Source organism: Vombatus ursinus, unplaced genomic scaffold, assembly GCF_900497805.2.
Source record: "Vombatus ursinus unplaced genomic scaffold, bare-nosed wombat genome assembly UNPS02014792.1, whole genome shotgun sequence".
NCBI lineage: Eukaryota > Metazoa > Chordata > Mammalia > Diprotodontia > Vombatidae > Vombatus > Vombatus ursinus.
The window spans coordinates 13,149,422-13,271,729 of record NW_020954570.1 but is presented as its reverse complement, the minus strand read 5'-3'; the positions used below and the strand labels follow the sequence as shown (position 1 = coordinate 13,271,729).

The following is a 122,308-nucleotide window of genomic DNA, read 5'->3' as shown; positions in this document are numbered from 1 at the left end:
TATCTATCTATCTATCTATCTATCTATCTATCTATCTATCTATCTATTTATCTATATCTATATAAACATACATATAATTTTTTCCCCTCCAACTACCCTGATACTGACAAAAGTCTCATGAGTTACAAATATCATTTTTCCATGCAGGAATGTAAACAGTTCAACCATAGTAAGTCTCTTATGATTTTCTCTTTCCTGCTTACCTCTTCATGTTCCACTTGAGTCTTGTATTTGAAAATCAAATTTTCTATTCAGCTCTGGTCTTTTCATCAAGAATGCTTGATAGTCCTCTATTTCACTGAAAATCCATTTTTTCCCCTGCAGGATTATACTCAGTTTTGCTGGGTAGGTGATTCTTGGTTGTGATCCTATCTCCTTTGCCCTCTGGAATATTATATTCCATGCCTTGCAGTCCCTTAATGTAGAAGCAGCTAAATCTTATGTTATCCTGATTGTGTCTCCACAATACTTGAATTGTCTCTTTCTGGTTGCTTGTAATATTTTCTCCTTGACCTCGGAACTCTGGAATTTGGCTACAATATTCCTAGGAGTTTTCCTTTGGGGATCTCTTTTAGGAGGAGACTGGTGAATTCTTTCAATTTCTATCTTGCCTTCTGGTTCTAGAATATCAGGGCAGTTTTCCTTGATAATTTCTTGAAAGATGACGTCTAGGCCCTTTTTTTGATCTTGGCTTTCAGATAGTCCAATAATTTTTAAATTCTCTCTCCTGGACCTATTTTCCAGGTCAGTTGTTTTTCCAATGAGATATTTCACATTGTTTTCTAATTTTTCATTCTTTTGGATTTGTTTTACAGTGTCTTGATTTCTCATAAAGTCACTAGCTTCCAATTGCTCCATTCTAATTTTTAAGGAAGTATTTTCTTCAGTAATCTTTTGGACTTCCTTTTCCATTTGGCCAGTTTTGCTCTTTAGGGTATTCTTCTCATTGGCTTTTTGGACCTCTTTTGCCATTTGGGTTAGGCTATTTTTTAAGGTGTTATTTTCTTCAGTATTTTTTTGGGTCTCCTTTAGCAAGCTATTGACTTGCTTTTCATGATTTTCTGGCATCACTGTCATTTCTCTTCCCAGTTTTTCCTCTACTTCTCTTACTTGCTTCTCAAAATCCCTTTTGAGCTCTTCCAAGGCCTGGGACTGATTCATATTCTTCTTGGAGGCTTTGGATGTAAGAGCTTTGGCTTCATTGTCTTCTTCTGGTCGTACATTTTGATCTTCTTCGTCACCAAAGTAAGATAATATAGTCTGACTCTTTTTGCACTGCTTACTCATGATCCTGGCCAATTACTTGAGTTTTAAACTCTTTGTTAAGGTAAAAGTCTGCTTCCAATGTGGAGAATATACTGTTCCATGCTTTGGGGGTTTGCACAGCTGTTTTCAGAGATACTTCTAGGGACTTGAAAATTTTCAATTCTTCCAAGGTGTAATGATAAGGGGTGAGGTGTTTTCTCTCCACCGCCACAACAAGCTTCACCACACCAGCACTCCTCCTCACCCCAGGATTGCCCCTCAGAACTGTGACCCAGATCCAAGCACCAGTAAAGCAAGAGATTCCTGCCTCAGCACTGGCAAAGAGAACCCTGCAATCCCCCTCTAATCAGCCACTTGATTCCCCATCGGTCTGTGGGCCGGAAGCTCAGGAAACAGCTGTGGCCCCGGGGGTGGCTGAGACCTAGCACTTCCTCTCACCGCAATCACAGACTTTTCCCACTGACCTTCTAAGTTGTCTTTGGCGTTCATGGGTTGAGAAGTCTGGAAACCGCCATAGCTGCCCGCTGTTCAGTCCTCTGAGGCCTGCTCTAGGTCCTCTAAGGCCTGCACCCCACGCCGAACTTTGCTCCTCTCCCCACCCAGCATGATACACCTTTCTGATCAACCAACCAGGCTGTCTTTGGCTGGAAATTTGTTTCACTCTGTCTTTTTGTGGGTTCTGCTGCTTTAGAATTTGTTTAGAGCCATTTTTTATAGGTATTTGGAGGGGTTTTGGGGGAGAGCTCAAGAAGTCTCTGCTTTCCCTGAGAATGACTCATTCTTAAGATTTGACAAAGTTCTCTATATATTTGAGAAATGAGGCCTTTATCAAAGATACTTGTTGCAAAAGTCCCCCCCCCCGTTTCTGCTTTCCTTTTAATTTTGGTTGCATTGGTTTTGTTTATGCAAAAACTTTTAAATTTTATATAATCAAAATTATTCCTTTTACATTTTGCAATGCTCTCTATTTTCTTTGTTCATAAATTCTTCCTTTATCCATAGATCTGACAAATTATTCCACACTCTCTTAATTTGCTTATGGTATCACCCTTTATGGTGTGAAATGTTGGTCTATACCTAGTTTCTGCCATACTGTTTTTCTAGTTTTCCCAGCAGTTTTTGTCAAATAATGAGTCTTTGTTCCAAAAGCTTGGATTTTTGCGTTTATCATCTACCAGATTACTGTAGTAATTGACTATGATGTGATGTGTACCTAATCTATTCCACTGATCCACCACTGCATTTCTTAGCCAGTACCAGATTACTGCTTTGTAATAAAGTTAAGTTCTTTAAAACCCAAACAAAAGAGCTCTGATTCTAAAGGCATTAGAGAACCCATGGAGTTTGAGTAGGCGAACGACATAGTCACAAGATATAAGAGAATCCTTCAAGATTCTCACAGAAATATCAGATGAGACCACCTAGAGGAAACCCAGCTTTCGCTTGAGGGGTTAGGAGACAAAAGAGACTAGGGGTGCAGGCGCAGGTGCAGCCACAAATGGAATCAAGGTCAGGAAAATGGGAGACAACCTGACTATGATAATTTTGGGTTCTTTGGACTTGTTTCCTTAAGCCTCGACTTTGGTTGAGGTGGACCATCCATAAAGTCTGCCCAGTCCCTAAACCCTAGGAGCTCTCCCAAGCTCTCAAGCATCCCTCAGCCCCCCCACGCCGCGACGTGCTGACGTCAGAGCACGTCACGACGCCGGCGCCATCGTGCTCTCAGCCTAGCAGAAGTGGAAGGAGCGGCGGGGCCCCGGCTAACTGTGGCTGGGCAGCCCCGGGCTCTGCTTGTGCGGGGCCCGTGTCGCTCCCCGGCCTCAGGCTTCCCACCCGTCTCCGGCACCTCCCGCTCTCGGCGCCCTGTAGGCCGCCTCCGAGGCTCGGTCAGGGCCCGGCCTCCCCCCGCCTCGCGCCCCCTCAGTCAGTCAGCGTCCCCTCAGTGCCGTCGACGGCCGCTTCCATGTCCAGGCCGAGCAGCGTCTCCCCGCGGTCCCCGGCCCCGGGCGGCGGCGGCGGCGGCGGCGGCGTCGTCGTCGTCTCCTCCCAGTGCGGCTCCGGCTCCGGCGGCGGCGGCCGGGCTAAGGGGCTGAAGGACATCCGCATTGACGAGGAGGTGAAGATCGCCGTCAACATCGCCCTGGAGCGGTTTCGTTACGGGGACCAGAGGGGTGAGTGAGGCCGTCCTCCGCGCCTCGCCGCCGGCCTCGGTTTCGTTTCCCTTCGCTGCGGGCAGCGGGACCCTCCCACCCCGGCGCGGGCGGAGGCGGCGGCGGAAGCCGGTGACCTGCGGGCTTCGCCGGCCTGGGCTGCAAGGTTGTGCGGTTAGTGCCGAGGGTGATGTTGGTGCGGTGGACGGAGAGCTGCCACCGGGAGTCCGGAAAAACCTGATGTCTCTGACACCGCTGAGTCCGCTGCGGAAAGCCTCCGGGACCTCGCTCCTGCTGCTGTGCATGGGGCATCCCTCCCTGGTCTTTCCTCATCAGAAATCTCAGGACCTGGTGGGGAAAAACAAAGATGCTAGGTGCTTGGGGACAGAAGTTAGCCCAAGAGAAAGGTTCCCTATTTTTCACGTAGCTTGAAGCCCCAGTGGGGCACACTAATGAGGCAGCTCACGAAGCGGGTAGCAGCGACAGGGACTTGCACAAAATTTAGTACATTCGTCGGGTACTAATACTTCTACACACTTTTTTTCCCTCCAAAAGTTTAATTTATTTAAATTGTTCTTTGCCTCTACCATGATGAAACGAGATGGGACTCAATCCTGTTGGACAACCATTACCGCTAGCCTGCAGGTGGAGTTCAGATTGTGAACTTCACTTAGTCATGGCATTCATGACAATGTATTCATGGCAATGTCGAGCAGGTTCCGGACTCTGGCCAGGGAGTCAGGGAGACCTAGCGAGGCTCAAGGCTTAGGTCTGATGTTTATTAACCTGTGGGACCCTGGGCAAATCACTTGAGTTTTAGTTTCCTCATCTGTAAAATGTGGATAATAAAACTAGAAAAACTACCCTATGAGATGGGGAGGCTCAAATGAGATAATGTATGTAAAGTGCTTTCCAGAGTTTAAAGTATTGTATGAATCTTAGTTTTGGTGGTTACAGATTTAAGTTTGGTGCTGCTCAAAGTGAATTAGACTGGTCCTTACCCTCTGGAAGAGGGGTTCTTAACCTAGGGCCCGTGAGTCTAAAAAAATTTTTTTGATAACTGTATTTTCATTGTTTTCCTTCATAATTTTATGTATTTTATTTTATGCATTTCAAAACGTTATTTTGAGAAAGGGTCCATAGACTTCACCAGACTTCCATGAGACCAAAAAAAAAAAAAAAAGATTAAGACCCTCCCCTCCTGTAGAAGATTCCAATCCAAAACAGTAACAGTGACTTCCATAGAGGTTTTCTTTTGAACAGATCTGTGGTACGGTCAATATAGGGAGCTCTTGGTAAGTATCTTCCACTTTCAGTGCAGACTTATTTGCAACTTATAGTTGTAGGAAGTAGTGGAGTGAACTGAGATGACTTGCCCAATGTCACACCACCAGTATGTGGCAGAAGTAAGTCCTGGCCCTTTGCACCATACCTTCCTTGATTCCTCACTCTCTCACCTTATTAATGAGTATTTCACAGAGCCTTCAACTTGGGAAAAGACTCAGACCAGCCAGCCTTGATTCTCCCAATTATACACTCTTGCTTCCCCCACCTCACACACTTCCTTCTCCCCACTTCCTTTCACTTGCTCTTTTAGGTGTTGTCCATTAGAATGTCAGAGTCCCCAGCACTCACATAGTGATGAAACATAGTAAGCATTTACTAAATGCAAACTATGCAGCAATCTTAAGCAAAACTATATCTAGGACATACATACAACAGCTTTTTTTCTTTCCTTGAATTATCTCTAATATGGCCTCGTCCAGTGACTTGCACATAGTAGGTATTCACTAAATGTTTTGAATTGTCAGAGTATCTAAATGTTTGGGTTGACATTTCTCCATTTTTTGAAATGCGAGCCCATGTTATTTCAAGGAAGAAAAATTTTCCTAGACTTCACAGAACTTATAGTAATAAATAATTAAAATGAAAAGTAAAAAGTGAAAGTACAAATAGCTACAATGCAATATAGAGAATGAAAGTATAAAGTGTTACATTAGGTGAGAAAAGTGAGTGATTACTTCCAACTAAGGCTGACTTCTTGAAAGAAATGACATTGATTTAGCCTTGAAAAATATATAAGAACTGAAGAGCTCGAACTAGAGAGGAAGGGCATTCTAGGTTTGTAAACACTGTGTTTAAAAACAGAAATAGGAAACCAATGTGCATGTTTAGAGAGTAACAAGTAGCTCAAATGAAGCTTAAATTCTTTTTTTTTTTTTAAGTCAGTTGGGGTTAAGTGACTTGCCCAGGGTCACACAGCTAGTATCAAGTGTTTGATCTGAGGCCGCATTTGAACTCAGGTCCTCCTGACTTCAGGGCTGGTGCTCCATCCACTGCGCCACCTAGCTGTCCCCATGCTTAAATTCTTTAGGACCATATTGGTGATATATATATAATTGCTTTTTGCATTGCCAGGCTTAACATTTGGGTGCGTGTTTTAAGTAATGATATAAAGCCGGACTTAATAGTGAATACTTGTTGAAGTGATTTAATTCTGTATACTTACCATTATGTAAATATAGTAAAGATAAATGAGGTTTCAAGGATATTGTTTTAGCCAAGGCTAAATAAAAGAAAATAATTTTTTTCCTCTTCATATATGACTACTTTAAAAATATATTTTTCTTTCTCCAGAAATGGAATTTCCTTCTTCTTTAACCAGTACTGAAAGAGCTTTTATTCATCGATTGAGTCAGTCTCTTGGTTTGGTCTCTAAAAGCAAAGGGTAAGTTAATGTACCTTTTTTTATCAAAAAGAAATTTCTGGCTACTTTTTATAGCTAATATCTATGGAAGAGGAGGGAGAAGGAGAGAGAAAGAGGAAAGAGAAACACTTGGTTTACTGCGTCTGACTTTTCTGAATACCGATACCTATATTTTCCTCCTGCTTCTTATCTCCCCTTCACAATTTCTTCTTCCCTTGGGGGGAAAAAAAGAAGAAAGTAGTTAAATCTGTCTTACTGAGAAAGAGAAAGATGGTCTTGACTTGATATCAGAATAGAAATGTTAAAACGGGGAAGTGATTTTAGAAATTACCTAGTTGAATCCCCTTATTTTGCAGATGGGAGAAATAAAGCTTGAGAAGTGAAATTATTTATCCAGCATCATACTAATGAATGGCAGAGCTAGAATCTGCTGCTTGTTCCACTTATACCCTGTTTTTGTTTGTTAATAGACATTTGTTTTATTGTTGATGTGTTTTTTGCAATGAGGAATTAAAGTTCATGTCCTCTTCCTATTTTCTTCTCTTCCTGAAGGTTTAGGTTTTAGAAATAATTGTAAGACTGAGCTTGATGGCGTACTCCTGTAGTCCCTGGTGCTGAGGAGGCTGAGGCTGGTAGATTGCTTGAGTTCAGAAATTCTGAACTGCAGTAAGGCTAAAGCCTATTTATTGGGTGTCTGCACTAAATCTGGCACCAAAATAGTGAGGCCCCTGGAGTCTCCACTCTGGGCTGCTTACAGAGGGACTCAATGGCCCAAGTTGGAAAAAAGGAACAAGTTAAAGGTTCTGAGCCCATCAGTTTTGGAATTGGGTCCATGATTAGCTGTTGCTCTTCTTTTTTTTTTTTGCTTAGGAAGTTGGGGTTAAGTGACTTGCCCAGGATCACACAGCTAGTGTCAAGTGTTTGGTCTGAGGCCGGATTTGAACTCAGGTACTCCTGACTTCAGGGCCGGTGCTGTATCCACTTGTTGCACTTCTAACAAGGGCAAAATAGGGAGATCTTATCTCAAAATAAATAGTTTTATAAAATCGATTGGTTGGGGGGAAAGAAAGGTAGTAGGGTCCATTTGAGAGATATCCTCAATGAAAAAGCAGTATGTGTTGAGCATGTTTTGTTTTAGGAGAAAGAAATTAATTTGATTTATTAGTTAACTTACCTTTTAAATCAAGAGTATTTTGGGGTTTGTTTGTTTTTTACCTTTTTTGCATCATGGCACACTGGCAATCTGGTGAAACCCATGGACTCCTCAGGATAATGTTTTTAAATGCATAAATTAAAATAGACAAGATTACAAAGGAGACTTTATTTGAAATAGTTACCAAAATAAATAAATACTCATCAAAACAAAAAACAGGTTGACAGACTCTATAATAACTCCTGTATTAAAGGAGACAAAAAGCAAAATGCCAAAAAAAATAACATCAGCAAAAAGAATTATGCAGGCAGTCCTTTACGCGTGATCCACAAATACCCAATACTCTTTAAATATTCATAGTTGCCTTTGAGTCTAAGGAACTCCCTTCTTATCCTTACCTTGATAGGGGCTCTTGCTTTCAATGGTCACTTCACTGGGAGGTTGGTAGAGACCCTTCTTGCTGCTAATACTTCAGAAAGGGGAAGATGTGCTTTTTGGGTCCTAAGAGTTTTATTTGGAATTTGGAACACATTTTCCCATAGAAACAGTTACTAATATTGGATAGTTCGCAGGTCAGCCCACAAGGATAAGGATAACCATATATTTAAAACAGTATTGTTTTCTGCTATTGTGGTTATTTTCTAATTTTAAATATACAACATTTTAGCTATATTACACTGGTCTCATCACTTCCTGGCAAATAAAAGGAGAAGAAATGGAAACAGTGTCAGATTTTATATTCTTGGGCTCAAAGATCACTGCAGACAGCAAATGCAGCCATGAAATTAAAAGATGCTTGCTCTTTGGAAGAAAAGCTATGGCAAATCTGAACAGCATACTAGAAAGCAGAAACATCATTTTGCCAATGAAGGTCCATATAGTCAAAACTGTGGTTTTTGCAGTAGGATTGTGTGGCTGTGAGAGTTGGACTATAAGGAAAGCTGAGCTCTGCAGAATCAACACTTTCAAATTGTGGTACTGGAGAAGACTTTTGAGAGTTCCCTGGACAGCAAGGAGACCAAATCAGTCAATACTGAAATAAATTAATTCAGACTATTCATTGGAAAGTCAAATACTGAAGCTGAAGCTTAAATACTTTGGTCACATTATAAAAAGACTGGACTTATTAGAAAAGGCTCTGATATTGGGAAAGATTGAAGGCAAAAGGAAAAGGGAATGGCAGAGGATGAGATGGATAATGTCTTGGAAGAAACGGACATGAACTTGGACAGACTTGGAGAGATAGTGAAGGATAGAAGGTCCTGGCATTCTATGGTCCTTGGAGTCACAAAGTCAAATACGAGTGAATGACTGAACAACAACAAAAGGAAAAAAAAAAAGTACCAGATTCCAAATAATTGATTTACCAAAAAGTCTTTGGAATATGAACTGCTGATAACTTGTAAATTTGTATTTAGTTTCAGGTAAAAAAGAGGGATCTATTTGGGGGTAAAAGATCAGGACAGTGCAGAAGAGATATCAACAGGGGCCAGAGGGAAAAAGGCAAAGAGAAGAATTATATTCATAATGGATAAATGAAAATGAATTTATTAAGAATTTATTTTGTACAAAAGAGTATACCAGGAACTTGGGATACAAATAGAAAAGACTGTCTCTGTTCCCATGGTCCTTAGGTTACAATGGCATTTGGTTGGAGGTGGTTAAGAAAATGGGTAGGGGAATATGCGGAGCAAGGAAAGGGATAAGGTAACATCTAGTATGAGGGAAAATATAAAAAGATATCATTTCTTAAAGCACCATTCATTTTCCTTTTCTGATGTTGCAGCTTGATCAAAGCACCCTTTTTCTCTGTTCACCTGGTACCATTTCTTTTCATACCTAAAAACAGCTTTTGCAATATGATATGGCCCCGCTGATTCTTTAGGTAATTTCTTCCTTTGGTTGTATTTGAGTTTTCATGGAGTACTAAAATTTCCTTTTACCTTCATTTCTAGAGTTCACTTGTCCGTTCATGCTTTTTGGTCCCCTACCCTCACTTGGATAGTCTTGTCTGATTTTTGAATGATAACTTCTTTGAAATAATTTTTATGACTTTGTCTGCTAGCCATTCCAGCTCTGCCCTTTAGTACCTAGCATTGATCTTTGGCGTGAATTTATCTTAGGGTTCCATTGAGATATTTTAAATTAATCTCTGGGCAATATTAATTTTATCTTCACCATGAAGGAGACAAATTTCTCACTTTGTGGAAGTGAAGAGTACAATCAGAGATAAGTTGACTGTATTTATACATGGAAAAGAAACTTGTATAACAAAGTGTAACACATTCAGTGTTTCATCAAAAAGGAATATCTGAACATGATGATGCACACCTGGAGTTCCTGCTAATAGGGAGGCTGAAGCTGGTTTATCACTTGAATTTGGGAGTTCTGAGCTATAGGAGGGCTGAAGTTGATTGGTTCTCACTAAGTCTTGTATCTATGTGACGAGCCCAAGGGCTGGAAGGGTAGATGTTGAAGGGATACCTGTCTGCCCAAGGAAAGGAGAACTGGCCTAGGTTGGAAACGAGGCAGGTCAAAGCTTCTTTACATACCAGCAGCGAGATTGGACCTGTGAGTGGCTGCCTGGGTAAAATAGGAGACACCTGGTATATAAAGAAAAGAAAGGAAAAAAAATGCAGTAGAGTAGTGAGATGTGTGATGGATATACCTAGTAAAAGTTACTGTCCAATACAAAAAATTAGTGTAAATGCCCAGATTCTACTTGATAAATAATCAATAAAAAAAGAAATAAATACAGTAAATGTATAAACAGAGAAATTCCCCATCTTATTAGCATAGTGATTTTCCTCACAGTAACAGTTATTCTAAGGTAGCAAGTCAAAGCTTCAGTTTCTTAATCTATAAAATGAGGAAATGAAAAGACAATAGAAATGTAATGGATCAATTGTAAAAGGTACTTGAAATTACAGATAGAGCTAGCCTTCTATTGTTTTCTCTTGTAATATTGGATAAACCATTCTACTAGTGCCTCAGTATTCTCAGATCTGTGATTGTAGCTATTGATGCTCACTCTTGTGAACTCTTATCACTTCCAGGATATTACAGTGACAACGAGAATAGAAGGAAAAATTTAGGTTATATAAATAACAAAAGGTATCAGTAAAATTTATTTTAAAATAATAAATGAATGACTTTAATTGGACTTGTCTGATTGTATGCTCTGCTGCCTTCTAGAAGAATCCAGTGTCATTTTTGTGCTATGAAGAGTCAGTTAACTTTGGGATGATAGAAAATGTGTTCTCTCATTTTATAAACTCTATTTGAGACAATTAACAATCAAAGAACTTTAAAACCATAACACCTCCTTACAAATGGGAGAAATAGACCTTAAGGTAGCTGCTTAATCTTTTGTTAAACCAAAGATAAATCTGTGATGATAATAGGACTAACACTGGGATTTATATATTTTTAAAGACTTTTTTTGATGACTTTTTTTTTTTACAGCAGTTTTTTTTTTCCCTGTGAGACAATTAGGGTTAAGTGACTTGCTCAGTCACACGGCTAGTGAGTGTTATGTGTCTGAGGCCGGATTTGAACTCAGGTCCTCCTGAATTCAGGGCCGGTGCTCTATCCACTGTGCCACCTAGCTGCCCCTCCAGCAGTAATTTTTTTAAAGTAAAACCACCCTTTACACAATTACATGGGCATAATTTTGCCCCTGTAGCCAAAGATTGGAGGAAGGTACATTAACTGGGAATAAAATCGATTATTACAATTACAACTCTAATAGTGGGAGTTGTTCAGTCATTTTTTAGTCGTGTCTGACTCTTCTTGACCCCATTTGGGGTTTTCTTGGCAAAAATACTGGAGTAGTTTACCATTTCCTTCCCTAGGTCATTTTACAGATGAGAAAACTGAGGCAAATCAGGATTAAGTGACTTGCCCAGGGTCACACAGCTAGTAAATGTTTGAATTCAGATTTGAACTCAGGAAAATGAGTCTTCCTGACTCCAGGTACAGCATTTTATCCATTGTGCCACCTTATAATTAAAGACATCCATTGCATTAGGTTCATTTAGCCTGGTTCCATGAGAATGATAGTATCATAGTTAATAATATAGTGAAGAGATATTCAGAGGGAACACAGTCTGGTCAGAGGACCTGAAACTTTTATTATTTCTGGATCCTGTTCAAATTGTTTCTACTGACCGTTTCCTCCCCTCCCTGCTCTCACCCCCATGCCATTCAGCATTCCTGGGCTGGTGGTGGTTTATCAACCATAAACCTTGCTAAAGGCAATCTATTCATACAGGTAAATAAGCCTTTTCCAGTGATTGTAAATTGAGTTTCAGGCTTTTTTTTTTTTTGTTTAATATTTTTGTGATGAATTGGGACATCACTCCTTTTTATTGAAATGCCTTTTGGAAGGCATTTAGTAGATAAATACATTTGAAATCGAAATCGAGTTTCTGCCACATAACTGGCTTTGTGACCTTGGGCAGCTCATTTAACTTCTTACTGCCACAGACAGCTTTTTTTAAAATTAGAAGTTGCAGAAAAGTTGTTCATCATCCACATTGACTGACAAAGTTCCTTGTTTGTGCTCCCAGAACTAACAGGTCCAGTCAAAAAAATAAACAAAACCATTAGAAATATATTTTCTGAGTAGGAATAAATTTTATGTATATGATTGACTTTATTTTTTCATTATTTTCCAGAAAGGGAGCAAATAGATACCTAACTGTGAAGAAGAAGGATGGATCAGAAACAGCATATGCAATGATGACCTGTAGTTTGACTCATAATACAAAACATGCTGTTAGGAGTCTAATTCAAAGATTCCCAGTCACAAATAAAGAGCGTACTGAACTTCTGCCTAAAACAGAACGGGGAAATGTGTTTGCAGTTGAAGCTGGTATGTATATTCTGATGATTTTCCTTGTATATTTTTCTATGTGATGATTTTACCCCCCCAGACTAATGTAATTAAAACTATAATGAAACAGGCTTTCTAAATTTGACTAATTGAGTTGTGTAGTATATGGATTTAAATGTGAATTGTTTAAATGTTTAAGTGCTAATGTATAGTACAGAGTTTGACTATTAGTTATTCTTTTAGTGGAGTGATAGAAAGTTAATCAGTAACCTTAATTTTGAATTGAAAATCATTAAGAGGTAACTATGGTTGAAATCAGAGATATAGAGTATTTTTTAATGACTCACATACTTCTTATTTTGGCTATGTTCCAAAGCAAAACATCAAATTTTAAATTTTCTGATTTAGAAAGGAAAGTAAGAATAATTATTTCCCTCTATAATTACAGCATTTTCATTTTTTTTCTGGTAACAGGTGTCATATGCTATTGGATTTTATATGTGATGATATAGACTACAGACATGAGGTTCCAAGTCTCAAGAATTTAAAAACTATTTAAGAAAATAGACCTGTAATTATGTACAGGATATATTGATTTAGGCTTGTGGGCTTATAAATTTGATGCCTCTGTTTTAGAATATCCAGTTAAAAAAATATTTTGGTGAATTTGTTAACTTTCTGGAGTATCATACTTTTTTTCTTTGAAATTAATTTTTTTTTCAATCAACAAGCATTCATTTTCTCTTTCTAATTTGGGTTTTGACACTGAAATTTATATTTCTTATAAATAACTCCTCTTAAGTCCTATTTTAGTGACTCATCAGGGTACAAAGATATACCTAGGGTCTTGAAAGTTCTGCCAATAGATCACAAATTTTGGCAGATCATTACAGAACCTGGGAGATGGCTCATCTCCAGGATTGGTACAGGATACATTGTAGTACAGCTATGGTAGCTGTCAAAGACCAACTCTTGTAAGGTTGTGATCAATATTAGTACCCACATGTGTGAAGTCACAAATCCTTGCATAGTGGAGTATGTATGTTAAAAATAAGTTTTCTGTTCTACTTCTCAATAATATAATTCTCCAGATTTTGGAATATCTGTAAGTGTTAAACTGTGATAGAAGAGCTGGGATGAAGAGTAACAGAACCATACAGGGGAACAGTTAACAGAACTTTATTACTACTGTTCATAAACAGAAGAGAACAGAAGCCAATAAGGAACAGTCTTGGGACTGTAGTTCCATCACCTGTGGTCCCTAATAACAGGGAGCAGCACACAGAAAGAAGGTTATTGGATGTGTATTGACTTTGCTCTCCAGTCGAAATCCCAGTACCTCGTACGGCTCAAATTTATAGAGTTTTAGACAGCAAACGTGACTCCAGTGAGAGATTGCTGTTATCTATTGGAGCAGTAAAGTAAGAATATTTTCTAAATTGTAGAAGGAGTGATGAATGAGGGGCAGTGATGTAGGGAGCTTAACTTTAATGATACCATTCTAACAAGAGGCTGAAGGAGTTTAATGCCCAGTCTCTGGAACTATACCAGTCAAATTGGTTTTCACTGATTGACATAAACCCAGTCTTGGTGTAGAAATGAAAATTTGATAATTGATTAAATATTTGAATGAATAAATGACTGAAAATAGTATTTATTAAGTTCATGTTATATGCAAATCACTGTGGATACATATAGAAAAATAAGATAGTCCATGCTCTTCTGCAGCTCATATTCTAATTGAGGGATTCAGTACACATAGAAATAGTGTCATTTTCATTGACAAAAAACCTTATTAGTTTATGAAGTTGAACCCTTTTTATAATGTCAAGACTTTGGTGGTGAGTATTTTCTTTTCTAACTGAAGTAGCTTTATGATGTACTTTAAAAATATTTTTTCTTCATTTATTTTGTTTTCACACAGTAGATTATCTAATATTTACAAAGTATGGTCCCTAGAAAACAGTCAAATGAAAGTGCCTAATGGAGTTTTTTCATTTACTAGTGTATGTTATTTTTGACGTGACATAACAGTTATGTTGACTTTTATAATTTAACACTTGTTGACCAGAAATATGTGTGCTTGATAACCCGAATCATTTGGCCTTTGTCTTTGATCAGAGTTCTGTTTCCTTTTCATTTTTTGGTGTTTATTGGTCTAATTCTGCTTTCTTCATTTGAGTTTTTTAGTTATTTTATTAGCTATTTCTAATTTGTCAGGTTATTTCCACATTCATAGGAAAATTGTACGATCTTTTCCTCTAGATGAAAAAAATTCTACTGTCATGATGTGCTAATCTGTTGTAACAGGAGACTAAATCTTAGCATTTAAAAATATAAATTAAATGTAATAAAGATTCCTGAAATCAAGGACAGTAAGGATATGGCTGTCTTAAACTTAGTGTACATATACTAAGGTTAGGGGTAACATTTGGTGAATAACAGAAATTTACAGACACAGTTCATTCTCTTTTTTTGTTATTTGTTTCATCTTTTGTGCTGCCATTTTCTTTTTTTATGCTCTTGTTAGCTACCTGAATATCTGTCTTTCTCAAAGGAAGAAAAAAACAAAATTTATTAGACTGTTTCCTTATTCACTATTGATTGTTAATTCCTTATTGTGTTTTCCATTTTTTAAAGAAAACCGAGAAATGAGTAAGACAAGTGGACGGCTGAACAATGGTATACCTCAGATTCCAGTGAAAAGGGGAGAATCAGAATTTGATTCTTTTAGGCAGTCTTTACCAGTGTTTGAAAAACAAGAAGAAATTGTCAAAATAATTAAAGATAATAAGGTGGTTTTAATTGTTGGAGAAACTGGATCAGGAAAGACCACACAGGTTTGTTTGTCTTTAATTCAGTTGAAGAAAAATATTTGATTGCATTTTGTAGTTTTAAGACTAATTTTATTCATGACAACGATCTAAATATGATTTAGGCAAAATTTGCATCTGACTAGATAGTACTTTTTAGGAATCCACAGGAAAATTTTAGTTGTAAAAGAAAATTAAATTTAACAACTATTTATTAAGTGCTTACAATACGCAAGACATTGTCCTTGTTTTTAGAATTACAATGAGAGAAGCTAACATCTTCTCAAGGAGCTTATATTTTGCTGTGAGAATGCCACATCTTGGCTAAATAGTTAAGAGGAAATGTCAGAGAAAAAAGCTCAGCGAATTTTGATATAGGAGAGTTTTAATAGCAGGACAACAGTGATCAGAGGAAATGAAATCATGTAGTTAGTATACTAGACGGTCATAATAATACTATATCACTTAATCAACAGGCATTCATTAGATACTTACAGTGTGCCAGGTGACAGGGACAGAAAACCGAAAATTTGGATCCTCAAGGAGTTTGAATTCAATAGGAGATATGTCTGTATAATTATGTACAAAATGAATACAAGGTAGTTTAGAAAAGGGGTGGCATAGCACCAGGGAGATCAGGAAAGACTTCATGTAGAAGGTAATGCTTGAAGTGAGTCTTGAAAGAAGTAAGGGATTATGTGAAGTGAATGTGAGAAGAGAGAGTATTCCAGGCATAGAGATGGCCTTTGTAAAGACACAGATGAGAGATGGAGTGTCGTATGTGAGGAATAGGAAGAAGGCCAGTTTGGCTAGGACAGAATGTGGGGAGGAGGATAAGGTATAATGAGGTTGGAAAGGTAGGTAAGGGCCAAGTTGTGAAGGACTTTAAAAGCCATATAGAGAAATGTGTATTTGATCCAAGAAACAGTAGGTAGTCACTGGAGTTTATTGAGTAGTGGAAGGGCAGAGTCAGACATTTGCTTAAGGAAAATGATGTTGGTAGCTGAGTAGAAGATGAATTTGGAGTAGGGAGAGACTTGTGACAAGGAGACCATAGTTAGTCAATAGGGTAGTCCCAGGTAAGAGATGATGAAAGCCCACCCTAGATTAAGCTGATGGCCTTTGTGAATAGGGTGAAGAAAATGGATTTGAGATGTTGTGGAGCTAGAAATGGTAAGAGTTTTGCAAATGATTGAATGTATGAGATGAGGGAGAATAAGGAATTGAGAATAATTTCAAAGTTGTCAACTTGCTAGATTGGAAAGATGGTGATATCCTGGACAGAAATATGTTTGAAAGAAGGGGTGGGTTTGTGGGAAGAGGTAATGAGATAATGATTAAAGATAATTACTTTGAGGATGTTGAGCTTGAGATTGTCTCTGGAATATTCTGTTTGAAACATACAATAGATAGTTGGTAATGTGAGACTAAAGCTCGGGGGTGGGGGGGAGAAGTTAAGGTTGGATTTATAGATATGGAGACAATCTGCATGGAGATGGTAATTAAACCCATGGGGGCTGATGAGATCATCAAGAGAGTGTAAAGAGAGAAGAGAAGAGGACCCAGGACAAAGTTATGGGATACATCCACAGTTAGAGAGTGGGACATGGATGAAGAGACAGCAAAAGAAATTGAACAGTGGGCAGACAGGTAGGAGAACCAGAAGAGAGATTGAAGACGGAGAGAATGATATAGGGGCAATCTGCTCTTAGTACCAAAAGAATCTCTTTATAAGCCAAGATAGGATGAGAAAAGGCATGTGTTGGCTTGGGTGGGCAGGAGCACCATCTCATTATCAGAGGCTAGAATAAAGGAAAAAAAGAGTAGAGGATGATACCAGTAGCTTTTGAGATGACGAGGAGAAGAGGGAAGCACATAATGTATAACCACCTTTTTTTATAGTATTAGTGTTTTATTTTTTTCCAGTTACATGTGAAGATAATTTTCAGCATTCATTTTTGTAAAATTTTGAGCTGCAAATTCTTCTCCCTCCCTTCCCTGTCCTTCCCCAAGACAGCAAGCAATCTGATATAGGTTATACATATACAATCATGTTAAACATATTTCCACATTAGTCATATTGTGAAAGAAGATTCAGAGCAACAAGGAAAAAAGAACAAGAGAAAGAAAAACAAAAAAAGTGAAAATTGCATACTTTGATCTGCATTCAGATTCTATAGTTCTTTCTCTGGATATGGTTAGCATTTTCCATCATGACTCTTTTGGAATTGGCTTAGATCATTGTGTTGCTGAGGAGGGCTAAGGAATGACTTCTTTTTTCTTAGCAGAGCATTAGGTTGTCAGCTGAAAGAGTAGAGAAGAAAGGGAAGTTTATGAAATTTGAAGAGATAAGAACAACCTCTGTGAGGAGTGGGATACAATTTCAGTAAGAAGTAAAAGAATTGACTTGCAACAGTATGGCCCCAATTAGGGTTATATAATTTGTAGTGACTCAGTCAGTTTGGTTTTATCTTCCTCCCTGTCTATTTAGCAGCACATGAATAGGAGTAAGAGGATGGTGGGAATAATCCAAGGTTGAGTTTGGTAAGCTATGATGTAGAAAGAAACGTGGAGTATGAAATTTTGTTTGAGGCAGATGTAACTTAGAATTTGTCCTAGGTATTATAATTACTGAAATATCAAAAGGGTCTCATTAAGACAGTTTCACCTATGAGGTAGTAATAGTGTCATGGTAGTAGAACATCGATATGCCCTCACCTTTCCTTTGTTAGCTTTATATTGCACCTAAGTTAAGAAAATGTTTCTGTACTTTTCCTAGACTCTTCTATGGTCATTTCCTTAATTTCCTGAACTTTCCTGTGGACATAACATTTTATATTTACTCAACAGATAGAATGACACATTGCCGCTTATAATTTTTGCTCACTTTTTACACATAGTGAAAAGAAATCAATGGGAATATTCTTATATATTGATAAGTCCCTATCAGTTGTTATCACTATTCCTCCCCCTTCCTTGAAGAGAATCAGACTATGCAATTTAAATTTCTTTTTATGAAAAGCCCTTTTATAATTAGCAGTACAGGTCAAATCCTATTAGAATCAACTCCAAGGAATTGTCCTGGTTTCATTGTTGTGCTAGAATGTTTTGTTTCAGTATCAACTCTTGTTTGGAATAGGTAATCATTTTGAAATCTTTTTCATTTCTATTGTAATTATATTCATCGTTTTTGTTTTTTGGTTTTTTTTTTTTGGTTTTTGTCTAGGCAGTGGGGTTAAGTGACTAGCCCAGAGTCACACTGCAATAAGTGTTATGTGTCTGAAGCCGCATTTGAACTCACGTCCTTCTGAATTAAGGGCCGGTGCTCTGTCCACTGTGTCACCTCGCTGCCCCATAATTATATTCATTGTTAGTGGAATATGATGTGTAGATTTCAAACACCATGTTAAATACGTGATAAATCTAAATTTTTTTTTATTTAACATCTTCCTTTAACAACTGATAATGTGAGATTTCCCCATTTATATTCTTATATTTCAAGTTTTTTTGCTTTTTCCATGTTAATTTACTAGTTATGCTAAGGTACTTAAAATTTTAATTAGGAACCCCAAATCTGTCCTGTTGAAATAATTAAGATATGATGAAACCCTGGGAAGGTGGGGAAGAAAGCAGTTGAAGTACACAATTGTAAGTCGTTGGAGTTTTTTGCAGAATTATTTATAGACAGTTGTGCCCTGGGATTTAAATAATTACAGTAAATTTTCATAATGAGTACATGAATAATCAGCTCTACTTGTCTTGTAGATTGAATTTGAAGAATTACAATGGTGAACTGAAACCTTTCTTTCAGATTCCTCAGTTCCTTTTAGATGACTGCTTCAAAAATGGAATTCCCTGCCGTATATTTTGTACTCAACCCAGACGTTTAGCTGCTATTGCTGTGGCTGAAAGAGTTGCAGCAGAAAGAAGAGAGAAGATTGGCCAGACAATTGGCTATCAGATACGATTAGAAAGCAGGTGATAATAAATTTTCCTAAAAGATGTTTTTTAGCCTGTTGTTTAATAAAGCTGCATTTTCCAGGTTTAGTCAAAATGAGATAGACACTTCATACTATTAGTTTACTCAAAGTAAATTTGGATTCAAAGTTGGTAACCAAATCCATTTGAGTCTTTAAAATAAAAATTGCCTTTGAGGATTTGGCAATGAAAGAGTTAGAAAATAGGAAGTAAAAAATATTTCTCTCTCATTTCCAAATTGGCAGTGCCATTTGGGAGGAAATCTTTCATAGGATTTGAGTTTCAGATAAAAGCTTCTTTACCTTAGCTATTGCTTAGTACCTTAATTTGAATAGCTGATATTTTAGCTATTCCATATACTTTGCAGATGAGGCATTTATGGTAGCTTAAGAGAACAGCTTTACTGAAGATGACATTTTTTCCAAGGAAAAACTTTGAAGAGTGCTTGATTACTTGAAAGAAAAGTGTCACTTTGTTAGCAAAAGGCTATGGTAATTGTGCATACAAACCATTGAGCTGATAACAATTTTATTACTATAAGGGGATATATAATTAAAATATAATCAATCGTAATAGATTTGTAACTTTGCAAGATACTTTACTTTCTTAGAGTTTCTCCAAAGACTCTTCTGACATTTTGCACTAATGGAGTATTACTTCGCACATTGATGGCAGGAGATAGCACACTATCAACTGTGACACATGTTATTGTGGTAAGAATTTTGCTCTTTCCTATATATAACTGAAATTCAGTAATTGTGATTGTGATTTTTATTTGCCAGTGTAGAGCAGACTATCTAAAAGCAAAAAGAGGCAGCATAACATAATTGATAGAGGGCCAGCTTTGAAATCAGGAAGGCATGTGTTCAAGTCTTGAATTGGATGCATGTTAGCTGTGTGACAAGAGATAACTCTTTTAATCTCTCACTGCTTCAGGCACCTCTGTAAATTTCAAGTTACAGAGGGAATTATTGATCTATGTGGGTGGAAGATTTTTTTCACACCAGGATATTCCCATACTAATTAAATCATAGATCCAGACCCCACACCTCCAAAGAGAGAAATATTTGTTTATTGCACACTGTTACATATGATTATCTCTAATGTTTAAAAAATGAGTTTATTTCTTCTGTTATATTTAAAAGAAGATTAAATTTGTAGGAGACAAAAGATAGGGATTCAAATCCTACCACAGACACTATCTGGGTGACCCTGGGAAAGCTATTTAACATCTCTGAGCCTCAGTTTCTTCATCTGTAAAATGAGAATAATAAGAGAACTTACCATGTAGGGTTGTTGTAAGGATCAATGAGATATCTTTAAAGTGCTTTGCAAACTATAAAGCACTGAATAAATGCCAATTGTTTTTGTTATGATTAATAAAATTATAAGACCTTACTTAACAAACCTTATGGAAAATTATAATATTGATGTAGTTTGCTTGTTCTTTTTATGTAAGAAAATGATGCTAAGGAGTGACCATCACAGAGGTTCATGCACTTTGTTTAGTTGTTTTGTTTTTAGTTGTTTAGTTTTTTTTAAGTCAGTAGGGGGTTAAGACTCACCTAGGGTCACAAAGTGTCTGAGGCCAGATTTTAAACTCAGGTCCTCCTGACACCAGGGCCAGAGCTCTATCCATCACACCACCAAGCTGCCCCATCAACCCCACACACACACATACCTAGCTGCCCCTGTGATTTGCTTTTAAGAATCCACACAACCCCATTTAGAGAGTTGATATGGATAAAGAACTAGCAAAGAAGTTTAAGGAGTGATTGGGTAGGTGGGTGAAGAGCTAGGAGAGAATACTGTCAGGAGAAGACACGAATATACAAAAGGAAAGGGTGGTCAACAGCATCAGATGCCATGAGGAATGAGAATAGATCATCAGATTTGGCATTTAGATAATTGAAAACTTAGTATGGATCTGTTTCAGTTTGAGTGATACATTTGTACTTTGGACACCTTTCCATGGTCTTTGGCCATGGAAGAGAGTGACTCTTGACTTACTTATCTAGGCGTTGTACCTTTTATCACATTATTACCATATTCAGATCATCTAAACTAACTGGCAACTGATAAGGGCAGCTGGTGACATAGTGGATAAAGTGCTGGACTTGGAGTCATGAAAATCTGAGTTCAAATCCAACCTCAGATACTGGCTGTGACTGTGGGCAAGTCACTTAACCTCTGTTTTCTTCAGTTTCCTCATCTGTAAGATGGGGATAATAAGGGTTCTGAGGCTCAGATGAAATAATTGTAAAGTGCTTAGCCCTTTTCCTGACATATAGTACATAATTAGTAAATGTTCCCTCCCTGCCACTGGTTTTACCTAAGAATTAGGTAACTGGTTTTCTGTGTCTTATCACAGAATAAAATTGTTACTGTGTCCCAGAAATTCAAACCCATGTCCTTTGATTTTAGAGCCTGTGTGTTTTCTATGTAGTATACATCTTCTCACATAGTTCTATATCTAGAGTTCAGATTTAAAGGTGGTTTTTGAGCTACTTGAGTGATGTCAATTCAATGATAGCCTTTTAAGTAATAGAGTTGGGGTATAAAGTAAAACTTTATTAATTTTCACTCCATTAAATTCAGCTTTTGTATTAATTTGACTGTGGGTTGACCAAAGTTTAATTTTTTTTGTTTCTAGGAAAAAAGATTTACAGTGATTTGTTAGTTAAGTAATACCTATAGAGAATTCACTTAATAAACTGTCTCATTTCACATATTCGATTTAGATTTTCACTGATTCAAATTGACCATCTTCACTAGTTTGTCTGAATTACTAAGGTTTTTAGCCTACCTTTTATAATCAAAAAATAGTACAACAAAAGAGATCATAGTTACCTGTAATGTCTTAACAATTACCTTTTTTCTTTTTTTCTTGATTCAGGATGAAGTGCATGAAAGGGATCGATTTAGTGATTTTTTACTGACAAAGTTAAGAGACTTGTTACAGAAGCATCCAACTTTGAAACTGATTCTTTCTAGTGCTGCATTGGATGTGAATCTCTTTATAAGATATTTTGGAAGTTGCCCAGTGATATATAGTAAGTAAATATGAAATGTGGTCAAACTTTTAAATTAAACATATCAGGGGAAAGTATTATGAATATCATTATTAAATATTCTTTAATACTTTGGAAGTAAAATTTACTTATTTTTTGCTTATTCCACCTTAACCCTATCTATGTCATATACAAAGTTGAGTAGAATTAGTATAGTAATGAACTAGGAATGGGTTCCAGTGCAGTGGTAATCAGAAGGCAGAGGAATTGAATGTATCTTCAGGATATTTAAGTTACAGGCCAGTAACTCTCTGAACTACACCCAAATGTTGCCCATTACTTTTCTTAAATCCTTTTACCCTGAAGTACATTTTAGAAAACTGCTTTTTTTGCTTTCGTTCCTTCATTCAGCAAACACTTCACATATTTGTACCATTAGAAAGCAGTGTTGGAGATACAAAGATGAATAAGAACTGTTAGAAGGCACAACATGATGTGTCATAAGAAGTGCTGTGGAAGTTCATAGCTGGAATTGATTACTTCTGTGAGGGAATGCGGTGGAATCAGATCAGGGAAATATCTATGTAGGAGATGACATTTGAGTTGGGCTTTGAAGAATGTATCCAGAAGGAGCAGGGATGGTAAGGACATTTTGGGAGTAAAGAGTAGTAGCTTAATATAAGATGTAGAGGCATAGGACAAGTTTGGAAAACAGTCTGGTTTCTCTGGGGAATAGAGTATAAAGGAAAGTAATAAGAGAAGAACCTGGGCAGATTGAATTGAGGCAAGATGGTAGGAGATTTTGTCAGATACAGTTTCAGCTTCTAATTCAAAAGCTATGGGGAACTACTTTTTGAGTTATGGAAATGATATGAGCAGATCTGTGCTTAAGATTAATTTTTCTGCAGTGTACAATATAGGGTGGGGAGGCACTAGAGCCAAAAACACAAGTTAAGAGACTATTTGAATGATTCAGGTAAGACATAATCAAGGCTAGAGTTAAGGTGGTAACAGTGGGAAGGAAAGTTTATTGAGTGCTTAGTCTGTGCAGAGCTCTCTGTTAAGTTTGGGGGATACAGATAGAAAAGTAAGAGAGTTCCTGCTCTCACGAAGCTCACATTCCAAAAGGGGGAAGACAGTACATATAGGAAATTTCAGCTGCAAATCATGAAAAGGCTCAGTGGTGTTAAGGGTACAACTGCAGAACAGATGTTAATGCGTCTTGTTTAATGTTATCTCCACTGATAAAAAACTTTTTCTTAGGTTAAACCATTTGAAAGTGAGAGTTTGGTAGTGGGAACTTTGTTTTTCAGGCCTTCAGTAACTCTCTGCTAAGGAGGCAAGGTCTGGCCGAATTTCTAAAGCAGTGACCAGGTCACATCTCCAAAGGGTTAATTTCCTGACTAATTGCTAGTGGGGCCCTGGAAGTAGGGCCAGTGGTGGAACAAGCATTCTTTTCCTGGGTCTCTTAGCCTGAATTTGTTTGCTTGTAGCATTTTGTCAGCTGTTTGTGATGGTAGTGGCAAGGATGGTGTATTCATTCTTTTGGAGAACATTGTTTCGCTTTGTTAATTGTTTCCTGATTAGACCAAAAGTAAGACCAGTGGTCTAGGAGCACTGCTTTTCTCTGGGCTTTTGGCCTCAGGGTCATGGGTTGTTTTTGTATGAGAAATCTGAAGGGAGGTGGTGACGCAGGTGGTGGTGGTAGTGATTATGGTAGTTTGATGTACCTGAGAAATCCTCTTGGCTCTTCCTCAGGCTACCTTGCTACTTTGGCTACATTGATAAGTCACTACGAATTTTAGCACATCAGAATTTTTACCAGCCTTGTTCAAAATTGATGGTTGTAGTATTTTTGTCATAGTTTAATGGAAAGATCATTGCTTCTGGAGTCAGAGGACCTGGGTTCAAATTTCACCTCCTGATACTATCAAACTATCTCTGTGACCTTAGGTAAGTTACCTAATCTTCCTGGGCCTCAGTTTCTGTCCTCATCTGTAAAATGAAGGGGTTGGACCAAATGGCTTCTAACATCCCTTCCAGCGCTAGATCCCACGATCCTTCCTTGAGGGCTTATAGTCTTGCCTTCTCTATGATGCCTTTTCGTCCAGTAAACAGTAAGTTTTCCTTTCTGTAAGTAGTTCTATATAGTGTCACACGGTTTTGTATACAGTTAGTCTTTAATTGTTTCATGTAGATTAGTTTTATTTCCCCATGTCCTTCAATTTCTCAAGGCCAGTGGCCATGTATATATTTCATATTTTTCACACTACCTTCACACAGTGTGGGCTTAAGAACTATTCACTGATTGATTCATTACAGAGTTATGGGATTTTAAAATTTTTTATTAAAATTTTTGTTAAGAATACTCACAGAATCTTTGAGTTTGTGGGGACCTTGGAAGCCTTAGAACTCTTATTTACATATAAGCAATAATCACATTTACAACTTAGCCAATAATACAGTATGTAGATTTTGCTTGAAATTAAATAAATATGGAAGAACCTACCACTTCCCTAGGCAGCTCTAGGCATACCAGCAGAAGATGTGTCTGAAAATAGGGCTGGCACCTTTCGGGCTTTGCTACGTTAAGGCAGCTGAAGATAAGATGGGCAAAGTTACAGAAATGTTCTTTATACTGCATAATAGTGAACCAAGTTCTAACTGAGGTTTAGGGCTTATTTTTGATAGATGGATTCTTACATTGATGGATTTTATCTTCAAACATAACAATTTTTATTCAACTTTGTATATTCACGTAAATTAAAATATCCTGCACTAAATGTTTTGCCCTTGTTTGTTAATGTGTAACCAAGGTGTTCTTAGACACCATTCTATTCACCCTTTAAATGGCATGGGTCAAGGAAAAATAGATACATTTTTTTCTTGCCTAATTTGTATTAGTAAATCATTTTTTAGTATTATATTGATTTATTTCTGCCTCCTGTTTCTGCATAACTGAAATATTTTCTCTATCCATGTAATTTTACATTTGTGTTGGCTAATACCTAAAGTTTTGGTTTTAAGTTACCTTAACTTTACATTTTAAAAAATGTAACCTACTGAAGCACTGTAAGCAACAATTTCAGTTGTGTGAGAGTTCAGTCATTATAATCCCTTGCCTCAGAAATGAATTGTGCGGAGAAATAAATAACAAATGAACAAACATAAATGGATGAATGAACAGATAAATAAGAATTTTTAAAAATAGAAAAATCCACTTTTGAATAAGTCTAATTTCTAGAAAGTATTTCTTCCTATCAAGCCTTTAATTTATCTCTTAATTTATCCTCTACATAACTTATTTGTACATAGTTGTTTTCATGCTATCTCCTCTATTAGACTGTGAGCTGCTTGAGAGTAGGTACTGTCATTTGCCTTTCTTTCTATTCCCAGGGCTTAGTATTGTATCTGGCACATAGTAGGTACTTAATAAATGTTTATTTATTGACTGGTTATTGATTTTTTTTTACACTTGTTAATGTATGGCATTTTACTTTAAGATCTTTTATTTGATCCTGTGATTTTCTTAGAATTGGTTATTTTTGCTTAATTTCTTCAGGTAAGTCTGAACGCAGGTAGAAGAAAAAAAATCTTGCATAATATCTTTTTCCATTTTCATTGGTTTTGGCATTTCAGTTGATTTGGTTATTCTTAACATTTTTTAAATTATGCTCTTATTTACTTTGTTTATTTTAAAATTTTGGCTGATTTCAGTTTTCTACTGGATTTTTAGCCATTTCCTTTCAGTTTTGTGTTACCTACAAATTTTTTTTTTTGCACTTCACTTGTGTCTTTTTCTAGGTCATTTTATAAAATATTAAACAGTCCTGTTTGCAATTTATTTACTATCAGGACTGAATAATAACGATAATAATCAAGGGTTATCTGTGAAGTACAATAAATATGAAAATATAATAGTTTATAGAATCTGTCATTTCATTGTTATACTTTGATGTGTGGCATAAAAAAGTGTTCAAATCTACATACATCTAAACAAATATTTAGTAATGCATGTTTACCCTGAAACCATCCACAAGAGGGCCACCCAGTGTGTTGGAGGCCTTGTTCTAGATCTGTTGACATTATGTGGATATGAATAGAACATATAGGCTGCATATCTGTTGTTCCTTATTCTCCCTACTTTTGATCTTTCCACCTACTTTTCAGTCACACATTTCTTTGGCATCTTTTATGTCACCTTACAGCAGCCTATAGTACTTGCAAGTGTGACCTGAACCACATTAAGATGTCATTGGGAAATATTTAATAAAATAAAAATACATACTGTGTAGTGGCCCATTTGTATTTGAGTTTGACGTCACTGTTTTACATTGCTTCTAGTATGCTTTGTTGTTAAAATGCTATAGTCATTCATACAAGTCACATTATCTTTCCATTGAACTTTGAGTGACCTTAAACTTTACTCCTTTGGAGATTTTTGTATTCAATGAAATAAATATAGCCATATTTCAGATTGCTTTCCATAATTGGTGTACCAGTTCACAGCTCCACAAAGAATGCATTTGGATGCTTGACCTTCTACAACCCTTCCAACAATTTTTCATTTTCTTTTTTTTATTGTGGAGCCTGAGAGACATTTTAATTTGTATCCCTTTCATTAGTGATTTGGAATATTTTTATTATGGTTTTTGATGGTTTCTACACAAATATTTGCCCATATTTATCAGTGAACAAAGGTCTCACATTTAGAGATCTGTAAGTAACTTAATGTCTAAAACTGTATGATTGTTAACACTGTTTTCCCCTTTTCAGCTACTCTGCTTCCATCACTACAGAAATGGAATGTATTCTTCTAAGATAAAGGATATTTTACATTTTTCTTCATTTCAGTGGGTTACTGTGGCCAAAGAATTCATTGCCTAGTGGTCAGTGTACTATTAAGGAAGCTATCTAGGCTGGACCTCAGAAAGAAGATGGTTACCAGGGCCATAGAGTCTTTCCAGGACCTTCCAGAGTTTGTGCTGTGCTAACATAGCCTTCAGCAACCCAGGATTACTTCTATGCCATGATGAGGCATTAAAGTAAAGAATATTTGTCTAAAAAAAAGTAAAGGAGTCTTATAAAGAATAAAGACAATTTTAAATCATTTTCCTTTTACAGAATCAGTTTTTAAAAAGATGTCTTAATGTTAGGATCTTTTGGAACAAGGTAAAATACTTCTAATTTGTTTAATGAGAAAAAATATTCTTTGATTATTCAGTACAGGGAAGACCATTTGAAGTAAAAGAGATGTTTCTGGAAGACATTTTAAGAAGCACAGGATACACAAACAAAGAAATGTTAAAATACAAAAAGGAAAAACAGCGAGGTGAGTTTTTTTCTTACAAAGAATGTAAATGTGTTTACTGTTTGTTTTTTTTAACTACACATAACAGAGAGAGGTAAAGTTGAAATATTTTTCTTTTGTTTTTGTTTGTTATATAAATATTGATGTCACCTAATAACATAAGCCGAAAGCTTGCCCCCATGTGTCTAATAGCCTTCCTATATGGCTGCTGACTTGCTGGGTGACGTGAGAAATGGGGAAGGTTGACTGTACTTGGCAGGAAAAGAAATGTGAGCCAGAAACTAATTATTTTAGCTTGAAACTGATCTTGCTGGAAATAGGGAAGGTGTATGGAATGGTAACATCTCCTGCAGATTCTGGCTTTCCTGTTAAGATTTACCGTCCTAGAAATGATTATGTTATGTTCTCAGTCTCGGTTATGGTGAAATGAATAGTTTGAATTCAGTTATTTCTGAAGCTTCTTCATTCAAATCCTGTGATCTTATAAACATTTTGTCCTCAGTTTTGATATAGTTCTAATTAGGCTTAAAATTTTACCTTAGCTTCAGTTTTTAGAATTTGACATTTCTCTTGTTTAACTTCATTATTCACATTCATAGGAATTTTTTTGGAATGTTTTAAGTATTTTCATTTAAAATTCTAAATTTAGTACCCAGAAGTGAAAAGTAAACATTCAGTACATATAAGTGAAATAAAGTGATTGATTGTATATATAGTCATAAACCTACTGTTTACAATTTCAGTTCAACAAAATTTATTACGTTCTTTTATATACCAGATTCGTGCTATAAAATTTGTATATTTGCTTTAACAAAGTGATAATATAAACATTGTGTTTGACTCTTCCCCTTCTCATCTGTGGTTTCTCTCAGCTCATGGTTTTTTGTGGCTAATAGTATTTTGTTTTATATAATTGTAGTCAGTATGTATGTTGTGGATGTATTTTCTTTATGCTACATCATATTTTATAAGGTCTCCCATATTTCTTTGTGTTTTTCCCATTTGTTATTTTTTATGGTGCAATAGTATCCTATTACACAGTCACACTTTTTAGTATGTAATCCACTTCGTAATATCTGTGTGCTTATTTTGTATGCATTTGGTATTTATTTGTCTGTGAATAGATTGTATTCCTCTGGTTGAATATGGGGCAGCTAGGTAGTTCAGTGGATAAAGCACTGGGCTGGTAACCAAGAAGTCTCATCTCCCTGAGTTCAAATCTGGCCTCAGATACTTACTAGCTATGTAATCCTGGGCAAGTCACTTAACCTTGTTTGCCTCAGTTCCTCATCTGTCAAATGAACTGGAGAAGGAAATGACAAACCACTCTAGTATCTTTATCAAGAAAACCCTAAATGGGGTCATGAAGAGTCAGACATGATTGAGCAGTAACAACAACAAAAATTGAATATAAACTGTGTGAAGGCAGGGACTATCTTAACTTTTGTATTTGTATTTCCAGCATCTAGCACAGTGGCTGACATGAAGCAGATGCTTAATAAATACTTGCTGATTGAATTCTTGGGTTACCTCCAGTATTTTACTATCATGAATAAAACTGCTCTGAATATACTTTTACAAATAGCTCTTTTTTTTCTCTTTTTATACCATCTTCAGAATATAGTACTAATTGTAGTAACACCAAGTTAAAGGGCATGAAGTTTTGTGGCTCTTAATTGTATATTGCTATAATGTTACCAACAAAGATGTTACTATTTTGTGCCATTAATGTAATGGTCTACTTGTTTTACCACAGCCCTTCCAACTTTGAATTTTATTGCCTTTAAGTACCTTTGTAAATTTAGTGGATATATCTAGTAATTCAAAATTGTATACTTTTTCTGGTAAATTTTTTTGATAATTTGTGTTCCAAGAAATGCATGTTCATATCTTTTCATCACTTATCTATTGAGGAAAGAATTTGGTAGTATTTTTGAAAAATTCCTTTTGGAGTTTTTGCAGTACTTAGCATAGACACCTTATTAGTAGGCTGGATTGGCAAATAGTTTCAGATCTGAGAGCATCATTCATAGGAAAATGTTTCAATTTAAAATTCAAAATACAAAAATACATTTAAAATACATTTTCTGTTAAATATTTCCCAGTTACATGTAAAAAATTTTTTTAACATTTATTGTTAAAAGTTTTTGAGTTCCATATTCTCTCCCTCCCTCTTCTTTGGGCATAGTTCCAAATTTTTCTCCACAATTGTTGGACCAGTTCACAACTCCACCACAATTGCACCAGTTTTCCGATTTTTCCATATCCCCTCCAACATTTCTAATTTTCCTTTTATGAGTACATTTTAACATTTTAAATCCAGTTAATGACAAGAACTTTAAGGGGGAGGTATTAATATCTTAAGGCATAGCTTTTAATACCACTGCATTTATGTCATTTAATTTGATAAGTGGATAAATTTTTAAAGTTTTCCTTTTAAAAAATTGATGCATTTTTTAATAACACATTTATTTCCAAATGTACCTTCCTACCCATCAATTCTTCGCTTGTGACAGATTTAAGAAAAAAAAGGTCAGCCAACCAAGGTGGCCTTGTATAACACAGTGTGCATAGTATTTACTCACATCTTCAATAAAGGCTACAAGGTGCATCTTCTCAGTTTTTATCTGGTGTCAAACTTCATTTTCTTGTTCTTTCTGTTTACATTGTTGTAGTTGGGTTACTGTAGTTAGTGTGTTCTTGGTTCTATTTACTTCACTCTATCCTTTTGCAAATGTTTTTTCTGAACTCGTTTGTAGTTTCTTATAGCACAATAATATCCAATTATATTCATGTGCCACAATTTTAAAGAAATTAATTTTGAAAATCAAACAGAAGAGTATACTGACAAATAATCTTTCTCTCAAATGATTTAGAAGAGAAACAGCAAACTACTCTTACTGAATGGTACTCTGCTCAAGAGAATAGCATCAAACCTGAGTCTCAGAGGCAAAGAACTGTTCCAAATGTTACTGAAGAATATGATTTATTGGATGATGGGGGTGATGCTGTATTTAGTCAATTGGTAAGACTTTTACTGTCTCAACTGGAACTTTGAGTATTTTCATTCTTTTTCCTAAACATTAAGTTGTATTCTAATCATTGCTCATTATGAACTTAGAGGATGAATTCATTAGTTAAATGATGCTAAAATTTTTACTTTTTTAAAAAGTGTGTCTATATCAACTCTTAGAGAAAGGAAAATGTTTAAAATTCTACATCTTTGTGTAGTTGCTGTGATACTTGTTTCTATGAGGTATGGGTCATGATTTGAACATATTCAAAACCACAACATTTTGTTATATTTTGATGCCTTGTTGTGGTGTAGAGTTGACCCTGTATTCACAAAGACTGTGCCTGAAAAATACAAACCTGACAAGCGTTACAAGCTGAAAAGACTTTTAAGTATGACACGTTGCCAACTATTGTCTAAAGATTAGCTAAGCTCAATTTATTCATAATTCATAATCATCATCTGGTTGGCTGTCAACCAATGAATTTTTTTGGTCAGAGCACACGTTAAACTGTTTCCTAAAACATGGAAGTGTTGTGTTCTCTGTAGCTGGAGGAAATATGCATACCAATGAAATTTCAGATCAGTTGAAGTATTAAAGTATTTCAAAGTAATTTTTGATCATGTCATTGCAAGCTTACTAGTGCTGGAATTATATCTTCTTTATATGTCCAGAGGTAACATTGTGAATGCCTATTGTTAAGCTCGTGCAGAACATGTCATTGTCATCGTCATCATCATATTATTTATATTTATGTTTTATATTATTTTATAATATATTTATGATGATAATGCTGATTGCTAGAATATATATAGTGCTTTAAAGTTTTCTATGCACTTTATATATGTTATCTCATTTGATCTTCTCAGCAACCTTATGAGGTAGAAGCTATTATCATCTTTTATAGATGAAGAAACTTGGACTGAGAGAGGTTAAATTACTTGTCAAAGATCACACAGCTAGTTGGTGTTTGAGACAAGCTTCTAACTCAGGTCTTCCTGACTTATAGGTGCAACACTCCATCCACCATGTCACCTAGCTGCCTAGTCATAATGTGTTTGTCTTTACTTCACTGATAACTAAAGATTTTTTGAAGTAATGGTATTTATAGATTATCACATTCTTAGCAACCATCTCTTCAGACATTAGATTAATTTGAAAATTTCTGCATTTTTAGACTGAAAAAGATGTGAATTGCCTGGAACCGTGGCTAATAAAAGAAATGGATGCTTGTCTTTCTGACATATGGCTTCATAAAGATGTTGATGCGTTTGCTCAGGTGTTTCACCTTATTTTAACTGAAAATGTTAGCGGTAGGTTATATCTTTTAATAAATTGCTCAATACGTGTAATTATCTTGTAGAGGAAATTTAGGTTATATAGAAATTTATTCCCGAAGTTTTTCAGTTATTTTCAAAAAGTTGTTCATTACTAAAACATATGAGTGCCTAATCTGTAAGGCACTATGGAGGATACAAGGACAAATAAGGCATAGTCTCTGCCTTACGATCATAAGGTGATTTATGTTCAGTACTTTATTTTATATCTCTGAAACCACTTCTTTGTACTAATATATTGGAAAACATTTATGTACTAAATTACTAATTTAATAAATGATATTCTATAGTAAGACACTGAGGTATACTATATATGCATAATATATGGTGTTACCAATATTTCAATTCGTGCGGTATCCCCACATCATGTTTGTGGATAAGCACTAACAATTTATAATACCATCAGGATGCATTTTCAGGGGTATACAGGGCCATAGGCAATATTTGTAAAAATCTCATTTATCTTTGTTTTCTTCTACTTCCTGGTCCCTTTTTTCCATGTCTTATGAGACACAATTGCTCTCATGCTATCATCTTGGTGTTCTAGGTCCCATACAAGCCTAACCCCTGTTTTATATAATGTGCCCCATTTGTCAGAGTTGCATCTCTGTATACATTTAGGAAAGGGAGGTGTGTGTGCATGTGTGTGTGTGCATGCTCGTACATGTGTGTGTAACAAAAATACTCATTCCCAGATATTTTAGCTAAGTTTTATGCATGGTGGGAATGAATAAGCATCATCTTCCTTGAATATGTTTGTATTTTTTAGAAAGTTTATAAAACCAGATAAATCTTTAGTTAGTTGATTATATGGGAAAATTTGTGAGAAGAGAGTTTGTGAGAGCTTCCTGGTGCAATTTAAATAAAATAGCCTGTAGTTAAGTCTTAAAAGTTTATAAGTGCTTTTCATCTATTATCTCATTTGAACCTCCCAACCTCTCTTTGAAGTAGAAAGCACAATAGATCAGTGATCTGAGACTTAGGGATTTACCTAAAGCCACAGCTTGTAAGTGGCAATGTTGGAATTGAATTCAGGTTTTATAACTCTAATGGCTATACCAGGCTGCCCCTTGTTTATCCTGGGTCTTTGGTACCTTCCATTCAGGACAGGGAAGCAAGTAAGCTTTGTTCCTTTTTTTTTCATTATTAGGTCCCATTTCCTAAACAGGAAAATTTTCTTTTCTGGTATTGACAGAAAGGAGGGGAAGGGAACAGGGAAAATTCTGTAGGTATCTTCATTTTTCCCTTTGAATGTATATCTCACTCTGTGCATGTGATAATGATCATCTTTAGACTTTTGATGACCTATAATGTCTACATATAGCCACTTAAGACCATTTAAATCTGTAATTTTGTGCCTTTAGTTATACAGTTTCAAGGTTTAGACTATTTTTTTAGGAAAACATTTCCAGTGTTTTGTTTTTTGTTTTGTTTTGTTTTGTTTAGTTTAAACATACAAGGTATCCCAAAAGTCTTAGTGCATTGTAAAGTTTTAGTATCTTAAAATGGCCTTAAAATTTTTGACTGGGAAGTTTACATTAGTTTGATAGGTAATTGAAGTGTACTAGGTAAGGGTATTAGAAATAAAAGGAGTTTGCTGCATAGTGTCATAATACTTGACCTGTGAAGTACTAATTCTCTTTTACTAAAATGAAGATGCTACAAAATCAGATACTGTCTCTGTAGAGTTAACTTTTCTATGATTCAGGGAAAGCATTAGTTGTACTGGGTTATTTGTTTAAAATTAATATTGTTAACTGTGTGAGCTATCCATTAGGCCTAGAACTAACTTTACCACATAAAGCCATTTTTAATAAAATTTTTTGTAATGGGATTTTACACATATTAAATGACAACTATTACTAGACACATTGAATTAAAATAGTAAGGGCTAATATTTAGTTATTAAACTTTCTATGTAATGTTTTCAGGTTTACAAAACATTTTACATACATTATCAAATTTTTCCTCATTACAACTTTGTGGAATTACTAAGATGGGGCAGAAGGAACAACCTTCTGATAAGTTAAATAACATGCCATTGTCATGTATCTAATATACATCAAATTTAGGAACTCTTGTCTAAATATCCAGTGGTCAAGCACCACAATAGCTGAACCTCTACCAATCTTATAAAAATAAACATTATTCTAGTTGGCTTTTTTTTTTTAATTTTTGTTCCATTTTTAGGCAATTGGGGTTAAGTAACTTGCCCAGGGTCACACAGCTAGTAAGTGTCAAGTGTTTGGTCTGAGGCCAGATTTGAACTCGGGTCCTCTTGACTTCAGGGCTGGTACTCTATCCACTGTGCCACCTAGCTGCCCCTCTAGTTGACTTTTGAATTATATTTTATTTCTATTTCTACTTTTCTATAAATCCCCCTCCTCCCCACGTTTTATATTTTTTCCTAGTTTTTTTTTTCCTTTTGGTCAGAATACCTTCTTTCCGGAGGCATTTTTATTCTCCTTCCTTCTTTTTCCATAGACTTCTTTATTCTCCTTCTTGCTGTGCTCACCAAAGATTAAAGATGGGCTTAATGGAGACAAGTCACTTGAAAGAGAAGAGAAGTTGAAGTTGTTATTTTGTGTAATAGGGTGGGAACATGCAGTTTTATGGAAATTTGGGAATCACTGGGATCAACCATCTTGTTTTATTATATATACATAATGTTATATACGTTTTATACATTATATATGTTGTATATATGTGCTAAACTATATGTATAATATAATGTGTACAATATGATACATTATACATGTAGCATATGTATTTACATGTACATATTACACATGTGTACACAAATATGTTTACATGTATAATATAACACTACATTACAGTGTAACAATATTACATATTATATATGTATGTATAGGTATGTGAGTTCTTCATATACCTATATATATCATGTATACCAATACATATACACATGTATACATACATACATACATACATACATACACACAAATGTGTGTGTGTGTGTTTGTGTGTGTATTGTCATTCAGTATGTATTTGGAAATGATCAAATGATTTCCTAACAGATAATTCAGTCATAGGTATAAGTAGTAATATACATCAACTTTTATCAGTCTGTTTTGTTTTCTATAATAAATTCTTTTCAGAAATTACCCATTTAATTTTGATTTTTCAATAAGAGTAAATTATTTTGAGAAGCAATGATTTATTAAAGTCCCTGAGAAATGCATTGTAGAAAATTTTTAACTTATCAGAGTTTTCCTCACAGAGAGATTTTTATAGGAAATAACATTTTTACAAATGATGCAATTCTATTCAAATGACATGGGAAACTCATTTCATAGTTTATCATTTTTTATGAATAATACTTTGAATTAATAGATTTCTGAACCTGTCATCATTCACTGATAAAAATAAGTTTGCATTTTCCTGATCTTTGTATCCAGAGTCCTCTTTATAATTTATGTTATCATTTTGTGATCAAGAAGGAGTCTAGGCTGAGGAAAATAATTCATGTGACTTAGGAGATGATAACCTTTCAGTGTTAATTCCTTTTCAACAATGTTACCGATTTAAAATATTACTGTTCTTCATTTAAAAATTTAACTGTTACCTCTACTTGATCATTCTTTCATGTAGCAGAGTCCTTTCTCTAATTTTATCTGTGTCTAGGGTGAGATAAGAGCAAAGATCTTCATGGTTGACCTGCTTGAGACTGGGTTTTTATGAAGAAAAAAATACTGTTATAATACTCTCACTATATAATTATTTCAAGTTCTCATTTAAAAGTATGGCTAATATTTTTTAAAAATGTTTTTAGGTTTTTACATTTTTAGTAGCAGGTAAGCATCTAGTTTCTGGAATTGAAGGCATTTAAATATAACAGTTGAATAAAAACTTAAATTTGTAATATGTGATTTATTTCCTATGATAGTTTGAAAAATATTCTTATAAATATTGTTTTTATTACTTTCTTTTTTGTTAGTGGATTACAGACACAGCGAAACCAGTGCAACAGCACTAATGGTTGCTGCAGGAAGAGGTTTTTTGAGTCAAGTAGAACAGTTAATTAGTATGGGAGCCAATGTCCATAGCAAAGCATCAAATGGCTGGTAATTTTTTTAAACCTCAGTTATGTGTATTTTTATGTCTATTAATTTAATTGTACTTTTATACTAAAAGCTCCTTTCACCTGCATTTTGATAGATGAATAATAAACTATTGCATGTTTTTGGATGGTAATTTAAAGAAAAGTTCATCTTAGACTGAGTCTTTGAAATTTTGGCAGGATGGCTTTAGATTGGGCTAAACACTTTGGACAGACTGAGATTGTAGACCTTCTGGAGTCTTACAGGTAAGGTGATGTTTTTGCTTTAGAGATATTTCATACATATACACATGTATATATACATATACATATTTATTTCAGAGATTTTTGTTTTAAGATCATATACTATAATAAAATTGAGGCAAATGTCTATATAATAGAATATAATATTCTATTAAAGATGTTTTGTCATTTTTGTTGGAATGTAATGACACTAGATAACTAAGATTCAATAGGATTTGGCATAGTTTTATTAATAAACTGAAAAATCAGAAGAGTAGGGACCTTAAGTTTTTAATTGTAATGAAATGAATGGATGTTTTCATAATTTTTAAAACAATTTTATTACCATTTTAAAGTTTTTTAAAAAATAAATTCCCCTATCTTCACTTATTTTCCCCTAACACAAGAATTTTTTAATATTTTATTTTTTCCCAATTGCATGTAAAACAATTTTTAACATTCATTTTTTAAAAAACAAATTTTGAGTTCCAAATTCTCTTCCTCCCTCCCATCCCTTCCCCCACCATGGGGCAGTAAGCAATTTGATATAGGTTACACATGTACAATCATTTGAAACACATTTCCATATTAGTTATGTTGTGAAAGGAAACACAGACCAAAAGAAAACCCATGAAAAAATAAAGAGAAAAATAGTATGCTTTGATCTGCATTCAGACACCATCATTTCTTTTTCTAGAGGTGGATAATGTTTTTCATCATGAATCTTGCTGCTACTGTGTATAGTGTTCTCCTGGTTCTGCTCACTTCACTTTGCATCGGCTCATATAAGTCTTTTCAGGTTTTTAATATTTCTTAACACAATAATATTCCATCACAGTCATGTATCGCTTGTTCAGTTATTCCCCAACTGATGGACATTCCCTCAATTTCCAGTTCATTTCCACCACAAAAAAAGAGCTGCTATAAATATTTTTGTACGTATAGGCCCTTTTCCTTTTCCTTTTTTTTTTTTAATCTCTTTGGGATGCAGCCTTAGTAATGGTATTGCTGGGCCAATGGGTATGCACAGTTTTATTGCCCTTTGAGTGTAGTTCACAATGGTTGTTTTAGTTCACAACTCTACCAACAGTGCATGAGTATCCCAGTTTTCCCAAATCCCCTCCAACATTTTTCATTTTCCTTTTCTGTCATATTAGCCAGTCTTATAGGTGTGAGGTGGTACCTCAGAGTTGTTTTAATTTGCATTTCTCTCATCAGTAGTAATTTAGAGCATTTTTTCATGTGACTAGATGTAGCTTTGATTTTTTTCTGAAAACTGCTTGTTCATATCATTTAACCATTTATCAGTTGGGGAATGACTTGTATTCTTATAAATTTTACTCAATTCTCTATATATATGAGAAAAGAGGCCTTTATCAGAAACACTTGCTGTTAAAAAATTTTTCCCTCAGCTTTCTGCTTTCCTTCTAATCTTAGCTTCATTGGTTTGCTTGTGTAAAATATTTTTAATATAAAATAACCAAAATTATCCATTTTTTATCTTACAGTGCTCTTTCTCTTATTTGGTCATAAATTCTTCCCCTATCCATAGGTCTAACAGGTAAATTATTCCATGCTTTCCTAATTTATCCTTTATGTCTAAAAATCATGTGCTCATTTTGACCTTATCTTGATACATGATGTGAGATGTTGGTCTTTATCTAGTTACTGCCAAACTTTTCCAGTTTTCCTAACAGTTTTTGCCAAATAGTGAGTTCTTGTCCCAAAATCTTGGGTCTTTGGGTTTATCAAACACTAGATTACTATGGTCATTTATTACTGTGTATTGTGTGCCTAATCTATGCCACAGATCCACCACTCCATTTCTTAGCCAGTACCAGATTGTTTTGATGATTACCACTTTATACAGTTTGAGGTCTGATATGGCTCGGCCACCTTCCTTCACATTTTTTTTTCATTGATTCCATTAATATTCTTGATCTTTTGTTCTTCCAAATGAATTCTGTCAATATTGTTTCTAGCTCTATAAAATAATTTTTTGGTAGTTAGATTTGTATGACACTGAATAAGTAGATTAATTTAGGTAGAATTGTCATTTTTATTACATTGCCTTGGTCTACTAATATGCAATTAATATTTTTTAAATTGTTGGGATGTGACTTTATTTTTGTGAAAACTATTTTGTAATTATGGTCATATCATTCCTGGGTTTGTCTTGAAAGGTAGACTCCCAAGTATTTTATGTTGTCTACGGTTATTTTAAATGGAATATTCCTCTTTCTGTCTCTTGCTGCTGGGTTTTGTTGGTAATATGTAGAAATGCTAATGACTTATGTGGGTTTATTTTATATCCTTCAGCTTTGCTAAAGTTAATTATTTTAAGTAGTTTTTTAGTTGATCCTCTAGAATTCTCTAAATATACCCTCATATCATATGCAAGTAGTGATAATTTTCTTTCCTCATTGCCTATTCTAATTCTTTAAATTTCTTTTTTCTTCTCTTATTGCTGTAGCTAGCATTTTTAGTCCTATATTATATAATAGTGTTGATAATGGGCATCCTTGCTTCACCCCTGATGTTATTAGGAAGGCTACTAGCTTTGACAGATAACACTTGCTGATGGTTTTAGGAGGATACTACTTGTTATTTTAAGGAAAGCTCCATTTATATTTATGCTTTCTGGTGTTCTTAATAGGAATGGGTGTTGTATTTTGTCAAAAGCTTTTTGTATATATTGAAATAATTATATTATTGCTGTTGGTTTTGTTATTGATATGGTCAGTTATACTGATAGGTTTCCTAATGTTGAACCAGCCTTGCATTCCTGGTATAAATCCCACTTGGTCATAGTGTATGATTCTTATGATACATTGCTGTAATCTTCTTCCTAGTATTTTTAAATTTTTTTCATATCAATATTCATTAGAGAAATTGGTCTATAGTTTTCTTTCTGTTTTAACTCTTCCTGGTTTAGGTATCAGCACCATATTTGTGCCATAAAAAGAATTTGGTAGAACTCCTTTTTTGCCTATTTTTCCAAATAGTTTATGTAGTATTAGAATTAATTATACTTTAAATGGTTGGTAGAATTCACTTTTGAATCCATCTGGCCCTGGGGATTTTTTTTAGGGCCACATACCAAGGCCCATACTGGCTGGGTAGAGGGCCTCACTGCTGCCTCATACAAGGGAGGGGGGACCTTGCTGCTTTCTTGCTGGGGCATAGGCTGCTGCTGGCTTGCTTTCACTGCCTGCACTGAATTGCACTCCACTCATACCTCATTGAGATAGACCTTTTCTGTTGATATTCTAAGTTGTATAAAGCTGGAAAATTGTTTCATTTGCCCCTTTCTGCAACTCCAAAATTCATTTTGAGGTATTACTGTAAAATTGTTTGGAGGGAAATTTGGGGAAGTTCTGGCAAGTTCCTGCCTTACTTTGCCATCTTGACTTTGCTTTCTAAGTCTACAAGAATCTTGTCAAAGAAAATTAGAGGGAAAATTGTTTGTAATTAACATAGGATATCTATTATTTAAAAATAAGTGAAACTCTTAACCAAATGATCTTACTTATGGAATGGAATGGAATGGAATGCTTTTGAATTAGATTTTTTTTTCTTTTAACATAGTAAATTTATTGGATAAAGTAAAACTTGAAAACTACAGTTGGTAGTGTTACTATGGTTTTAGAATGGGCAATAGGGTGTCCTAATTTAGTACTAATTATTAGCAGAGCCATTAACTAAACCGGGAAAGATCACATTGTCCTAGATTTAGATAGAGACACCTGAAGCACCATTATAGGAAATTCACATCAACTTGCTATAAAATCTGGAGCACCTAGTAGTTTAAAATATTTCTTTAGGCTTATTCTAGTGTACTTTTACTTCTGCCCAGTTTATCCCATCAATTCTAGCCTAGTTTGGAGGAAAGGATGTGAATCAGTGTAGTTAAGTTTTGGATTAATCACCTTCCAAGAACAAAAAACAAAGGTATAGAATCATCAAGGGTCCAATAGTTGATTGTGCATCATGAGCATTCTGAAAGCTCATGTATTTTTCATGGTGTTCGTTTTCAGATTCTCTAGGTGTTCAAACGAAGGAGGTATAAAAGTACTGTTTGAATTGCCATATGGCAACTGAACAACTCATTTTATTTGTACAAGTCTTGACCATTACTTAAGGAAATTCATGCACCTTGAAAAGTAAATAAAGCAAAAAAGTAAATTAAAAACAAACTTACTGAGAATTATTTGATAAGCTTTTTTAAAAAATAATTATTTTTATTGACTGATTGCTTTTGTTTTTATATCACATTTCCCAAATGTGTTGTTCTTTTACTCCTCTGCCTAACAAGCTCTGTCTTGTAAAAAGAGGTTTAAAGAAGAGGGGGAAAAAACAGATCAACTCACATACTATTTTTGTCTGACATTATATGGAATTTTCTGTACTTATAACCCTCTTTTTTCAGTGAAAGAAAGATTTTTTTTTTTACTCTTTTTCGGGTCCATACTTGATCATTTTAGTTATTCATTGTTCAGTTTTGTTTGTTCTTTTTGTTTATGTTGTAGTCATTTGTATGTTGTTTCCCTGATTTTATTTACTTTGCTGTCAGTTCATTTAGGGCTTTCCATATTTCTTTGAATTTTTTGTTTGGTTTTTCTTACAGTGCATTAATGGGCTATTAAATTAGTTTCCCTAGTCATTCTCCAACCAATATGCTCCTGTTTTGTCTTCAGTTCTTTGCTACCAAAAAAAATCCTGCTATGAATATTTTGGTCTATGTAGTGTATTTCTTTCTGTTATTGCCATCTTGTAGTTTATGCCCTCGTGGTAGCATATGTGGGCCAAAGTAATAGACATTCCTATACCCTAAAGAGATCAAAGGAAAAGGAAAAGGGCAAAGATATTTATAGCAGCTCTTTTTGTGATGGCAAAGAATTGGAAATTGAAGGGATATCCATCAGTTGGGGAATTGCTGAACAAGTTGTGTACATGATTGTGGTGGAATGTATTGTGCTATAAGAAATACAAGTAGGATGCTTTCAGGAAAAACCTGGGAAGATTTACATGAACTGTTACAAAATGAAATGAGCAGAACCAGAACATTGCAGACAGTAACCACAATATTGTAAGGATGTTCAACTGTGAAAGACTTAGCTGTTCTCAACTATACAATGATCCAAGACAATTCTAAAGGACTTATGATGAAAAATGTTATCCACCTCCAGAGAAAGAACTGATAGAGTCTGAATGCCAATAGAAGCATCCATTTTTTCTATCTTTATAATTTTTTTTGGGTGTGAATTTTCTTTTGCAGCATGACTAATATGGAAATGTTTTTTATGTCTACACATTTATAATTGATATCATATTGCTTGCCTTCTCGGGGGGGGGGGTGTGGGAGAGGGACAAAATTTGGAACTCAAAAATTTACAAAACAAATGTCTCTTTTTTCATCCTATTAAAACCACTGCCAACACTGTCAATTAAATGAAAATACTTTTCTAATAATGATTTTTTTTTTGGTCTGCTCCTGCGATTTCAACAGTGTGGAGACTGTGTTATGATTCACATTTTTATATCACTTTAAGGTTTACAAAGCACTTTCCTCATGACAGCTCTTTGGAACTGGAGGTGTGATATTATCATTCTCATTTTGCAAATAAGAAAATTAAGACTCAGAGAAATTAAATTATTTACTTAGGATAATGTAGTCAGTTAAGGGTGAGAAGCAAAATTTGAACTCGGGTCTTCTGACTCCAAGTCCAGTATTCTTTCCACTACCTTACAGCTATTTCAACAAATCATTTTACTGCAAAATCAGAAGGAAAGCAGGAAAAAAAGGCACAGAACTGGCATTTATTTGCCACTAGAGAAACTTTAATTTAGATCACCTTCTTAATTAAAAAACAAACAACTATTTAGCAAACTAAATCATTTTAATTGTCTTTTAGTGAATGTCCATTACTTTTTTTTTACAAAATCATGTCAAAGTTTAATTAAATTTCTTTTACTCTTAGTTTTGTCAATTTTTTAAAATAAGTATATAATTTTATTTTTTAACAAGAAAGAACATCCTATCATTACATATTGCATTATTAAAAGTTGTTATTCAGTCGTATCTGCCTCTCTGTGACCCCATTTAAGGTTTTCTTGGCAAGCCCTACTGATGTCGTCAAGTTCTATGGTCAGCTTCCTTGCCACTTTAAAGAGAAATCAGCAGCACAGCCTATTTAAAACAAATACTGATTTTATCACACCTTAAAGTGGCAGTAATAGTTGGTGTCGCTTTTTGTACAAAAAGCCTGGCTTTTAACGCTTTTAGGTTTGCAAAGTGCCTTACATACATTATGTATCTGAGCCTAACATGTATTTGTTACTACAGATATTGTCTCCATTTTTAGTGACAAGGAAACTCAAGTTCAGAGAAGTTAAGTGACTGTCTCATGATTTCACAGCTATTAAGAGTTGGAGACAGAATTTGAACTCAGGATTTCCTGACTCCAAGCTGTAACCGTATCTTCTATGCCATGTTTCTTTAAGGGGACTTCAAGTGCCTTTGAAACCCTAGACAGCAGTTATCATCAGGTTATGTGAATATACCATCTATTGAACAGTATGGTAGTAGGTGAAATAAAATTGTAATACAATGTTGAGAGAGTACTGACTTTTGAAATTTGCTTTTTTGTGAGAAATTAGCTTTTTTTTTAATTCTGTTTGCTTTTTAAGTGCTTCGTTAGAGTTTGGAAATCTAGATGAAAGTTCCTTAGTCCAAGCAAATGGAAGTGATCTCAGTGCAGAAGACAGAGAATTATTGAAAGCATATCATCACAGCTTTGATGATGAAAAAGTGGACTTGGATTTGATCATGCACCTTCTCTATAACATCTGCCATAGCTGTGATGCTGGTAAATATGTACTATATGTTAAACTTAAGGAAATAAAATAATTCTATTTTAAGGTGATTCTTGTTTTTCCAAATTATTTATGTGAAGTTATATATAATAATGCATGAATAGTCCCAAAAATTATTTTAGTATTACAAATCGGATATCCTTTGGTTGTTTCATATGATAGACCTTTGGTAAATATTTCTTGTTTGATTGAAGTTGTATTAAGTTTTGTTGAACTTTTTTTCTTTATTCTTCCCATAGGAGCAATCTTAATTTTCCTGCCTGGATATGATGAAATTGTTGGACTGAGGGATCGCATTCTGTTTGATGACAAGCGTTTTGCAGATAATGCACATAGGTAGAATCATAGAATTTTAGGATTGGAATGGCCCTTAGAGATTATCTAGTTCAAGCCATGTATTTTATAGATGAGAGGAAATTGAAGCCAAGAAAGGTGAAGTGATTTATCTGAGTAAAGCTGAAGTTTTCTTATTTAGTTCATTGTTAATCTTATTTAATGTACTGTTACACTGTCTCTTTTTGTTGCCCATAGGTATCAAGTCTTTATGCTTCATTCAAACATGCAAACATCTGATCAAAAAAAGGTACTAAAAAATCCACCCTTGGGTATTCGGAAAATAGTAAGTATGATGTAAATTTTCATTTCCATTCTTATTTATTTTTTTCTATTTCTAGCATTACTTTAAAAATAATATTCTTATTGCAGATCCTTTCTACCAATATTGCAGAAACCAGCATTACAGTCAATGATGTTGTCTTTGTTATTGATTCTGGCAAGGTGAAAGAGGTATGTTTTTTTGTTGTTATTAGCTCCCATGTATGTAGTTATCATTTGTGCATATGACAGTCATATTTATATCACCAGTTGCCTGTTGTATGTTTTGTGTTGCATGTTTGTCCAAAACAACTCATTAGATTTTCCCTTAAACTCTAGTATTTTAAACTTCCTACTATTGTCAAGGATGAATACAACCATTTACTCAGGTTCATAACTTTGGTGTCATCCTTGATTCTTCACTGTGACTCACCCCACATATCTAGTCAGTTTCAAATTTTGTTGTTTCTGTCTTCAGAACATCTCTCACACCTTCCCATCTCTACTCACAGCACCACATCTTAGTTTAGGCCCTCATCATCTCTTGCCAGTACTATATTGCAGTAGTCTATTAGTTAGTGTTAGGGTAGCTAAGTGGCACGGTGGATAGAGTGCTGGCCCTGGAAGCAGGAATACTCTTCTTCCCAAGTTCATGTCTGGCCCCAGATACTTACTAGCTATGTGACCATGGGCAAGTCACTTAACCCTGTTTGCCTCAACTGAAACAACTAAACCACAACAAATTAGTCTTATCTAAATCTCTCCCTATTGCATTCTGTCTTCCACAAAAGCAACAAAAGTTATTTTCTTAAAGCACACATTTGACCATAACTCCTCCCTATTCAGTAAAGTCCAGTGACTCTCTCTTACTCCTAGGATCAAATATAAACAACTCTGTTTGCATTTAACAAATGGATAAAAGCTCTTCACAACCCATTTCCAACTGACCTTTCAGTCTTTTTCTACATTACTTCCCTGCAGACACTCTGTGGTCTGGCATACTTGCTGATCCTCACACATGATGCTCCATCTTCCCTCCTTGTGCCCTTGTACTGGATGTTTCCTATTCCATCTTCATCTCTGCCTCTGGAAATCCCTCTTTTCCTTCTACAGACTCACTTGAAACCTTTTGTTCCTTTTTTGGTCCCTTCAGTTGCTGGTGCCTTCCTCTCTTAAGTTTACTAAATGCCTATTTCACATGTATCTTGTATATACCCATATATGTATATGTTTTCCCCCCTGTTAGAATGTTCACTCCTGAAGGACAGGGACTATTTTGCTTTTGTCTTTAGATCTCTAGCACTTAATAAAATGTTTGGTACAAATTTTTGTTGTTGTTCGGTAGTTTCAGTCTTGTCCAACTCTTTAGGACCCCATTTGGGGTTTTCTTGGCAAAGATACTAGAGTGGTTTGCCATTTCCTTCTTCAGCTCATTTTACAGATGAGGAAACTGAGGCAAACAAAGTGAAGTGACTTGCCCAGAATCACACATCTAGTAAGTGTCTGAGGCCAGATTTGAACTAAGGAAGATGAATCTTCCTGACTTCAGACCCAGTAGTATATCCACTGTGACACCTAGCTGCCCTTGGTACGAAATGGACACTTAATAAATGCTTGTTGATTGATGGTGAATCACTTCACCACTTAGATCATGAATAAAGTAATAGATCAAATCTGAACCTAATGGATATTCTTACAACCAGAATTCACTATAATAAAAATTTTCTTGGTCACAGATATTGACCCATTGTAATAGCAATTTGCTCATCTCAGAGCAGAATTTCCTACCATAAATACTTAAATACAATGAATTCTTATCTCTTTTAATTGTACATTAATAGTCATTTGCTAATATGGGTGGGGGGAGAGATTGACATCTAATTGTTTAGTATTGTGTAAGGAGAAAAGTAAGGATATTATTTAGTTGTGGAAACTTTTCATTTGGACAATGACAAATGGTAACGAAGGTAATGAAGTTTTCTAGGTGGGTTACTAGAAGTAACAGCCTTCTTTTTCTTAAAAGAACCAAAAAAACAAATGAAACTTTATCTTCCCAGTTCGCTCTTTCCATATAGTGGCAATTTTCATATTGTATGGAAAACTCAATAGAAAAAAAATCTGACAATTAATGAAAACTACAGGAATGTTTCTCAATTAAACAGTAGTAGAAACAATTGATTATTGTAGAAAAGTTTTCCATGTCATTGAAAAAGTCTATATTGAATCTGTACACTAGAGGGCATAATTAAGCTTCATTAAGATTATTTTCTTTCAATTTTTGGATACTTTGAGGAACTAATCTTTAGAAATATTAGAACAATTCTAATGTGAAAGAATTTGGGCAGTTTTCTGAAATTTACTGTAACAGGATTAAAATTACAAAAAATGCAAATTCTATTATCTTATAATGATTTTGTCTGCTAAGAAAAGAAAATTAAGCTATTATAGATGAAATATTATTGGTAACCAATTAGATCCCTTAAATTGTTTTAATATATTTTTGTAAGTAAAGGATCCTAGATCCTAGATTAGACTCATAGGTTAGAACTGAAAGGTACCTTAGAGGTTAATAATCCAGTTTCCTCATTTTGCTAAAGAGGGAACAGTCTCAGAGGTGAAATGACTTGCCCAAGGTCAGGTAGTAAAGGATATACCTGGAATTTGAACCCAGATCCAGTGACTCCAAATTTAGCACTTATTCCACTGTCCCATGTTGCCCCTCCTTTTTCTATACCGGTTACGAAAATATTTAGAAATTACTTAGGAAAATTTTAAACGTCCTGGGTTTAAAGACTGCTATATTAATATTATGTATTAATAACATAAGCACAGTTATGTATTATAGTGGATAGAGCACTGGGCTTGGAATCAGGAAGACTTATCTTTATGAGTTCAAATCCAGCCTTAGACACTTTTTAGCAGTGTGACCTTGAGCAAGTGATTTTATCCTGTTTGCCTGAGTTCCTCATCTGTAAAATGAGCTGGAGAAAGAAATGGCAAAGCACTCCAGTATCTTTGCCAAGAAAACCCCAAAATGGAGTCACATAGGGTTGGACGTGAGTGAAACGTCTCAGGAAGAACAACAAAAATTTATAATATATTTCTGTGTATGAAGTGAACAAGCAGGAAATGTTTCATTCTCTTGTATTATGTAAGCAATGCCTTTACAAAAAATTTTATTTAAACTATATTATGGAAACTTTTTCCCTTATTATATAAAATGTTATACAAATGAAAAAGCTATAAGTTTTTTCTTATAAGCAAGCTATAAGCCAATTGATGTAAAAATGATGATAGCTTACATTTATATGCTATGATTATAGAGTGCTTTATACAAATTCAGCAAATTCAATTCAGAACATTCTGTGAGGGAAATCCAGAGATAACATAAACATAGTTGTTTTCCTCATAGATCTTTTGATCTAAAGGAGATTTAAGGCATAGACAAATACAACTCTACTGTAAGGGAGTGTAAAGTTATACAGGCAGTGCGGTATAGAAATCTATCCTGCCCTACAGGAAAATAGAAGAAGAAGGGGATGAGAGAAGGGGGGGGAGATAGAAGAGAGGGCCGATTAGGGAAAGTGGTATTCAGAATGCACGCCGTCTTGGGGTGGGGAGAGGGACAAGATGGGGAGAAAATTTGGAACTCAGAATCTTGTGGAAGTTAATGTTGAAGACTAAAAATAAATTGGGAAAAAAAGAAAACCTAAAAAAATTTTTTAAAAAAGAGAATATATAATACATTTTTTAAAGAGGCTTAGAATCTCTGTATGGTCCAAGGTGGAGTGAAAGGCAGTGAAGGCTAGCCACTTTTTGTCTGGTGAAGTGCTGTAGGATTCAGATTCTGCTTTCTGACTCTAATTTGAGGCAGAGTAGGTGGCTCAGTGGATGGAGTGCTGGGCCTTTGTTTATGAAGACCTAAGTTTAAATCCAGCCTCAGATACTTTTACTATGTGACCCTGGAGAAGTCTTAACCTCTTTTTGCTTCAGTTTTCTCGACTATAAAATTACCTTGCAAGGCTGTTGTCAGTATCAAATGGGATATTATTTGTAAAAGGCTTAGCACATTTTCTGGCACATAGTAGGCACAAAAAAATGCTTCTTCCTTCTAATTCTAATGTTTTTTCCACTGGGCCATGTTGTAGTTTAGAATCCATGCCTTGGAAATAGCTTGTATCTCTGCAGTTAATTGTAATTTGAGGAACTTTGAAGGTTTATGACCACTGTGGAGTAGTGTTTACTGTATTTTGATGTTGTGATCCTATTTGTTTTTGTATCTTGTGTTGATCTGTTGCACTAGAAGCCTAGCAAAGGCTAGAAGAGAAGGAAGTTTGAATTCTTCATTCTGGGGAAGGGATCTGGTCAATAAGGATTGTTTTCATTCTTCCTAACATGCCCTAGCCACAAAGAAAAGTATTTCAAATAAACATGAACCAAATCCTTAGACCTTTTTCTCTGTACTCTCCGGGAAAATGTAATCCACCAAAAAGTAAATTTATAAAGGGGAATTGTTAGTCTAGGGCATTATGCAACAATTATGAGAAATGATAAAATTCTTTCACCAAAATAGATCACCAAGCAATTCAGCATTGTAACTATGGTTTTCCTGAGTGGAATTGTTCACAATGGTGCTCATTAGAAAAGAATTTTGGATTATTTATTATATTACTCCCTTCCATTACTATTTCTGAGAGATAGTAAGGATTATGTATTAACATATAGTAATAAAACTCTTTACTATTCCTTGTTAAAGGATTTTCATGCTTTTGTATTTGAATTGAACTAAATATTGCAGAAATCCTTTGATGCCCTGAATTACGTTACGATGCTAAAAATGGTGTGGATTTCAAAAGCCAGTGCTATCCAAAGAAAAGGCAGGTAATGTGTATTTAATGTGGATTTTATTAAATTTAAGATACTAATTTTGCATGTTAATGTTAAAAATTGATGTTGAAACTTGGATGTAAGAGGCAATAAAGTGTAATTGGAGGAACTGTAATCAAATCCAGTTTTATCATTCACTCTCGTTGTGACATTGTGCATTACTTAGGCTCTTTGGGCCTCAGTTTTCTTACCTATAAAATTAGAGCACTGGACTAGATTAAGGGTTTTAACCTTTTTTTTGTGTCGAGGATTCCTTTTTCATTCTGGTGAAGCTTATGGACTCATTGTCAGAGTAATATTTTTAAATGCATAAAATAAAATACATAAGATTACTAAGGAAACCAATTAAATTGAAATAATACAGTTGTCAAAATATTAAAAAGAAAACAGATTTGTGAAAGAATCCCTGGACTAGATGAACTGTTAACTGAAATGTGATACTAAGATATGCTTTGATTTATTAAATGCAAAAGTAATGGCAAGAATAAAATCACCTTACTGGATCAATAATTTACTTCTTCATGGATGGAGATTGAAACACCTCTATGCCTTCTCATCTCATGTGATTCTTATTCATTGTAAGTCCTTCACAAAGGATATATAGATATTCACTGAAGGCTTTCTTCTTTTAGTTCTCATCCTACCTGTCTGATTGCTCCTTCTTTGAATCACTCCCTAACTGTGGGTTGTCTCCAAGTCTCTGTCCTAAGCTTTTTTCTCTTATTCTGTACACTCTCTCTTAATTACCTCAGTTTATCTCTATTTTGATGATTCACAGAGCTGTGTATTCAGGCCCCGTCTCATGAATTTCAATCTGATGTCACAACCGCTTATTGAACGTTTCTAACTGCATGTTCTTGTGACATCTTAAAATCAGTATACTAAAAACAGAATTTATTATTTTCCCCCACAATCCCAGCCCTCTTCCAAACTTCCCTATTTCTGTCAAAGATGCCAACATTCTTCCAGTTTCCCCGTTAATAATTATCTCAACATTATCCTTAACCCCTCACTCTCCCTCACACCTCATATCCTATACATTCAATTACTATGTACTACTGTTTCCACTTTTATAGTATCTCTCATGTGATCCCTTCTCTGTACTCATAAAGCTCTTTATCATCAGAGGTCAGGTCCTCATCACCTCTTGCTTGGATGACTACAGTAGCCTCCTAATGGATTTCCTTGCCCCAAGTCTTTCACCATTGTAGTCCATCCTGCATATTGCTGTTGAAGTGATATTCCTTAACTGAAGATTTGAACACGAGACTCCCCTGCTCTATTCCAATTGCTCTTCCTGTTGCTTCTTAGATCAGATATAATCTCCATTTAGTTTTAAAGCCCTTCCCAGCTTAGCACCCAACCTGTTTTTCCACTTTCAGTTTTACAGCCATTGCAAAGTCATAGAAACTGGAAGTAGTATGTCCTATATGAGGAATAGGGAGAAGGTCAGTTTGGCTAGATCATAAAGTACATGAGGAGGAGGAATTAGAGAGGCCAGAGACTTGAGTCACAGATACCAATTAGAAGGGAAGAGTTTGACCACACAGAATTGAGAAGTGTAGGTAATGTGTATAGATGACTTTTTCAAGGAATTTGGCTGAGATGTGAAAGAGAGAGATAACATTTAAGGGTATGGTATAGTTTAGTGAAGGTTTTTTTAAAGATGGAAAAGACATGGGCATATTTATATGATAGGCAGGAAACTAGTAGAAGGAGAGAGCTTGAAGATTTGAGAGAGACAGGGAATGATTTAGGCTGTATTCTGCTAGAGAAAATGGAAGGGGATAGGATCAAGTACAATTGTAAAGAAGTTACTTTGGCAGAAAGTACCACTTTTTTGTCAAGAGACTTGGGGAAAGTAGGAGATATTATTCATTGATCCTTATTCACTAATTGCCAAGATACAACATACCTAACTTTTAAAAGGTCCTTGCCTTCCTTTTTTGCGGTCTTTTTATTATATTTTTCTATTTCTGAATGGGACACATTGAGGTCCTCAGTTATTATAGTTTTGTTATATATTTCTCCCTATAGTTTGGTTGGCTTTTCCTGAAAGTACGTAAATGATATGCCATTCAGTTTATGCATTCTAAATATTGATAGTATTTCATTATTTATAATGCCTTTAAGCATAATGTAGCTTCCTTGCTTTTATCTTTTGTAACCATGTCCATTTTCACTGTTTCCTTGTCTGAGATGATGATTGACACCTCTGCAAACATTTTTAGATTGATATGCTATAATAAATTCTCTTCCAGCTCCTCAGTTTAATTCAGTCATTGTATATCTTTATGCTTCAAGTCTGTTTCTTGTAAACAACATATTGTTGAAATCTGCTTTCTAATCTATTCTGCTACCTTCTATTTTATGGATAAGTTCATGGTTATGATTTTTATTGTGTCTTTCCTTCCATTATTTCCTCTTACAGTTGTCTCTTGCCTCCCCCACCCCAACTTTACAAAGAGCAAAGGGTGGAAAAGGAAACAGAATGGGATTGATATTAGTAATCCCTAATTGAAGTGGTCTCATTTCATTCCCTTGCCCCTCCTTTCTTCACTCAATTTGACCTCCTCCCTGATTTTTATATCCTCTTACTATTTAATCCCCCTTTATGATTCATTTTCCATAGTTGAAGTTTATTTTGCCTCCATGGATCTATCTGTTCTCTTCAATTTCTGTTTTGCCATTCACTTTTCATGGTCATTTGCTTTTCTTCCTTGTAAACTTTTGTGTGTGTGTGTTTTCAACCCTTCTTTGCCCAAACAGTTCATGAGATGCCTAATTTCCCCAGTTCCACCTCCATGGTTTTTTACTCTTTTTATGAGAGCTTCAGAGCAAGGCCTGACTTTTTGTTTTGTTTTCGTTTTTCTTTGTAACACCACATTTAGTATAGTACCTGTGTGCTTTAACACAGCACCTGGCACATAGTAGGCACTTAATGAATATTACTTGCATGATTAATCCCAGTTATGAGTAAGAGTTAAATTGCTGCCCTTTCTTTATATCTTTCATTAACATTTTATTAACTTTTCCCTTCCTTTTCTTTCCTTTCCTAAAAACAACAAAATAGAACCTAACCACTTTTAGACCCTTGGGATTTTGCGCAGATACCTTTGTCTTCTCCACATATTATAATGTAAGCACTTGATCATCATTTTTTCCCTTCTGGATGCTCAAGTGTGTTTAACATTCTAAATTTGTCTTATCTTGTGTTTTTGTTTCAAAAATTCAACTCAGATCTGCTCTTTAGTGATACTTATAAGTTCTTTTTTCTTTCTTTTTTCTTTTTCTTTTTTTAAATTTATTTATTTTTAGTTTTCAACATTCACTTCCACAAAATTTTGAGTTCCAAATTTTCTCCCCATTTCACCCCTCCTCCCAACCCAAGATGGCATGCATTCTGAATACCCCTTCCCCTAATCTGTACTCCCTTCTATCTCCCCCCCTCCCCTTCCCCTTCAATTTTCCTGTAGGGCAGGATAGATTTCTATACCCCATTTCCTGTATTTCTTATTTCCCAGTTGCGTGTGAAAACAATTTTTTTTAACATGTGTTTTTAAAACTTTGGGTTCCAAATTTTCTCCCTTCCTCCCTCCCCACCTACTCTCATTGAAAAAGCAAGCAACTCAATACAGGTTATATATGTGCAGTCATGCAAAACACTTCCATAGTGGTCATGTTGTAAAAAACTAACTGTATTTCCCTTCCTCCTATCCCACCCCCCATTTATTCTATTCTCTCTTTTGACCCTGTCCCTCCTCAGAAGTGTTTGCTTCTGATTACCCCTCCCCCAATCTGCCTTCCCCTCTATCATCCCCCTGCTCTCTTGTCACCTTCCCCCCCCCAACTTTCCTATAGGGTAAGATAGATTTCCATACCCAATTGAGTGTGTATGTTATTCCCTCCTTAAGCCAAATCCGATGAGAATAAGATTCACTCATTCCCTCTCACATTCCCGTTTCCCCTCCACTGTAAGAGCCTTTTCTTTTCTGTTTTATGTAAGATAATGTACCCTATTCTACCTCTCCCTTTCTCTTTCTCCCAGTATAATCCTCTCTCACTCCTTAATTTTATTTTTTGGATATCTCCCCTTCATCTTCAACTCATTCTGTGCCCACTATCTATCTATCTATCTATCTATCTATCTATCTCTCTATCTCTGTCTATCTGTGTGTATGTGTGTGTGTGTGTATATATACCCACACATACATGCACATATATACATATGTACACACATATACATATATACACACATACATATCTATATATACATATGAATACACATATATACATATATACACACATAACATATATTTTTTCCTTCCAACTACCCTAATACTGACAAAGGTCTCATGAGTTACAAATATCATCTTTCCATGCAGGATTGTAAACAATTCAACCTTTTCTATTCAGCTCTGGACTTTTCATCCAGAATGCTTGAAAGTCCTCTATTTCACTGAATGACCATTTTTTCACCTGAAGGATTACATTCAGTTTTGCTGGGTAGGTGATTCTTGGTTGTAATCCTGTCTCCTTTGCCCTCCGGAATATTATATTCCATGCCCCCCCAGTCCCTTAATGTAGAAGCTGCTAAATCATGTGTTATCCTGATTGTGTTTCCACAATACTTGAATTGTTTCCTTCTGGCTGCTTGCAATATTTTCGCCTTGACCTGGGAACTCTGGAATTTGGCTGTAATATTCCTAGGAGTTTTCTTCTTGGGATGTCTTTCAGGAGGTGACTGGTGGATTCTTTCCGTTTCTATTTTACCCTCTCATTCTAGAATATCAGGACAGTTTTCCTTGATAACTTCTTGAAAGATTATGTCTAGGCTCTTTTTTTGATCCTGGCTTTCAGATAGGATTTTAAAAGTCCATTTACCCCCAGTGAGATTATATTCAGTTTTGCAGATAAGTTTTCCTTAATTGTAAACCTTTTTCTTCCACATTTTGTTATGTGGTATTCCAGGATTTCCTTTCATTTATAAGAACTGAAGCTTATCCTTTTATGATCCTCGCTCTGTTTCCTTGAATGCTTGCTTTCTGGCTTCTTGCAATGTTTTTTCTTTGACCTGGAAGCTGTGGATTTTGGCTGTTTCTGGACATTTTCAATTTTGGGTTCTCAGGGTGATCATTTTTTCTTGCAAACATCAACCACCTTAACAAAGGTTAATTATTGACAGTTTAATTATAAAACTATGTACTATGCAATAGTAAATACAACACATCTTTTAAGCATATTCTTATGGAGAGTTTTTCACAACACTTTCTAATCTATTAATTATTTGAAAGAGCTCAGAATCCATCTCACTCAGCAGACAATACCTTTGCTAAGAGAAGAGACTGGCAGCAAATTGCAACATAAGTTAAAGTGAAAACTCAGTTGTGAAACATTGTAGAGGAAATGGGGGACGGTGGTGATGGGATATATATGACCTCACAAAAATGGAGAAAAGCAATTGAGAAAATCAGCTTGTACAAACCTTGGCACGAGGTCCAGCAAAACAGATTATCATAGGAACATTTGTAGAAGAAATTAGAAAAAGGACAACATAACAGCAAAATGTGACAATTCTGATCATGTTTTTATGATAATCTAGTCTTATTGATAAAAGTAAATTCTGCTACTTTAAAAATCCAATGAACTACTTGAGAAATTGATAATGGCAATTTAAGAACTTGAAGTTGATAAGAATAACAGTACCTGATCAGATACCTATAGAAGATACCCATGCTGGAAATGATGATTTTAAGGAAACTCAGGATATCTCAAGGGAGGCTTCTAGAAGAATGGAATAGCTTTTTGGTGCTTTTAACCAGAAAAGGGCAGCCAGGTAGTTATAGGCAATTATCAACCCATACCTAATTTCTCATGTCTATAAAATCTTTAAGACTACTTCACAGTATTTATTGAAGTGTATTAATAACTGAGATTCTTTCAGTCATTTATGTTTTTAAGTTGTTGGTTCATAAACTGTATTATAGCTTACTATTTTAAATAAGCACATTATTTATCAAACACATTTATTAAATACCCTTTTTATGTGATGGAATTTTAGGTTTTGTATTGAAGGATTTGTATTAAAGGAAAAATATGATTCTTGCCCTCTAGTAATTTAAAAAGTTAGCAACATTATTCTAGCTTTCACTGTACAAATTAGTATTGCACAAATAGAAGGAGAAATCAGAATGGTATCAAATACTTGATCAGAGGAGAAAGTGCCTGGAAATGGATTTTGGAAGAGGAAGATGACACTGAGAAAACATTCTACATGGGAAGAATATAAGACAACAGCTAACAAATATTATTTAGAAATAACAATATGGATTGAAAAAGGAAAATAAAAATGTTAACATTATGTGTTTATCAAAGGTTAATTGGGACTTATAAGACCAGATGACATAGGTTCAGGAAAATCTATAGTTTCTACTTTTGTTTAATCTGTAAAAGAGTCATATTTCATAGTAAAAGTATGATTTTAAGAGCTATTTGAACAATAGAGGTATATGGTTTAATGGGTAAGAGTAGAATGGAATGAGATAATGAAAAAAGAAAAACTTTGAACAAATTTCTCAGAATCAAATGCCATTGGGGAACCTAGATTGTGGGACAGGATGATCTTAGGATAGGAGAGGAGATTAACGAAATATGATAGCTGATAATCATAGAATTATAGTTTGAAGCTGGAAGGAACCTAAACTATCATGTAATCAGAGAGGTGGAAGTGACCATTTAGTTCAACTCATACATTAAAGGAATATGTAGTAATACATGACAAGCGGGCATCTAGCCTCTGCTTAAAGACCTCCAAGGCTATGGAACACTTCACCTTTCAAGGCAGCCCATTCCACTTATTGATAGCTTTTCTTGTTAGGAAGTTTTTTTCTGAAATACAGCCTAAATTTGCCTCTTTACAACTTCCATCCATTTTTCCTGGATATGTCTTCTGGTGCCAAATAGAACAAATCTAACTGCTCGTCCACATATTAGTCCTTCAGACACTTGAAGACAATTATCACATGTCCTTGGAGTCTTTTCTTATCTATGCCCAGTTCCTTGAATAAAACCTCATATGACAAGAGCTCTAGGCCTATCCTAGTTGTCTTCCTCTGGACACTATCAACAACTTTTAAAAGACTCAGAGATTCAGAGCTAAAAAGTACCTAACAAGTCATAGAGGCCCCTTCATTTTACAGATGAGGAAACTGAGGCAAAGAAGTTAAGTGACTTGTGCAAGGTAACAGCTAGTGTCAGAGACAGTATTTGAACATTTTTGTTGTTGAGTCTCCTTTCAATCATGTCTAACTCTTCATAACCCCATTTGGGGTTTTCTTGGCAAAGATACTAGAGTGGTTTGCCATTTCCTTCTCCAGCTCATTTTACAAATGAGAAAACTGTGTACAACAGGGTTAAATGACTTTCCCAGGGTCACACAGCTGGTATGTGTCTGAGGCCAGATTTCAAATCAGGAAGACTACTCTAGGCCCAGTGCTCTATCCACTGCATCATCTAGCTGCCCCAGATATAACATACATTTTCTTCTTTGTAAGTGAAGCCTCTCTCTTAGATCACCCCTTATACTCTGGTACCTAGAATTGAACATAGTACTCTAGATGAGGTCTAATAAGGGTACAGTACAGTGGGATTATCACTTTCCTATTCCTGGATCTATGCAGCACAAGATCACGTTAGCTTTTTTGGCTGCCATTTCCCTCTCTGGTTCATATTGAGTTTGCAATCCACTAAAACTCGCTGTTTTCAGAATTGCTGCTTAACCATGCCTTCCTCCACATTGTACTTCTGAAATTGTTTTTGTTTTGTTTTTTGTCCCCACATATAAAAATAACCCTGTTAAATTTTGATGTGCTAGCACGGGGGTTGGGGACCTGCCATATACAGATCTCCCTTGGATCCTCATATTTTCATCAGTTACAATAGCTGTCCTTCTCAGCTTGGTCTCATAAGCAAAACTTGATGACCATACTATCTATGTCTTCACTTAAATCATTAATAAAAATGTAAACATCACAGGGCCAAGCACAGATACTTAGAGTACCCCATTGGAGGTGTTTTTCCACATAGACATTGAACTTTTAACAACTACTGTTTTGAGTTTGGCCATCCAACCAGTTTTGAATCCATCCAGTTGTATCATTACTGTTTAATCTATATCTCTCTACCTTTTTCAGAGAAATTGCATTATCGAAAGCTAGGCTTAAATATAGGTAAAGTATAGCCATGGCACTCTCCCAGTTTACTAGTTTAATAGTCTTTTAAAAATCAAAATGAGATTGGTCCAATATAACTTGTTCTCAGTGAAGCCATGCCTTTATAATCCCTCCTTCCTTTTCTAGATGTTCACTGGCCATTTTTTAAATTATTCATTTAAATTATTTTCTAGGACTAAAAGTCATACTGACTGTTCTAAAACCATTATAATCAAGACTGTCCTCATCCTTCTTGAAAATCCAGAAATTTGCCCTTCTCTATTCTCATGGTTCATTTCCCTTTTTCCATGATCTTTCAGATATAACTGATAGTGGCTCAGCAGCCAGATCTACCTGTCCTTTCAGGACTGAAGGATGTAATTTATCTGGGCTAAATAACTAAAAATCAAGGCAAGATAGGTGCTCTCTTACTGTCTTCTTATATGACTTGGTTATCAACTGTGTTAGCTATTTTTGCTCTGTTATTTCCAGTGTAAAGTTCATTTTCTAAGACAAAAATAAGAACAGAGCAAGTCTACTTTCTCTGTTGTCAGTTATTATTGTTCTATCTACCCTAAGCAAAGGACCTATTTTTTGATCCTCCTTTTTTCTCCCACTATAGTTAAAGATATCCTTTTGTTGTTCTTGCTTACCTTGACAGCCTCAGCTTATTCTGAGCTGTATCATTACTGAATTAAATTGAATTGAGCCTTAGAGATTATCTAGTCCATTTTAAAGATGAGGAAACCGAGGCCCAGAGAAATAGTGATCAAGTAGTCATTGAGTAATTGAATTGAACTGTTACAATTACTAAATTAAATTGATCTTAAACTTAATTTTTTTACTGGTTAGGTAAATGATGTACAAAGAAGTCAGGTGATCTTGAACATTAATTTTGAATTTCATTAGGATAATAAGTATTTTAGTTGAAAGGATCTTATTGGCCAACATGATTTATATAGGAAACATTTACTTGAAAAGTCTTAAGCCACTTTATGTTCCATATCTGTATCATTAAGGGACAGATTATTTGTTGGTTTTTTTTTTGAACTTAATCATATTTGTATACTCAGTTTCTGTTTAATATTTTATTCCTAAGAGCGGGGCGATGTAAGCCTGGAATCTGTTTTCGTCTATTCAGCAGACTTCGATTTCAGAATATGTTGGAATTTCAGACACCAGAACTTCTGAGAATGCCACTGCAGGTGGGAATTTGGTTGGAAACTTTGAACAATAGAATTTACTGATATTGAGCATGCAGATATGATTTATTTTTAAGAAAACATAATTACAGAAATTCTAAACTCACAAAACAAATATTTGAGAGAGTGTTTATTTGCATTACAAAAGGAAAATTCATCCTTTAAGTGTTCTTGGAAAGTTAATGCTATCATTTCTGTAGTAAATTTTCAGTAGTTTCAGTTTACAGAAAATACTTTATGTACAGCTTTTCACTAACGCATTTCATAAGTTCATTTCTGTATGATTCTCTTATGTTCTCAATTGTTTTTAGCAAATAAATAGATAAAGTCATTTCAAGTAAAAGAAGCTTTGTTAGTTTTTAAGGGATAATGCCAGAAGTACATTGGTTCCCTAGGTTCTAGTACACTAGGTCATCTTTATGTTATCAGTTTTTGCCACTTCAACATTGTAGGAAACCTGATCCTACAAAGAGCCCCCCCTCCACCCCTGGAAGGTAAGCCAGCACTTATTTTTAGGCACTTGTCAAATTCTATAGGGTGTGCTTTTTCTATGCTTATAGCTACCATATAAGATATAATCTAGAATTTAATTTAAAACCATATATTTTTAAAAATTTTATTTTAGAGCTCATTTTTAAAAATTTGCTGCTTTGGTGAGTGGACAAAATTCCAAAAGTCAATGTTAGAGATTAATTTTATTGCTTTTTTCAAAATATGTTTGCTGATTTTGATTTACAGGAGCTTTGTTTACATACCAAACTATTAGCACCTATTAACTGTCCCATTGCTGACTTTCTTATGAAAGCCCCAGAACCTCCACCAGCTTTGATTGTTAGAAATGCTGTTCAAATGCTCAAGGTAAGCATCTTAATAGTATTGGTTAATCTGTAATTGTTTTTGTACTCTCTTGTATAAATTTGTACCTCTTAAAAATACATTTTTATTGATATCTTATATCACCTACATTTCCCCCATACCCTTCCATATTCCCTTCCCAGAGAGAGCTGTCCTATATAACAAAGAGTATTTTTTTAAAAGAAAAAAAGAGGAAGAAAAGACAACTGGCAAAACCAATCAATATAATGAAAAAAAATCTGAAAATATATAGTGTTCCACAACTATGGACCTCCCACCTCTGCAAAGAAGTTGAGGGTAGAAGGTGTCTTCTTGTATCTCTTTGAGTCTACTTCTTTGTAATTTTGTAATACTCACTTTCAGTTGTTTTGTAGTTGTTTCTTTTTCCATTTACATTATTGTAGTCATTGGGTATATTGCTTTCTTGGATCTGCTTGCTTTACGCTGCATCAGTTCATGTAAGTCTTTTTATACCTCTTTGTCTTCATCATATTTATAATTTCTTACAGCATAGTAATGTTTCATTCAATTCATATATTACAGTTTGTTTAGTCATTTACTAATCAATAGGCATCTACTTTGTTTTCAGTTCTTTGCCAACACAAAAAGTGTTGCTCTAAATATTTTGATGTATATAGGAACATTTTTTTGTGACTTTCTTGAGGTATATGCCTAGTAACTTTCCAAAATAGTGGTAACTCTTGTAATTCGTATTATTCTTATACTTCATAATTCTTCTAACGATAGACTAGTGTGCCTAGCATATGTAATCCCAGCATGACTACTTGCCTTTTTCATCACCTTTGTCCATTTGTTGGGTGTGAGGTAAAATCTCAGGCTTGTTTTGATTTGCTTTTTTCATATTATTGGTGATTTGGAACATTCTTTCACATTGTTAATAAAAACTATTCACGTTTAAGTAAAAGTGTTATTTATAATAAAATAAAAAATATTTCACATCTTAATTATAGTGTTTTTGAAGCAAATTGCCATGTTTCTGATAAGAAGATAGAGGAATAAGTCAGTCTTCAAACATTTGAAAGTAGCCATGTGGAAAAGAGATCAAACTTAGCTCTACTTAGCTGTAGAGGAGAGACTAGAATCACTGCATAACGATTATAAGGAGGTAGATTTGTTTCGGTATAAGAAAGACCTTTCTAATGTTTAGTGGTGTCTAAAAAAATAAAATGGGCTCCCTCTTAAAGAAACAAGATTCTCCTCACTCACGTTGTTCACTAAGACTTGATGAGCCCTTCTTAGAGATCTTGTAGACAAGATTTGTGCATTGATTATGGAGTTGGACTAGATGACCTTGAAGGTCCCTTCCAACATATATTCTTTGAGTATGGGAAATAGCAGTAAAATATTTTGTTTTCTTTAATATGAGTATATAATTTTGTTTAGTATGACTAACTGGATATAACAGTAACATCCAATTAAACTTGGCTATGTCATTTGTTTAGACCATAGATGCCATGGATATCTGGGAAGATCTGACTGAGCTTGGATATCATTTAGCTGACTTGCCAGTAGAACCTCACCTTGGTAAAATGGTCTTGTGTGCTGTCGTTTTGAAGTGTCTGGACCCTATCCTTACCATTGCCTGTACTCTAGCATATAGAGATCCTTTTGTGCTACCCACACAAGCTTCTCAAAAGCGTGCAGCCATGCTGTGTAGGAAACGTTTTACTGCAGGCACCTTTAGCGACCATATGGCACTTCTGAGAGCTTTTCAGGTATATATGGAAAGAGTACAGGTTTTACAGATTTCAGGTGTATATAGTATGGGGGAGAAAAAACTTAAAATCTCAAAAGTGTTTAGTTACATATGTTATTCTGCTGAAGTCCTATGTTGTACATACTGGGTGGTTGGAAGTTAAGGCAGTGCTGCAACAAAGCCCTTATAGTAAACTGCAAGGACTTTTAAGTATTAACCCAATGGTGTCTTCTGAGTACTAGCATGCCTAAATTTCAAAAAATTCATCACTAGAAGGTTGACCATGAGATGATGGATATTTTTGGTTGTAGAAACTCATGAAATTATCTACTAAGGTGTAAAATACTTGTGATAAGTATTTGTGGAGGGGAAATATCTATACTCATGAAATTACAGCTCTTTTAAAGTATTTAAGCATGTATTACCTTAACCTTAATTTTAATGATAGTAATCTCAAAAAATAGAACAATAATACCTTGGACAATAGCTGGTGCATTAAGGAGTATTAGTGTCTTTTTTTGCTTTAATACCATAGTCCTTAGAGAGGTAGTGTGATTTAGTGCCTAGATGGCTGTTCTTGGATACAGGAAGAGCTGAGTTTGAATTGTCTTCTGCCACTTATTAGCCCTGTGATTATAGGCATGCCACTTGACCTCTCTGAACCTCAGACAGTTTTCCAAAGCCAAGCCCACAACTTAATAAACATTTGTTTGGTATTTGATATGTATCAAGGAACTGTCCTAGGTACCAGGTCCCTTCTCTCAAGGAGCTTACTAACAAGAGAACACTAGCAATTAGGGATAGTGGAAAGGTCAGGAAAGCCTACTACAGGAGGTAGCACATGAGTTTTTGAACACCAGGGATTTTAAGAGGTAGAAAGGAGATGGAAATCCGTTCTAGGAGCAAGTTTTTTATAAAGGCACAGAATGTTAAATTTATGGAACAAAAAGTAGGCCAGTGTGGCTGAAATGTAGGGTTACACCAAATGGGAACAATATGAAATGAGCCTGGCAAGATAGGCTACAGTCAGATTGTGAAGGGCCTCAAATGCCAAATTGAGGGGTTTGTATTTTATAATAGAGGTAATACAGAAATGTTGGAAGGTTCATGTCACAGTGAAGTGACATGGCCAGACTTGTGCTTTAGGAAGATTATTTTGACAGTTGTATGGAACATGAACTGGAGAGGAGAGAGATTGGAAACTGAGTGTCCAGGAAGGAAGCTGTTATATTACACCAACTGGGAGGTAGGAGGCCTGAACGAAAATGAGGTCTTGGTGAGTATAGAGAAGAGAATGGATGCAAGAGACATGGAGGTAGGATCAGCAAGATTTGGCCATTGATTGGGCATGTGGGATGAAGGAACCAGTAAAGTCAGGGGATAATTGTGAGATTATAAACTTGGACTTCTAGGAGAATGGTGGTATCCATAGACATCATAGGGAAGTTTGGAAAAGGATTAGGTTTGTGTGTAAAGATGATGAGTTTAATTTTGAGCATGTTGAATTTAAGATACTTATAAGGCAACCTCTTAGAGATGTCTAGTGGGCAGGTGGTTGAAGAGGAACTACTATTAACAGGAAAGATCAGGACTTGATTTATAGATTTGGGAGTTGTCTTCATTGAGATGATAATTAAGTCTGTGGGAGCTGATAAGTGAGAAGATGTAAAAAGAAAAGAGAAGAGTGTCCAGGACAGAGCTTGGGGAGAAGACATTGTTTTTTTTTGCTCAAATATCAGAGTTTTTAGAGAAATAATGTGATGTATTGGCTTGATTTCTGCATTTAGATCTAGGAAGAGCTGAATTTTAATTCCATCTTTGAAATCTGTTATAGTGGAAAGTATTTGGGAGGAGAAAGGGGCTTAACAATGTCATCAGATCAAGAAGGATCAGGACTGCCATTGGATTCAACAACTAAAAGATTATTGAAAACTTTAGAAGATAATAGTTTTAGTTTTTTTCCCCCTAGGAGTTTGGCAGATTTCAGGTATACATATTATGGGGGAGAAAAAATTGAAATCTCAAAAGTGTTCAGTCACATTTACAGAGAGAGAGAGAGAGCCAGCAGCCTACTTATCTTTAATCTATTGATAAACATTATCTTATTGTATCCAAACACAATTATCTTCTTTTAGGCCTGTAACTTTATATTTATGTTTTTGGCTCTTAATATGTTTGTATAGCATATGTTAAGTAAGAAATAGTATTTCAATACTTTAAGAATCTATGATTTCACTCATATTGGTCTCCCTAACTAATGTAGATAAAACAACCTTAATGCCTTAATTAATGGTCTTTTCGAGTTGTAATGAGAAAATTAATCATTTTACTCTTAACCTTCTAGTGATGAACCCTTCTTAACTAGGCTAGTTCTTAGGTGAAAGACATATATAATCTGTTGGTAGACTAATATTTGAAGCCTTTATAATTTAGTAGAACCTGCTAAAATTTGTATAATATTTCTATAGCCTTCATGAACCTAGGAATGTCTTTCCATGATGAGATATCAAGTCAGCGGGCATTTATTAATACTATATGCCAGCCATTGTGCTTAGTGTAGAGTAGAACTTCAGGGAAAGATACCAAGAATATAATTTTTTAAAGAGATTCTTACATGTTGTGACCAAAAATATAATGGTAAAAGAAGGACAACAAAGTAGAATATGAGAAGCAGGGAGATAAACAGGCATGAGAAATGGGAAATGGAGGGAAGTTGTATATGAAAAAGAAGATTGTGTGTTTTGCCACTTCCTGAGGTAGAAGATGTAGGATCTTAAGTACAATGTAAAGAACATTGGATTAAGATTGTAGAACGTGGCTGAAAGGAATTTTTAATCCAGGTTTTTAATTTTTAATTAATTGGAATTTTTAATCCAATACAATTATTGTATAGTTGAAAATTTATATATGCCTGTTACATGCAAAACATTATTAGCATTATAACAAGGGGCCATTAGATTACTAAATACCATGATCTGCCTGTAGGCAGATAAGCAGTAGAAGGAATATTGAAATAATGTTTTGTTTAGCATTTTTTGACCTTAATTTCCTTCTGTCCCCTCGGAACAGAGAACTTGGTTAGAAAAGAGAGAGAGGGAATTGAGTCAAGAGGATTCTGTCATTTTGGGAGCTTCCTACTTTTGCTATTACTCTGCTTCCTACTGTTTATCTAGAGCATTTTCCATTGCTGCATAGGCAGTTTACAAAAGTCCTTGCTTTCCAGCTCCATTCAAGGAAGGTGAGAGTTAAGGCTTTGGCCTAAGGATACAGTGGCTGCTGTAAATTTTTGCTATATATATTATTTTGAAGTTTCATTGAAGATTGAATATTCCCCCAACCCTAGGAGGAGGACAAGAGAATGAATCAAGTATCAGTCACAGTGTAGAATTTTTGTTTTTTTGGAGTAGCAATAGCAGAAAGTAAAAGTAAATTAAATATTGTTGGACCTTTCCCAATTTCGGACTTCAGGTAGCACGTTTACGTCATTGATGCCCTTCCCTCTATTTAATGAACAAGTAAGTTAAGGAGCTTTTGCTTCATTTGATAAATTAGAGGATCACAGAGTCAAAGAATTTGAGAGTTAAAAGGGACCTTACTGATCAACTAAAACATGAAGAGACTCCCTTCTTGAAGACCCCTAAGAAGGCCAAACTAGCTTATGATAATTTTTAAAGGTTAATAAAATGCTAGAAGAAGAAAAGCAAAACTGGAGAGATAAATTAGGTCTTAGTTTTCAATAATGCTGCTGCCTTGCATATTTTAGATGTTCATTAAGTATTGTTTAATCTTCTCTATAGGCATGGCAGAAAGCACGAAGTGATGGCTGGGAACGAGCTTTTTGTGAAAAGAATTTTCTCTCACAAGCTACCATGGAAATCATCATAGGCATGAGAACTCAGTTGCTGGGTCAGCTTAGAGCGTCAGGTAAAGTTTTAAAGTAGTTACTATATTGAGTATAAGCACGCTCATACTTGTGATGTTTTTAGCAGTTACAGCTTATTTTGCCATGCAGGATACACATTAGGTTGCACATATTAGATTTAACAAAGTGCTTTGTGGAATTTTACTTGTCTGTCTTTAGTCTTCTCATTTTCATTGATATTGAAACATCTGAAATTATGATAAACCTGCAAAGTAACATACACTTACCCACTTGTGACTGGCATTTTTTCTTGCTCCTCTATCTCTCTGTCCCTTCTTTTTCTCCCCATATACACACATACGCACATATGTTGTAGCAAATATTTCATGGCCAACATTTTGACAGGGAGGTTGTAAAAGTTAAAATTTGCTTGTTCCTTCCAGTGATGAAAGTTACTGCCACACCTCCATGTCTTCTCATCATGTATGGTTCTTACCCACCTCCTGTATATTTGCCAAACAGGTCTACCTGATGTGCTAAAGGCCTTCCTTGCCTTCGCCTGACATTAAGAAGATAATAGTGGAACATTGTGGCTGTCCATCAGTCTTCCTTTATCTGTACCATGTGATAGGTTTTTATATATTTCCTGTTTTACTCTGTTTTTTCTTTCATGTTTTTCACTGGTTACATATTGTAGCCTGCTCACACCCACCATATACTTCTCCATTGGCCTCTGAAATGTTTATTTTCAGTTCTTTGGAGACTTGTGTTTCATGTCTTAATTGCCTTATACCACCACCAGTAGAATGTTGGTATTGAAAAGATGGGCCTTTATTTTCATGGGAAGCTTTGGAATTATTAAAGTACTTTCTAGTAATAAGCTTCTCTGAATTTAGTCACATTGGTTCCTAAATAAGACTCGTTCTTTTTCTGGAGCAATACTTGAAGCATTTCCTGTATGGTAGAACCTGCTGGAACTTAAGTTCCTATGGTAGAGTCTTTGAGAACCCAGCATCACCACAAAATAAGACATTGTGGAAATTAAAATAAAATTGTTAAAGATTTTTAAAACCACTTAATTGCTTTATGGCACCAAATGCCTTTTTTTTCTTTTAGAGAACATTTAAGTTTCTATTTCCCTCTAGGATAATTACTTTGCATCAGTTATTGAGGATTGCAGTTCAGTAAGGAAAAATACTTCGAGGCTTTAGATTTCAGGTTAGACAAAAGATAGATATGCTACTGTTAGGATGAAGGAGTCGAGTTTAATGATGTGTTGGGTGAGGATAAAGGAAAGAAAAAACTTTTGACATTTCACTTTATATTGTAGCCAATATATAATTTACTTTGATCTGGGAAAATGTTCAGTTGCCCATTTGTAGTATCCTTTGGTAGTACCTAGTAAATGATAGGTCAAGGACTAATATTTCAAATAATAGAAATAGAAAAGATCTTAGGACATCATTTAATCCCAACTACTTACCTTCATCTTGGATGACCCAAAAATATGTTACAGAGATCATAGAATGATGACATTTAAGAAAACATCTCATCAAACCCCCTCATTTTATAGATTAAGAAACAATCCCAGAGAGTCTATGACTTTGTTTATTGAGGTTACAGAATTACTTATGAAATACTTTTTCCTATTTTAAAGGTTTTCCAGAAAAGGATATTACATAAATCTGTGTGTGTGTGTCTGTGTGTGTGTACTTGATTTAATGGGTTATAATTTTTATTGTGAGAAAGCTTTTTTTAGTTTTGAAATCATTTATAAAGTATAAATGGGTTTTCTACATTCTAGGTTTTGTTAGAGCACGAGGTGGTGGTGACATTCGGGATGTTAACACAAACTCTGAGAATTGGGCTGTGGTTAAAGCTGCATTGGTGGCAGGCATGTATCCTAATTTAGTTCATGTGGACAGAGAGAATGTAGTATTGACAGGACCAAAGGAGAAAAAAGTACGGTTTCATCCAACTTCTGTTCTCAGTCAACCTCAATATAAAAAGGTAAATTACATTCTTGATTTCATTTTTGAATTTCACTTAGCAGAATAAATAGAATAAAATTTAGCTCAAGAATATGAAAATGCCAAGAATTGGTTTTTATGAAATATATTTAATATTTATAGTCATATATTTATTAAATATATGAAATTAAACACCAGGAAAAAGCAAATTTGGTGGAGACCTAGGGATGAGAGAACTAGAGTGGTTATTTTAAAATAAAAAATATTATTTCATTTAAAACTTATGAAATACTACATGTTTCGGGATTCTGATAATAGGGTATATGTTACTATACATATGTATTTCATGAGAAAACATTAACATTTTGAATATACTAGAGGCAGCTAGGTGGCGCAGTGGATAGAGCACCAGCCCTGTAGTCGGGAGGACCTGAGTTCAAATCCAGCCTCAGACCAGACACTTGACACTTACTAGCTGTGTGACCCAGAACAAGTCACTTAACCCCAATTGCCTAAAACAAACCAAAAAAAAAAAAAAAAAAAAAAAAGCAAAGCACTTTAAGTAAACTGAGTAGCAATTAAAATATTTTTATAATTTTTTAAAATTTTATTTTTAATTTATGGAATAAAACAAGCATTTCCGTAACAATACAATAAAAAAGATAATTGTACATGAAACTAGAAATCTGCTATGCACAACTCAAATATGTAACAAAATTATCATGTAAATTTCTTTTTTTCTCCTTTTCTTCCCCCACACCCCACCCTAGAGATAGCTACCATTAGACACAAATTAGATATGTGTACAATTATTCTATGTATGTTTCTGTTTATCAGTTCTTTCTCTGGATGCAGACAGCATCTTTCTTTATCTGTCCTTTAAAGTTAATTTGGGTATTTATAAGAAACAAAATAATTTATTTGTTCAAAGTCCTTCTGAAAAATATTGCTGTTATTATATGCAATGTTCTCTTGGTTCTGCTCATTTCACTCTTCATTATTTCATTCAAGTCTTTCCATGTTTTTCTAAAATCATTGAGTTCATCATTTCTTATAGCACAACATAGTATTCCATCACAATCGTATATCACAATGTGTTCAGCCTTTCCCCAATTGATGGGCATCCCTGCAATTTCCAGTTCTTTGTCACCACAAAGAGAGCTGCTGTAAACATTTCTGCAATTAATAAATGGTCGAGGAATATGAACAGGCAGCTTTCTAGTGAAGTTAAAACAATTTATACTAATATAAAAAATGCTCTAAATCGTTATTGATTAGAGAAATGCGGATTAAAACAACCTTGGGATATCATTTTACACCTACCAGATTGACTAATATGATAAAAAGGGAAAGAGACAAATGTTGGAGAGGATGTGGAAAAATTGGGACACTAATTTATTGTTGGCAGAATTGTGAAATGATTGAATCATTTTGTAGAGCAATCTGGAGTTATGCCCAAAGAGTTTTTAAACCACCTATGCCCTTTGACCCAGCAATAGCACTTCTTGGTCTCTTTCCAAAGATATTTTTATAATTTCATAATTAATTTTTTAAAATTAATTGTATTTTAACTTTTATAATTTTATGTAATTTTATTTTTTATAATTTTAACAGATTCCTCCAGCCAATGGCCAAGCAGCAGCTCTTCAAGCACTCCCCACAGATTGGCTTATATATGACGAAATGACCAGAGCACACAGAATAGCCAATATCCGATGTTGTTCAGCTGTGACACCTGTCACTGTTTCAGTATTTTGTGGACCAGCTAGATTGGCAAGTAATGCTCTTCAGGAACCTTCATCTTTTAGAGGTAAAGTTCTTATTAAAACAAGAATATTATGAAGTAAAAAAATCAAACACAGTAGCTATCATTATGTGTAACTTGCAGTGTAAAGGTTTAGCCCTTTGTGTTTCCTCATGAGACAAAGATATTCCCAGTTGGAAGATCATACTGTACTAGAAAGGCTCAAGTATGATCCCAGCAACAGTATAAGTCACCTTTCTGAGGACCTACCTAACTAAGTAGTATCATTAGCAAGTCATCTGTTTGATGATAAATTCATTGGACAGGGCAACCAACTAAATAAAGAAAAATACAAAATGACCCCTGTTCTTCAGTTTCTGTAGGGCCATTGGCAAGATTCTGGAAAAGTGAGCAGAGGATGTTAAGAATTACACAGCTTTTAGACCATCTCAATTTTAACTTAGCTCTAAATATGAAATCTTTGTCCAGCGACAAAGGAGTAGCTATGCTACCAGAAGAACTGAATTATATCAATGACAACGTTTTCATTATGAATGATTAAAAAAAAGAAAAGTATCACATGAAAATACAAATAAAGGAATTGATGGAGTGACATTTATTAGAGATTCAAAGGCAACAAGAAATATCATTTCATGGGACATTATCATTTCATACTGTTGTGATTGTGAGTATTCACAAAAAGACCAACATGAAAACAATTTTAATTTACACACCAGTGTGTGTTTCTAGGGACAACGTCATAGAACAGTTCTTTGAAGAATTTGCTAACTCTGCAAATTAAACATGTATTTTGATACTTACTGACTTCAGTACAAAGGTGAAAGTAGGGACAATGCAACAATGATGAAAAATATATTGGAAGGTATGGATCTGGAATAAGTACTAAGAGACACCACAACTTATGGTTTTCATGGTTAACTTGTGATTCTACATCATAAATGCTTTCTTCAAAAAAAATTTGGAAAGCCAGGGACATGGTGACCACTAAATTACATCCCACCAAAAAATGAAAATGATTATGTTAACAGATAGGAAATTTGAACAAATTCATTGCTTATGTGGGAATACTTCTAAATTAACTGTCTATACATTCAAACTACTAATTTATTAGAGCAAAGATCAAAGTGAATACAAAACCAAAAGAAAAGAAAAATGAGGAAATTATGGTATTCATTAAAATAACTTTAACCTAATCTTTTTGAATAAGTTTTCAGTGTTAAAAATGGGATATAGATGGACAAAAGTACATTGGTGCTGAGTATAGTAATTTCCTTTAGAAGTTTCACTGACAGGCATAATTGCCAAGGAGACCAAAGAGAGACCCAAAAAGCCTAAAAACTGCTTTAATTAGATAACACTTGACTTACTTGCCAAGTAAAAAGAGAGCAATTTAAGAGCAACTGCACCAGTTAGAAATATGAAATCTTATGGAGATCAATGGTGGTAGCTATTATTACTTTATAAAATAGAGAGAAGCTGAAAAGTTAAGCCAATTTTGAAAAAGCTTGGCAAAGATTGAATTAAGTAGAGTCATTCTGAGAGTATTTAGGAATAAAACTGGAAGAACAATAAAAAGAAGATGGAGAAAAAAATTTATAACAAACTGTTTTCACCGTGGAGCCCCCATGCTTAGACTAATATCACATTCCTGGATATGTTTATTGAGTAGGTAGAAATGCCATTAAAAAACCAGTTCTGAAATTTGTTTTTCAATTGTTCAGTCATGTTTGACTCATCATGGCTTTGTGTGGACCATATTGTACATGGAGCTTTTTTGGCAAAGATACTGGAGTGGTTTGCCATTTCCTTCTCCAGTGGATTTAGGCAAATAAAGATTAAGTAACTTGCCTAGTAAGTGTCTGAGGCTAGATTTGAACACAGGTCTTCCTGACTCCCAGTGCTCTATTCACTAAGCCACCTAGTTGCCTACTAGGCAGACACAGGTAAAGTGACTTGCCCCAGGTCACACAGCTAGTAACTGTCTGAGGCAGGATTTTAAGTCAAGCCTTCCTGCTTCCAGGCCCAGCACTGTATCCGCAGAGCCATCTAGCTGCCCCAGGTTTGGAAGTACCAATGAGATTAGATCACATGTGCATAAACAGTATTTATGCTGGAGGTGATAACAATTGTGAGAGTGTTGAGTGAGTAAGATTCACAGAGTATTTGAAGAGAAGGTACCAAAGACATGGAAAAATCTTGAATTTTATAAATAACAAAAAGAAAAAGAAAGCTCAAAAGCCTGTCAACAACTGTTGACTTATATGCCTACTTTCCAAACTATGTAACAATTTTATGAGAATAATCTATACTCATATCAGAGGAATTCTTGATGGATGATATAAGTAGAGAGTGAACCTGCTTTCTTAAAGTGTTCCACAGTAGGTCACATCTTTACAATGTAATTGACTGAAAGATGTATCCGTAAAATCTCATTGTGCTTATCTTATGGACTGTTAAATGAAAAAAGAGTCATTTGAGTAAGTAGCACACAAACCATAGCCTTAAAGACTATCTTTGTACAAGGTTTTTCTCATAATACATCAAAATTGTTCATACCTTGAAAGACATAACAACAGATAATATTTTTAAGTGTTAACTTTTAAGATTTATAAGGCATTTTATGTATATTATCTTTTGTTCTGGATTAGAATAAATTGTATAGGAATTTTATGAACAACTTGATAAGATCCTCCAAATCAAGTACATCTACAGTGATACTTGGTGACTTTAGTGGAAAAGTGGGAAAAGGTGAAGATGGAGAGAAATATATGGGAAAGTATGATTCAGGAGAAAGAAATGAAATTGACCAAATACTTGGAGATTGTACAAAAGCCTTACATCTCTATATCATGGACGCTTTATGAAAAAAAGAATTGGTAGGCGCTGGACAAAGTGAGCATGAAGTAACTTCACAAAGAATGAAATTGACTATGTTTTAACAGCCTAGAAAAGAAATGTTACTGACACGGGATTTATTGTATGGTCAGCTATATGTGTACAGACTATTGACTCATCATATTAAAATCAGTATTTATCATAACAAAAACAAAGAAGTAATAAGAAAAAGATATGGTGAACAATTAGGATGATTTAACTGAATTATTTTAAAAAGCTACTTAAAATCAAAATGGGAAATGGACAACAGAAATTACATCAACACCAACTATAATAATTTCACCCAGAAGTTAAACCAATATATATTAATTCCTACAACAAGGAGACCACAAAAGATTCCAGAATGTGCTTTAGCAAATAATTGATTTGCTGACCAAATAGAAATAGCTGACAAAGACAACATTGAGTTAGGATATAAATGAATCTTCAAAATCTTATGAAGAAAAATGATGAATGGTTATGAACACTATTATTTCACAGAGCAGACAGAATCAGTGAAGAATAAAACCACTTAAAATAAAGCATAGCAAGTCATGTCAGTTGCATTTAAGGATGAAACTGGAAAAATGTCTATAAACAGAAGAAAAAATGGAAAAAAAATAACTTTTAACACAGGTCAGCAATGATAATGAAACCACCGCACTTGAACTCTAACATGATAGTTTCTGAGGTACTTACAGATGAAAAGGACAAAGATGGGAAAAGCAGCCAGATTAAAATCCAGTATACAGTTATCCCTTCCACGTCACAACTTTCCCCATTAAGGTTTCAATTTATTACGGGTTAGCATGAAAAATTAAATGGAAATTTTGTGGGAGTTTTGCAGAAGCCTCAGACGACATGTTGAAGCCAACAGATGACACAGAGCCTATGACCAAATACTTAACCCAAACTTTACAATAAAGTACTGTAAACACCCCATAAAAGAAAAAATTCAGACTTCTCTGGTACAAAGGGAGAGCCAAACAATTTTGGCACCATGCGCCTAACCCCCAGGATGTAGGAAAAGGAATAACTGTACATAGAAGACATCTGTTTTTGAGGCATTACAATTGAAAGAGTATTGAGGGACCAATACACAAGTTATTTCAAAGAGGAGAAGATACCATAGGTATAGGAAAAATCAGATTTTTTAATAATAAAAAAGATGTATATGCCTACTTTTCTATCTATTCAAAATGTTTACAAGGTTTATCTGTAGGGGAATTGAGGGAATCCTTCAATGAGGGTACAGATAAGGAACAAGAAGCTTTCACAAGTGATTTCTTACAGTGGAATATAAAAAATATAGAGAATGACATCCTGTTGTGCTCAGTATTTGTTGGTTATGAAAAGTTATTCAACTTATTTGGGGGAAATGCCATATATATCTGATGACTAAAAGGGAAAAAAGGACTACAAAAAACAAACAAACCAGAAATGAATGCTGTAAAATTATAAAAAGCAAGCATGACACCAAAGAAAATGTACAAGAAGGGACAAAACCTCACTCTACCCCTTTGCATGTTGTATATATTTTTAGACATTTTTCAGTTAATCAGTCTTGATTATTTTTTTCATTTAAAAATTATGTTATATAGGATCACTGGGAGAGGAAGAATTGATGATAAAATTGGTATATGTACTGATGATATATCACAAAATAAAATATAACATGATATAATTTTATGACATATCAAAATAAATGTTATAAAATAATATATGTTGATGATATAATAAAAAGGCAAAAAGCTTCAATAAAATTTATTTTTAAAAAATACTGCCTTACAGGCTTTTTTGCAGCGAGGTGAATCTTACCTCCTGTCTCCTGAATGTGAAGATCATTCAGGATTCCTTGGAAGATGTAACAGCAGAAATGAGCATTTGATAACAAAGTTCAGGCACGGAATAATATAGGGAGATACATATTTGTCATAAGTATTCACTGTGATGGAGGATATCTAGCACAGAAGTACAAGTGGTAGAAGGAGTCTCTGTGATAAAGTTTCCCAAATGTTCCTTTTTTGAGGGTGATATTGTGTTAGTTGCATCCCCAAGTCATTATCAATCTGCCTGGAAGAGATCTGTAATCACTTAATAATTTGACTTGTCCATCCTCATAGAAAAAACCAAACAGATGAAAAATGCCAATTGTTCTGATTTCACCATGCATCAGCTAAAAAATTGAGGCTACCCAGTAGAGCTTATACAACAGCATATATATCTGAGTTAGATTATACATATAGACTGTGAGTTGAGCCCAGAGTTAAAAGCAAATACAGGAGTGAACTAGATTGGTTTTAGGACCTTACAGAGCATTTTTGCTAATCCAAAGCTTCCAATAACAGCAAAGGCCCATCTTTTCAATAAAAACATTTTATCAGTTTTGCTTGTATGGCAGCAAGACCTGGAGCACCACTTCCTTGAAGAACTAAAGATGAACACAGAGAATATAGTGAAAGATGTGAGCAGGCACCTACAACCAATGAAGAACTCTGAAGAACGGGTAGAAAAGATTTTGTTAAGTAATATGACAGAGAAGGTGGTCTAGTCATTTGGTGAGAGCAGGGGATGATATATAGGTGGCCAGAGTGTTCCATTGGCTCTTTGCAGTGCCTGAAGAAGGTGAGGAAGGCAAGCCTCAAGCACATTGGGTGGCTCTCTTGTGGAGAATTTGGGGAAGGACATAAATGAAAATTGACCTGTGTGGATTATGATCTGCATCATTGGAAGGAATGCCTAATTTATGAAATCACAGAACATTTTCATGATTTGTGTATTGAGATTTCTGGGCCTGACCTGATTCAAGTAGGTCCAGTGATTCAGATTTGGCATTGCAACAAAATGGGGCATTCGTAGACCATTTAGCAAAATTAATTTTACTTAACAGTAGCATGGAAAGGATGTTTAACAAGGGTTTAGCATCTATTTGGTGGTGCGGGGCAAGTCACTTAACCTTGTTTGTCTCATTTTCCTCATCTGTAAAATGAACTGGAGAAGTAAGTGACAAACCATTCCAGTATTTTTGCCAAGAAAATAACAAATGGAGTCCTGAAGAGTTGGACATGACTGAAATGACACAACAGCAACAACAGCAGCATAGAAAGGATATTTAGCAGGGATACAGCATTTATTTAGTTGTACATAATACTCCTATTTTTTGCCTTGGTGGTAAGCTCCTTTTTCTTCACTAGGCTTTCATATATATGTTAATGCATTGAGCCTTAGACTCTAAAACTAATTAAATCCAGAAGAGTCGTTAACTTTATGGGAGAAACTAACCTATCCTGTATGCATGAGATGTTGCTTCTACCAAACCTTGATCATCAATGTTAGGTTTGCCGCTGTCATGGAGAGTTCCAATGCAAAATCCAAGTTGAAGTGGATTCCCTAGAGGTGATAAGGACCTCCATCCACTCTTACTTGCAGATGAAATTGTGTTGATTGTGTCAAGCCTGAAGACATTGTAGAGCTTCCTGAAGGATGTCCATAACCACTCAAAAGAATTTGGTCTTACCATCTCACAGGAAAAACCAGATGGTTGATGAATGTCTGTTGCCCAGATTTTGACATAAAGATGGATGAAAATAGCACTAGGAAATTGCAAAGCTCTTTTAGTGACCCCAAATTTCTCCCAGATACAAAGGCCCATCTCTTTAAAACCAATATTGCACTTGTGGGACATGGAATGCTACAGTCTTTCAAGAATTCAAAATCAGTATCACCTAGAGGGCAGTGGAAAAGCATATGGTATGTATAAACAGGCCATAATATATGATGACAATGAAAAAGAAAAACAGTAAAGAACAAGAGTAACACGTTCTCAAAGACTGGATGACTCAAAAAAGAAAATGGACTAGTTATCTGGAAAACACGAGTAATAACTGGTGGATACCTCAGGTGCTCCACTGGTGTCTTAGTGATAAGGGAAAGAGGAAGGCTATGTCAGGTAAACTAATTGCTGTGACAAATTTGCAAGAAGACAAGAGTCACATCAAATAGGTAGCCATGGGTAATTTGTGGTCTTCCTTGTTGGAGGGAACGTATATGAATGTACAGTGTTTTTGAGTAGTGAATACAGATTATAAAGTTTTATCATGATTTCTGTAGTTCCAAAATATCTCAAGATTTGTATGTGCATTCTTGACTATAATAATAACTGAATTTAAATAGTATTTTAAGGTTTTCAAAATGCTTTACATACAAATATCTACTTTGACTACTTGAGCTTTCCTGAAGGATGTTTGCTTTTCTTATGTCACCTCCCCTCCCATTCTTCCTTGCTGGCTTTTGAAACAGAGAAAACCGGAAGAGATCTGTCCACATAAATATTTAAGTAAGTCAGGAAGATTTATGTAAGCATGGGAACATTCCTTAGAAACATCTTTTAAGATTTTTTTCTGCCCTGAAATATGTGCTAAAATTTATGTATTTTTTTTCTTCCTTAATATTTTGTTTGAAAAGTGGATGGTGTTCCTAATGACAGCAGTGACAGTGAAATGGAAGATAGAACCACTGCTAATTTGGCTGCATTGAAACTGGATGAATGGCTAAATTTCAAAATGGATCCAGAGGTAGTTCTCTTTTAGTACACTATATAAACATATTTAGCAACTTCTTGTTTGTGTGATTTTTATAACCAATTCTCTCCCCTGAATATTGAGGGAAACCTTTTTTGTTGTTATTCTCACTGTAGACTCCATCTTCAGATGAGTTTTTTGCTCAGTCCAAGGATAGATAGAAAAATCAAGTTCTTGGCTGTAAAGATGGCAGTGTTAGGGAGAAAAGTTAGGTAGTATTTCAGTGAACCTGGAAATATTTCTGACAATAGTTCTTCACAGAACACAGAACTATAATAGTTTAAGAAAAAAAAAGAGAGAGAGAGAGAGAATGGTACATAAACATGAGATTTAAAGTCAGAAAATCTAGGGTGTGAATCCCTTCTCTCATTTACTACATGTGTCGTATCGCCTCTTTAAGCCTCAGTTTCCTAATATTTGTAAAATTAAGAAGCTGAAGTAGACTATTTCTGATGTCCCTTCCATCTTTAAATTCTATGCTCCTAAGAACTTCTTTCTATTTATGTATCTAGGAAGAGAAGAGAGAGAGGGAGGCATAGAAGGAGAGAGATGGGGGCGGGGGGAGGTGTCAGGAAAAAGGAGACAACAGTTTTTCTTTCAAATTATGTGTATCAAATTGCTTGCCTTCTCAATGAGCATGGCGAGGAAGGAGGAAAGGAGAGAATTTGGAACTCAGAATTTTAAAAACAAATGTTAAAAATTGTTTTTACATGTAATTGGGGGAAAATAAAATATTAAATAAATTTTTAAAAAAAAACAAGCCAGAAAAAAAATAAACTAAAAGTATGGGTAAAATTATGAGGAAAATAAGCACAAGTTTTGTTCATTGAAAATTGCAAAATCCCCTGAATAAAGCAAATAGTTTTTATATCCTCTGCTTCAATATGAATTCTAATTGAATAAAAATTAATTACAGGCTGCCAGCTTATTGCTCCAACTCAGACAGAAATGGCATAGCTTATTTTTGCGTCGTATGAGAGCTCCTTCTAAGCCTTGGTCTCAAGTTGATGAAGCAACCATAAGAGCAATTATATCTGTTTTAAGCACAGAAGAACAGTCTGCAGGACTGCAGCAACCATCAGGTATTGGCCAGCGACCAAGACCAATGTCTTCAGAGGAACTTCCTTTGGCATCTTCTTGGAGGTCAAATAATAGCAGGAAAAGTTCAGCAGATACTGAATTCTCTGATGATTCCTCTAATGCAGAAAGGTAAATGTTTTAGATTTTTATGAAGGTTAGCATTAGCTTCAGGAAATTGGATGAAGAAAATTTCTGTATGTAGAAAAATTTACTGTAACATTTAGCCCTTTCCATCCTCTTCTCCTTCTTTCCTGTTTTCCCTCTTCCGCTCAATTTTCCTCTTCTTCCCTCAGAATTCAAGGATAAAATTAAAATATAGGCTTAAGCAAAACACATATAGAGCCATAATAGCAGTATCAGTATAAAATAATTGCTCTCTTGAAATCCTGTTCCCCCCCCCTTAAATTCAACATAATTTCCTTGTGGGTATAGGGGCTCTGGTAACCAGAGGGATCACAATAGGCATCAAGGTAGTATCAAGATAGGGTCTTGTGGGAGATGGCACTTGAGCTGAGCCTTAAAGGAAGCCATTGATTCTGTAAGGTAAAGGTGAGGACAGAGTATATCCCAGGGATAGGAAGAGAGCCTGTGATTCTCTTATTACCTTAAGCATGAGGTAATGAGGGCCTACCCTCAAGGATTTTACATTTTACTTAAGTGTTCAAATTACATACGCAGGTAGATATAACAGTAGCAGAATTGAGGGAGAAGAAAACACTAACTCTTTGGGAGATAGGGAAGGCTTCATAGAGGATTTAGCATCTGAACTGAGCCTAGAAAAGATAAGGCTTCTGAGAAGTGGGGGTGAGGATAGAGTGAATCCTAGTCATGCAGATGCACAGAGCCGTAGGGAAAGCGGGGGGAGACAAATGTCTAATCCTGGGAACAACTAGTAGTCAGGGTGGCTAAAACATAGAGGTCATAGAGAAGAATAATTGAAATGAGACTATGGTAGGTAGAGTGTGAAGGAATAAAAATGTCAGCATAAAGAGTTTATATTTTATCCTGTATGAGATGGAGGCAGAAATTTTTGAGTAGGTAGGAGCTTTCTCACTGGGAACCCTCCACATCATTGAAATCATAGGACCATACTAAAACAAAATAATAGAGTAAATTCTCTATTTTATTATTTATCTATTATTTATACATTTATATTTTTTAACCTCAGGCAAAGCCTAAAAGCAGTCTCACTAGGGCTTGGATACTAGTCCTTACATGGAGCCAAGTGCATGCTCCACGAGCAGGACAACTTCTAAATGAGCCTCATCCCCTCATAAGGCCTCACCTTATAATAATGACTGAGCTAGTGCTGTTTCTGAGTTTTATCTGGTCCCTAGGAATCCAGATATCTTCAGAGTACTCCCAGTCATCCACTTACAGTATATGGAAAGGAAGCTCCTTGTAAGCTCCTTGAGGGCAGCTCTATGAAGTGATTTTTGAAAATGGTTTGATACTGAATTGGGAGAGCGTTATGTTATCGTTCAAGACAAAGGGGTTCAGATCTCCAAGCCTACTTCAAGGACACTTGAAACTGCCCAAACTAGCAAGGCCATGCATACCTGAAAGGCTACGAAGTATTTGAAAAATGTCACATAAAAGGATGTTCCTTTCAGTCACTGACATAATAGATTTGGCAAGTAGGTCCAAATTGAATAGTGTGTTAAACACAAGCCTCTTGGCCTCCAAATTTTCTGAGTTCTTTCTGCACTTCTTCAAAAATGCAGTACGTAAGGGTCTAGATGTGAAATTTCTGGTTTTTTAACACATCATATCAACAAAGCTTCCAAAATGTACAGGCCTACTTATAAGACTTATGACCAAATTAGTGTCTGTGCCTCCTCTCACATTGAGATAGATGGTTCTTGTTGGAAACAAAAAAAAAACAAAAACGAAATTGTTTTTAAGCCAGAGTAGTAGTTCAGAGGAAGTTGAAATGTAAGTAAGAAAGGAAAAAATTATGACAAATGAAAAATTAATAAGCATTTATTAAGTGCCTGCTATGTAATATTACTATGCAAATAAGATGAAATTCAGAATTTTTAGTTGACCTAGTCAACATGATAGTGTGATTTCTTCCAGTACCATTTAGTAGCTTAGGAGTAGAAGCAGAGAATTCAGATGTTGAGGGAAATATGGGGTTGAGAATTATTTGAATTTGAAATGTGATAGGATGAGGGGGCGAGGGTAGAAGACAGTTTCTAGTTGAATCGGTCACCTAAAGAATTGGCTCTAAAAAGAGAAAAGTGAGGCCAGAGCAGGGATGATGGAATGGCAAAATAGAGAAGGATGGAAGAACACTGCTGGTAGCTATAAAAGGAAAGGCTAGAGGAGAAGTGAAACAGTAAGAGATGGAAAAATAAGATATTATAATTATGGAGGGTAATGCCAAAATTCCAGTTATGGGTAATGGTCTCTGAAGCTTTAGGGTTAGGGAGCAAGAGATGCAAATTTCCTAACCTTCAGTACCTGTTGGTGATTATCTCCTATGATAAAAGATAGCATTAGTATAGTGTTGAAATCAATAAACATTTATGAAGTGCATACTATGTACCAGGCACTGTACTAAGTGCTAGGGATACAAGTACAAAAAAGAAAGATAGTCTCTGCCCTCAAGGAGCTTATAAGGAGCTTCCTTTTCATATACTGTAAGTGGATAACTGGGAGTACTTGGAAGATACCTGGATTCCTAGGGACCAGATTAAACTCAGAAGTAGCACTAGCTCAGTCGTTATTATAAGGTGAGGCCTTATGAGGGGATGAGGCTCACTTAGAAGATGTCCTGTTTGTGGAGCATGCGCTTGACTCCATGCAAGGACTGGTATCTATGCCCTAGTGAGTGTGCTTTTAGGCTTTGCCTGAGGTTAAAAAATATAAATGTATTACTGTGTTTTGTTTTGACAGTACAGATGTTTCCAACACACCCAAGCAAATCTTTTTACATCTCTGAAAAGTTTATTAATTGTTAATGAAGGGAGTAATGTATCTTTTAAGTTTGATAGTATTGTATTAACATTACTGAGGTCCCAATCTTTATGGTTCCAAGTGTGATAGCAGGCAGCCTAGCACTTAGCACAATGCCTGGCAAGTAGTAAGCACTTAATAAATGCTCTGATTAAAGTGATGAATATGGGGCGGAGCCAAGATGACAGAGTGAAAGCAGTGACTTGCTTGAGCTCTCCCTGAAACCCCTCCAAAATACCTGTTAAAAAATGGCTTTAAAAAAATTCTAGAGCAGCAGAACCCACAAAAAGGCAGAGTGAAACAAATTTCCAGCCCAAGACAACCTGAGTGGTTGATTGGAAAGTTCTATTGCCCCAAGCTGGGAGAGGAGCGCAGTTCAGCATGGGCCTCACCGGCAAAAATGGCCTCAGCAAACCTGAAGGGATTAATCAAGGGGAGCTGTGGCAGTTTCCAGACTTCTCAACCCACAAACGCCAAAGATAACTTAGAAAGTCAGCAGGAAAGGTATGTCTGACTGTGGTGAGAGAGGAACTCGGTCCCAGCCCCAGTCCTAGCTGCAGCCTCAGGGTGGTGGCTGCTTGTGGAACTCTTGGCCCAAAGGTGGAAGAGGGATCAAGCACTGATCAGAGGGGATTGCAGGGCTCTCTTTGCTGACACTGAGGCAGAATTCTCTTGCTCTTGCCTGTGCTTGGATCTGGGTCACAGTTCTGGGTGGTGGTCCTAGGGCGAGGAGGAGGTCTGGCATGGTGGAGCTTGTAATGGTGGTGGAGAGGAAATCTTTCTCACAGTTCCAAGGCAGAAAAGAGTTCTTGTGGTCACTCATAGACCAGAGCACAGGCCAGGAAAGGAGTAAACACCTCGCTCTTGGTCATACCACCTTAGATGAACTGAAAATTTACAAGTCCCTAGAAGTATCTCTGAAATCAGCCACACAAAACCCCTGAAGTTTGGGACAGTACATTCCCCACACTGGAAGCAGACCTGTACCTTAACAAAGAGTTTGTAACTCAAGTAATTGGTTGGAAACATGAGCAAACTGCACAAAAAAAGTCAGACTGTAGAATCTTTCTTTGGTGACAAAGAAGATCAAAACATACAACCAGAAGAAAACAAAGTCAAAGCTCCTACATCCAAAGCCTCCAAGAAAAATATGAATCAGTCCCAGGCCATGGAAGAGCTCAGAAAGGATTTTGAGAATCAAGTAAGGGAAGTAGAGGAAAAACTGGAAAAAGAAATGAGAGTGATACAAGAAAATCATGAAAAACAAGTCAACAGCTTGCTAAAGGAGACCCAAAAAATACTGAAGAAAATAACACCTTAAAAAATAGCTTAACCCAAATGGCAAAAGAGGACCAAAAAGCCAATGAGGAGAAGAATACCTTCAAAAGCAGAATTGGCCAAATGGAAAAGGAAGTCCAAAAGCTCACTGAAGAAAATACTTCCTTAAAAATTAAAATGGAACAAATGGAAGCTAGTGATTTTATGAGAAATCAAAACATTGTAAAACAAAACAAAAGAATGAAAAAATAGAAGACAGTGTGAAATATCTCATTGGAAAAACAACTGACCTGGAAAATAGATCCAGGAGAGAGAATTTTAAAATTATTGGACTATCTGAAAGCCATGATCAAAAAAAGAGCCTAGACATCATCTTTCAAGAAATTCTCAAGGAAAACTACCCTGATATTCTAGAACCAGAGGGTAAAATAGAAATGGAAAGAATCTACTGATCACTTCCTGAAAGTGATCCCCAAAGGAAAATTCCTAGGAATATTGTAGCCAAATTCCAGAGTTCCGAGGTCAAGGAGAAAATATTGCAAGTAGCCAGAAAGAAACAATTCAACTGTTATGGAAACACAATCAGGGTAACACAAGATTTAGCAGCTTCTACATTAAGGGATTGGAGGGCTTGGAAAATAATATTCTGGATGGCAAAGGAGATAGGATTACAGCCAAGAATCACCTACCCAGCAAAACTGAGTATAATCCTTCAGGGGAAAAAGTGGATATTCAGTGAAATAGAGGACTATCAAGCATTCTTGATGAAAAGACCAGAGCTGAATAAAAATTTGACTTTCAAATACAAGACTCAAGAGAAGCATGAAAAGGTAAACAGGAAAGAGAAATTATAAGGGACTTACTAAAGTTGAACTGTTTATATTCCCACGTGGAAAGATGATCTTTGTAACTCATGAGACCTTTGTCAGTATTAGGGTAGTTGGAGGGGGGGAATAATTCTATAGGTAGATAGATGGATAGAGGGCACAGGGCAAGTTGAAGATGAAGGGATGATACCCAAAAAATAAAATTAAGGGGTGATAGAGGATTATACTGGGAGAAGGAGAAAGGGAGAGGTAGAATGGGGTAAATTATCTCACATAAAACAGACAAGAAAAAGCTTTTAGAGTGAGGGGAAGTGGGGAATGGTGAGAGGGAATGAGTGAATCTTATTCTCATAGGATTTGGCTTAAGGAGGGAATAACATACACACTCAATTGAGTATAGAAATCTGTCTTACCCTACAGGAAAATGGGGGGAAAGGGGATAAGAGATCAGGGAGATGATAGAAAGGAGGGCAGATTGGGGGAGGGGGTAATCAAAAGCAAACACTTCTGAGGAGGGACAGGGTTAAAAGAAAGAATAAAATAAATAGGCGGGGAGGGGGGCGGGATAAAGTTAGTTTTTCAAAACATAACTACCATGGAAATGTTTTACATGACTACACACGTCTAACCTAAATCAAGTTGCTTGCCTTCTCAATGACGGTGGAGAGGGAGGGAGGGAGGAAGAGAGAAAATTTGGAACCCAAAGTTTTAAAAAACAAATGTTAAAAATTGTTTTCACATGCAACTGGGAAATAAAATATACAGGCAATGGAATGTAGAAATCCATCCTGCCCTACAGAAAAATAAAAGAGGAAGGGGATAAGGGAAGGGGAGGTGTGATAGAAGGGAGGGCAGATTAAGGGGAAGGGTATTCGAATGTATACTGCCTTGGCATGTGGGGCGGGGTGAGATGGGGAGAAAATTTGGAACTCAAAATCTTGTGGAAGTGAATGTTGAAAACTAAAAATAAATTAATAAATGTTTAATACTAAAGAGAAAAAATAACGATGAATATGAGTTTCTATTAACAATGTTAAAATTATTCAGAAATTTTGTTTCAAAGGCAATATTGGTATATACTCAGGAATCAGTGAGCTGTGAGTAGCTTACGGTTTGTACTACTTAGAAGTAAAACCATATTCTTCTGAAGTTTCTGTTGTTTTCAAAGGCATCTGCTTTTATTTCGGTAATCCAGTATTGAGATTACAAAGGCATGGATAACTACTGAGGTGATCCCATTGAAGAATTATCAGAAGGTATAGCAAGGGTTAACAAGATAATGAAAATTTTATGTAGCTAATGAAATTATCAACTCAGCCAATGATCTAAAACTGAATGCTAGCCATCTAGAACTCGCTAGAATCTTGGTGGTAAAGGACACAAGCACTTCTTTTCATGTAAGAGAAAATAGCTAAACCTCCTCACTGTGTCCTGATATTATCAGCACCATTATTTCGATTTTATTTAGCTTCAACCTTGTTTAGTTCTTCATCTAAACCTAAGGTCTACTAGACAGTTTTTAAACATGGTGAAATTTTCCAAGTTTCACAACTAGATTGTTTATTATACCAAAAGTAATTGAAAAAAATGAAAGTGAAAAAAGTGCTAAAGAACTTTTATGCCCCTTTCCTGGTTTTCGTTGTTAATTTCTTTTGTGTCTCCATTTGCATATTTGCCATGATGTTTCATAGTAGCATCCTAGAAATAATTTTAGATCAATGAGATTTACTGAAAGAAGAACCTTTATTTAGGTACACTAGTTTAGCTTGTCTTGAAATCAGTCAATGTAATTTTTAAGAATTTTGTAAAGTTTGCAAAATGTTGAAGATAGAAAATGTTAAGATGTTATAAAATATCTTGTTCACTGTACATGGAGAATTATGGAATGGTAGAGCTGGATAGGATCTAAAGATTATCTCCTCATTTTACATATGAAAAAATTGAGGCCAAAGGAAGCTAGTTAGTAACAGAACTGGAACTAGAACCCAAGTTTCCTGACTAGTTTAGTATTCTATCCATTCTGTTGTGCTGCAGAGTATATTTATTTTGTCTGTTGTACATAGCCCTTAGGTCTTTTAAATTACTTTTTTAGAAAAGACTGTTAGCATGATGTTATGTATGCTATGCATATCTGAACCACCTAAGTTTAAAGGATACTTCAGTATAAAACACATATGTAAAAATTTCATGAGAAGCCTCATGGTGTGGTCAAAATACCTGGGTTCAAGTACTGCCTTTGTCATATACTGGCCATGTCAGCCTGGCAAATCACAACCTCTCAGTGGTCCCAAGCAAGTAAGACTCTAAATTAATTGTAGACCAATTGCCATTCCACATTGATAAAGGGAGTGTCTTCACTGAGAGGCAATGAAATCACAAATCTGTTAAAAATAATAATTTTAAAATTTATAAGTGATTGACATCACTATTGATTCCTAAAAAGCAGTTAGGAATTTTTAAATATGACTGTATGTAGGGTTTACTGTTGAAATTTTTTTAGCTCTTGGAAAGTTGATTAACTTTTTACATGAAAGTACATATATAATCTAAATTTATATTTTTGACCTCCAAATATTGATATAGGACATGCAATTTCTCTATAAATTACTGTTCCATAAAATATAATCTTAAAACCCTTATAGCACATTTCTAAAAGTTTTTATTGAAATTAAATTAACTTTGTTTTTATGAAGTTGCTTACCAAGTTGTCTTTACTATCCTTCTCAAGAGTCTTGATGAAGTCTCCATCTCCAGCATTCCACCCACCCCAAAAATACAAAGATAGAGGTATTTTACATCCTAAACGAAGTTCTGATGATCGATCTGACCAGTCTTCTGTGAAATCTACAGATAGTAGTAGTTACCCTAGTCCTTGTGCTAGTCCTTCTCCTCCATCCTCAGGAAAGGTAGAGTATCTATTTCTGTAAACTTAAAATAGGTGAATATGACCAGATTTTTAGCTGTGATTTTAATGTTGTATTTACAAGCTTACAAGGTCATTACGACCATGCAATTAGACAATTTTGTATGTATTTTCTGTTTTATCCATTCATAAACAATTACCTTTGGGTCAAAAAATGAGTGTCTTAGTTCTTGTGACATAGCTTATAATTACTTCAAAGGACAGTTTGAAAATCATATTTAATGTTTGAGCTGATTCTTTTATTATACTTAAAAACTTGACTGAAGGAAATTCAGCACACATAATTAAACACACTTATTAAGTGCCTGCTGTGTGCGAGATTCTGTAGGAATGGGTTTGAAAGTGGAATTTTTTAAGGAGTTATTTATGAGTGATTTCCAATACTTACATGTTAGCCTCATATCTTTGATAATTTCTTGAGACACAAGAGTGTATGTGTGTGTTATACACACATATATGTACATATAAATATATTACATTGTAAATAGTGAATTAAAGACTACCCAAATTTTATCATTTCGTATACATTTACATTTCAAAGAATTAAATAATGAAAAAAGAATTTATATTTTTATTCTTAAGAAATTGTATTTTAGGGGCAGCTAGGTGGCGCAGTGGATAGAGCACCGGCACTGAAGTCAGGAGGACCTGAGTTCAAATGTGGCCTCAGACCAAACACTTGACACTTACTAGCTGTGTGACCCTGGGCAAGTCACTTAACCCCAATTGCCTTTAGAAAAAAAATTGTGTTTTAATGAATAGCAAATAGATCCTTTAATCTTAATAGATTCCTTTTTTCTATAATAGATCTTTTGAAGGCACCAAAATATGCACACTACTTCTACTAACCATACTTTGTGGATAATTTTCATCACATTAGAATTATTTGACTTTTAAATACTTGTTAGGTTAGTTTCTCCAAATGAATTTGGTTTTGTAATACTTTGGGGTTTTATTCTTTACAGGAGCCCATAAATGGGATTAGGGAGATTTGAGGTAATAGAATTTACCCAGAATTAAGTGGGATTAGAATAGGAAATTAAACCTGTTTTAATACTAAAAAATTATATTAAGTATTAATTATTTTGGATAAATACATAATTTTATATATAACATTTTGGAGGGAAATACACTAATAGTATATTCTCATGGAAAAACTAGGATTCTACAGAACACATTTTGGAAAGTGTTCTGTTAGATTATTTTGATTTGCCTTTTTATAGCACTTATATATATATATATATATGAGTCTCTTTGTATTTTATGTTACATTTCAAGAACTTGGATACTCTTTTGCAGGGCTCAAAATCCCCTTCACCAAGACCAAATATGCCAGTTCGATACTTCATAATGAAGAGTAGCAATCTGAGAAATCTTGAGATTTCTCAACAGAAGGGAATATGGTCTACAACCCCTAGCAATGAACGGAAATTAAATAGAGCCTTTTGGGAGAGCAGCGTGGTTTATTTGGTGTTTTCTGTTCAAGGATCTGGACATTTCCAGGTAAGTCATCCTGATACAACTAAATGTTTTGTTTTTGTTTTTGTTTTTGTTTTTGCTTATGACTACAGATTATGCCATGGGCATATCTCTGCTCTTTGAAATACCCTTTATTCTTGCCCTCCCAGGCTTTCCCCTGTCCTCTCCCCCAATTAATTTTATCACTGCTTTACATTGACCTCTCTGTCCTTTTCACTTACCTAAATTCCTTTTTTTAAAAAAAGTGTCTAATTTCTTTTTATTCCAGTCAACTAACATACTACTCTGTAGATAATAATAACATCTTCTTAGTAGTTATTGTAAGCATCATTCCCATTTTATAGATAGGGAAATTGAGGGTTAGATTTAGTGATTTGTGCAATTACATAGCTACAAAGTGTGAAAACCAGAACTTGAACCTCTAATTCTAGTCCAATACTTACTCTGTTATAGTGCCTCCCATTATATTAATCTTCATTTCTGAGAAAATAAACAAGACTAATGATAATAATAATAGCTAACATTTATGTAGGCTTTAAGGTTTGCAAAGTAAATATTAACTTAGTTGATCCTTACAACAAGGTAGATGCTATTATTATCCTCATTTTATATATAAGAAAACTGAAGCAGACAGAAGTTAAAAGGTTTTCATAGTTAAGTATCTGAGGCAAGATTTGAACCCAGATCTTCCAGATTCCAAGTCCAACACTATCCATTGTGCTACCTACCTGCCATACTGATGGGGAGAGAATTTAGCATGAGGAAAAGAAAGTGGTAAAGATTCCAGTGAAATTCTCAAATGTGATAATCCAGTTAATTTTTTTTTTAATTCCTGTCCCTTTGGTGTATATCAAACTCTACAACTACAGGACTTAAGTGCTGTTTCAGCTAAAGAGCAGTGTGATGCTGTGAGCCTAATCTCTTGAAAATTCCAAGGTACTTTCAAGACCAAACAGTACCTTAGTTTATAGTCACATGGGAAGCATAAAGGACCCATAATTAGAATGTAATATCAAATTTACTACACCACTTTAAAAGAATATATAGCTCTTTGCTTCATCCCAGCAGTGCTTCTTTCATGATCATCCCCTCTCAAGACTGGGCTACATTTCTGCTTTTTAATCAATTTGGCTTTTTTGGATTTTTTTTCCCTTGGGCCTCTGGAGTTCCCTTTACCACCTAGACCCTGGGACTTCAGGCCATACTGTATTGGCCTTACAGACATCTCCTCTTATTTCTGAAAGAGGTTAGGAGGTCAAGGAGAATGACTGTATGTTTCTGGGAGCCTGGAATTATACTGTGACTCTCTGACTTACGTGTGTGTGTGTGTGTGTGTGTGTGTGTGTGTGTGTGTGTGTGTGTGAGTGACATGCTTAGTTTGCATAAAACACATTCACTAGTGGATTGTTAAAGCTGGTTCCATGCTTCAGTAAAGCTAGACCTCCTCAATTCTAAGCTAGTGCCTGGGCTTAGTCTAGCTAGTAGCAGTTTTGCCTTGATGGTGATTGCATGAACAAATTAATCATCAACTCTTGAAAAATTTATGTCCTTCATTAGATCACCCATTAAGTTCCTGTTTCCTGTGATATAAAAAATTACTTCATGTATATATAGAAACGGAATATGTAGTTTCATTGGTATCATGGAATTCCTTGGTAAAGAAATTCCTTTACCATTGTAGAGAAGCATATTTTCTGCAACATAAATCTTATTGGGTTGCTTAGAGTACTCAGAGATTAAATGGCTTCTCCAGGTTTATAGAGCCAGTATGTGTCAGAGGTGGAACTTAAAATCTGTCTTCCTTATTTCCTGAGCCCAGCTCTCTATCTATGTCACCATGCTGCCTGTTATAGAAAATAACAGAAAGAAGTAATTTTCTCCAAGGGAAGAGGACATTCATTCCTTAAAACATTGAAATTTATAAAGTAATGAAATTCTTATGTAAGTAGATTTTTAGAAATAAAGGGTAAGAGGTTCAGTAGTAAAGATTAATGTGGAATGGATATAGACAAAATTGCATTATTTGAATACTATCTGTTAACTTTGCTGTTATATATGTGTGTGTGTGCCACACACACACACACACACACACACACACACACCCCCTTCTTACATAGATAACAAAGTACTTAATGTTTATTGCCGTATAAGGCACACTGCCATATAGGGGATAGTGTTCTGTCTGTTCCAAAGTCAAGAAGACCTGAGTTTCTGTCTCACTTCTCATATATTCATACTACTTGTGTGACCCTGGACAAGACACTTAACCTCTCAGTGACCTATACAACTGATTAAGGCTGTGAGTTACAGAACAGGTGCTGATATAATTTGCCAAAACCGTAGATCTGATCTTTTAAAAAAGTAGGTGTTTAAAGTTATTACCAGAAGACTGATAATGCTTGGTATGTTTCTCAAAAAAAAAAAAAAAAAGTAGACATGTTAACAAATTAATATCTTAATGTATTTTTGTAGATTTTTCTTGTAGTTTGTGTTACATGCTAAAATTACATTTTAAAATATTATTAAAGCAGACATTTGGAAAATCTCAAGTATTTTTTCCTCTAAATTTCATTACAGGGATTTTCTAGGATGTCTTCAGAGATAGGACGGGAAAAGAGTCAGGACTGGGGTTCAGCAGGTCTGGGAGGAGTGTTCAAGGTGGAATGGATACGGAAAGAAAGTCTTCCTTTTCAGTTTGCACATCACTTACTTAATCCTTGGAATGACAATAAGAAAGTACAAATAAGCAGAGATGGACAGGTATGTTAAATATGTTGCTTTTTGGTATTATAGAAAAACATTTTTTCATCTTCTATTGTCCAGTATTTTGTTTTGAAAATTATTGATTAGAATAAAATCATGTTGCCCATTTACATAGGAAAGAGTTGATTGGGTCCTAAGAACTTTTGAGATGGTTATTATAAGCATCATTATTCACATTTTGCAGATGGGAAAACTGAGAATTAGGTTAAATACCATTGACTTATGTTAATTTCACAAAACTCATTACTACTTATCAGAAGTTTTTCAAATTTAACTTTCTTATTTTGTTAAATTATAAAATCTTTCAATAGTCACTACATTTTTTTTTTGCCTTCCTGATTTCTTTGAATATATATTGTCAAGGAGATACTCTAGAGACTAAGCATGAGCCTTTGGCCAAATTCTTAAAGATAGGAATAGCCATTTATCTTTTGCATAATTTAATCATTAGGATAAAATAATGTTTTATGTTTTTAATTTTTTCTTTTTGTTGAAGTTCCAGAAAATGTTTTTTCCTCAGGTTATAGGATACTATTTTTTTCTAAGGAATCAAAAAATAAGATTTGAAAGCTTATGTATTTGTCTAATAATAACTTTTAAATCAATAGAATGGTTTCCTCTGGAAATGGATATCTTCTAGATTTGTTTGCTTTTTAGAAAAAGGACTAATGAGCCCATCTTTTGCATACAATGTTCTCTACTTGGGATTAGATTTTAAAGGTTTGCAAGGTAAAAACTGTCTTTTGATTTAAATATTAAAGAGAGAAAAAAACAATTTCTCTTTATGTAAAATCTGGAGCTGAAAGGAGTATCAGAGGCCATCTATGAACTAAGTAAACTCCTGGCAGCTCATAATATGAAATCTTACTTTTCACCAATTTGAAGATATTCAGATCTTTACGCAGTAATATTATTTTAAAAATAATTCTTTTGTGAAAAATCTTTTTTTTTCCCCAGACACAAGTAAAAATGTCTTAAGTTAAATATTATAGTTCATAAAGACATACTTGATATACAACCTAACATGACAGGACCAAACTTTGGCTTCACTGAACCTCCTATTATGTTGTTTTTAGCTCTTAAGAAATCTTTTTTCCTTTTCAGTTAAAATGGTAGGTTTGTAGGGCCACTCTGCAGTCTTAGTAGTGAAAGTTAGCCTCTTGAATCTTCAATTTTGAACAGAAACTATCATATAATACCTATCAGATTTTCAAAACATGAGTAGTATATAGCTGATGTTTATATAGTGCTTTAAGGTTTACAAAACCCTTTTCATACTTTAAATGTATACAATGTCCTCACAACAACCCTGTGGAGTAAGTATTCTTATGGATATCATCTCCAAATTCTTTATCTTAGCATTTGTGAAGGGTGCCCTGAACTTGTTTTCTTGAGTTGCCCTATTTTCCAGAGATGAAACCCACGTGAATTAACATGACAGTGATCTTTTGCACCTTAACACTATTAAACTCTCAGTGCCCTTCAAGCTGAGTCAGCTACAAGCCTGGCTTTGGCCAGCCTAACTTAGACTAATAAACCATTTGTACAGCTGGGATTCTCTTCTGTTTCCTTCCGTCCCCCTCCCCCCTTCACCCCCTCCCTCCCATCCCCCGTTGATCCCCCCGGTCCCCATAAGTGAGACTATCCTACCTTCTTGGTTTAGCATTTTCCAGGATGGGCCCCAGCCATGCTTTACTTTTCTCATGACTCGATTCTAAGGCATTTACCCCATTCTCCCTCCTCCTCCTGCAATTTCCCACTGTCACTGTAACATATAAAAATACTCAAGGCTTTGCCTATGTTGTGGGCTCCTTTGTACTTGGTATAGGGAGTTCCCACATACATGTGCCTTTTTCTTGTAATAAATCAAGTCACTACTCACGTCTTGTGGAGTCAACACGTTTGAGACTGTTATACATAATCTGGTCACCCAACCTCTCTAGCTTTATCTTATACTACTCTCTTTTCATGTACTCATTGGTCTAGGCAAACTGAATTATGTGTCATTCTACCACATACCCTTTGCTTTCCACCTCAATACTTTTTACTCTTTCTGTTGCCTATGCCTGGAATTCCATCCCCTTCCCCTTCTCCCCGGATCTTTGTTGAAATTCTGCCTATCCTTTAAAATCCTAGTCAAGTTCCCTGCTTTTTTCTGAAGCCATCTCATCTTTTTCCCCGGACCTCCTTTCATATATTTTACATATTTTGTATTGTATTTATTTACATTTGGTTAAATCTCTTCCTCCAGTTTGAGATTATAAACTCCCTAAGACTTTAAGAAACTATGAGTCATTTAAACATTTGTGTTCTTCCAGCACCTAGTACAGTGTTCTTTACATAGTAGATATTTAAGTATTTGAAATTGAAAGTTTCTTAATTTTTATAAGTCCTTCACTTATTTTGACATCTAGTCCATGAGAGAAATGTTACTTTCTTTTATTTTTTTTTTATTTTTCACACAGGAATTGGAGCCCCAGGTTGGAGAACAACTTTTACAATTATGGGAACATATTCCTTTAGGAGAGAAAAATGCAACTGATTGACATTTAGCTTATGGTAGCATACTTTGAGGTATTGTTGAAGTTTTCTAAATACTGACTATTTTATGTTGATAAAGGACTTAAGCTAAATATTTTAAGCCACTTTAAAAAGGTCTTTAGATGCGATGTCACGTCTGTTTATGACCACTGGATGCACTGACTTGCAGAAACTAAAGGTGGAGGTAATGACTTATGACTGGGCCCTTGTAATTCATGATCTTGCTCTAGAATCACCATCTTACAAAATAAAAAAGGATAATTTTAATGTTTGAAGATCATAGTGAATGATAATACAGTGTATGTTGGCAGTTTTTTTAATTGAATAAAACTGGAATAAATTTGTTTCTTCATTTGACATTGAGTGGCACTTCTTTTATACGTTTCCACATTTAAAAAAATGAAATTATTTAAAGGATTGTCTTAAGACTATTATTGATAATTTTTAAATACATCAAGTTATTTTCTTTCTCAGAAGCCCTTAATTGGATCCATATATCTGGGTAAAGCTTTCAGGATTTATATCATTTTGTTGAGAACATAAATTTTCAAAATGTCACTGTTACAGAACTCATATTGGGAAGGGCTAGTTATTTGGCCATAGTTAATATAAGACACATAGAGGGAAAAAAAATGTCCTTTTTAATATTAACATAACTTATATTAACATAACTTACCATTTAGATTAAAATTTGAGTAAAAGGGTTTTTTCTTGATTATAGACTGGACTCAGTTTTATGGCTAGTCCTATTTAACTTAGTGTTGTTTTTCTTCATTTGTTTTACTGAAATCTTCAGTGATTCTCATCACACATGGACATAGTAATTATGACATCTTTGTTTTGGCTAGAATGATTTGATTCAGGTTAGCAAATAGCCATTCTTATTAAGGCCAAAGCAAAGGGCATAGCAAAAAATTACCTGACAGTGAGCAATATTAAAGCAAAGAGAGATGCTAAATATCTTTCACAATATCCTTAGCAGAATTTTGAAATTTCTTTTCCCATTTTTTTTCCATTTTTCCCTCAGTAAATCATGGGGAAATATTTTATCTTCTGTATGTATTTTAAATCATTGCCCCATTTTTTGGCACTTTGAAATTTAAGCCTTTGTTGGTGTTGACACAGAATTTCTCTGCCATCTTGATTATATGAATGGTTTGGAATGTCAAACACTGATTTTTCTAAGTATTCTTGACATTTGTTATTGTTTTTGATTGAAGCACTTAAAATTTTTTTCTCCCTGGCACCACTGTCATATTTGCTATTACAGATTGCGTATTTAAAACCATGTTTCCTTAGAGATTTTATGAAGGTTATGGTTGATGATTAAAATTCAGAGAAAATAGCAGAGATTATAGTTACTGTAAATGAAGTGGGTTTGAGTAACAACTTCTAGAAAAGGCATTCCTCTTATTCATTTAAGAGAATTTTAGAAATATCCTTTTTTTTTTTTTTAAAGCCCCTAACCTCTTAGAAATGAAAAAATCATGTGTCAGCAAAAGACCTTAAGAATTCTTTCATTTATTTCTGGAAGAACATTATGTGTTGATGTATGAACATTTGCATATGCTTAACTTATGAGTTCAGTAATTGATATTTCTATTTATACCTAGAAGTTTTACTTTTTACATTCTATTTGAATTATATTCCACAGTACCCACAGTTTCATTATATTGTTATAGCAGCTTGTTACAGCTTGGTGATAATATAGATATTTTATTTAGATTTCTGTTTCGCATTTTACAGTGTTTTCAGTTTGGAAGAAGGGTTTGTTTTTCCCTTCTTAAATAAAACTTGTTTCAATTTTGTTCTGCACTTCAAATTTTAGTCTTATAGAACTTATGAGTTATTGTTATATTTATTGAATGAGTGTGATGGTAGTGGGAGAAATAAAATTTAAACATATTTTAAAATAGTGACATCCTAATAATAATTTTCCTATACATGAAATGCCTCATGACATATATATATATAATATATATTAAGATACTTTGAGAATTATTGAGGAATATTCCTCACATATTGTCAAGTTTTCAACACCTGAAATAAGTTAGATATGATATATAGATTAAACTGTGAAAGGAGTCCTTCGTGAAAACTTAATATTAAAAGGAAAGAAATAGTAAGTAAATGTTAATGAACACATTTACTATAATGAAGTTAAGTACAATACAGAAATTAAGTTCAGACTGGTGTGTAGGTTCAGTATTAGGAAATTGCTTCTATATTGTGTAGGGCACCTTAAGCTTTAATAATTATTAAGACTTTCAACTGTTTATATCAAATTTTTTTCTGAGCATACAGCAGAAAATAACTAAAGGCATTTTTGGCTTCATATCTTACATAGGTTTCTCAGTGGTATACAGCTTCATTCCTGTCCACATGGACAGTCTACCTTTTTATGGTGGGTGGTATATCAGTTCTTTTAAGCTGCCAGATCATTATTTAATGGTTTTCTACTCATTCACATTTAGTAGTATTCTAGGGACCATAAAGTATTGGTGAATTCCAAAAAGGTCCAATTTAGTTACTCCTTACTGATGTGATAGTAATTGATAGTAAATAAACAGAAAACATGTTCTCTTAAAGCCCATCCATGTACTCACATTTTTCCCTACGAGCAAAAGAGCATGATATTTACACTTAGCCCTTATTCCCATATCATTTTCTTTAATAATAGAAAGAATTTGGTCTTCTGGGAGGAGTTAGAAACAATCTATCAATCAAACATTTATTAAGTGCTTACTATCTGCCAGACAATGTGCTTAAGTGCTAGGGATACAAAAAGAGGCCAAAAAAAAACAAAAAACATTCCTTGCCCTCAAGAAGTTCACAATCTAATGAGAACAATTGATTGCCATTTGTTAAATAAAAATTGGAGTACTTACTTTGTGAAAGGAATTGCTGTAGGTGCTGTGTGGAATAAGAGATACAATCCAGTCCTCAAGAAACATATCATCTGGTAAAGGAGATAAGACAGCAAAAATAACCACAATACAAGGCATTGGGTGATATGTAGTGATACAAAGTTTAAAGGAGGGAAGATTACTTCTGGTTGGGTGATGAGGCAAAACCCTTTTAAGCATTTGAGACATTTGAGCTGGCCCTTGAAGTATGGGTAGAATTTTAATAGAAATGCTATTTGCACAGGCCTGCCTGATTATTTTAATTTTTTTATTCTTTTTTTTAGCATGTTAATACTTGACATGGTGAATGCATTTTCTTTACTATGTTGAAATCTTGAAACTAAGTGAATTTATTTGTGAAGAAAAGCTGTTTAAACTCAAGTCCCGTCCGTATTTTTACATTTTTAATTATTTAAAATGATTATGGTTTTTCCTTCAATATAACAAGCATTTATATTAAGCACTTAAAATAAAAACTAACATTTATATAGTGACATAGTTTTCAGAGGAAATGCTTGTAATATCTACCTCAACAACTTTGTCAGTTGTAGGTAAAACAGTATCTTACTGATTAATAAACATGTTTCAGTGAGGTTAAGGAACTTCCCCATGGTTACCCAACTATAACATAAACACTAATGGAATTTGACCCAGGTCTTTCTCAGTCCAAGGCCAACACTTTATTCATCATAACACACTACCTCCCACACTAAAATCAAGTTCATTTTTGCCTTGAAAGTTGATAGCAAATTAAACTGTCTCTTGAAACATGACTTTCCCCTGCAAAATTTAACTGACATTTTTGGTAATATATAATTGAAAACCAGCTGATGATTACCAAAAGCAAACTTTGGTAAACTTTTTGAGTTTCTCAAATCCCACTGTCAGTTGGCAAAGGAAATTGTAGTGCAGCAGAATTCAGATAAAGAGAGGCAACACCGCACAGGAGTAGCTCTGAAAACTTTAACACTACTCGGAAGAGGAGGAAGAGGATGGATGCCAGTGGGGAACAACTCAGTGTTTGGCTCCATTGCTTGTACGGCAGCACACAGTGGGGTGGTTCTAAATATACAACTGTGCAAAGGTATTTGTACTCCAATCAGATGGCCCAGAGCCCCTCGCTGGGGCTCAGATATATAGAGAGTTTTAACAAAGAACCAGTGTGGCACTAAGAGTGCCCCATAATCCTTAGTCAATATGCATTTGCTAAGTACCTGCTATATTATATACCAAACTACTACTGGGGATACAAAGAAAGGTAAAGGACAGTCCTTGTCCTTGAGGAGCTCACAGTCTAATGGGGAGATGTATGCAAACAGCTATGCACAATCAAGCCATGTTCAAGATAGTAGGATAGTCAGTACCTGTAAAATGAGAGTATTTTCTAAATTGCTTAATAATGAGTGAGGAATGAGGCAGAGAGCAGGCAATTTAACTCTGTACAAGGAAAGGAAAAACCTGGGGGTTGGGGGTAATAGATCTGTTCTCTAGTCACAGGTTTACAGAGATTCCATGATCTCATTTGTAATTTTTAAAATGTTACCAAATTTATAAGATTTGTTACAAATTTAGTTTTACAATGCATTTTGGATCAGTGCTGTTTATGCCTTAGAGCACAAAAGATTTACTTACAAATACTGCATTGGGACTTGAGTAACCTATTTTCTAAAACATTTTTTCCAGTCATTAGGGATAATATCCATTATAATTTTGACTGGTTTAACTCTTCCACAAATTTTTGTTCCATAAATATGCCCCTGTTGGTGAACTCTATATTACTTTTTCAAAGAAAATTGTTTTTATTTAAACTTCCAACAAAAGTATACATATAGAACCAGTAAATAGAAATTGTACCTGTTATTCATGGTTAACAAAGTATATTTTTTTACTCAGAAATGTAATTCTTTTACATGACTGAATATTTTTTTAAGTTCTTGAATAGTAGGGATCTACTGGGATTAAATAAAATTGAAGTTTCTTGACTTTCATATAACCATGTACATTTGCTTACCAAGTAGTCTCTCAGAGAAGTTGTATGGGATATTTTAAAGTATCATAGATTCCTTTTTCTGCCACTTTAAATAAAGTAGCAATATTGTGCTGTCTCTTTACCCTCTGGAAATAAAATTAGTATCTCAAGTAGAAGTTAAATTTCTCTAGATTTTTGAAGTGTCCTTTAGTATTAAACCTTCTAAATAATCTTTGAGCAGCATAATGGTATGCTGACTAGGTGGTTCCCCTTGGAGTTAGGAAGGTCACTATTCAGGTCCCACCTCTGACACAAATTGGCTGTGTGGTCCTAGATGAGTCACTTAACCTCTTACTACCCCTGGCAACTCTATAAATTGTGGAGTAGTTACCATTTGGCATTGGTAGAGGAAGTTTATTTGTCAGCAGTTCTGTATACCATTGAAAGCACAGAGCCATACCAAATAATAATAGCTAATATTTATTTGGTGCTTTGAAGACTTTATCTCATTTGATCCTCACAACAACCCTGTAAGGTAGGTGTTGTTATTATCCTTATTTTACAGGTGTGGAACCTGCTGCTTAGAGTGGTTAATTCACTTGTTCAGGGTCACACAACTAGTAATTGAGGCAGGATTTGAAGCCAAGTAATAGTCCAGAATAGTCCAGTTCTCTTTCTATACACCATATCATTTTTCCTAAGGACACTAATCACCAAGAATCAGAGAAATTGGGTTTGGTGTTTGATTCACATAGAATAAATGAAAATTGAGCCTCTTGTTCCCAAGATAGGGATTTTTTCAGAACTCTATATTCATACTTATATTCCATGTTCATACTTTGCCTATTTAAAGATTGATTAAGATGGAAAGAAACAAAACATTCCAGTTATGTTCAAGCTTTCTCTCTGGTGTAGTCAGGGAGGAGGTTGTTTGGGTTAAATTTTGACTAATGGAACTTTTATTTATATATAAATATATATATACACACACACACATATACATGCATATATACACACATATATGTATATATATATATATATCACATTTTCTAAAATAACATTAAAAGTAAAATGGGCATAATCTTTGTGTATATGTGATTGACAATCTTGCAATTGCTCAGGGTTATCAGTATGAATGTAATGGTATAGGAGTATTACACTAATGAAGCCGGAAGTATTAGTAAATAGTGGTGTTTCTATAATTGTTGGAGTCAGTCTTTATTGTCAAGTCTATATGCATTTATTAAACACCTGCTAAGTGTCAGGCACTGTGCTAAACACTAGGAATAAAAAAAGGCATATGACAACCCCTGCTGTCAAGAAACTCACAGTCTAATGGGAGAGACAACATGTAAACAACTATGTACAAATAAGATATATGCAGAATGAATTGTAGATAATTAACAAGGGGAAGTAACTATCCTTAAGGGGATCAAGAAAAGCTTTTTATAGAAGGTGAAATTTTTAGCTGAGGCTTGAGGGAATCCAGGAGGCAGAAATTAGGAGGGAGAGAATTCCAGCCAATAAAGAGGTATTGAGTCAGAAGATGGTGGGTCTTGTTTGAGAAATAGCAAAGAAGCCAATGTCACTAAATCACAGAAATTATGGAGGGTAATAAAGTATATGAAGAGTGAAGCCAGGGGCAGGGGTAGGAATGTGTCCCTGCACTTCAGAAAAATTACTACCCAAATGGAGGATAGAATGGAGTGGAGTTGGAATAGTCCAGGTATGATATAACATGGGCCTGAATTAGAGTGGTGGCAATGTTAGAGAAAAGGGACTTAATATGGGAATGTTAAAGGTAAAATTGACAGGACTTGGCAACAAATTGGATATTCAAGAGAGGATTAAGAGAAAGCAGTTGAGGATGACACAGATTATTAGCCTGGGTGCCTAGGAGGATGGTAGTGTCTTCTATGCTAATAGGAAAAGTTAGGTAAAGGTGAAGCCTTGGAGGCAGAGAAAATGGGAAGATAATGAATTCAGTTTTGAACATGTTGAATTTAAGATTACTACAGGACATCTAGTTTGAAATGCACAAAAGTAGTTGGAGATGTGAGACCAGAAGACAGAGAACAGAGAGGTTAGGGTTAGATAAGCAGATCTGAGAATCATCAGCATAGAGGTGACAATTGAAGGTGCTGATGAGATCACCAAGTAAAGTAGTATGGAGGGAGAGAAGAGGGCCCAGGACAGAGCCTTGGATGATACCCAGGCTTGATGAACATGACCTGATTGAAGTCCAGCAAAGGACACTGAAAAGGAGCAATCCAACAGGTAGAAAGAGAACCAGGCTAAAGCAGTATCACAAAAACCTAGAAAAAAAGAGAGTATCAAAGAGAAGAGGGTGATTGATAGTGTCAAAGGCTACAGAGAGTTCAAGAGGCATGAAGATTGAGAAAAGGCTACTAGATCTAGCAATTAAGAAATCATTAGTACCTTTGGAGAGAAGAGTTTCAGTTGAATGGGGGGTGAGGGGGAGCCAGACTATAGAGTTAAGAAAAGACTCAGAGGAAAGGAAGTGGAGGCATCAGTTGAAGTGGGCCATCTCAAGGAGAGAGAAAAAGACGGGACAACAGTGGGGAACAGACATACCAAGTGAGTGGTTTTTGAGGATAGAGGAGACACATGAGCACGTTAGTAGGCAGTAGAGAAGCAGTCAGTGGACGGGGAAATATTGAAGATGAGTGAGAGAGTGAGAATGATAAAGTGAACAATCTTAGGCAGAAGACAGGATGGAATGGGATCACTTATGAATATCAATGGGTCTGCCCTAACAAGGAGAAAAAGCTGCCTCAACACATGAGGTAGGAATAAAAGAAGAAATAATAACAGGAAGCATCTGGGTGATGTGAGGGAAAGAGGAGAAAAGAGGGAACTCTTGGTGAATGGCCTTTTTTCTATAAAATAAGAGGCAAGATTCTTATCTGAGAGGGTAGGAGAAGAGTTCCAATGGGAGGTTTAAGGAGGAATTAAAAGATTTGGAAATGGTGAATTTGGAATTGTGGTGAATAGGATACTGAATTAATCAGGTAAGTATAAAAGGATTGCCTTAACAACAGTAAGGCCCAATTGAGATGATGTCCCATAAATTTGTAGTGGATCTAGTCAGCATGCTTTTATGATTTTTTTCGATTTCATTCAGCAGCATGAGTGGGAGCAAAGGTCGTGAATGGTAGGAGTAATCCAAGACTGAGGCTTGGCAGGGCATGGTTGGCAATAGGATAAGTAATAGAGCTATAGAGTAGCTAGCTTCTAGAGATTCAACAAAAGGCAAAACAAACAAACAAAAAAAACCAGTCTCAGTTTTCAAGTAGCTTATGGTCTAATGGGGGAGACAACATGCAAACAAAATATATACAGGATAAATTTGAAATAATAAACAGATTATCCAGTGTTCTTACAATAGAGTGTCAGATGGTGAATGGCCTTTTTTCTATAAGTTATAGAGTTGAGCTGGTTCACCAAGGGATAAAGATGGGGGAGGGAGGATCATGAAGTTAGGTCCAGGGGTAATGGCCTAAGGAACAACTGAGGGCTTAAGAGATTAGGGGTTGCAGTGAGGATAAAGAGTAGTATTATTGTGAAGTGGAGAGAGAGATGGAATGAGAACAGATTGCAGTTAGATGTGGGAATTTCAGAGTCCTGTGAACATTGAAGTGGAACATTTGTGGGTGATGGCAAGATGAAGAGTATGGCTATCTGTGTGGGGCTGAGTTGAGGGAGAGTAGATCATGAGAAATGAGTAAATTGAGGAACTGGGAAGTTACAGTATTCAAGTATTAAGAGACTAAGAAATTAAAGCACAGCTCTTAATTCCTTGCTTATTCTCTTTAAAGTATCATTCGTCATGGTAGATTTCCCTATTGGTGCCAAATTGTGCAACATAGCCCTGTTCTAGTGGTTGTACTGACAAAGAAGAACGTTTGGTAATGGGAAAAGACTAATGTTTCTTCTGTTTATTTATTGCTGTGAATAAATGTTAGCTCCTTGCTATGTAAAATCTTAGTGTTAGATTAGATTTTGTAGAATTGAATAGCAGCAATAAATTAAATTCTTGCATCTGTCTATAAATATATTCCAGTGTACACTACAAATTCAAGTCATCGAAATTTACGTGTTTATTTTCTTAAAAAATATTTTCACTCAACATTGGTATCTAGTTAGTTATCAGGTCCTCTCTTTTTGTAGACACATTCCTCTATGTGGTCTACGCCACCTACACCTACTTTCTATTCCCTTCTGCAAGCTAATTTGTGCTCTGGTCATCATAGGCTGGTTATTGGTATTGGTATCCTCTCCTGCCTCCTGCCAATCAAATGGGTTTTTTCCATAGTACTCTTCCTCCTTAACTTCTCTGTGACACAGTCAGCTTCTTGAAATTTTCTCTTTATTAATGAGAGGTGGTACTTTTTATTGTTTGCTTTTTTACCTTTGTCCTTTTTTCTTTCTCATTTGCTGGCTCTTCTCTTTCTGATTTCTAAATCTGAGTTTCCCCAAGGGTTCATTCCTTGATGATACATTGTTCTCTTTCTATAGTGACTTTCTCGGTGAACTTATTATTCAGCTCTGACCTATCTTTTTCATTCTAGTCCTCTTTCCAGCTGCCTGCAAACGTGAGTTGTAGATTTGAGATTTATCACCTCAAACTCAATATGGCTCATTATCTTTTCTTTCCAGGTTCTCTCAACTACCATTTTCTCAGGCAACAAACATAGGAGTCATCTTTGACTCTTCTATCAAATTCATCAATCAACACTGACTTGAACATCAAGCATTTATTAAATGCTTCCTCTGTGACTCCCACTATAATCAATCTGCTACCAAATACTGTTGTCTTCCTTCAAAATATCTCTTGGATTTGCCCCTTTCTCTCCATTCCAGCTGTTGCTTTTCTAGTTTAGACACTCATTAGCTTACATTTGAACTACTGTAAGAGCCTTTTAACTGATATCTTTGTTTATCCTCTTTAAACCATCTGACACTCTATTGTAAGACCATTGGATAATCTGTTTATTATTTCCAATTTATCCTGTATGCATTTTGTTTGCATGTTGTCTCCCCCCATTAGACCATAAGCTACTTGAGAACTGAGATGGGGATTTTTTGGTTTATTTTGCCTTTTGTTGAATCTCTAGGCGCTAGCATTGTGCCTAGCACAAAATAGGTGCTTAATAAATGCTTGTTGACTGACAACTTTTGTAAAATTACAGCTTTTAGGTGGACAGTATTGCACTGAATTTAGAGTATGGGGGTTCAAATTCAAACTTTTTCCAATTATTACCTATTTGGCTGTAGGGAAGTCCAGTTGACCTCTGTAGGATCAGTTTCTACATCTGTAAAATGAGGGAGTTAGACTAGATGACTTCTAAATTCCTTTCCTGATCTAAATTGTCAATTTCTTGCTCAAGAAATGGCTATAAATGACTATGCTGAAGCAGTAAAGTAATTTTACCCTCAGCCAACCCTCAGATATGTGCTTTTCCAAATTCATAGCAAATAGAGAACTGACCTCAAAGCCAGAAGGACCTAGGCCCAAGTTCCACTTCTGACACGTACTAGCTGTATGATTCTGGACAAGTCACTTAACTTCTTAGTACTCTAAGATTATTAGTTGCAGAGAAAATGTTGACCTGCATTGGTAGAGGTAGTTTCCTTCCTTGAGAGTTCTCTGTGCTCATGAAATCACAGATCTATTCTCAACTTTTAATTTTATTTATCATTTATAGCTTTTTTGGCTTCTAGTTTATCCGTTTCTCCTCTAATTTTTTTATTATCTCCTCTTTTGTGTTTATTTTAGGTTTGTTTATCGGTTGACTCTCTTTTTTATGTATATTCAGTTTATTAATGTTTTCTTTCCATTTTGTTAATGTATATTTTAGGGATATAATTTTCCCCTGAGGACTGCTTTAGCTGCATCTGAGAAATTTTGGTATATTGTTTTATCATTACCATTTTCTTTCACATTATTATTGTTACTATGATTTGTTCTTTTGCCCACTCATTATTTAAGATTTTATTCTTGTCTACCTTTGGGTTTTGTCTTTTGTTTTTGCTCCCTTGACTGATTACTATTTTTATTGCATTATGATCTGTAAAGGATATGTTTATTATTTCTGCTTTTTGACATCTGTCTGCAAAATCCCTGTGCCCTAATACATGGTCAGTTTTTGTGAAAGTTCCATAGGGTACTTAAAAGTATGTTTATTCTTTAACAGTCCCATTCAGAAGATATCATAATTATTTTAACTTCCAGTTTCTCCAACAATTTGTTCTCCAACAATTTTATACTTCCCCTTTTGTTTATCTTTCTGTTCAACTTATCCACAGCTGAGAAGAAGGATATTAAAAAATTCTGCCACTATTGGATTCCTGCTTATGTCATCTTGTAATTCATTTAATTTTTCCTTTATGGATTGAGATGTTAAGACATTTGTAGCATATAAGTTTAATATTGATATTGGGTTGTAATCTGTGGGTTCCTTTCAGCATAATGTGGCTTACTTGTTTTTCCATTTTTATGTTTTTAATGTTTATTTTTGCTTTGTCTGATAGCATGATTGCAATGCCTGCTTTTTTGCCTTCATCTGATTGATAATAAATTTTTTCCAGCCCCTAATTTATATTCTTTGTATGTCTTCATTTCTTACATGTTTTTTATAACCAAAGCATTGTAGAATTATGTCCAATAATGTCCAATTTGTCACTCTTTTTCATTTTACTAGATTATTTAATCCATTCATATTTAAAGTTATCAGTTAATTTTATATATTCCTCCATTTGTCCCTAAAATTGGCTGGTTTTTTTAGGATTTTTTCCTCTATTTCTTTCTAAAGATAGTACTTCTTTTCAGTTATTTTAGCTTGACCTTTTTAAAAACAACCCTATTTCTATCACCTTCCTTCCCCTTATTGTCATTTTTCTCCTTCCCCCAATTGTCACTCTTTTCCCCAGTTTTAGAATTTTGCTTAACATGTTTGTTCCTTTTTCTTTCTTCTTTTTATCTAATTGTCTTTATCTCAGTTAAAAAGTCAAGTAAAATTTCCCTTATTTTTTATTTCATTTTCTGTACTTTTTTCTTAAAAGAATTTCTTGCTTCTCTTCATTATTTTCTTTCTCTGCCTATTCTAGACTTTTTTTTTTGTGGCCCTTATGCTTATTTGGTCCTTGTTTAGTCTGTGTCTTCCTCATGGAATTAAAATTTCTAAGGTAACTATTTTGAGTTCTCTCTTCTAAACATTTTCTCTGCTATTGCATATGATTTTGCCCTGTTTTTTTTTTTCTTTTGTGCCTCTCTTTTGGAAATATCAATTCCTGTAGGAGATAGGTGCTTACCTTTGTGGTGGAGCCATGTACTAATAGCAGCATAGTACCCTGGTTCCCTGTTCCTCAGAGTGCTATCAGACTATAGTCCTAGCCAGAGAAAGTTTTTTTTGTTTTCCAGTGACCAGGAGTGGGGAGGGAAAGGGTAAAATGGGGGCAAGTTTAATTCTGTTGTAATACTGTGAATTTGCTTGTGCAGCCCAGCCGAAGCATGGTGGTTGTTGGGGAATAGGGGATACTAAGTAAGATTAGCCTTCTCTCCTAGTTTGTCAGATTGTTACCTTAGTAGTTGTCTTGTTGTCTTAGAGTCCACACCAAGGAGACAGCTGAAATTGCTTTATCTCTTGAGCCTAATTCCCATTTTGGAGAGGTTTGAGAGGTCATGATGGGTCAGTCCTGGGACAGTTCTGTGTTCTTTTAGGGAAAACTAATCCCTGTTGCAGGAAGGAAGGAGGAAGGGTAGGCCTAACCTATGTTGTGAAGCAATGCTGTTAGATATTAGTGCTATTAAATACGCTCTTTTAGTGGTATGGTCCTAAGAATCCTCTAGAGGGCCTTCTACCAATTTAATTCTTTTAAGGCTTTTACTGGACTTCCCTTCCCTCCCCCTCCCCCCCCCACCCTGGGCTTTTTCTGGAAGGGCAGTACTAAGGGGGGAAGGGAGAAAAGAAAAGGGACAAACAAAGCCACCACCAACAATGACAATAACACGACAATAAAATAAAATTACAACCTGCTCCTTTCCCATCCAGCCTCTGGCCAAGGAGTCACCATAATGAGACACAAAGAAAAGGAAAAAAAAATTAAAGGATAAGCTGGAGATGCTAGGCTTTTCCTCTTTCCTTCAGAAGGACCAAGTTTCAAATCTCAATAGTATACTCCATGTGGTGGGTGATACCAAATCTTTGCAATTCATGGTAGGTTTCCTAATACAAGATAGTAATGATCAATCAGAGCAGAACCAGGCACATCAAAATTGACAGGACAGATGACAACACTTCCAGTAGAGCTGCAGATTTCTTCTCCTGATATGAGGAGCTAATCATGAGCAAGAATAGCTGGAGGAACATCAGAAATATTTCTGCTATGGTCAACAATTCTTCTTCATGTGTCAGTCATCGGTGGTAAAGTAACTAAGAAGTTATAATTCTCTTGGATGCAATCTATCTTGGGGTCTAAGTTGGTACTGAAGCTCTCCCCATATGCACATACATTCAGTATCCTCTAGCCCACCTGCCAAAACCTCCCCTTCCCTTGGAGCTACATCAGGGAGAGGATAGGAAGTGTTTGCCCCCTTAGAGGCCCCTGTGGATGGGCTACCTCCTTCTTTCACAGGGACTAAATAAGGACTGTCCCTCATCCCCATCCAGGGACTCAGAAATTCCACCAAGTCAATTAAGAAGCCCTTTTTCATCTAAGTAAATACACATCCACTATAGTTATGTAGCAACAGTTTCACCTCCTCAGTGGTATTACCAAGTTAGACACCTCTCATTTTTACCACCTCTCAGTCTCTTTAATTCTTTCTAGGAAGGAGTTGTCCCAATAATTTCAGAGGAAAGAAAGCCTGCCAATTAGGGGACACATTAGCTATTTCTTAAGGTATAGGAAGCCCTCTCTTGGGGCAGAAGGTGAGCTTATATACCAAAAAGTCCATTCATATTAGTTAAGTCTGAAGCCTGGATCTGAGAAACCGCTGGAACAGAGAGCCCTTCCTCTTCCTAGGATCTCATTTATTTATCACAGACATGGCTTTTTGGTTGTTGGAAACCATCTGGACAATTAGGACTACAACAATGTAGCTTTTCATTAGCAGGAGCAAACCTCTTGCCCTGAGATAGGAAAATGTCCTTTTGCCAGTTGGGGGTAAGTTGAGGACCACATAGGTTAGATGAGTTCTTTGGTCCAAAGACTCCAATTGGATAGAAATAACTTGCTTTTTCTTTATGGGAATCGTATAGTCTTATGCCTATCACAACATAGTACCACTACTCCAAAGTCAATGGCAATGGAGGTTGGCAATGGACCTCTGCTGTTCTATTAATGACTCCAACATGGTTGTTTAGCGTACGATGTCTCTAATGAGTGTTCACATGCCCCTCAAACAACTGTTTGCGGTGGGAGGGATCTGCTAAATTGCCCATTGGTTCTGACTCCAAAGGGGAAAGCCTTTGATTGTCCAATTCTGAGCTCCCTAGGCCCTAGACCATTTAGCTAGCCCCATGGCCACCACCCAGAAACTAGTGTAAGTAGTGCCCCATCCTTCAATCTCACATACCAGTCATGCAGCCTGTAGCTCATTACACTGAGGAGCCCTGGGAGGACCCTCATTCCCCAGGATATTTCCTGTTACCGGATTAGTGACTACTAAAGTCCAATTGTTTATGCCTCTCTCATAGCAGATGAAATCATCAGTATACCAGGCAAAATGGTGTTCCTCAGGAACCAGATCCTTATAGGTGGAAACCCATTGGACCAGAGGAGGCAGGGTTCCAGGATCTGGACTGGGGACCTCAGTCTCTAGGATAGTTACCACCTATTTGTGAAGAGAATGGAGAATAACGCCAGAGGGCCCCAGACAAGCATTATTTTGAGTACCATTTTCATTAGGCAATAGAAGCACCTTATATCCTGTTTATCTTGTTAGAAGGAAGGTGTTTTACCACCCAACTCATAATGGGCAACTCTAAAACAAAGTCAACCCTGCATCACCTATTTAATAGCAATTAGGGCCCAATGATAGAATTTTCACAGGTGGTATAGTGAGTGACTGCTTTGGAGAACTTGGAGCTCCAGGTGCCTAACAATTGCTTATTCTACCTACCTTCTGTTGCTTGCCAAAAGGCTTCATTCAGCCTCATCTTTATAGACAGAGAATTCAAAAACCATGGATTTTTCAGGTACATAAGGGCCCAAGGGAGGAGCCTGACTTGTGGACTCTCAGCTTTATGTGATGTAGCCACTTGAAGGAGGGAGACTAACCATCAGGATACCCAGGTGGGAAATGTGGGTTTTTCAAAACCCGAAGAATAGGATATTTCTGACCTTCCTTCTTAGACTGTGGGGAAGCAAGTGTCAGTAACTTCTTCTGTACTGTCCTCAGAATCCTCTGGGTTTTCCCTACCCACTGTATTTCCCCAAACAGTTTGGGCTGGATCCCAGTTTTTCTTGGGGTGGATTTCTGATCCTTTGTCCCTCATACAGGACACCATCTGATCTAGAGTTTCTGTCATTATGGCCTCATTTGGCCTGGTCAATAGTATGCCACATCAATGTCATAGTGTATGTTAATGTCCTCAGGAAGGGAGGCCTCTTTCAGGTCTCTGCTTAACATAATTTGACAGTTCCAGGGAGACTTCAAGTAGTTCTGTGGAAGGATGATGAAAGTATATGGGACTCCTCTCCAAGTGAAAGCAAACTACTGCTGACTAGTCTCAATCACAAGAATAGAGAAAAACATTGACAAGGTTATAACCTTAATGAGGTCAGAAATAAGCTCTAGTGATGAGTGTGACAACTTTGTTCAGCCCTCTAGTCTACTGTAAGTTTCCATTTGCCATCTGCCTTCCTCAAAAGCAATGCAGATTGATTGTGAGGGGAGCTGGCATAATGTAATGCTTCAGCTTCATCTCTATCATTACAGAAGAAATATCTTTCATCATCTGAGAAATACAATAACGGTAATGACCCTGGATGGTTTAGATGACTTTTAAGAGTTTCCATGTGGCCCTGCTTGGTAATATGCCTTGAGTTTTGTTGAAAGGACTTTCGAATAAGTCCATAATATCCTTTCCCTCCACGGTCTGCCCTCTGCAGTTTTCCCTAAACATTAAAATGAGATCATGACTTTATAGAATATCCCAGGCTTGGGTGGAGCTGGAAAGTCCTGGTACTGAATATTTCTGTACAGTTTTACTAGCACCCTCAGCAATAGGCTGACTATCAATTATTTTCTTATCAATTTCATGTATTAGAATCCACACACAAAACCCAATTTGGGATAGGGGGTCATTGCCCTCTGCCCACTTAGGAGGGTGGTGAATTATGAGACTCCTCCAATTCCCAGATTGTCCATTTGCATTGACAGTAGTTTCTGCCCAAACCACAGCTGTCCCAACTTCCTGTGTAAAATTGGGTTGCCAGGGAGATCCATAACTAATGCCTGAAGCCATTCTTTTGGGGCTCCATGCTGCAGGTAGGATCTGAGACTGGCTGGGCAAAAATTAGGGCAGGTCATGGGGAGGGAACATATAAATCCAATCTGTCAAACCCATTTCCTTTAGAATCTTCACCTCTTCTCTTGCAAATCTCCATGGAGGGTAGGAATGATCATTGATTACAGTGGAAATTCATCTTTATATAGCCATATGGAAATAAATCCCCATATTAGCCACCTAAAAAGGGAGTAAGTGTTCTCTGTCTCTTAATAAACTTAGTTGATTGCAAAAGTACATTCTCAGAGAACTCCCCTGGCCTATGGAAGTAAACCATGGAGATCAGAGAAACCGTTGACTCCATTAGACCATACCCTCAGGAGGTATCTCTTCAGTGACTCAGTTTCTGTTTGAACTACTGCAAATAACCCAGCTCCTTAGTGGAGAAGGTCTGTTCTCTCTGCTTCGTCAGAGCTCGGAGTCACCCTCAGGAGCAGTGTTAAGATGTGCCTGGAGTTTTCTTGGCTACCTCATTCTCTTCCTGTCTTACTTTGATCTCAGTAGGAGCTAAGGTGAGTTGCTGACTTTGCCCCTTCAGTCTCCAGCCCCATCAGGAGAAATCTCTTCACTTGCATGCCCTTCTAGCTCCATTAGCTGACCCTCAGCTTTCATTGCACATTCCCTGGAAGCTGAGACCTCTGTCTCTAGGTGCTGAATGTGCTGGCCCAGTTTACTCACGTTTCATTTTACTAACAGTTCAACTTATGCAGAACAGTCAACAACAAGCAGGAAACGCTGAAGTTGCTGCTTTGTTTATCCTCTAAGTTAACCTCTAAGACCCACTGAGCTCCTATCTCTCTGCCTGAGCAGGAACTGCTTCCTGTTCCATAGAGAGTCCTACATGATCAGGAAGGCTCTTGCAACTGAGAGCTATGCATTATCCTACCATCTGATCACCATGGCCTCCATATTTACACCATTTTTTCCCTCAATTCAATCTCAATGTGACTTATATGAATTGATGCAGAATGAAGGAACAGAATCACCAGTAATGTTGTTCCATAGAACAATAGTGTTGTAAAGATGATTGTGAAACTCTTAGGAATTCTGATCAACACAATGACCAACCATGATTCCAGAGCACTCATAAAGTAACATGCCCGCCTTTTGATAGGCAATGACCCTTTTTTTTTTCGGACATGGCCCGTGGGATAATTTGGTTTGCTTGACTATAAGTGTTTGAAACAGGGGGTTTGTTTTCCTTAACTGAAGTGGGAGGAATAGGAGAAAGGTTTTTGTTGATTGAAAAAACAAACAGGTCTGAGACAGTGGGCATGGACTGGAGGCGGGAGGTGGACTCGAGGCACCGCCTCCCCGGGAGAGCCCACGTGCTGGGGGCGGGGCGGTTGAAACGGTTCTCTGGCACGCGATGGGGGGTGGGGGGGTGATGAATACAAAACACATGTAAAGTGCTTCAGTGAAGATCAGAGATATGGTGCCAAAGGTTATGAGGCCAAAACTAACAAAGGAGATGTTTAACAACAAGAATGGATTCAGAAGATTCATGAAGTAATGAAGAAACCCAGTATTAGCCCCAAATTGCGGAAGATTTTAGAAAAAGTTAGTGGTTTTGACAACATTTCAAGAAAAAAGGCCAAATTTCAGAATTGGATGAAGAACAGTTTAAAAATTTATAACGATTCTCTTCAGGAACAGGCGTGGAATATCTTTTCTGAAGCTACCAGCAATGGACCAAATACAAAAGAGCAAGAGAAAGAGCCTCTCAGTCAGGAGGAGAGTCAACATTCAGAAAACAAAGTTAAGATGACACCCACTGAAGTCAGTGAAAAAACAGCTGGACAACCAGAGGGGAAGCAGAACAAGCGAGAAGGCAAGGAAGAAGGACAGAAGAACAGGAAAAAAAGAAAAGAAAGAGCTGAAGTTAGAAAACCATCAAGAAAATTCAAGCGATCAGAAATCCAAAAAGCACAGGAGGGGCCAGGGAGAAGAACTTGATGCCACAGAGGAAGAAATGCCAGAAATGAGCAACCCAGAAAAAAAGAAAAGTAAGAAGAAGAAAAAAAAAAAACAAGAAGGAATATGCAACAGAATCAGAAGTGAATGGAAATGGGAATCATGTTGAAATGATGACAGAAGAAGAGATGAAAGCACCTGCAGAAAAAAAGGAAACGTAAGCATTCAGAAGAAGAAGCTGATTCTACGAAGAAAAAAAATGAAACATACAGAAGACACTGATGTGGAGACTGAAGAAAGTGAAACACCTATGAAAGGGAAATTCAACTGGAAAGGAACTATCAAAGCTGTTCTGAAACAGGCCCCCAACAATGAAATATCAGTTAAAAAGTTAAGGAAAAAAAATTTTAGCGCAATACTATGCAGTGACTAACGAACACCACAAATCTGAAGAGGAGCTGCTGGTCATCTTTAACAAGAAGATCAGCAAGAACCCCAGCTTCAGGCTCTTAAAGGAAAAAGTAAAACTTTTGAAATGAGCATTTTCCTACTGGGTTAAGGAATGCACACTGTTCCTGATTTCTGCCTCCACCATCCATCACTATTTGTAAAACAGTGGAGAATTTGACAGCCACTCAGATTTTGTGGTGTTGTTTTTTAAATGTTAAGGAAAATGTATATTTTTGGTAGAACGTTTAATTGAAAGTAAAGATAATTGCTGCCAAAAAAAATAAAAAATAAAACTAAAAGCCATCATTATCGATAGTGGGCATAAATAGAATGCCTTTACAGTAAGATCAAAAGAAAAAGCAAAGATGTCCATTATTATCTTCATTACTATTCAATAAAGTGGTAGAAACCTTAGTTGTTGCAAGACAGGGAAAAAGAAATTGAAGGAATAAGGAGAGACAAAGAAGAAACATAACTACTGTTCTTTTGGCAGATGATATGATGGGAATCCTAGACAGTCAACTAAAAAAATTAATTGAAATAATTTCATCAAAGTTGCAGACTATAAAATGAACCCACGTGAATCATCAGCACTTCTGAATACTGCCACCAAATAACTACAGAAAGTATAAATTACTTGAGAGTCCACTTGCCAAGACACACACACAAATTATATGAATACAACTATAAAACTTTATGAAAATAAAGACATTAAATAGTTGCTCAAGAGTTGACCAAGCCAATATAATAAAAATATCAATACTGCCTAATTAGCTTATTTAATTCCATATCAACCAAATAAGCAAAGGATTACTTTTCAGAGTTAGCAAAATCAAAATTTATCTGTAGGAACAAAAGATCTCTGCCCTCAACGAGTTTGTAACCTTGTTGAAAAAAGAAACATATCAAGGAATTATAGAAAGACAGAAAATAAACTGCAAAATTAAAAATTAAGTGCCAGTAATGGTGACATTAAGTGTTTTGGGTTATCAGAAAGGGAAGATATTAAATGATGGCTCTAGTGGTGCCTGGGAAAGATTCATTAATGAGGTGGTACTTTAAGTGAGCCTTTAAAGATAGAAAGTTTTTGTATAGATGAAGAGAAAGGGATTTTAACAACAAAGGTTACTAAAGAAGTTAATAGAGAACACTTTCCCCAACCCCAGATCCAGAGATTGGCACAAATCCATAGCAAGTTGTATTTGTCTGCAAAACTTGACTACTGAAGGACCTATAGTCTCAAGAGAAAGAAAACTGTTAAAACTTGTAAACCTAAAAGCAGACTCGTTTTCCCCCTCTGCCTCTTTTTTCCTTGATCTTGAAAAAAGTATTGATGCATTTTTGTCTTGACCTTGTGGTGCATATACATTCTGGGGGCAGAGGACCACCCACACTTGTGTTAGCAGGCTGAGTCCCCAGAGCATACCTGCTAAATCTCTTCTTGGGATCCAGAGGTAGCTCTGAAGGAAGGGCTGGGTTGTCTTCCTAATATGAACCTACATCAGTGGTTTCTCTTTATGATTATTAGTCAATTAGTCTACCAAAAATTTACAACCATCACATACAGAGTCCAGGGGAAATTGGACTCATAACATAGAAAGTATATATACCAAAGGGATAACTCAAAACAGCTCCTTGTTGCTGGAAGTTCTTTTCATCCCTTCATGGCATGCTCATGAAATTCCTTTCAGATATGATGCAGCTTTTCAGTTAGGCTCTTCATAGATCTTTGGACCTTTTCCGGTACTTTATCCAGTATATTCTTTGTTCCTAATGTGCACATTTCTGCTAATCGCTGTTGTCCCAAGGACACTGCTAGGACAATGATAAAAAAATTTCAAAACCTCCACCTAAAAAAAGGGTTATCTGAAGTAATTTCTCCTCTCTGCTCCAGGCACTTGAATCACTTTCTTGGGCCTGAACTAGCTCTACTTTGTAGATGACCCACAGGGCATGAAAAAATTTCAGACAATCTGAACTCATTTCCTGTGTGTTCCTAGTTGATCAAGTACTTTTCCAACACTTCATCCAAAACCTGTGATTGGCTCAATACCTGGTTAAGGTAACAGGACTTAATATCTTGACAGTTTAAATACAGTGGGGTGATTTCATAAATTCAATTGATGTCCTGCCACCAAATTTTACTGTTTTTGTGTGCCTCCCCATCTCATTGAATATTCCTTCATAACAAAGAAAAGCAATTAATTGTTTTTCATTCAAGTTTATTTTATTTTCAATTCCAGATTCTCTCCTTCCCCTAACCTCTCACCCACCCATTTAAAAGGCAAAAAAATGCAAAACCCATTACCAACATGAAGTCATGCAAAACCAATATCCTCATTAGTAAAGTTCTGCCCCACCTCCTGCAAAAAAAAAAATAATGAGAAAAAAATATGCTTTCATCTGCACTCTCTACAAGCCTACCTAGAAGTGGATAGCATTTTTTTATCATAAATTCTTCGGAGCTGTGGTGGGTCATTGTGTTGATCAGGTTACTAAAATAATTCACAGTTAATTATCTTTACAATATTGTTCTCCTAGTTCTGCTCACTTCACTTTACATCAGTTCATGTAACTGTTCCCAAGTTTTGACTGAAACAATCCCCTTCATCATTTCTTATAGCACAATAGAATCCCATCACATTCATATACCATAATTTGTTCACTCATCCCCTCAGTTTCCAATTCTTTGTCATCACAGAAGGAGCTGCTATAAATATTTTGGTATCATGAATCTTTTCACTTTTTCTTTAATTTCTTTGGGATATGGATCTAGGAGTAGTATTGCTTAGTCAAAAGGTGTGAACAATTTAATAGCTCTCTCAGCATAGTTTCAAATTGTTTTCAAGAATGCTTAGACTAAAAAAAAAAAAAAAAAGGATGCTTAGACATTGCTCCACCAACCTATTTTCCCATATCTCCTCAACCATATGTCATTGTCCTTTTCTGACTTCTTAGACAAGCTGAGGGCATGAGATAGTACCTTAGAGTTGTTTTAATTTGCATTTCTCTAATAGTAATTTAGAGCATTTTTATGATTATTGATAGCTTTGATTTCTTCCTCTGAAAACTGCCTGTTCATAAACCTTAATCATTTATCAATTAAGAAATACCTCATGCTCTTGTAAATTTGATTGTTTTGCATGTACTTGAGAAATGAGATTTTTTTCTGCAATTTCCTGCTATTTTTCTAATTTTAGCTACATTTTATTTCTTTTTTTAAAAAATTTATGTAATCAAAATTATCCGTTTTATCTCCTGTAAATGTCTCATTTCTTGTTTAGTCATGAACTCTTCCCATCCATAGTTCTGATGGGTAATTTTTTTCCATGCTCCACTGAGTTGCTTATAGTATCTCCTTTTATGTCTAAATCATGTACCCATTTTGAACATGTCTTGGTTTACAGAGTGAGATATTTGTCTATGCCTAGTTTCTGCCAGACTACGTTCCAGTTTTCAGAAGATACTCTGTCAAATAATGAGTCCTTGCCCTAATAGCTGAGATCTTTGGATTTATCAAATGTTAAGTTATTGTTCTCATTGCCTTCTGGATATTGTGTACCTAATCTGTTCCATTGATCAACTATTTTTTTATCTAGTACCAAACTGTTTTGATGATTAAAGCTTTGTAGTATAGTTTGAGATCTACTGCTGTAGGCCTCTTTGTATTTTTTCATGTATTTAATTCATGTGCTTGACTTTTTATTTCTCCATATGAATTTTGTTATTAATTTTCCTAGAATTATAAAGTAATTTTTGATAGTTTGACTGGTATGGCACTATTAGGTAAATTAATTTAGGTGGTATTGTCATTTTTATATTGGCTTAGACTATACATGACCAATATTTCTCTTAACTATTTGGATTTGTCTTTATTTGTGTGAAGAGTTTTGTAATTATGTTTACATATTTCCTGTATGTGATTTGGCAGGTAGACTACCAAGTATTTTAAATGATGTGTAGTTATTTTATTTTTTCCCCAATTACATGTAACAATTTGGATGTAATTACATGTAAAAACAATTTTAAAACATTTTTTTTTAAATTTTGAATTCCAAATTCTCTCCCTCCCTACATCTGCTCCCCCCTCATTGAGAAAGCAAGCAATTTAATATAGGTTATACATATACAGTCATGCAAAACATTTCCATATTAGTAATGTTGTGAAATAAAACACAAACTAATTTAAAAAAAGAAAGTAAAAAAATTTATGCTTCAATCTGCATTCATTCTGTCACTTCTTTCTCTGGTGTATTGCATTTTTCATCATAAGTCCTTTGGGATTGTCTTAGATCATTGTATTGCTGAGAATAGCTAAGTCATTCACAGTTGATCGTTGTGCAGTATTACTGTTACTGTCCCTTTTTTTAATGTCTTTGGGATACATACCTAGTAGTGCTATTGCTGGGTCAAAAGTTATCCACAGTTTTATAATCCTTTGGCATAGTTTTAAATTACAATTTAGAAGGTTAGAATCAATTCACAACTCCACCAACAATGCTTGAGTGTTCCAATTTTCCCCACATCCCTTCCAACATTTATAATTTTCTTTTTCTTTCATATTAGCTAATCTGATGGGTATGAGATGGTACCTCAGAGTTATGTTAATTTTCATTACTTTAATCAATAGTGAATAGAGAAAAATGGAGCATTTTTTCATGTTACTATAGATAGCTTTGATTACTTCTTCTGAAAACTGCCAGTTCATATCCTTTGACCATTTATCAATTGGGGAATGACTTGTATCCTTATAAATTTGACTCAGTTTACTATATATTTGAGAAATGAGGCCTTTATCAAAGATACTTGCCGTAAAAATTGTTACCCAGTTTTCTGTTTTCTTTCTAATCTTGGTTACATTGGTTTTATTTGTGCAAAACTTTTGCAATTTAATATAATCACAATAATCCTTTTTACATATCATAATGCTCTCTGTCTCTTGTTTGATCAGAAATTCTTCTCTTCTCCATAGATCTGACAGATAAACTATTCCTTGCTGTCCTAATTTGCTTATGGTATCACCCCATATGTCTAAACCATGTACCTATTTTAACCTTATCTTGGTATCTGGTGTGTAATGTTAGTCCATATCTAGTTTCTGCCAAATTGCCTTCTAATAATCTCAGAAGTTTTTGTCAAATAATGAGTTCTTTTCCCAAAATCTTGGGTCTTTGTATTTATCAAACACTAGATTACTATGGTCATTTACTACTGTGTATTAAACATCTAATCTATTCCATTGATCTACCACTATTTCTTAGCCAGTAACAAATAGTTTTGTTGATTACTACTTTATAATATAGTTTGAGACCTGGTATGACTAGGCTATCTTCCTTCACATTTTTTTTCATTGATTCCCATAATATTCTTAATCTTTTGTTCCTTCCAGATGAATTTTGTTATTATTTTTTCTAGCTCTACAAAATAATTTTTGGTAGTTTGATTAGTATGGCACTGAACAAGTAAATTAATTTAGGTAGAATTATCACATATTAGCTTAGCCTACCAATGAGCAATTAATATTTTTCCAATTGTTTACATTTGACCTTATTTTTTTAAAAGTGTTTTGTAATTATGTTGATATAGTTCCTGGGTTTGTCTAGGCAGGTAGATTCCAAAATATTTTATATTGTCTACAGTTACTTTAAATGGAATTTCTCTTTCTATCTCTTGCAGCTGGGCTTTGTTGGCAATCTAGAAAAATGTTGATGATTTATATGGGTTTAATTTGTATCCTGCAACTTTGTTAAAATTTTTATTTCAACTAGTTTTTTAGTTGATTCTCTAGAATTCGCTAGGTATACCATTATATCAGCTACAAAGAATGATAGTTTTGTTTCTTCACTGCCTTTTTTATTCCTTCAGTTTGTTTTTCTCGTCTCCTTGCTATAGCTAGCATTTCTTATAGGGAAGGCTAATAGCTTATCCTTGTTACAGATAGTGATTGCTGATGGTTTTAGATAGATACTACTTATTTTAAGGAAGGTTCCATTTATTCCTATGCTTCCTAATGTTTTTAATAGGAATGAGTGTTATATTTTATCAAAAGCTTTTTCTCCAACTATTAAGATAATTATATGATTTCTGTTGTTTTTGTTAACTGATATGGTCAATTTTGATGATAGTGTTCGATGATTGAAGCAGCCTTGTATTCCTGGTATAAATCCCACGTGGTCATAGGGGATATATTGCTGTAGTCTTGTCAGTATTTTATTTAAAATTCTTGCATCAATATTCATTAAAGAAATTGGTCTTTAGTTCTTCTTTTTGCTCTTAGTGGTTTAGGTATTAGCACCATATTTGTGTCATAAAAAGAATTTGCCTATTTTTCTTCTTTGCCTATTTTCCCAAATATTTTATATAGTATTGGAATTAATTGTTCTTTAAATGTTTGCTAGAATTCATTTGTGAATCCATTTGGCCATGGGGATTTTTTCATTGATGGCTTGTTCAATTTCTTTTTCTAAGATGGAGTTATTTAAATATTCTATCTCCTCTTCTGTTCATCTGGGCTTGTAAATATTCATCCATTTAACTTAGGCTGTTAGATTTATTGGCATATAGTTAGGCAAAGCAGCTCCTAATAGTTGCTTTAATTTTATCTTCATTAGTGGTGAATTAGCCCTTTTCATTTTTGATACTGCTAATTTTCTTTTCTTTTTTTAATTAAATTAATCACTGGTTTATCTATTTTATTTTTTTCTTCATAAAACCAGCTCTTACTTTTATTTATTAGTTGAATGATTTTCTTACTTTCAATTTTATTCTTTCCTTTGATTTTCAGGATTCTCAATTTGGTGTTTATTGGGGAGTTTTAATTTTTTTTTAGTTTTTTTTTTAGATTCATGCCCGATTTATTGATTTGTTCTTTGTCTATTGTATTGGTGTACACATTGAGAGATATAAAATTTAGAGGTATATTTAGAGGTATAAAATTTTCCCTAACTACTACTTTAATTGCAACCTGTAAGTCTGGTTATATTGTCTCGTTGTTGTCATTCTCTTTAATGAAATTATTGTTTCTATGATTTGTTCTTTGACCCACTCATTCTTTAGGATTAGATTATTTCTTTTCCAATTAATTTTTATTTATGTTTCCATGGCCCTTTATTGAATGTAATTTTTATTTCATTAGGGTCTAAAAAGGACACATTTAATATGTCTATTTTTCTGCCCTTGCTTGTCGGGTTTCTATTCCCTTATAAGTGGTCAATTTTTGTGTAGGTACCATGTATCGCTGAGAAAAAGGTATGTTCCTTTCTATTCCTATTCAGATTTCTTCAGATGTCTTTCATAGCTAACTTTCCTAAAGTTTTGTTCATCTCCTTAACTTTTTTCTGGTTTATTTGTTTTAGATTTCTATAGGTCTTATAGAGGAAAGTTGAGGTCCTTTTCTAGTATAGTTTCTAGTATAGTTTTGCTGTCTATTTCCTTTTGTAACTCATTTAAATTTTCCTTTTAGAATGTGGATCTATACCATTTGGTGCATGTGTTTAGTATTGATATTATTTCATTGTCTATGGTACCTTTTGGCAGGATGTAGTTTCCTGCCTTATCTCTTTTAATTAGATGTTTTTGCTTTTGCCTTGTCTGAGATCATGATTGCTACCCCCGCTTTTTTTTTTTACTTCAAGTAAAGCATAATAGATTTTCCGCCAGCCCCTTACCTTTTCTCTGTGTGTTTCTCTGCTTCAAGTGTGTTTCTTGTAAACAACATAATTAGGATACTGTTTTTTTTTTTAAAATCTACTCTGCTATTTGCTTCCATTTTGTGTGTGAGTCCATCCCATTCAGTTATCAGTTCATCTTTCTCTCTCTCTCCTTTCACCCTGTCCTTTCACAAAAGTGTTTTGCTTCTCCCCCAATCTGCCTTCTCCTCTTTCACCCCTCATTCTCTTATCCCCATCCCTATAGGGTAAGATAGACTTCTATACCCAACAGAGTGTGTATGTTATTCCCTCTTTGAGCCAATTCTGATGAGAATAAGGTTCAAGTGTTGTCTGACAACACCCCCAACTTCCCCTCCATTGTAAAAGCTCTTTCATGTCTCTTTGAGATAATTTACCTGATTCTACCTTTCTCTTCCACTTCTCCCAGTGCATCCCTCTTTCACAACCCTAATTTTATTTTCTTGGAAATCATCTTATCCTAGTCAACTCACACCCATGCCCTCTGTCTATATATATTCCTTCTAACAGCTGTAATAAGGATAAAGTTCTTAGGAGTTACAATGATCATCTTCCCATTTAGGAATGTAAACAGTTTAACCTTATTGATTTCTTCATTTCTCATTCCTGTTTATACTTCTCTTGAGTCTTGTATTTGAAAGTCACATTTTCTATTCAGTTCTGGTCTTTTCATCAGCAATGCTTTAAAGTCCTCTGTTTCACTGAACATGTATTTTTCCCCCTGAAGGATTATACTCAGTTTCCCAGACTACTTGACCACTCCTAGATCACATCCAGATCTTCCCACAGTCTTCTGTATAAAATCTTGCCTCCATTAAAGGGCTCAGATTCCTTAAGAATCTGGTCCTTTTATCAACACAAGTGCCACAAATGCACAGAGTCTTAAAATCTTGCCCACCTCAATCAGTGTTTTAATAAATCTTATGTCTGACTGAAAGAAGGCTTCAGCCAAATTCATTTAAGGTAGGACCTGGCTCTTTTGCCCATGAATTTTGGGGTTCCCAGCACCTCTAGACCTCAACACTTTAATTTGCTTCCCCAGTGCCATATAGTAAAGTTTCAATAGTGTCTCAGTGTTCCACGATCATATATAATCCCACATGTACAGATAAAAATCAGAACTATCTTCAAATATAAAGTTTTATGGATTTAGGAAAGTAAGAAGCATTTTCCATAATTCACCAAATATTTCTGCTTATTTAGCTTTAGCCTTACAGGGCCTTTCTCAACCCACAAGCAAAAGAAAGAGCTAAAATAAAGAAAAGCAGCTTCTATCTGGAACAGAAATCTTGCCCACACTCAGCTGTCCAAACTATATGGAATTCTCTCCCTGGTGATTTGGGACTTGGGTCAACTTGGAGTAATTCCATTCTCAAATGAGAAAATGGTCCAGGATAGAAATTCTTCCAATGATTCCCTCAATGCATAAGGCCATCCAACTGGGCTCTACCCAAAAAATCCACACAGTGCACACTAAAATTTTCTTAGGGGTTCCTCTAGCATTGGTGATCTGCACAGAAGTCCAGGAAATTTCCTCTGCATCCCTTATCCCAATGGGCACCCAACTTCCCCTCCACGGAGCCTTGCTACTAACAGGATAAACCAAATGGAATTGTAATTATTTAATTAAAATTATTTCTCTGCCCCTCTGATATTGTTTTCTCTATAGAGGTTTGCCACAAACTCCAATCTGAATTCAGAGTTATTCTTTTCCTTCTGAATATGTGCTTAAGCATAATAAAACCTAGGTTTTTACCTCTATAATTTCTGCATTGTGGTAGATTTATTCAGCAGTTGTAACCTGCCACATGGACTTGATGGGAAATAACATACCATAACAACATGATGGGCAGAAATAACCTCTGATTTCCAATAAATTTATAAATCTGCTTTTAAAGAAATTCAGATAAACAGATTTCTAGAAAATTACTTTAAAATGGCTTCCTCACCCTCCTGTCCCCAAAAGGAGAATTCTTGCAGTTTGCTTGATAGTTGACTTTTTAATTCATTATACATATGTGTGTGTATGATTGGCAGAAAAGCAAGATTAGTGTTGATTTTCTAAGTCTTTATTAAAGCCCCTTTGTTTGCCAGTCAGAAGATGCCAAATAAATGCATAATGATAAAAATAAGAAACAGAAGCATTTTCATTTTAGTTGAGGAAAGGTAACCCATCATCTCTAGATTTGCTTGGTGTACTAAGGAATTAATTCTTCTGCCATTAATGATTTGGTCTGGGACAAATCGCATGTAATTTGGTGGGGGTGGGGAAGCATTATGTAAAGCAAATCAGAACTAAATATCTTTCACTGGCACATCCTCCTCCTCTTCCTTCTCCAACTCCTCCTCCTTCTCTCCAATGTGATGAATATTTTGCAATTTTTTATAAGCTGTGTCTCATTCAGAACAAGAGGAAATGCTGAATCACAGAGTGTTCGTATGGTGGGGGTGTGGGGAGGGGGGAAGCTGTAGTTTTACAGGCCTAAAAAGGTAGGAGAAAAGAAATTTTGCATCTTGAAGAAAGGTCCAGGGCTATAGAACCTTCCCTTGGATTTGATGAATTAGAGTGATCGCCTGGGCTCAGCAGTAACTGGTATGCAGACAATGATTTAGATAGGCAGCCAGTAAGAAAGAGAGGGAAAATCCCTGATGAATTCATATGCATACAATTTATTATTAGCCTTCAACCTGCCCCCACTGTCAGAAACCTCACTGAAGCACTGTTTCCTCCCTTCTACACTATATGTAATCCTGCCCCACCTCCCCTGCCCCCAACTTCTTTTACTCTTCAAGGCTGCCTTTAGTGTTTATTTTAACCTGGAAATGTTCCTAAAACTCTCTGTGGAGGTTCTGTTGAGTGATGCAGAATTTTGTAAAATATACCTCATTACCATTTTGGGAAAAAAAAGTAATTTATTACAGGGTCATAAGAGTTTTTAATTTCCTTTCTATTTGGCTCCAGTGTAGCCATTTTTTTTTGTAAGTAAAATCATATAATTGGCTGAGACTTTCCTTATAGTAGGGAATTTAGCTGAGATATCCAATAATTTAACTACGATAATTAACTGGTTATGGGTTATTGCAAGATTTTTCAGGGTTCTTGCTAGTCACTGCTCAAATAAGTCATCACAGGCTGCAGGCAGACAGAAATTTCAATTTATAGATTCACTCAAGAGTGTTACATACACCATCAGTAGGTGATGGACATATGTGTTTCACATATAGTCTCTCCTTCTGAGTTATATGACACAGAATTTGGATAAGTTCATGTAAGGCAGCCTTGCAAAGTGGTTTTGATTAAGTTCAGGTAGGGTACCTTAGATGGGAAAAGGCAAATTTTTAGCAAAATAAAAAAGATTCTTTAACTGTTCAAAGGCTCAGTTTTGTGATAATGATTTGCTAATTGTTAATTCTAGAGTAACTCCTCTCAGGATTTGTTAATCATTTTATAGCTTGACCTGATATAATTTTTTCCCTTCTGTTCTCTTTGACATATTAGCCTCCTTCTTCTCCATTAGCCTGCTACAAATTTTACAAGTTTATCTTTGAAATGTAAATCTTTCCCTTTCCATTTTGGTAGCCTTAAATTACAACTGTATTTTTTTTAAATAATGACAACTAGAAACTATGTAAGTTTTGTGAAAACTATCTGATCCTTAGGGACTGTTTTTATAGATACCTCAAGACTATGTTCTGAATATATAATACAATTGGTTCTTAAAATGTCTCTCTGTGTTAATAAGTATGATTAGCAGCAGTACCTATAAATGAATGAATGAATCTTTGGACATTTCCATATCAACAGTCTAGTGTATAGTACAAATTAGATATGTTAATAGTGTTGAATGAAGTCATCAGAAGAGCGACCTTACCCTGACCCCATGGTTGGAGCAGATTTGAAACAGTTGGAGTCAGTCCTGTGATATCTCTGGAAACTCCCTGATTCTGTACCTGGAGCCCTCTGTTCTTACTAGATGTCACCAGGCCTGGAGCCTCCCCGGCTTCTCTATGGAGTTTTATTATGCAAAACAACTTATGTAACAGCTTCATGAGGCTGTGCATTCCATGAGATTCCCTCCCTACTGAAATATATTTAAACCCTGCCCCTCTACCCTTCTCAGGCACTCCAGTACATCAGTGGTGTGCAGTGTCCTGAATTGCAACTCCCTTACCTTGATCATTAATGGAAAAACAATAACCCAATATGGGTCGAGCAGTGGCCACTCAATCAAGAAAAGTTGATGGCATTAAAAGAAATAATAAAAGAACAATTAGACAAAGGCCATATAGAACCATCTACTAGCCCATGGAATTCTCCTATTTTTGTTATCAAAAAGAAGTCAGGAAAATGGCATATGTCAACTGACCTTAGAAAAATAAATGATGCCATGGAACCCATGGGGGCTTTACAACCTGGCTTACCCTCACCAGCTATGATTCCTAGACACTGGCCTTTATGCATCATAGATCTGCAAGATTGTTTTTATACAATTGAGCTACAAGACAAAGATTGTAAATATTTTGCCTTTTCAATACCATCAATAAACCTAAATACACCATATGTCAGATATCAATGGAAAGTGTTACCACAGGGAATGAAAAATAGTCCTACTCTATGTCAAAAATTTGTGGATAAAGTTCTGCAACCAATAAGAAAAGCATTTCCTCAAGCTTACATTATACACTATATGGACATTTTATGTGCATTTCCAGAAAGAGA

At 35.4% G+C, this 122,308-nt stretch overlaps 1 protein-coding gene and 1 pseudogene across 1 annotated transcript; both read left to right on the top strand.

Annotated features, from left to right (window-relative positions):
• The first annotated feature begins 3,229 nt into the window (after nucleotides 1-3,229).
• On the top strand, nucleotides 3,230-91,481 carry YTHDC2 (YTH domain containing 2). The gene is made up of 29 exons (XM_027869213.1): nucleotides 3,230-3,437; nucleotides 6,054-6,144; nucleotides 11,956-12,152; nucleotides 14,754-14,953; nucleotides 18,738-18,904; nucleotides 19,515-19,617; nucleotides 21,801-21,957; nucleotides 27,140-27,247; nucleotides 30,103-30,251; nucleotides 31,418-31,553; nucleotides 35,536-35,662; nucleotides 35,839-35,904; nucleotides 42,571-42,749; nucleotides 42,996-43,092; nucleotides 43,288-43,375; nucleotides 43,462-43,542; nucleotides 48,149-48,231; nucleotides 57,547-57,652; nucleotides 58,388-58,507; nucleotides 59,968-60,240; nucleotides 64,019-64,145; nucleotides 65,888-66,093; nucleotides 67,668-67,863; nucleotides 75,157-75,266; nucleotides 76,189-76,481; nucleotides 84,147-84,324; nucleotides 85,641-85,844; nucleotides 88,398-88,580; nucleotides 91,049-91,481. The coding sequence occupies exons 1-29, from the start codon at nucleotides 3,230-3,232 to the stop codon at nucleotides 91,127-91,129; spliced, it is 4,314 nt and encodes a 1,437-aa protein (XP_027725014.1). The 3' UTR covers nucleotides 91,130-91,481.
• A 17,329-nt stretch (nucleotides 91,482-108,810) lies between these two features.
• On the top strand, nucleotides 108,811-110,131 carry LOC114048307 (annotated as a pseudogene).
• Nucleotides 110,132-122,308: the final 12,177 nt, after the last annotated feature.

Excerpts from the sequence above, each read along its gene's own strand:
- YTHDC2 (XM_027869213.1), top strand. The coding sequence starts at position 3,230 with ATGTCCAGGCCGAGCAGCGTCTCCCCGCGGTCCCCGGCCCCGGGCGGC. Across the intron at positions 18,905-19,514 it reads CAGATACGATTAGAAAGCAG|AGTTTCTCCAAAGACTCTTC; the intron begins GTGATAATAAAT and ends TTACTTTCTTAG. Across the intron at positions 64,146-65,887 it reads GGGTCAGCTTAGAGCGTCAG|GTTTTGTTAGAGCACGAGGT; the intron begins GTAAAGTTTTAA and ends TCTACATTCTAG.